The sequence below is a fragment of the Centroberyx gerrardi genome, chromosome 11, assembly GCF_048128805.1.
Source record: "Centroberyx gerrardi isolate f3 chromosome 11, fCenGer3.hap1.cur.20231027, whole genome shotgun sequence".
NCBI classification, from domain to species: Eukaryota; Metazoa; Chordata; class Actinopteri; order Beryciformes; family Berycidae; genus Centroberyx; species Centroberyx gerrardi.
The window spans coordinates 24,067,776-24,211,267 of NC_136007.1; the positions used below are offsets into that span (position 1 = coordinate 24,067,776).

General features: G+C 41.8%; 9 protein-coding genes across 9 annotated transcripts in view; 3 read left to right on the forward strand and 6 right to left on the reverse strand.

Moving 5' to 3' along the window:
• Positions 1-12,165: 12,165 nt before the first annotated feature.
• On the reverse strand, positions 12,166-23,684 carry wnt11 (wingless-type MMTV integration site family, member 11). The gene is made up of 6 exons (XM_071898340.2): positions 23,474-23,684; positions 21,166-21,363; positions 18,786-19,030; positions 16,809-17,086; positions 15,936-16,228; positions 12,166-13,245 (listed from the first exon to the last, which is right to left on the reverse strand). Exons 2-6 carry the CDS (start codon positions 21,246-21,248, stop codon positions 13,071-13,073), a joined length of 1,074 nt encoding a protein of 357 aa, XP_071754441.1. The 5' UTR covers positions 21,249-21,363; positions 23,474-23,684; the 3' UTR covers positions 12,166-13,070.
• A 7,707-nt stretch (positions 23,685-31,391) lies between these two features.
• LOC139910902 (uncharacterized) lies at positions 31,392-44,614 on the reverse strand. The gene is made up of 11 exons (XM_071898363.2): positions 44,305-44,614; positions 41,885-42,005; positions 40,728-40,835; positions 40,574-40,610; positions 38,555-40,356; positions 38,366-38,396; positions 36,163-37,940; positions 36,012-36,060; positions 33,952-35,750; positions 33,803-33,839; positions 31,392-33,604 (listed from the first exon to the last, which is right to left on the reverse strand). The coding sequence occupies exons 1-11, from the start codon at positions 44,409-44,411 to the stop codon at positions 32,070-32,072; spliced, it is 7,404 nt and encodes a 2,467-aa protein (XP_071754464.2). The 5' UTR covers positions 44,412-44,614; the 3' UTR covers positions 31,392-32,069.
• A 3,485-nt stretch (positions 44,615-48,099) lies between these two features.
• Positions 48,100-52,391, reverse strand: thap12a (THAP domain containing 12a). The gene is made up of 5 exons (XM_071898345.2): positions 52,230-52,391; positions 51,255-51,372; positions 50,509-50,607; positions 50,351-50,387; positions 48,100-50,160 (listed from the first exon to the last, which is right to left on the reverse strand). The coding sequence occupies exons 1-5, from the start codon at positions 52,316-52,318 to the stop codon at positions 48,335-48,337; spliced, it is 2,169 nt and encodes a 722-aa protein (XP_071754446.2). The 5' UTR covers positions 52,319-52,391; the 3' UTR covers positions 48,100-48,334.
• Positions 52,392-54,629: 2,238 nt separating this feature from the next.
• Positions 54,630-58,398, forward strand: LOC139910877 (uncharacterized). Its single transcript, XM_071898328.2, has 7 exons — positions 54,630-54,733; positions 55,446-55,532; positions 55,664-56,511; positions 56,610-56,943; positions 57,047-57,107; positions 57,319-57,628; positions 57,796-58,398. The coding sequence occupies exons 2-7, from the start codon at positions 55,488-55,490 to the stop codon at positions 58,061-58,063; spliced, it is 1,866 nt and encodes a 621-aa protein (XP_071754429.2). The 5' UTR covers positions 54,630-54,733; positions 55,446-55,487; the 3' UTR covers positions 58,064-58,398.
• Positions 58,399-59,024: 626 nt separating this feature from the next.
• stt3a (STT3 oligosaccharyltransferase complex catalytic subunit A) lies at positions 59,025-68,446 on the reverse strand. Its single transcript, XM_071898327.2, has 18 exons — positions 68,384-68,446; positions 67,423-67,543; positions 67,227-67,287; positions 67,014-67,135; positions 66,641-66,786; positions 66,252-66,342; positions 66,046-66,152; positions 65,773-65,937; positions 65,090-65,270; positions 64,444-64,599; positions 63,526-63,617; positions 63,109-63,264; positions 62,132-62,320; positions 61,617-61,733; positions 61,432-61,534; positions 60,630-60,818; positions 60,090-60,205; positions 59,025-59,428 (listed from the first exon to the last, which is right to left on the reverse strand). Exons 2-18 carry the CDS (start codon positions 67,508-67,510, stop codon positions 59,390-59,392), a joined length of 2,118 nt encoding a protein of 705 aa, XP_071754428.1. The 5' UTR covers positions 67,511-67,543; positions 68,384-68,446; the 3' UTR covers positions 59,025-59,389.
• Positions 68,447-69,613: 1,167 nt separating this feature from the next.
• ei24 (EI24 autophagy associated transmembrane protein) lies at positions 69,614-76,701 on the reverse strand. The gene is made up of 11 exons (XM_071898355.2): positions 76,599-76,701; positions 75,070-75,206; positions 73,950-74,095; positions 73,737-73,797; positions 73,481-73,547; positions 73,271-73,395; positions 72,887-73,006; positions 71,993-72,104; positions 71,770-71,881; positions 71,275-71,349; positions 69,614-71,179 (listed from the first exon to the last, which is right to left on the reverse strand). The coding sequence occupies exons 2-11, from the start codon at positions 75,109-75,111 to the stop codon at positions 71,017-71,019; spliced, it is 1,023 nt and encodes a 340-aa protein (XP_071754456.1). The 5' UTR covers positions 75,112-75,206; positions 76,599-76,701; the 3' UTR covers positions 69,614-71,016.
• Positions 76,702-77,273: 572 nt separating this feature from the next.
• Positions 77,274-84,347, forward strand: LOC139910908 (beta-galactosidase-1-like protein 2). The gene is made up of 19 exons (XM_071898371.2): positions 77,274-77,380; positions 78,117-78,302; positions 78,397-78,465; positions 79,480-79,575; positions 79,963-80,071; positions 80,175-80,267; positions 80,364-80,445; positions 80,543-80,607; positions 80,701-80,785; positions 81,966-82,103; positions 82,304-82,384; positions 82,505-82,611; positions 82,705-82,851; positions 83,151-83,222; positions 83,357-83,435; positions 83,540-83,627; positions 83,715-83,826; positions 83,948-84,064; positions 84,180-84,347. The coding sequence occupies exons 1-19, from the start codon at positions 77,289-77,291 to the stop codon at positions 84,264-84,266; spliced, it is 1,905 nt and encodes a 634-aa protein (XP_071754472.2). The 5' UTR covers positions 77,274-77,288; the 3' UTR covers positions 84,267-84,347.
• Positions 84,348-86,808: 2,461 nt separating this feature from the next.
• On the reverse strand, positions 86,809-91,112 carry b3gat1b (beta-1,3-glucuronyltransferase 1 (glucuronosyltransferase P) b). Its single transcript, XM_071898364.2, has 5 exons — positions 91,029-91,112; positions 89,168-89,310; positions 88,029-88,540; positions 87,245-87,541; positions 86,809-86,895 (listed from the first exon to the last, which is right to left on the reverse strand). The coding sequence occupies exons 2-5, from the start codon at positions 89,277-89,279 to the stop codon at positions 86,809-86,811; spliced, it is 1,008 nt and encodes a 335-aa protein (XP_071754465.1). The 5' UTR covers positions 89,280-89,310; positions 91,029-91,112.
• Positions 91,113-137,365: 46,253 nt separating this feature from the next.
• The window catches only part of slc37a4b (solute carrier family 37 member 4b), a 7,466-nt gene continuing 1,339 nt past the window's right edge, over positions 137,366-143,492 (forward strand). The window contains exons 1-8 of the mRNA XM_071898366.2: positions 137,366-137,647; positions 138,088-138,320; positions 141,283-141,529; positions 141,645-141,797; positions 141,896-141,981; positions 142,922-143,035; positions 143,137-143,199; positions 143,315-143,453. Of these exons, the coding sequence (XP_071754467.2) occupies positions 137,500-137,647; positions 138,088-138,320; positions 141,283-141,529; positions 141,645-141,797; positions 141,896-141,981; positions 142,922-143,035; positions 143,137-143,199; positions 143,315-143,453 (1,183 nt within the window). The 5' untranslated portion in view covers positions 137,366-137,499. The remainder of the gene's footprint in view (positions 137,648-138,087; positions 138,321-141,282; positions 141,530-141,644; positions 141,798-141,895; positions 141,982-142,921; positions 143,036-143,136; positions 143,200-143,314; positions 143,454-143,492) is intronic.

Genomic DNA, 143,492 nt, shown 5'->3' on the forward strand with positions numbered 1-143,492 from the left:
AAACAGCCGCAGGCTAACCGACTATTATCTATCAAAACAAAAACAGAAAACAAACAAACAGAGACGCAATTGGAGACTCCCAAAAAGGCAGACATGGAATGGTCGTTCCCAGGGCCAGCGATGATTAAAGCAAACGCCAAGCAGGGTCTTTCATGTGGCGGGTGTCTCATGCGCCCCTCTCGGCGTCGAGGCCGCAGCATCTCTTTCCCCCTGACTGGCGGTGAAGGAGACAGATAATTTCTTCCGCTGCGCCCCCCCCCGCCGACGGTTCAGCTCAGGACTGGAAGTGTCATTGCAGATAATTGGTTTCTCTTGTCTGTCCTGGCGCTGCTGCTGGCAAAAAACCTCAATAACCCTACTCTTGCTTGGCAGAGGTAAGGAGCGATCTGAGAGCAATTGAGCTCTTGGCGCGTTGCGGAATTATAAGAACGGCGCTCTGCTCCTTCTCGGAATCTATTTACCTTCGCATAGAAATGGCTTGATTTGGAGCGAAGGAAGCAGTCGGCGTGATTGCGACAAATGCAGCCTGACGCGGCACCAGCCAAAAGAATGTAGAAAATGCGGGTATTTCAGAATAAATAAAACCCTGTACTGATCCATATGGTGGTGCTGAAAAGGCCTGCATAATGGAGAGCCGAGGGTGCGGGGTCGAGAGAGTATGCATGAATGGAGAGGAGGATTTCTAGCCCTCTCCAGGCAGAGTCCAAATGATCTCCAGCCCTGTTTTTGTCCTCCGTTAATCAGCCTCTCTTAAAGCCATTTAACTGGCATCTGTGCTCTGACCCTCAACACAGCAGAAAGCAGGCGATGGAAAGTGCGTGTGCACGTGAGAGAGAAAGGCTTCCTCTGCACACACTCAGAATACATATGCACGCAGAATACAATAACAATTTCCATTCGTTGAAACACCTCCCTCCCCAGCACACGGCCAAGATGCTGCCAAGGTTAAAATTATAAATAAACCGATTAAACGTCTGGCAACTGATAGAGCGAAGGCGTATCTGTGAGGAATATTGCGGGGATGAATGATTCAAAGTTTCATTGCACAGTCTTCATCAAAGCCTCATCAAAATCCCCAGCCAAAATAGAGCCGGACACACAGCTGCACCTCATTGAGAGGTCGGGTTGATTTAATCTGCGCTAAACATGATCTGATTTAAAGCTAATACGGCCCTTGTGTGGTCGACGTGCGGCAAAGCTTCGGACACTCAAACTGATAACAATAACTCAAAAAGAAAATATTTTTCCTCAAAGACCCCTGAGGACAAGACTCTTCCTGTCCATTCTCCACGACACACCGTTGCTTAGCCCCCCTTTCTCCTGATCTGTGTGTTTGTTTTGTTTTTGGTCCTTTACAGGCCAGTGACCTTTACTCGCCAACAAGGATAAAATGTGTCCTTGCCCGCTTAACCAAATTCAATAAAAAACAGACACAAAAACAAGGAGTGGAGCTCGAGCAGTGGCATCTCCGGGGCGACTGGTAGGACCTCTCTCCACCTGTCACAGCCAGTGATTGTCGAGCGGCCGTAATTGTGGATCACAAGTGCCACGCTGGCATGAAAGCCCACAGGAAATCCCTCCAACAAAACGTCCACCAGGCTGGAATGTTGGCACCGCGTTGGTACTCCAATCCCCCCGCCCAGCGGCAGCGGCAGCGGCGGCGGCCCGGGCCGGAGGACCACGTGACGCAGGGAGGAATGCTGGAGGCCGACGTCGGGTCGGAGGGGGGGGACGGAGGGAGGGGGGGGGGGGGGGGGGGAACGGAGGGCCGGCAGTTGGAGGACAGTGGTGGGGGAACCGCCGAGGTTAGGGGAGGATTTGGGGAGGGGATTTGGGGCCAGCGGCCGAGGCTGTAGTGCTAATCCCCAGTTGGCAGGCTGGAGAGAAGTGTGAGGGCCTCTGTGCTGAGGAGGCCGTCCATCACTGGCTGAAGTGGTCGGCGTCCTCGCTGTCAAACGTGCTTAAGGGGTCGGGGGTGATCCGCCTGGGCGCTGGGACCAGGTACGCTGCTAGAAACCCACTGATGGAGAGGCTCGGATAAATCCTGTTTCGCTTCGAGAGGGAGCAACTGAAAAGAAATCAACTCATACAGTAAATTCCTCTTCATGTGAACTGTTAAGGGTATTGAACTCACCTCTTGACTGAGAGAAAACAGAAACAAACTATTACCAAGTTCTCAAATTAACCCCTAGTTCATGTTTGGACACACCACAATTTTCTTTATTTTTAATATTTTCCACATTTTAGAATAATAGTAAAGACATCAAAACTCTGAAATAACACAAATGGAATTATGCAGTGACCAAAAAAGTGTTTATTAAACAAATCAAAACTATATTATATTTTAGATTCTTTGCCTTGATGGAAAGGCAAAGGCTTTGGAAGGAAATTCATACATAGGCATCAACTTCACTATTTGTCTAAGAAACAAATTTCAAGCATTTAAGCATAAGCCTTCGGATCAAAATGGCTTTAAGATAATGAAGAACATAGTACATTCAATCAGGTTTGTCCAAACTGTTGACTGGTAGTGTATATCATGGCAAATGAGTTATTCATCAGATGTCTTCGTCACAACATAAAAACTGTCATCAGATAGTTTGACATGACATGACATGCCATGCGCCTGACATTGGAATCTATGATCGTGGCTTGCTACTTTCCCAGCACAGCTGTGAATTATTGAATGAAGATGACAGTAATGGTCGTGAGACTACGGACGCAAATTCTTAGGGAGACAGATTCGTGTCGGAATGCAGCGCGCTGTGATAAAACCTCCCCAGCAAATGGAGGCAATAATCTGGTTCCACCGCAGATGAGGAGGATGGAAAATGAAGGAGGGATGGGAAACAAAAGGAAAGAGTTTATCTGTCATGGGTGTTCATCTCAATTTGCCAAACTTAAGTGTTGTTAAGGGAGAAGTGGGCATGTTACACTGTAGTAATAAACACATGACAAAACTGTCCACCATTTAACCCAGTTTCGCCACACACACACACACACACACACACACACACACACGTCTATAGAGAGAATTTAGACTATATCATTGATTTGAGGCCTCTGCACCATTCAACATAGCAACTGCTTGTTGCATTGCCTTTGTTTGTCAGTTAGTCTTTACCGCTGACAGAGGGCAGAAAAAACAAAGTCCTTAATCATTTACTTGCTGTAGGATAAACATTAAATGTGACTCCATTGCTCTCGATTCAATTCTATTCAGCTTTATTGTCATTCCACTTTGCACAAGTGCACAGTGAAACAAAGAAGCTGTTCCTTGGGGTCACAGTGCATTCCAAACAAGAGGAGCACGGAAAATAAGAGTGCAAAGACAGAAAATACAAGACAGAACAGTGCAATGCATTATTAACAATGACCCACAGCCTGGTAGCATTGAAGCAAACACATAGTTTGATAGTGAGGTGTCTGCCTTTATAAATACCTTTATAATTACATACACAGTAGCGTGCATATGCACCAAAACAATACTAACTCTCATGTTGCTCACAAATTCGGTCGGATCTTCAGGTTCTTTTTCTGGTTAGCAGGCAAGCTCAGGCCACTCAGTCTCTCTCACACACACACACACCCACATATGCACACACACACCACACACACACACACAGGGCTTCATAATACAAACATGAACCCGACAAACAGGACTGCCGCTGTCAATCTACAGCTCCCCCCCTCCCCCCCTCCCCTCCGCAAAGTCACACAAGGCCCTGAAAGGACAAATGTTTGTTTCCCCTCTGCAGAATTAATGAGGGCATCCATTCCTGCCACCTCCGCTCCCCAGCGCCGACAGACTGCGCCCAGCTCCCGCTCTGCCTGGGCTTGAAAGGGGAGAAGTAAATATTAGGACGTGACTATTTAGAATGAGCAGGAAACGCGCAGAACCGCAGCAGGGCCACAAGAGGGGCAGCGGGAGCAACGGGGAGGAACGAGGAGTGTGTGGGCCGGGGGGGGGGGGGGGGGGGGGGGGGAACTCTGAGATCTGCTCCCCAGGATGATGTGACAGAGATGTGCGCTAATTGCCTTCACCCTTCACACCGACTTGCTCCTTGTAAGCGCCCCTCCAGCTATTCCCCCTGAAATACAGATTCATCTTGCCTCTCTTACATGCGCGTTACGTTTGTTTCGAGCCTAACAAGATTTTAATTGGGCAATTTTGAGGGCAGCAGAGTAACGAGAGCGTGCTTGGTGCGCCTCCAACCACCCAGGTTTATTTGGCTTTCAAGTGGTGTTCTGCAACTTCATTGTTTTTTTTTTTATTGTGTCTATTTAGTCCATGCTTACAGTTGCAGTGCATCTTTGTTTAGGGAGTGAAGGATAGCCTGCATGTGACCCTCTCCTCTGATCAGAGCTAACTAAACAGTGCTTTGCTAAATGTCAGCTCTGATTGTTCTGGCTGACTAGGACCAACAACGTCTCTGCTAATTACGATACGTCTGACAGGCGGTCATTGGCGGGCTATGCTGCAAAACTGAAAGCGAGTGGTCCTTGTGTTTTTTTATTTTGTCTCCGTCTTTGTTGCTCAGCGTTCATTGCTGTGGTGTTTCTGCACTGCACTTCCCAGAGATCGCCTGTCAATCAAACAGTGTGTCCAGTACTGTGACGACTTTTCCCTTGGATTTTCTGTGGATGAAGTTTGAGTTTCTGTAGGTGTCGCTCTTTTCTTTGTCTGTTCAGCCACGGTGGCTATCACTGCTCATGCTAACTATTCAGTTCTTCCTCTATTTATTCCAAACAAACCGGAAACGTACAACGCATCGGGATATTTCCTGGGAAAGAGCTACCAGACACCGGGTGTTTAGAACAGCAAATGGAAAAGCTTTCATGAACTGACTATCAGTTCAATCACTATTCTGTCATAGCAATCGGCAATAGAAAGTAGCAAAATGGGCATTTATTTATCTAAAAATGTTATGGATTATTACTTGTAGGCATTTTAAAGCTTGCAACACTCTGTTACCACACACTGATAATCAGAATCAGAACTATGAAGTCACATTAGGGGGATCATTTGCTGATAAGGAGCTGGGGAGCAGAGTTGGACTGCAGTCGATGAAGCAGGTTGGTGTGGAGAAGCAGAGAGTATCCAGGAGTGGAGGTGAGACTCGGTGTTGCAGCTTGGTCCCCCTTTGGCTACAGCAGAGTGTAGATTTAACAGCCCAGCCGGGGGTCCGGTCCAGCGCTCTAATAGCGGCCTGTAAATCAGGCTGGCGTCAGACTGCAGGTATGATATAGTAGACCTGCGGCCTGTGGCTGAGGTCTCTGGGTCAGAGACGCCACAGCAGATGGGCGTCTGGACCAGGATCACTCCTCAGAGCAGCACCCATAACACACATAACAATCCAAAGAAGAAGTCGACTGTAGGTATTAATGCTGGGTTTGTTTAGTCATTCCCCTCCTGTGATATTAAAGGAGAAGTGCAGTTGATTTCACAGTAACTTCTTCTTGGTGTTTAGTAGAGTATTGATTATTTCTAGGGTTAGAAAAAGACCATATTGGCCTTTGGAAATACTGGATACCTGCAGTGACTTTTCTTGATTTTCTTTGTATATTTTATTTTTTTTAATTAAATCGTTCAGTACATTTTTGGTGTAAATTATTTTTTCATTTAAAGGCTTAATGTATCCCAGAGTTTCCCCTACAATTGAATAGGTGTGGTGGGTCAATCAGCCTTAAAGAGATGCTAACCCACCTAAAATAATTTCATCAGTTTTGGTTTCAGTGAAGAATTATAGTGTCACATAATGATCAAATGTTGTTTCAGAGGCGTTTCCACCGTGCAAAGAATAAAATAAAGGGATGGAAACACTGAATACTTGGATTTTTTGGCATGAAAATAGGGTATAGATATTGAATATCAGAACAAAATATCATCTATCAGCAGCTTCAATACAATAATATCAGTATCATCCTTCCAAAACAGAACCTTAATTATTTCAGCACCTGTTCCACTTTCTGTAGCTAGTTATTGATGATTGATGGTGGCACATAGTTTCCAAACGGTACCGATCGATAGTATATTCTTAGCACTTTTAAAAAATGACTCTCTTTTCCCAGTGGGCGTGTCTCCAATCAGACAATTCACAAATCAAATCAGCGCTGCAAACAGTGCTAATCACACATAATGGCTTTGCTGGCTGCCCTTCCCACTCAGCTGTTGGCCAAATAAATGGTACTACCTCATCCAGCCTGAGAAATATGGAAGCAATTAAAGAGAGGGGGGTAATCTGGCTACCACTCAAATTTACCCTTATGCTACAAATGGAAGAGGAATTGAAACAAATATGTGTGTGTATATTGTCGATTCCCACCTCAAATCCATTACGTTCCCTCCCTTCAAGAAATGGCCTTCTAGAAGGAGAGCTCCAGTTGAAAGATTTGCGAGGGCGGGAGATTGATTTACTGCGATGCGCTTGAGTTGCAGCAAGTGGGGAGACGTCTGAATCTTATACCTCAGCCATTCATTTGGGCAACTTGAGAGAACGGCCACATTTAACCGGATCAGGGGGGATTTGGGCCGTGCAGTGAGCTCATACGGTCTATCTGCTTTAAGCCGAGGTTGTGAGTGTGTGTGTGTTTCGGCCGCTCGACAACTGCGCGCTGTAGTTGAAACTGGAGGTGCAATTATAGCACTTAGGCCTGAACTTTTCCTCATGTTCCACTGTTCGACCAGAGTGATCTGGGTTAAAGAAATACTGAAACAAAGCCGGAACACTGATCGCAGCCTCCTAAATTATTTGAAGTAAAATGAAAAACCTCAATCAAGCATTATTTTCATGTTTAATATTTCTGTCATAGTCACAAGATCCAGATGCATTATCAATGCACTGATGCATATTCCAAACAAAGAAAGGTCAATCTCCAGAAATTTGTACTTGTATTTATTTTTCAGCTATGAACACTGAAACAAAGGAAAAACAAGAGCTTTGTTGTGCTACAAATGAAGATGCACAAGTCAAAGAGGTAGAAATGTGGGACATTTATTCCTAACTAACCAAATTTTTGTCTTATTTAACATTGAACACATAAACTCTCTTCTTTAGTCCATGCAAATACTTAAACTAGATCAAATAAATTGAAAGCAAACATCTCTGAAACACAGGAACTAAACTAAAACTGGCAAACCTATCTGAAAACAAACTGAAATTGCAACTGAAAATGAAATGTACTAAATAAAACAAAAACAAAAAATCAGTTGATGGAGTCTGATGGAGACAGAGTGCTGACACCTGGGTGGAAGCAAACTGCTTTGGAAGGCTTTTTGTCTGTTCTTGATGTAACCTACATCAGCTGAAAGTGTTTTTCTTTACTGCCCATCCTTTATTGCAAAACCTAATGTGAAAAAAATCCTTCTCCCCATCTAACATTAAGCGGAATCATTTGGCGTGTTCGCATCATGACATCAGTCAGCTTGGCGGCGCGTGACAGTCGACTATTAGATTAAGCTATCAACAGGGAAAAAGTACCTCACGCAAGGTGATGAAATGCGAAGGCAACGGGCCTGACGCTTTTCAGCTGATCTGTGGTCAGTGTGAGGCCAGGCCGCTCCACTTATCAGATCATCGCCGCTGATCTTAATGCTGCTGGCTATGCGAATGTTTTTCATCACTGGCCCGCTCGCTCTGGCCTTAAACAGTGGGAGGCTTCATGTCAGGAGCGGCTAAACTATTCTGCGCTCTATTCCCCAGATTATGTTTAATGGATATGGCTGAGCTCACAGAACACACACACACACACACACACACATACATGCATACATCAGCCGAAAAGCCTCTAAAATTGTGACAGAACAAATCTTTGCATTTGTGAGCCTGAATTATATCCTTGAATTATTACCCTGAATTTTATATCGTTTGACTCAGCCAGACAGTGGGTAAACATGGCGGTGTTTTACTGGTCTTCATGTGAATAAAGCAGCGCCGCTCCCCTCTTTAACCCCTCTCACTGATGTCAATTAGTTAGCTGTTTCTCCCCTGGGTTTGTTGACTCCTCAACTCGGGGCGCAGCCGGCCCCCCCGGCCCCCCCGGCCAGATTTACTGTGATTACACGGACCGGTGTTTACTTTTCCCAGAGTACTTAGCTCGCTGTTTCTTTTATTCATACGCGTTCCGTCCCTCTCTCCTTCCATCGCTCTTTTCATTTATCCTTCTTTTGATAGCTTACACTAAATGTCTACCATCTAGATGGGCACTGATTCACCGTGTGTTGAGATGACGCAGTATAAATTTATCTGCTGCGATATTTTAAAGCTGAGTTTAGTTTAAAGATGAACAAGTGCCTTTTCTCCAAAACAACGTGGCATGTTGTATATAAATTAAAATGCTTCTATGCTCAAAGGGGGTGAGCGACTCAAAAACTGAAAATGAGTCAGCACTATTTGGTGTTTTAAAACCATTGAAGTAATGACCATTACAGAGTAGTTTATGCGTAGATGGGTAAACTGACGATCTTTTACTCGGCTGAATACCAGTCTGGTTCTCAGAGTTCGGCGGTGATGCTTGAGTTTGCGGCACGTTCCTATATATGGCCAAGCTGAGCAGCTGTTTACTGTGCCGACCTTCAGAGTTACATACACCTGATCCACTGTGCTGTATTAAATTATAGGCTTATTCCAATTACCAGAATAGACTCACTGTGACTTGCCACAGTAAATTGAAAATCTGATCTGTAGCCAAGCACTTGTTCAAAGTGTCTGACCATAGTTGGGTGAAATAAAAGAGGCAACGCTGTTTTAAGGCAAAAGAAGCTTTGGGTTTGGGCCAAAAGTCGCAGATCCATTTCTATCACAAACTGATGGTCTGTATTAGTAAGGTGAACCATTGCTTATATTTATCCTTTTTGTAAAAGCTTGCTCAGATTAATTAAAAACAACATTGACTGCAACAGTGTTTTGTCAATTATATTGTGGTTAGTCAGAATCAGAATCAATTTTATTGACCAAGAAAGTTTGCATATACAAGGAATTTGTCTTGCTGCATTGCTCCTGTGGTCACATACAAAAATGTAAGATGAAACAAGTAGTATAAAGAGTAGTAGAGCAATTCAATGTTAAAGTTCTTAAAACTTTTACTTTTGTTTACTTTAAACCCTTTAACCTACACACTCCTGCGTCTACACTACAATGATCTTTGGCCAAATTGATTTACTACCAAACAAAATAAGCTCTTTACTGTCACTAACTCTTCCTCAGCCATCTACTGATTTGTCTTTATCTGGGAAGAAGGGCCATGCTTTGAATGATCTGCTGTCTCCCAGCAACATGCCTGAGGACACACACACACACACACACACACACACACACACACACACACACACACACACCAAAACAAAAAAAATAGCATTTAACAGCACATACTGCTGTGGCCCTATTTAAAGGCTGGAGGGTGGGGGAGTGGCCCACAGCAGTCCATTTACAGTACGGGTCAGTACATCTGAAAGCCTTTACCACTCCAGTCAAATTCTTTGTCTCCCTCATTCACAGCAAGTTATCTAGACCAGAGGCTACACAAAGGCAATTGGCATTATATCGTGCGGGCTGACATTAACCCCTGATATTTTCACTGCTCTCCATTAAAGTCCTCTTTCCCTTCTCTATTACCAGGCCATTCCCACAGAGCCGGGGGTCACGCCGACCACCGGTGTGGCACGGCCCGATACTGAGATACTCTCTGACAAAGACGGAGAGAAAGAGAAGAAAAGAAACGTAAACTTCACTGCCGATTAGTTCCGTTTTTTTTGTTTTCTTTACTTTTGTTTTGTCTTCCCCCGTTAAAGCTCTTTAACGGGCCGGATGAGGGCCGCTCTAAAGCTCTAAAGCTGTTTTTTACCTGTTCACATCCCATTAGCTCGCAGCTCCTCTTCCGCCTCGCCACAGCTTTGTGTCGACGGACAGGAAAAAGGAACAATGCGCTCCAAATTGATGTTTATTTGAAGTTCATTTTGAGTTAACACATTCAGTTCTTTTCATAAATGAAATAGTTTTACTGTGTGGCTTGTGTCCAATAAGATATTCCAGAGAGGTGAGAGGGAGGTCAGCTGAATAGTTGCACGACCTATTGATAACAACGGCTGCTCTCAGGGTCAGACAGCCCGCTTCACCAGTTGTATTTCCAGAGAAGGCATGTCAGACTATAGATCCTCGTTCAAATCTAATCTTTTGAGGTGTGGTGAAATTATTCTAATGTCTTGCTTAGTTTTCGGTCGTGACAATTTCTCAGGATATCAGCCTGTGAGAAATACCGGAGGAATTTCTCAACTCGGTTTAAACATTTACATAAGTAGAATATTGTAAATTCCTAGACCTGATTAAATTGGCTGAAGATGGAAAAAACGTGGATCAGTAATTTCGTGAGACATCTAGTCAGGGGTTTTGCTATCATTCAGTGGAGGGTCAAGAGTTCAGCTGCCTCCCTAATAGTCAGCAGTCGCTTTTAATGTTAAGGAGGCTTTTTGACGCTTTTAAAATACATTTTATCATTCGCTATGACCTTTGTCGGCTGCACATTTAAAGGGTTGAATCGTCTGCCAAAGGTGACGTCCACTGTGAGCCTTGTGTCAAGAGTCACGTCCACGCAGCTTTGTGTCACACACACACACACACACACACACACACATACTGGACTAGACTAACATGACTTTGGTGGCCTCATAAGCACTTTTGATAGCCGCCAGTTGACCAGAAAAGCGGCTTCTAATGCTCGTTATACACCGGTTACAGCCATGTAGAGGACAGTGTGCGAGTCCTCACTCAACAGGTTAGGCTTCAAATTTCTACAGCCATGAACCCACCCACACACACACACACACACACACACACACACACCCTATTCTCTCCAACTGCCAGGCTGAGGAATGCCAATGACTGAAGGGTCCTTGAGGCTGTCGACGGACAGGGCTGTGTGCAGAGAGACCAGACCCCCGCTCACCTGCACACAGCACACCCTCCCTGCCCCCAACCCTTACTCCCCGCCCTCCAAAACCCAGAGACCACAATACCCTGTGTTCGTCCTCACTGGCTGTTTCTGCTTTTAAACAGCTGCTACACAGGCCCACAACAACATCCATTGATAGTATCTTAAACAGGCTTCTTAAGAGTTCATTGTTCAATTACCCCACTCTGTGATTGTGTTACCATGCGCCGTCTTTGGTTCTCTGTTGGAGCATTAAAAAAGGTTTATGTATCCGGCTTCTTGGCTGGATTACAGAGTAATATTGGATCTGGAATCTGGAGTCACATTTCTCCTCATTACCTGAAATAGAAGTGGCTAATCAGCTCGCCTTAACCTGCGCGTTTGCCGCCAAAAATGAAATTAAATGAAATTGACAGCTGCGCAGCAAGCATAAAAGGCCCACTAAAATGTAATTGAATGGTGATGGCATTTCCCAGTGCCTTGTTTTTCCAGAGTGTGTGGTGTTGTTTTGGCAGTGTTTGTGTGCGTCCACAGGCTGGGGTCAATAAGTGTTACAGCTACAGTTAAGTGCGCAGCTAGAGCAGGCTGGTGAGGCGGTGTATCATGTGAGCTCACAGCATGGGCCCTACATCTTCCCCGGCTATTTATGTCGGTGTAGAATCATGAGAACCACTTTAGCCAACACAAGGCTGGTCAGAGGGTAATACCTCGGATCTACACACTGCCAAGTCTGTTCCCTCCAATAACAGTCTGGCTCTATGTATCAAAATAAATTAGATTTCTGGCTTTTTTTTTATTTTAAATTTGATGTTTGGCCATTGGAGGTCTGGCCCTCAGTCAGCTGAGTGTTTGAGTGTTAAAGCCACGATAGGAGTGATGAAAAGCCTTTTACAATGGCCTTTGTGAGGATGTGGAATGTCCAAACAAACACTTTCCCAGGGTTTGGGTAATTCAGAGGCTGATCCCAATAGGCTTTCAGGTTGAACCCTGCAACTCATTACTGACTGCGCTGAGTTGATTTACACTCGCACTGTGCTTTAAGTTGTGTTAAATTGTTATTTTATAACACTTGGAGGTGTAATCAATTACACTATAAGTAGCTTCGTCCAAAAATAATTAGCCTTGGGGGTTATGGATTTGTCTGCCAAGTTTCTGCAAACGGACATATATATCATTTTATAAAGTTGTGGTTCCAGGAAAGAAAAAAACATGCCATTTCCATATAAAGAGCATGGTGAAGATTATTTAATTAGTTTATAAATATTTCTTTCTTTATTTCAGTATACAAAAAGACAGTATGTACATCCACACAAAAGTGGTTTACAAAATGGCATTGTAAGAGATCCATGAGTTCAGTTCATATACTCTGAAAATAGAAGATTTTGAACTGCCTGCATGTCAGACATACTGGAGATAATGCACCGTTTCACATACTAAAAAAGTTTCTTTATTCTCTTGTCAAGATCCACAGAGGTGCAGGCATGACCCAAGTAAAGCTCCGCACGGGACACATGTTGAGAGTCAAAAAACGGCAACCACAAAAATTTTCCACGATTGAAATGTACTTGAAGTTCCCTTTGTGTGTGTTCCTTTTTCCTCTCTTGTCCATCGCTGCGGGGGAAAAAAAAAAGTCCCAACAGTACCTAAGAAAGTACCATTTGAGTTTCATGGATCCATCAGAACCCTTTGCATTCCGTGGAATGGCCTCTGTCTAGCGAGGAGACGGCAGAATCCCTCTCCTCCAGAATAAAATCCAATATCATTTCTTTTAATAAAGATATAATAAAATAGACTTTCAATATCCCAGTAGGGTGAATGTATGCTCATTAACAAGAAAGGGGGAAAAACCCAGGAGGACGGCGGTCTTCGCGTAAACCGACTGGCATTTGTCACGACGCCCCACGCTCAGGTTCGTGAGACGGAAAAAGAAGCAGAAAAGTCCAATTGGCGGTTCGGAGATTCAATAAAAAAAAGAATGATAATGAAACAAGAATAGACTGCTTCTTGTTGAAATATACATGCTAAAGCTTAAGACAAAAGTAAGCCTTCTTGGTATCGTAGTGCTTTGGTTATCTGTAGCCCCGGCTGGCTGGGTAAAAAGGTAGAGGACTGCTGGTTGGGGCCGGCGGCGGCGGGGCAGGGACTCATTTGCAGACGTATCTCTCCACGATCCGCTCGCACTTCTTGCAGGTTACGTAGCAGCACCAGTGGTACTTGCAATGGCAGCGCTCCACCAGTTTCTCTGTGTAGGGGTTGTAGCCACGGCCGCAGCACATCAGGTCACAGCTGTCACTGCCAACGGACGTTTTGTTGCACTGCCTGGAGATAGCAGAGACGGAGAGGGACAAGTTAGACATTTTTTGGGGCATTTTCTTTCTTCTTTCTCTGGCTGAAGAAATCATTTTTCTGAACATGGTGACAGCTATGAAAGGCAACATATTCCCAGTTCGAAACACAATTTGGTTTCCTGACCGAGACAATTAAGTTTACAACTTCTCTCTGAATCACGTTGTCTAGTACGGTCTGTGTGCAATCTCACAGACCATGAGGAGCCCACAATAGTCCTTTAAAAGTGCTTGACCAATGTGCCTTTGTGCATTCATTCAGCCAAACATTTTCCCGTTTTTTCTTTCTTTTTTTGTCTTTGGGCGGTGGATGCTTGGGAGCCTTTCATTTCAGAATCCCGAGGCATCTTGAGTGAGCGGAGAATAGCCCCGTCATAAATCACAGTGAATACACAGGGGGACCCTCCCTCTATTTAGCTTGCCCTCTCCACATAATTGCATTGTTTTATGATGGCAGAGTGTTAATGACCAGTATGGTGAGAGAGACACTGGGGTGACGACTGCTGCTGGAGTGGGAGGAGAGGGAGGAGGACTGGGAGTCATTGAGAGTGTAGGACGGACTCATTACAACAGTGGCGCCCCTCCCACACACACACACACACATACAGTTATGTTTCGTCTCCTTGGTGCTGCAAATGGAGCAACAGGACAGGACTGTACATTCTGCAGCTCACATCTGCTGGTTTAAGGAGAGACACAATAATGCAATTTAAGACTAAAGCACAGCCAGCAGTGGTGCGTCTCCTCACAGGGCCGTGACACTTTTTGTTCCAGAGATCACACATTACCCATTAGCTCTGGATTTACTGCTAAGATTCAATTTGTCCCTGTTCCAAATTCTGCGGTTTGTCAGAAGTAGTTGTCACAGTAGTGTCACTACAAAGAGTAGAGCACAAGTGTACATAACTCTGGACATGGTGGACAGACATTCTTGGTCTTAACTGAGAACTACTGGTGTTCTCTCCTGCTCTCAGGTCTTGTCAGTGGTCAGTGGGTCAGAGCTATCGATGCTGACGAGAGCAAGATTAGAAGTCACTTCAAGGGTAAAGCCAGATAACACCGTCCTGAAGTGGCCACCACCGATCAAGGGATCTGAGAACAGAGTCCCAGAGTGCAGCGGCTGCTTAGCGGGGCTTGTAGAGGATTGTGGGATAGCAGAAGATGCTGTGACCATGTGATCGAGTGTTGTGAGATGGACTGGTTTGAACATCGTCCAGACACCCTCAGTCTAGACCCTCATGGAAACAGCTGGATCCCATGCGACACATGCACTCACTCAATCATACACACACACACATCAGTGTCACACGTTCCTTCGACGACGGCCTCGAATTGGGTGCCTTGTGACTTGGCGTAAAGCGCTAAATATGCTGCAGACCGAATGTGGCTGCTATGTTATCAGGCTGGAGACAAGGGATGCATGGGGCGCAGTGAGTGTACTTGACGTGAAGCATGTCTTCTGGTTATCTGTGGAGTGGCCGAGGGCTGAGGGACACATGATGTGACTGAGTCATATGATGTATGACATCTACAACATACAACAACATCACACGCCAATTAGTGGGCATTTATCCAAAGTGCCTTGCTTAGTGCCCATGATTGCTGGCAGTCTCCAGTGAAGAGCTGTCCACTAAAGTAGCTGTACACGCACAAAAGTACTTGCAGGCAGAGATGTAGAGTGTAGAATCGAAAAGCATACTGGAATTACATCATTCAAAGGATATTCTTATTGATCTTAGCTGACTATCATATTATTTCATTTTTATCCTTGTTCATCTTTATACAGTAGGATATGCCATATTAAACAAGCTAACAGATAATTAGACAGGTAATGCTGGTAGAGTTGTTTGAGATTAATTTTTTACATCTGCAGAGAAACTTCAACAGCCACATTCTAGTCACACCATGAAATTTCCCATGTGTATCCTGCAAGTCAAAGCTCAATAATACAGACTGAGATACCACCAAAATTCCTCTCTCCAGGATATTTATGGAAAATTGGAAAAATCAAAACACTGGCAAGATAGTAGTGTATATGCGTGCCATATTCCTCTGATACTAGTTGGCCACATCTCTCTATGTGTCAGGCCGTCAGACAAAGGGGCTCCTTGCTGCCCACTAAGTTCTCACACAGCTCAAACCAACAACACAAAACGCAGTCCCAACTAAAACACTACAACTGAATGGAGCGAGTCTTTCTTTATCTTTGGGGGGACCATTAACTATTTCTCATTTGTGTGGCACTCTTAAAATCGATATCAGCTGAGTGCACTCAGTCCCAAGAATAACTGCATTAGTCACTGGCTCAGATAGCGGTACAAGGACCCCAGTCACAATGGCCTTGTCACTGACACGTGCTTTGACATGCCACAGACAGACCAATCTCAGGGACCAGTGCTTGTTATCAGCCAGCCTCCAAACTAAATGGTGCCACCAGGCAGGCCAGCACTTCACTAAAGTCAACATCCTGGACGAGCAGGCAAACAGGATTGGTCATTTCCTATTTGTCGGCTGGGTGGGTCTGTCACTTAAGTTCTGATAATGAGTCTAACTCCAAACAAGAGAGAACTATAACTACTACCCATAGCTTCAAGCTCTCCATAATCCCCCCCAATCCCATACACACTCACACATACACACAATGACATGGCATGACGGTCTCACCTGTCCTGTGTGCCGACAGAGCCCAGTTTGTCGTTCTTGGTGCAGAAGTCCGGCGAGCTCTGCAGGTAGACCAGCTCGTTCTCCCTCACCGGCCTGATGTCAATGTCTTTGGGCACCAGTTGCTTGCGTGTCCCCATGGGCCGGTGAACCACTTTGGTGGCAGACAGGTACTTGGTCTTCAGGTCCATGGCGATGTCCCTCAGGTCCTGCAGGCCTCTCCAGCAGGTCCTTATGGAGCAGGAGCCTGACACGCCATGGCACTTGCACTTCATCACCAGCGCATCTCTCAGGGCCTGGACAGCAGGACAGAGGACACGGCGGTTAGATACAGCATATTGTATAGGACTGGCATACATATGAGTAAAAAGATACAGTACAAGCCAGGTATACACACATGTATTCCAAAAATGTATTTACAATTTACAAGTCTACACAGCAAAAAATGTCCTACTTTACAAGCCATTTAACCTTGTATGGAGTCATAAAATCCTATTTTTCTAAATTTAAGGGAAAAACAATCTGCAGAGATCTGAAACAAGAGACATCATCTTGATAATAGTGGAGTGATCTGCCTTATTCCAAGATATTTAAATGATCTTGATTCAATAGAATTATTGAAGGAAATGAAACTGCACTAGAAACAAGTTAAATTATCTAACCCCATCTACATATTTTTTCACTTGTTTTAAAGTTAAAAATAAAATTTGAGGACTCCATATTAGATTACATGGCTTGTTAAGATGGACTTTTTTGTAATGGATTCATGATGGTTTTGTAAAAAAACATGTGCAGCAACTACATTTTTCAAAAACATGAAATTGGAGTGTATGCGTGCAATATGCTGGCCATGTTCAAGGACGACTCCATGCTTACCTGTCTCCCGACTTCACTGTTGTGTAGGTGCATCAGTTTGTTGGCGTGGGACCCTGACCTCTTCATCTTCATGGGAGCATCGGAGAACTTGGAGCCCATGACCAGACCATAGTGCAGGTTGTCAGCACAGCCGCCCCAGCGATAGCCAGGCTCCGGGATCTCCCCGGGGATAGGGCCGCACGAGCACAGCCGCAAGTCCCCCGATGTGCACGCCCGTGCTATGGTGTGGCTGATGGCTGCCGCCGACAGAGCGTAGACGAATGCCGACTCCCTCGTTCCTGACGAAATAGGAAAGAAACAAGTCAATATTATATAGATTTTAAGGAAATACACCAAGATTTTGGGAGATTGGCCTGTTGGCCAACCTAGCCGTAGTGAAAATATAGACAGAAAAATCATCCATGTGTCCCCAGTAGATCATTCGCTCTGGTGCTTCATGCTAACACTTTAGCACTGATGTTGAGTGATCATAGGCCACTAGCATTATCCAAAGTCAGACAGACCTTTAAATAATACAAAGTTGTTAGTGGTAAACCTAACATTTTAAAAATGAAATATCATTAACTCAGTAGCCAGGTTCATTTTTGGCACTATTTCAGGTGAGCAAGCACGTATTCATCTGCTAGTTCAAAATTCATTTTTTGTACATTTCTCTTACACGAAACTGCCAGACTTTGCTGCATATCATTTAACATTACTTACCATTTAGCTTTAGAGCTGCTACAAGTTCGCATTTTCTCACTTTTGAGATAATGCTAGTCGCCTACTATCACTCAACACAGTGTAGGCTAAAGTGTTAGCATGGAGTATGCTGACCAAAAGGCCAATCTCCCCAAAAAATTGCCGTACTAATATCTACCTACAGCATGTCTGTTATTGTCAGAAAGTAGTTTCTTAAGTATTGAAAACGTAATTGTCTGCACTCAGAGCCGGTGAAGTAGTCAAGACCCCGCCTCTGGAGCCACATGTACCCCTGATGGCCTAGGATCGAATCCTGCCAGAACCTTTCTCTCCTTTGTCTCCCCCACTCTGTGACCTTCTCAGCTTTCCTACTGTCTCAATGAGGGAAAGAAGCACTAAGAGAACTGGACTGCCCGCACAAAATGTAATCATCAAACACAGACCGTTGCTGCTCTCGCTGCACCGTAGACTGAACATTGATGTAATTGGTGGTGATGTGTGTACATGGACAGCACACATGTTTAAGGCTTGAGAGCAAATGGAGGTAAGGAAAGAATCATGCATGACCAAAGACCGGTTAGATCAAAGCCATCCCTGGACAGAGAAGAGCCATTTCCTGTCTCCTCAGCCCCAGAAGAGACTGTTCATTTGGCAAATGGCAGCTATATCTTTTCTGGGGAGCAATGTACACCCCCCCCACCACCCACCCACAACCGAGCAACGATCTCTGGCATATTCAAGTTCCTTTTGGCAAAAGAAATAGATAAGTCAGTCCAACACTGGAACACAAAACAGACAGATAATAGTGGGGATTTTGGAAATAACGAGCCAGTTGTTAATCAAATCGTATGGTATGTACACACATATGTTGCAGAGTGGAGGATTCTCAAATAACGGCTTTATTAGCCTCTGTTGCAGGCTTTTCAGGAATACATGATGAATCAATTTGGCTGGCAACAAAAAATGAGAAAGACGAGGTAACATGTCAGATTAAAAACAGTTCGGTATCAAAGTTCCTTTTGCTATTACTCATTTTAATACTCGCAAATAAATCCTTTGGGGCATGCGAGCCCAGACGCTGGTAAGAGAATTGCGGACCATTACACCAATTACTGAAAAAATCAACTGAAAAAGATGCAGTATTTAAAGTTATGACCTTGGTTTGGGATATTCATTGACCATCAAGGCCACCAAGCGTGATCATAAACATTATACTCTTGCGGCTAAAACGCTCGGAGCAGCTCTGTGGAAACAACAGCGTCCCTGCTGTGATGCCAAACTATTCATGACCCGTACCTCTGTCGAGGTCTGGCCGATACTTGGTTGCGTCGACGGCCATTTCAATGGAGGAGCAGTTCCAGCGCATGTCACCGAAGGTCTTCTGGCAAGTTTTCTTGACTTCACGTGCAGCTTGGATGATGGTCTGCATGAGCTCCAGGTTGCTGCGGCACAGCTGGGCTTGGGAGGACACCAGGCCAGGAAGCAGCTTACAATGTTGGGTCTGGTTGATGTGTAGTGACGCAGGTGTATGTGATAGCGCTCTGCAATGGGGGGAAAAAGAACAAAACAAAACCAAGATATTGAGGTCAGTACACAGTGTGTGCTCTTTTAATTGGTATCATGGTAACAATGGTGAAGATGCCGACAGCTTTATCACAGATAAAGCTTTTATGTTTGACAGGTTTATGGATGTAAATCAAAAGGAGATATGGGAATACTGAAGTAGGTTGGGTGTTGTGAGTTTTACTCAACTGTATGTTTGCGATTTGAATTCCTTGTGTACACACATTTCTAACCTCTGAGACAGATCTACTTAGAACAAACAACTGACAAATCGAAACAAAGAATGCTGGAGGCAGGGGAAGATTTTGGCATGCGTTACGGCGGAGAACCATCTTATCACTGTGAAGATCCCCAAGGAAAGTCAGCTGTGGATTAATAAAATATATGTGACACCTTCTTGGCACAAGACTTTTCTTTTGTTTAAGCACAGAAGAGGCCCCAACATATGGCAAAAAATATTTTTTAAAAAACCCACTGAATTCTGGTCCGCTTTTAGCAGAGTAACTACCTAGGATTCCTCCCCATTTGCTTTTTTCACCACTGAAAGGCTTCGTCCCCTGTGGCCTCAGTTTGACACGAATCATCTGTTTACAGACTATTAAAGGGTGCACAGATTTCATTTAAACAATTTAAACTTATTGAGGATTAACTTAATAGAGAAACCACAGGAGGAGGAGGCCGGCTCTGATCTCTGCTTTCTGCGTCTCGCGCTCTGCTGAGAGTTCGTGAGAACCAGGCAGCTCCGCCTGCACCTTAGCCTGTTTCGGATTAGGGGCCGAGGGGCTGAGGGGCCGCCACTCTGTGCCCAATGATAAGCTGTGGCTCCCCTGCGCTCGTGGTAACCCGGCACTCGCAGGTGTTTACAGCCGCATCTGTTTTGCATCGTGGCGCTGTGCATTGTCAAGGACTGTGAGAGTCCCCGCTTAGATTTAGCACATGCCATCCCATCTCTCGTAGGCACATCTGCTCGAGTGTAAACGCTACGAGCTTTACAACAACTCATTCTGATAAGAAGCCGCGGTGAAGCTGATCCAAAACATAATGTTGATCCGCTTGAACTTAAGTGTAGTTTGCACAGTGATAAAACATAGAAGTATAGGGATAAACAAAAAAGAAGTCATAAAGTATGAAGATGAAAAAAAAAACACGGAAAGAAGATACACAGATCATTTGTGCAGCAAACCCCAAAGGGCTGAATGAATACGAATACCTCACTTCAAAACAAACCAAAAAAACAGCAGTCCCCAAATAAAAAAAAAGAACTTGTTTATCTTATGGATTTTCCAAAATTGTTGCGACTTGTTTACTTTTACCGTAATCCAAATAGTGTGGAGTACAAGCGAGAATCAACGCTTACAGCATCTCCTCTTTCCTTTTATAAAACATTATTTTTATGATGACATTTTTCTTCACTGGACAACACACAGAGTGAAGAGTGATGTCACTTGGCATGCGCCCCAGCTCCCTGCGCCACCGCGACGCCCCATCATTTCTTTCCTTATTTCCTGTTCACATCTTCTCATTATCATACATTAGGGAAGTAAATTCAATCGGAGATCTTGGGACTGCAGTGTGCACACAGCCTCCGTTCACTGAAGCCGCATTAAAAACAAAAACAAAAACAAGGTTTCCATTTATAACCTGAGGGACCGCCGGCTACTCTACTGTCCCTTTCATCACATACCCATGTACAGAACATGCAGCCTTTTCCTTGATCAGGAACAGCGATGTGGAGGCCCATTTCAAAAGCTGCCATGGCCCTTCCACTCCACTCATTACCATCCACATAACACATTTCAGCACCCAAAATGGTACAATATGCCTTCTTGTTCCCATAACACTATAGGTTAACATTGCAATGTGAATTCTCTACAGTTAATGAAATTACTTTGAACACTTCCAATAAATCTATAGTGATGTGGCTGGAGGGACATGTGGCTGGAGGGAAGCCCATTTCACCCTAAAACACACTACTATTCCTCAATTATAACACACTGAAACATACAGCATGGAGCCACACAATATTGTCAAACTTTATTACGTCAATGTAAGGCATTGAAAAGCTGGGGAAAAGTCTAGAGAAACGGATGGGAGTATTGTTGAGTATACTTACAGCCATTTGATGCCAGAGCAGACCTGAGACAGCAGCAGAGCAGTGAGCACACCAAGAGGCAGAACATGAGAGCTGCTCCTCATGATTAGAAAGTGGCTCCAGTTCAGACGGGACAGAAACGCAGGCGGCTGTTGGGCTTCTCGGCTCAGAGGAACACTCAAAGGTCAACTGTCATGGCACGGCCTCCTCTTCTAAACTCTGTTATGAATGGAGTAAGAGTGTGCTTAGCGCCGTCACATAGTTTGCCAGTTGTAACATTTTCACATGAGTGCTGAGCGTTCCTCGCCCCTTTGCTTGATAAGCTGATGAATAGGGTTGAAGAACCACTGTGAAAGTCATTATGTGAGCTCTGGAGACTTTAAAAGGCAAGTTTTAGATCTTGAGATGATAACAAAAACAGATAAAATCTGAAGAAAAAAAATTGATAAACATTACCTTAATTCTCTTAAAGTCAACAAGCTCATAAATCATTTATACAATAAATACATTTGTCTAAAATTGTTTAAGAAATTAATAATATGATTGTGCTTTCTTCATGAAATAATTGTAAACTTATTTATTAACACAGGTGTACCAGTGCACTAAATAGAAAATTCATGGTAGTATTTCAACACTATAGCCTCATTCTACAAGCAAGCAAACACAAGAGCTTAGATAAGTAATTGCATTGCCCTATAACAAAAATCACTGTCTTTAATATTCTTACAGGCACTTATAGTGTGTCTGTGGTACTCACTGTAGTCTCAGTAGTCACAATAGTGAGTTTCTATAGCGAGTTTCTAGTGACTTTATACTTTATGGTATTTTGTTGGTATGATATCACTATAATATTCTCCTATTATATCCATATATTAGCCTATATATAGCTGATAGTTGTGCTGTGATATTTGTGTAGTATCTCTTATAGGATTGGGCCTACTATAGTTTGTTTTTGTAAGGACGAATTTAGGAAAAGGTTCATCACCACATTCACAAGAACTTTTGCAATAGTTGGCTGAGAGAGAAGCAATTCCAGGCGATAATTTTGGCTAGACTGAGTAGGGTCTTTCAAACTTACTGGTTTATTTGCAAAGTTTTGACCTTTGCTATAAAAGCTGTTGGCAATTTAACCTACTGTCTCCTCTCCTCCACTTTGAAAAATCCTAAGAATTTGAGATGGTTTGGCAATCATTGTGGGAGACTAGTAGCCTACAGATCAACGCATGAGAGGCGCATTATCTGATAGCGCTTTGTGCTGTTGATAAGGAATCTCTTTGAAGAGCGCTTAAAAATGTGTGCGTTAAAACGCCCTGCTGGCTGATTAGGCCTTTATAAAACAGATAGTTCCGCTCCTCGCTGCTGATTGGTTGAGTCGCGTTCGAAACCGTTGTAAAATAGCTGATAAACAAACACCTGTGTAACAATTAATTTAAATATTAATGCGCCAACCGAAAATCACCACTCATACTTGTATGTTGCTTAGCAACCACGCGGTTACACTACTGTTCAAGGCCTACTATAGCCTACTATTAGCATTGACTAATTATCATTGTCTTAAGTATTCGATTGAAAATTAAGGATTTCTTAAGCATTTGCATTATTTTAATACAATGGTGTGTTGCCGCTTGGCCTCGTGCCTAACAAAGCCTCTGGGCTGTTTTAAATTCACTGTGAACCACGGCCTCAAGTGGCTTATTGCTTAAATTTACATTTGGTCAAAGTGGCCCAAATGGCAGTCCTGCTTCCCACAAGAAGATAGGCTGATAGCCTCACACTCACGCACCATCCGATATGTGTCTTTCACCGAGCCATTAGACAGGCAGCGCTACTGATTGGCACGTCAAGTGGCCTATTAATCATATGCTATTTCCTAATGATTAGTGGGAATCTCATACAGCCTAATTGAGAAAGATGAACAAGATAAACCACGACAGCCTTTTCAAAGCGGGCATGATATTTTTGCAATAGCCTTCAATTAGACCTTTTTTTTTTGCAGTAGCCTTGACTACAGTTTACATAAATTGCATTTAAGTTGTGGTCTATTTTACCTGAACTTAAGTAGCATAAGATAACGACTATAAAATTTGTGGCAACTAGACAGCGGAATAAAGCTATCATAGCCTATCTGAGATAATGGCTATTCTGTAACAAAGTTTCCTAACTTTTTCCAGCCGATTACATATCAGCCACACTTACCTAAAACCACTGCGGTCAACTTTAAAAATGCCTTGTATTCACTTAACAAGTCTAAATTGTACGTATATGAGGCATAATCTCACTAAAAGTAGCCTATATAACTTTGCTCCCAGTCAAACAAGTTGCACCTCACCTTTGACGGCGCGCTCAGCTTTCAACGTTGAATGAAACAAACAAAATCTCAACAGGTCGAAATATCCTTTTCGAGTAGCAGTGTCTGTGTTGGTATCAGCCAGACGCATTGGTAAAATCCAGCCCGGGGTGATAGAGTAGCTCCAGCCAGGTACGCATGGTTTCAGTGTGAGCGGTGTGTGAGCGGTGTGTCCGTCGGTGTGTGTCTGGGGTCTGAGCGGCGGAGGAGGAGTGGGGCTCGGCGGGGGCAGAGCAGCTCTAAGTACTCCTGCCCTGCTTTGATCTCGCTGCTGATGTCAGACCGCTATTAGCATAAGAAAGCACCCTGCACCGGGACGCAACTACAGCTACTCGGAAACACTTAACTATTGCTGTGGGAAGAAGTCACAGGAATAGTCTTATCATATTCCTATAGGGGGTTATAGTGTCTTATAGTGTGTCTGGGCACTATGGTGAAGTTACAGCTGCCTTATTGTATGGTATATATATATATTTTGTATCTCCTGTGGTATCACTATAATATTCCTATACAATTCCTATAAGCGCCTACAGTGTGTGTGCGGTTCTTAATAGTGAGTTTATAGTGACCTTATTTTTTAAATTTCCATTTTCATCATAATATTCCTATATCATAGCATATTCCTATATCATATATAATTTAAAGTTGTGCTGGGATAATTATATAGTATCCTCGTAAAATTTATTATAGGATTAGTAATAGGCTTGTTGTTATAGTGAAAAAGGAGCTCATTCCTTTATTTCCTTTCGCCATTCATCATTTTACCAGCCCACCTTCTTCTGTGGAAAACAGAGGGCTTAGCTTATGAATCTAAAAAGTTATTACTATTTTCTTTACACAGCCCACAGCTAAAACAACAAGCTTATTTGTCATAAAAGCATGAAATCATATATCATTGTCACTAGGCTTACTGATGCAGCAATAACTGGAGTAATAATAATGGTTTAAAAGGTTTATGATGGGCTAGAAATCAATGTTTTAGTTTTACATTTTATACTGCCAAAAGAAGATCTCCCCGTTACTAATTTGGTCCAGTTTATACCATTGATATGAAACAAGAAATGTAACCTTTTTGTTTCAAAATTACAACCTAATGAAATGATGAAGGTGATGAAAGTTATTCTATTAAAAAACGACTGAAAATATCCATGTTCTGGAAATCCATTGAGTACCTGGTTTTCCATTCAGACTTTGTTGACTTTCTCACAGTCTCTTTGCACACAGAACCAACTACAACAGTATTATAACCAAAATTCAATAATGTTCCTGCTTTTCCCCTGGTAAAACTCTGAACCTGAACACTCCCTTGTTTGTAAACAAGTTGCCTTCATAATGAGTGTTTCCACAAGTAATATTTAAGGGAAATGCCATAGTCCATTCCTGGTAGTTACACTGCTGTTTACCCTTTCTGTAGTTCTCAGCAGAGGAAAAAAAACAACTTTTTTTTTTTTAGAGAAAGGTGAATTTGAAATTTAAATGATTTCCAATTTGAAAGTTAAATTATACTATAAATACCAAGGCACTATTAAAATCCAGCATATCTTCTTTATTATTGTGAACATCATAATGCAATTTACAATAAATTGTAAATGTGGCATGGTATTTTATAGTATTCAAAGTACACACACACACACACACACACACACACACTAATAAGTAGAATGCTATTCAACATGTGTTCTGTAACATTTTCAAATAAAACCTCCTTGCTAAGTTACATCCACCTTCTCTGCACTAAGCTGTTTTCCTTCAGTATGAACTACACTGTAAGTGATACGCTGCAGAGCCAGCTGTGGGAAAGTAATGTATCGTTTCCCTGAGAATCTCCTGCACCTCCACCGCTCAGACAAAGGCAATAGTGAGCTGTTGTCCAGACCATGACCTTGCGACTCGTACACTAGGGAACAGCAGATCAGGTGTTGTCATGCCGTCTCTGCAGCAGACACGCTTACACACCAGAACATGCCCACTTCCTCTGGGAACACGGGGATCCCGCATCCAGATCCATCTGCCAAACAGGCCGCGCTCCAGCACTTTACACATGACCCCGTCCCATATGGATATGTATCTTATTTACAGTGTGGCCGTGATCCTGGTTCCAGGGAGACTCAATGTGTTTTACATGGCAGTCAACTGTGAATGGGCACAGGCCGGGGTGTGTGGGCGTTGTGGTGCTTCCAGTGGAACCGGGGCTCGTCTGAGAGAGGAGCTTTTTACACTCAGGCTCTCCATTCCTGACCGGCCAGGATCAACACGCAGCCCCTTGATCTCCCAGCTCACCTTCCAAGCAACACAGAGGGGGAGGAAGCCTTCTGGGGGGGCGCAGGGGGCAATGAGCCACATGGGTATATGATCATGAAATAACTCATCGCCTACTTCTTTAACAGCAGAGTCAGAGCTCAGTTATGACAGAACATCAACACCATCGATCAATAACATTTTGCTTTTTGACTGTTACTATAATTGGACTTTAGCATGATAAGGTTTACTGGTGAACAAGCTTCAATCTGCCTATGACAAGATGTCCTATTATATTTACAATAAAACAGTAGAATACGTTTTTGTGAGCATGTTGGCCAATTTTTTAAATTTTAAATGCAATTTTTTTCCACATAACACTTTGCTTAACCCAGAAGGCTGGTATCAATTCACTTTCAATTCAATCATTTTTCAAAATGTATAAATGGGATAAATCCCTTGAAATGACACATTTAATTTTTAAGGGGATATCATAACTACAATAAAAATATTAAAAGAGCCAAAATGTAAATTGAACATGTAAATAGAAATTGCAGGTCATTTACATAGGATTAAAAATATGTGTTTTCAATTGTTTCACAACAGGCTGAGTGTGACAGTCTTGTCATATTATATATTTTCAATATTTGAAAGTTGAAGAAAAAAAGTATGTCCTGACTTGACTGAGTAAGAAGTGAATTCAGCCCGGCTCTGGTTGAATACAGTGCTAATGTTTGGGAGGAATGACTCCTTTGGCTCACAATGTTGGGCCATTGTCCTTCCTATCTCAAGAGGATCAGGCCAATATCAAGAGTCTGGAGGCTCACCAGGTGGAGATAAGGACACTCAACTTTCACCCAGGAGATCTGAACCTGAATGGGTGCTGAGTTACAATCATGCCCCTTGAAAATGCTCCCATGCTCTCATCAGGACGCATATGAAATTGTATTGAGCTCGGTCAAACAGTGCAAAGGAATCCGTGAATCCGTGGCAAAAGAGAAACTGTTTAGCAAGAAAGATAATGTTAATGTTAATGTTAATGTTAATGTTAATGTTAATGTCGGTCTTTCTTTACTGTTGTTATTGATTTAAGACGATTTAACAAGGAGGTAATAAAAATCAACAAAAGTAGATAGTGTGTTCTTTTGCTTCATTCATTTCTAATGTCAAATCCTGATTACACAACACACACAGTAAAAAAAGAAGATTCACTTAAGTTCATCACCCAGTACTTGTAATCGAACTTATTCCCTGTATTAGCTTTATTTTGTCAACATTTTCAAATTAAAATGACTGAAAGATATAAACCAGAATGAATTAATAAAGGTTTCACCCTTCTATAAACTATATGCATTCCTTATTCAGAAATGCTACCCTGCCTGTTTTGTACAACCAAATAAATCTATTTGACCATCAAAGAATTTTCAAATAAAAATGAAAAACAGGAGCTTCATCAACAGTCATCACAAGTACAGAAAAGCAAGAACTTAAGAGGGAACTTTCAGATGGAAACAATATGCGACTCCATATCCATAACGGTTAGTTTTCATTTCTCATCAATTACCTACAACCAAACACTGAACAGCACAGGACTCTGCCGCCAGCTCATATTGACAAATAACAAGAACATTATGCATTTTAACCAGCATTCTTAACATGGTAAATATTCTCAAATTACACCAACAGAGTAGCAGTGCGCTGGCTTCAGCTCAGCCATGTGAGAATGCCATCAGTCTCCGAGGCCTCTCTGCTGTCCCTCTTGTGAAAGCTGCCGTGGCTCACAGCGGGGACCGCCGCAGAAACAACAACCTCCATCCAACCCATGCCCCGCAGGACAAGATTGGACCCACATCTTTTGTGTACCATTTGTTTATAACCTCTCCTCTATTGTGCTTTGAGGACAGAGCTCTTTCAAGTGACAGATGGGTGGCACTTTTGAACACGTCATGTGGTCTTCAAGGAGTTGCTCGGCCTGCAGAGCAGCCTACACCACGCGCTACGTGGGACTGTTTATCCATTTATGAAGCCTGGGGCAAATGAGTTTAATAGCATAAGGGTGTCAATATCATTTCTAAAAACAAAATGATGATGGCCGGTTCTGAGTTTTATAAAAGCTCCCTGCATTACAAGCTGACCGCCCAGGAGAGAAGTGGATTCCAGTAAAGTATCCAACATTTTGTGATTATTGATTAGTTAGATCTAGATAGGCTTGTTCTTTGTAAAGTCCTTTAAGACATACTTGGGATAAAGGGCTATATAAATAAACTTGACTTGACTTGAACTATTTGAGCACATTAAAATCCTGTCAACATCATCAGAGCAACATAAATCTAAAAAGAAAAAGCCAAATTAGTCCCTCCAGTGCCTGAAAATGTGGAGCTCCTACCACAGCCAAACACATTTTAAAATGAAAGAGACATTTTTTTAACATGGAGGATGGCAGCAGTGTCTCGCACAGGTCCTTCGTCACGTTGCATGAAGCCGTATCAGTGTGTCTGACGAGGTGTTGCTGAAAGAAGAGCAAAAGGGTGGGCAGGTGTTGAGGGCAGAGAGGGTTGAGGTGGCCCATGTGGGTAGGGTGATGACTTGAGCAGAGACTGGGGGTGCTCCCTCTCTCTGCTAGCACCTCTTGGTAAACACAAGGCCAAAGAGAGAGAGAGAGATGGAGTCACAGGGACAGGCGCCGGCACCGCCACAGGCTGCTGACCAGTACAATAGATAAATTGTGCAGATACATCTGTTTCTTATGATTTTGACGCTTTTCATAGCAGTCAGAAGAGGTGTGAGAGAGCCGAGGCACTCTTACATATGATTGAAGCTTACTTCTTTAAGAATTACAAAAGCTACTTGCCCACTATCTGTGAAAATGTAACAATTTTTCTAAACCAAATAAACTGTTTATTTGGCTTGCTGTTTCTCAATCACTGGGTTGCGACACAAAAATGGGTCTCAGCACTGTTCTGACAGGACAGTGGACATGTGCCAAAAATGAATGAATGAATGAATGAATAAATAAATAAATGCTGTAAGTTAGCTATAAGTTACGTTTTGGCACCAGCATCAAAATGAATCTTATTCACTATTTTGGGATGAAGTTAACCTCCAATACACCTCAGGTACACAGTATGGCAGCACATTGATCAATGACATTCCTACACATTTCACCTACACATAGCTTCACAATGGCAGAACAGAAAAAGTGGTGTTTAAGGGTGCAATCGACGACTTGACATCTGAATAACTCGAACCAAACGCTCTATTTGTAGGAGGATCTGAATTCTTGCCTGAGCTGCCATTTTCCCCCTGAAAGGGAACCTTGAAATAAAATCCACTTAAGCCCTCTGTCTTCCCCTCCAGAGTGTAGTTAAATCCTGGCTGTGTATGGACATGATTACCGAGTGCCACAGGTCTTACATCAGTGCAGAACCTTGACTTCCAGCAGGAAACCTGGTGCACGGGTCAATTATGGCAATGCCTTGTTTTGCTTTGAGACAGAGGATGTCTTCCCCTCACTAAAAACACACAGACTGTACCTGAGATTTATCCTTTGTAAGAACGTTCACCCCCGACATCAAAAGCGGAAATAAAGCACGACCTGTACAAGGAGGTATATCACTTTTGGCAGGGAGCGTCGAGATGGGGTTATAAGGGAATATTGGTATGCTCCTGTGCTGCATATGGCCACAGAAAGGCCCGGGCTGTTCTGTCTGCAAACAAGGCTGCTGGCGGCCCGCAGCGGAGACAGATCCATTTGCTCAGCAGCTGAGCGAGGACATGGAGATGCACCTTTCACACCGAGCTGAGCACCGACAATCAGGGCTTTGTCAGGGAGGGATCTGCTGTTACAACTCACAGGAAGAGTACATGCCTCTTTAAGTGCACTCAGTGGGGGTTATCGGTGTTTAAGATATGCTTCACGTCAACAAACAAACAAAAAAATTGTCTGAAAAAGAGCTGTGGATAAATCAGAAATGTATCTGGTTTTGTCAGGAGCATATGTCTTTTCATGTGACCTTGTGGGCAGTGATGAATGTGGGATATTCAAATAGCATGGTCTTTAAAATTCACAAATATTAATGAGTAGCAATTTTCTCATTCATCTAAAATTATCAGATGCTTTAAAAAAAAAAAAAAAGTCACAGCATGACATCCAGAGAAAAAGATCGTTACAGATAAGTGATTCAGTAAGACATTGTGTAGCAATACAACTATTCAGCTGTGAACACATCCACAAAAACTACCGTTCTCCTGAGCAACAAAGACCGGCAAAGACAACAATGACAAATATAGCACAAATAATTTAGTCCGTATGGAAACTGTGGTCAGTTCTTTGCTCAGAATTAAAATGACTGAAGTAGTCCCAACCATGAATGAATAACTACTGAAGGGTTTGGTGCATCAGTATAGCTTCCGTCAGTTAATAAACAACTCAAAACTCAGCTATTCTGCTGAGGACTACCGGAAACTAAAAATCAGGAAAACTGGTATAAATCAGCATATTAATATAATTAATATTCAGAGAGCTTTATTCATTGTCAACTTATTGTCATTATGGATTATGAATTAAAACGAAATCAAAAGGAGCATAAGAAAAGCCATAATTAAAACAGTTATTGAATGGTTATGGCAGCTACCTTACTATGATTGGCAGTAGCTGGGAGTTGGAGATCTTGTGTAAAGGCTCATGAACCACACTGGAATTCATGGCAAATTATTGATAGGAAAGGCAGACAGTGTCCTACAGCAAATCCACAGAATACAGTTGTCCTTAGGAATTACACATTAACCAGGACACAATGGCAGCAACAATGTCAGTGGTGGCAGAGAAGTGGTGGGTCGCATCACTGACATGCAAAGACTACTGAAAATCTCTTCACACAACCAGCATTGCAATGATCATATAATTCACTTGACAGTCAGGACAAAAAGTAATTAAAGTAGTACCAGGTACCTAGATATGGTGTAGTGGTACATGATCATAAAATCCCTCCTTCTAAACCCACATGCCACGTTGATCCATAAGTGAATCCTGCAAGTAAATTTTATTCAATATACCATGACCTGCTTTAATTTAGCAATAAATCATATTAACACTTAAGCATGTCTATGATTTTCATATTGACTTGCAATGCAATGTACATGTGGATAATTGCTCAAATGCCCTACATTAAAATCCATAATGCAGCTATGATGGGTCAGTTTAACATTATGAAGAGATAAGATAGTTCATTATGTCTGTATCCCTTCATTTAACATCTATAAACTTTATATCAACATCATTTTAACTTGAGCAATTACTGTAGAAGGCAGGGAAGAATTGTGGTGATTTTAGTACTGCCAAAACATCCAAAATTTGCTGGTGGGCTTAATGTCTAACCAGCTGTACTTTGACAAACATAGCTCTTGAATTAAAATATTATCCATGTGTAGATATTATGAATCCAAAATGGTAGAAATTGCTCTTAGGGCTAAGATTTACAGCTTGATGTCGTTGCTGTGGGTGCCACTCGTGTGCAGATTAGATCATTTCTCCAAGAGCAATTCACAGCCTCACTACGCCATCTTGTGTTATCTTCGAGTCGTGGCTACACATTACTCAATATACTTTACAGCAATAAAAAGCAAGCCAAAACAAACAGCAAAAACAAGTCTTTTTGGAACATTTTATTACTTTTTTTGACAAATATATATGAAGGTTTTCCTCTTAAGGAAACATTCTTTCGAAGATACGTTTACAGCAAATTCATTCCTGCGAAGAGACAGGAAGCCTGGGAAATCATTAGAAGACATGATGGAAGTAACCATTTCTATTTGTGCCAAGAAAGGTAATGGTGCAATTTAATATTTGTAATGAATTTATGAAAGTGATTTTATAGTCAGTCTAGTCATTTTTGGTAATGATAAAAACAAACTTGTTTCAAATGCCTGGTGGGACTGTCATTTTTAAACATCTGTATTATCATGATACATGGGAGTGAATTATTAGTTTTGCATAAAGGCACACAAGCATTGATAACCGTCAGTTGAGCATTGCTTTTTTGGCAAGACATTGGTCCCATTGGGCAGTACAATTGTTCAAACTACAGAATAAAAAAAACCAAAAAAAAAACAAACAAGAAAAACAAAATACAAAAACAAAAACCAGGCCTTTGCTCGCAGGATAACAACAAAGGAAATCTCAAAGAATTTATATCAATAATGTACAGAGAATATCAGGCGAGTTCAGAACCTGGGACCTAAATTAGGGTTGAGGATACATTAGGTCAGAAGTATGGTGCTGATGACATCCTCTCAAAAGCTTTGCTTAAATTTGATAACCATGAGGGAAGACCTTCAGCTATTAAAGAGGATGTAGTTCAGTGAGGGATCTCTTTTCCTGCTGTATGAATTCCTGCAAGTTTCGTTTTCCCTGCCTGAACGTGCTCTCCTTCCTTGAAAATGGCAAGATGACCTGGAGTCTGAGGAGAGTTTCGATATTACTAAAACTTCTTATCTGTGACGTCTTCAGGGTGTCAAGCACAGTAGTCGGGAGATAGCCTGCCAAGGGATCCAACCATTTCTCCTTCCAAGACGTCATCTCAGTGTGAAGGGAGACTTGATCTGGCAAGTCATCTTGGTACAGGTGGAACACAAGACCACTAACAACGCTGGTTTCTACTTTGGACATTGCATAAGGCACAATCTCCAGACACCTAAAAGTATCCATTACCTTCTCTGTGAAGAGGTCAGTGATTTCAGTAATGGAGTGCTCCACCGCTTTCATGCTTACTGATTCTTTGTAAAACTCAGTCAAGGGCTCAAGAAGCACCGAGTGCAACATTGTGACCTGGAGTTTGGAAGCCAATGTGACAGCTTCCTCAAACCAGGCCTTATGGTGGATGTCAATATCACTCTGCAATTTTCTGAGGGATGCTTTGAGATGAGGCAAAGTATTCACAGCAAGCAACATATCTAAGGGTTTGCCCTGAAGAGACTGACTTAGCTTTTTGCTTACACTCAAGATGTTCTTCTGCACTACTGTTGAGAAGATGAACTCAAAGTTTCTGATTGCATCGAAGAACTGTAATGCTTGGTGCCGGTCTGAGCTACTACCTTCCCCTTTCAGCTCGTTCAAGCAGAGCATGACTGCTTCCAAAACCTCTACCATCACCTCGTGCATGTCATGACTCTTGTCCCAGTTTTTGATGAGTTTGTCCCTCAGCTCGTTACCCTTTCCCTCATCATGTTGGAACACGTGAATAATCATGTCTTCCAGTTTGTTCTGGCGTTGTGTGTCCTCTGTGAGCCAGTGTAAGATTTTCTCGATCAAAACTGCTCCATCAGCTGCTTCTTTCGCAGGAGAGGATCTGGCCAGCCATACATTAAGGGACAAAGCAGAGCTAACTGTTCGTATAGCCTGGGGGTATTTTTCAGCTATTGCTACACTTACAGTCCTCATCTTAGCTCCTACTTCACCAACACTCAGCAAGGCCTGTCCTCTACAATATTCCATGTTGAGCCCCCACTTCTCTGACAGTGCAGTCTCGATAGCATCTACAAGGACAACTGGGTCTTCATTGAATGGGATGAAAGCTAATGTTTCCTCACACTGGATGTCTTCTTTGTTCAAGTACCTGATGCACAGGGGAACATATTGTTCACTGCCAATTTCAACAGCTTGCTCAGTTATAACTGTAAAGAACTGAGAGTCCCAGAGTTCCTTGAGGATTTGTTCACGCAGGTGTGGGTCATAGAAAGACATTGTTTGTCTTGGTCCTTGAATGACGTCCAATATCACATCATCATCAGCCAATTTCACCTCTCCATCAGAGGGCGCCACTGCTACATCGGAGGCATGTGATTCCGTTGTCTCCACTGGTTTCATTTCAACAGCTCCTAGTTTTAAAAATAATCAACACAGATGTTAATATCCCACCCCAACTCTTCATTCACACACACACACACACACACACACACACACGAGAACACTTTTCCCCAATCTCTTTATTGGTTACTAATCTCATAAGAATCATACATTCAGTGATGTTCATCAACAAGTTGTCATAAGTGTCATATTACTTTACATTCACTTACCATTGTCCAGCTTTAGTCTTTGACAACTTTCCATCACCTAAAACAAAAATATGCAAGACAAATTTTTTTCAAAGTTCTTATGATTTTGTTATAAAACATGTTGATTAAACAGTTGAAGTATGATACAAAGAATGCTACTTTGAATTTACCTGAGAAAGACATGGACTGCTCTCTGGATCAACTTCTATACACTTCTCAATGACCTCTGGCAGTCTTTGCAGAGTCACGTAGTGAGTGAGGAGCATCACACGATCCGTTCTGCTACCCTTGCACACAGTGTTTTTTAATAGATCCCTCATGGAATTCAGGGTGGTCTTCATCAGGTCACACTCTATACTAACACTAGGCAGGACCGCTACTAGCCTAAGCAGTAAGGTCACGGTCGGGTGGTTTTTTGACTCAAGGTGGAGGAGTGTTTCAGAGATGGATGTTGGTGGAGCAACATCCTGGTATTTCTCTCTCCAGACAGCGGCCCAGGCATTTATTTCCTGCTCTGCTGTGTCAGGCTCAGGAAGATCTGTCAGGTAGAGACTAAATGGCTTGTCTATGGACTCCGGGAGGATGGACTGTGGATTACAGGAGGGCAGCAAAGACAGGACTGATAGAGCCTTCAAGTGGCTGTCTGAGAAGCTGTACTTCATTTCGTCAATGAGACTTCTGAGGAGAGGAACACTCAGATTTTCCCTGTAATATATCTCTGGAGACTCATAGCTGTTGGCTTCCTCTGAGAAGCACACTTGTTCAGGAGCTACCTTGGTCGCTAGCTGGAATGCCTGCTCAAACCAAGGGGAGTGCACAGTGCCTATGTTCTCCAACATTTTGTTAAGCGTCTCTACGATTGAAGGGATTTTTTCCACTTCACAGAGAATATCAGCAGGGTTGCCACAGCGGAAGACAGTGCTACAGTTACGAAGGGGAGCACAAGCATTCTTCAAAATCACAAGGGTGACAATGAAGTCCATACTTCTCAGAGCAGTAGAGAGAACTTGTGCATGCAATGACATTGCACCTGTGGCACTAGAACTTACAGCATCTAAGCAGCTAAGGATTCCTTCCAATGTGTCAGCAAGGATATCAAAGAAGTCTTCTCTCTTTTTCCACCTCGAGCAACAGGTTTCTGGAATTTCCTCCAGGGCCTCCCTGGGTGTATTCAACAGCCCATCGACAGCCTGTGCTAACTGTCCCTCCAGACCAGGAGATTGGTCAAAGAACAGTAGCAGGTCTTCTGCGATATCCAGCATCTTTGTTACTGAAGGGCAAGGCACACTTCCAGCCAGCCAGTAGGCGAGGCCACAGGACTCACTAGGTGTTACAACAGACAGAGGATAGCTCTTGAGGAAATCCAATGACATTTTCTTCAGGCTTTGGCAACCTGAGCCCAAGTGCATGAATGCTTGTCCACGACACTGAGACATTGGCAAGCCCCAGTCCTCAGTGAGAATTTTTGCAAGGTCCTTTGCTTGTCTATCAACTTCACAGTTTTCATCAAATGGTAAGAAACCAATTAGCTCCACTTTTGGTGCAGATTCTCCCACATACCTGACAAAAACTGGTAGATGAGTCTTGTCAGCAATTCTAACAGGTTTGTCTGTAATAAGTGAGAAGAATGGAGACTCCTGTACTTCCTGGAGTATGACATCTCTGATTCCTTTTATGAGCATTTTCACCATTTCAGCCTCACCTATGTTAGGTGTGCATTTGCTCTCAAATCCAAACCAGTGGCACATGCCAAGTTCCTGGATGAAAAGTTCTTGGTCCTCTTTAGAGATTTCGGAGAGACTGCTATTCTTTTTCCCCAGGAGTGCTGCCAGTCTGAAAACAGTCTCCAAACTTTTAAGATTATCTCCTGTGTGCCCATTCTCATCTGTTGGTTTCATGTCTTGGTCCTCATTCTTGTCAGGAGATTGTTGAAGCTTAGGCTCCTCTGCTTCCTCTTTGTCATGATCAACTAAAAATGCCAGGGAGAAAAAAATAAGTCATCAAGAAAAACAGCGCTCATGTTAAACATGCGTACATTTATTTTAAAAAAATCTAATTTAAAAAAAAATCAATATAGACTCAAAGAAAAATGTAATAATGACTTTCTGTTCATCAAAACTGCTCCTCTATTTCAATAACCTAGGAAAAATGTTTAAGTCATGTAAATTGTTATTAGGCTACTTTTGAGTCAGTAATAAATGGATTAGAAAACTTATCTCAACAACCATACCTTCCATGTTATTTTCAGAGTTTCTTATGAAACTTTTCGATTCTTTGTCCTGTGAATACATAAGTTACATAAAAATTAATTACTCATTCATTTGATTAAAATATGCAAACTTAAAGCAACACTATATTTAATTCAGAATAGAAGCACTTACCAAACAGATACCCTCTAAGGCTTGAGGAGTAACCTTCAAACACTGGGTCACCATGCGGTCTAGGTCTCTGCTAAAGTCTGTGCCCACCTGCAGCATAGCCAAGCATGGGGACCTGCCTTTGGGACTTGTATTTTTCAGGTACTCTTGGAACCTCTTGTGACGCATTTGAACCCCACAGTCCTCGAGTGCTGTGCTGGGTAACACGGACATGATCCTCAGCAGTGTATTGATGTTCCCAAAGTATTGCATCAGCGGCAGACGCAGAGTATGAAATATAGAGTCTGGGATGGTCACTGATGCAACTTTGGTCTTCCATGTCACCCTCCAGCAGCACAGCTCTGTGGAAAAGTTGTCGGCATCAGGAAGATCACTGCTATAGAGAGGAGGCTTTGACTTCAAGCTCTCAAACATGTAACTCACTGTTACAGAGCATGGAACCAGGGAGAGGAAATTGAGAGCTTCTTTGTGGTCTTCTGAAAAATGATCCTTCACTGCATTGATGAGGTTATCTACAAGGGGTACACTCAACCCATCTTTGTAAAAACCGACTGGCTTCATCATGCTGTCTCTTGGCAAAGAGTTTTCAGGCACTTCAATCTGAACTCTTATACTCTGTGCTATAGCACAGGCTTCATCAAACCAGTTCTGGTGAAACACCTTCATATTTGTTTTCACTCTGTTCAGGGTGGCCACAATACCACTGATTTGGCAAAGTTGGGAAGCAGCACTGAAGTGGTCCTTCTGGAGACCTGCGCTCAGCTCTCTGGTGAAAGAGGAAGTGTTCTTCAAGATTACCATGGCAATGATGAAATCAAAGTCCATTACCTTGCGAAGAAGTGTCCCAGCTTGTTCAGACACATGAGCTTTCCATCTCTGAGGGTTATTCTTGATTTTCTCCAGACATTCAACCATGGGCTCTAGCATCTGCACAAAGACCTCATAAGAATCATGCTTTTCTTGCCAATGTGCGCAGAACTTCCCTTGTAACTCTTGGACCTTCTCATAGCTCTCTCTGAGACCATAGGCAATTACATGGTCTAGCTGTTTTTCTAGAGTGGTACTACTGCCAAAAAACATCAAAACCTCCTCAAAAGTGTCCAGGGCTCTTTTAATGGCAGGCACTGGGGTGGATTTTGACCACCATGTATTGAAGGAGTAACAAGAGCAGTGTGTGCTTATAGCAAGAGGGTACTTCTCCTGGATTTTGCAGGCAAAGGCTTTCAGCTTGTAGGAAACATCACCAGAGCCTAAGTAGGCTTGACCTCTGCAGTAGTTCAAATCGAGACGCCACTCCTCTGTGACTATTTCCAAGAGACGCTGTACCAGGTCATCGCAGTCAAGATTTGCGTCAAGGAATCCCATCAACTCCAATCGCATGACATCAAAACTGTCCACAAACCTAAGAAACAGTGGAAGATGGTCTTTTTCCCCCAACTTCACAACACGGTCGATGAACAAGGAGAAGAATGAACTCCCGACTTCCATGAGAATTCCCTCCCGGACAGCATCCTCGCACACAGTGAGAACTTCTTTCATTTCAGACTTGGACACATACTCAACCTCACCATCTTGAGCAGCAGAAACCTCATTAGCTTGCCTACTTTGGCTGCTATATGCAGCAGTCACTGCAGCCTGCAAAGCAGATTTGAGAGCTTCTTTATCAGTCTCTGCACACTTCATCTCCACAAGCCTTTCAGCCTCCATTTCTAGGTTTATGAGTTTTATTTCTTCTTCAGTGTCTTTTTCAGTATGGTTTCCATCATTCTCTAAGGTTGCCACTGAAATGTAGAGGTGAGAATGGTCTTATTAGCCAAGATTACAGTTACACAAATGTAAAAATATAGTGTGCTAAAGCCAAAATCCAGTATTTGTCGGCACTGTAAGTGTGAATATAACGATTGAAGAAAAGGACTTTGCCGGTAGTAATTTGCAGCTTGCATAAGCAATTTCCACTCAATGTGTGGTCATTTTACTCCAAGATTTTGAAAGAATACACACATACAAACATTTCACATGGTCCAAATATATTTTTAGCTATCATACTGTATGCTGCCCATCTTTGTATCTAGTTCTGGCAATTTGAGAAATTAAAATGCCTCAAGTTGCATGTTTCAGATTTCTGTGGCGGGGATAGCCTTGTGATTACACCAGAACCTGTTGCAGCACTACACTCAAAAAAAATAAAAATTACAGAGTCTCTCACCTTGGGGATGCTTCTCTATTATGTCATCATCCTGCAACAAAAAAACAAAACAATATAAAGAACTTAACATAGAACAACTGTCTCATGACTTCATTAAACTTACAATGATGTCCATGACAACAAAAATAATGTGGACACTGGGACATGCAAATTAAACAGCATTCCATTTAATTCTGAAAACGTACTTACCATTTGCAGCAACTGCAATATGTCAGGATGCTTTTGCACATAGGATTCCACCATTTGCTCAACACTGAAGTGCACATCTTGGTTTACGTAGACATATGCCATGCTGCATCGTCTTTGGTCCTCTGGTGTGGCTCTAAGGTAGGAATGGCATCGCTCCAGTACCATATTGTATTGGCCATACACATCTGCCTCTGCATTCACACATGGAACAGTGCCCAAAACCCTCAGCAAACTCTGTACATTCGGGTAAAACCCAATGTCTGGAATCTTCAGGGTTGCAAACACCGTGGTTGGCAGGATCCTGCGCTTGCTTGCATGTCTCCACTTCACTTCCCAACAACCGAGCTCTTCATAAAACGTGTCAGGCCTTGCGAGGTTGTTCAAGTTGGCATCTGCCACTTTATCCCTGCGGATACTGAAATTGTGGTCAGCCATGTAAGATGGCACCAAAGAAAGCCATCTGAGAATCCTCACCATCTCTGTGCTGAACACTCTCTTCACTTCTGCGACAAGATATTGCAAGATAGGCCGGCTCAGAGTTTCTCTGTACAAGTCCTCCAGTGGTGTTTCAGTCGTGGCTTCTTCGTCCATCTCTGGCTTAGTGACCTCAACTCCCAGCTTCTTTGCTCGGCCAACTGCATCTGAAAACCATTTCCTGTGGAATATTGCAATCTCTTGCTGGTATTTGTTTACCAACTTTAAGGCATTGGAGATTGTGTACTGCAAGGTACTGCTGATGCTAATTATTCCCCTGAGACTCGAGTTGAGTATGCTCACACAACAGAGGGTGTTCTTCAGAACAACAAGTGTGATGATGAAATTGAAATTCTTCAAAACAGGCTTCAGCTTGGCCATCTGTTCAGCAGTATCTTCATCTACCTTTGAGATCATCTCATTGATGCAGTTCAGGAATGGCTCAAGAATATCTAACATGGTCTGGAAGGCATCAGTACCATACTCCCAATTACCACGGAAAGCTCCTTTGATCCTGTCCGCTTCTCCTTTAATATGCCCATATGTCATCTGGATCTTTCCATCCAATCTTTTGCAAAGCTCTGGTGTTCCCCTGAGTAACTTGGCCACCTCTTCTACAGTGTCTGCAACTTTCTGGATGGAGGGCACAGGCATGCACCGAATAATCCATATGTTGAAGGCATATGGGTCACTAGGTGATAGAACTACCTGTGGAAACTCCTGAAGAATCCTACAGGTAAGGTCTCGCATTTTCTGACACATACTGCCTGTAACCAGATAGGTGAGTCCTCGACAGTGCTCCATCCTCAACCCCCACTTATTTCGTAACTCTGAGAGAAGCATGTAAAACAGACTCTCAACGTCCACATCACACGGCAGGAACCCAATGAGGTGCTTTTGAGGGAACCCAGCTACTGTGACAGACCTAATGAAAACTGGGATTTGCTCCTTTCCCTCTATGTTTGTCACATCTTGAAGCAGAATGGAGAAGAATCGTGCCAACCGCAAGCTGTTCTGTATCTCCTCCCGCATGAGGTCCTCGCTGAACTGAAGGATTTCTTTCTGATCAATTTTCTCCACACAGATTGGATTGAGAGTCTGCTGACCCCTTGCACCTCCCATTGGCTCATCTGTGTTGATGTTTGCACCATTAATGCTGAATCCAGTGAGTGCAAGGATTTCCTTGAAATAGACTTTAAGAACATCTTTTGCTTTTGAGCTGGCTACATCCTCTTGCATTTGGTTATGTTTTTGTGATTCGGATGTCACGCTGTTCTCTCCAAACGCTTCTTTTGCCTCCTCGGTCACTGCTGGTGTTGCTGTGTTTTCTGATGAGAAAGGAGAAATATTGTTTGGAGGGTTGAGGTGGTAAAAAATGAGCAAGTTTCAAGGATCAATACCTTTAACAAGGGCCAATACATTTAAACATAGGCTGGAATATGCACATAGAGAATAGAGGCACTGAGAAAATATTCTTGGTAATGGCATGCTTAAAGTCACTTCTTACCCATTATGTTTTGTTATACTTAAATAATTGAAGTCTACCTTTTGTTTTCTTCACAGAAGCAGGTTCCTCTTCCGTCTGAGTAGATGAAAAGTTGAATTGGTCAAATGTTTATAGGCCTAGATTTCTTGTGTGTAACCACTGTATTGAAAAACACTATGAACAGTCATTTGAAATGTTGAATGAAAGACTTACAGGATCTCTAGCTCTTTTCCTGTTGCAGGTTGATGGATTATTCAATGGTGTTGTAAAATCAAATATTGTTGGAACTGCATCTTCCCTCAAGACACAGCTGGATGTGCTCTGAAAAACAGAAATCATGAGAGATTATACTTTCTTTCCAATCTATTTTTAATATTTAGAATTAGGCATTTCCCTATAGACAGGTCTGTACTAGATAACTAGTAACTACATACACAGTAGCACAGGGTATCATTTAGAAATGTTCAGTACCGATACCATTATCAGCGTCTCGAATTCAACACCAAACAATATTTTTTGATACTTTGTGTTAATGAAATAATTTCTGTTTTATTTTCATAAACCCAACTATTTGCTTCAACAAATAGCCTAACTGTAAAAATCTTTCCTTGGAAAATGTTTATTACACAGCAATTGCCACCTATTAAGAAAATCATTTAGTAAATAAGGTCATTAAAAAGTATCAATATATACCATCTGCTAAATTACACTGATGTTGACAGAATGTAGTGAGATGGAGTATAGAATGCTTGCACATATCAGGGAAATCGAGTACAATTGTATGATTTCATTAGTGTCTCCCAACACCAGGCTAGGGTGGCTGATGGCTGATTGAGAAGAGCAACAATTATGCATTTCTCAGATGACTGATTAATTTATTTCGACAGTGACTGGAGTGCAACAGGTTTTCACCAAACGTCTTAACATTTTTGGTGCTCAGTAGTGTTAATGTGATTTGGTCAATACCTAGGAAAGTACTATATTTCAACACTCATACTTACCAATCTATATTTTAGCGGCCTAACGTTATAACATATTATTATTTCCCAAAGTATACTAAATAAGCTATGCCCATTCTTTATGAAAATTTCACCAGTTATAAAAACAATAGCAAGTTGGCAAGTGATTTGGTTATTGGCCTGTAGTTTTCAAATCACTTGCCATGATTAAACCAAACATAATTCAGTTCCCATGTGCATCCTGAAAGGGTTGTTTTTTTGTCTCATTTTCTATTTTACTCTGAGAAAGAAAGACAAAGATAGATATAACTATAAAAAAAAACTGTAAAAAAATAAATTAAAAAAGGCAATGATATCCTATTCCAAACCTGTGCTCCTCCCACAGGGCCATTTTACAATTTTGGCTCTTACCTGTTGGGAGATCAGAGAGGGCTCGAAGTGTTTTGCACAAAGTCTGTAGAGCTTATGCAACTGCTCGGGAGCTTCTGACTCCAAGTCTTGGCGACGACAGTTGGTCAACCATTGCTTGCAGCTGCAAAATACAGTTAAAAAAATATAAATTGTTTCAGTCATGACAACAGACTTAACTTAAAAAATACATTTTATATATTAGAACTGTGTATTTTACGTGTAAAAGGCATACTAATGAAAGAAATGGAAAAAGCTGCATCAGCTAGGCTACTTTGTTTTTACCAGGTATACAGGTTATGACACATTAATTTCACAATTAGTAATTCACTCATCCTAAAGGATGAACATATTTTCCCATCTCACAGCAGTTGAATCCTCCATACAAAGGGACAGAGAAGTGTGTGAAAAGCAAATATGAGGTACATATTATTACTATGTGTATACAGTATATGTATAGAGAGACACACGCACACTATATTCTTGCTGTCTCTAACCTGTTGGCTTATTTCTGGAATGTCGACACAAGAATGCCATAAGTATTGTCTAAATGCAGTCACAAATTTAAGACTGATAATCTTAGCATAGCCTTTATCATTAGGCTACATGATCAAATAAATTATCAGGCAAAGAAGGCATCTGTATATATTTCTCTGCATGTGTGGTGCCAGATGTTGACGCTTTCACACACTGTTATGCGCTGGCATGCCATACAAGACCACATCTGGAACGATCAGGTGGTTTTGACACAAGTACTGATACATTTTATTGATGCGGTTTGGCTTTGGGTAACCTGAATTTATATCATGAACATGTTTTGTTTTTTTCCTTTCTCCGGGATAAATCTGTTTTGAATTTGCCACTCCTAAGAAAAACGTCTTGTCTTTATTTTGTGGGGCATCTATGAATGGGGTACAAAAGTAAACCCAACTTCATCATTTTCTCTGCCTAGCCCTACCCAACCATGGCAATCTATTTCACATCAAAAGACCATCAAATGCAACCCCTGCAAAATTATTACTCCATATAATAATTTCATTACATTTTAATAAAAATGTTGTAGATTCCTGGTTGTTGATTATATCCCAACCTACCTTACGAGCCTGCCAAATTCAACCCTGCAAAATGATTCTATAAGTAGCTTACTTGAGATTTCATGAATGTTGGAGATGATGAAGTTGTGACTGGTGGCTGACAAAAGCCTTTCCTATTTTACATAAGCTCATCTCTCTCCACTTGCCCTCTTCCATCTCACTTTCCCTTGTTCCTCGCTACTCTAAATTAATTAGGCTAGTGCATGGAGGGAAGAGGGGTATTTTGATTCCCCCATGAGCAAATTACTTCCTTCACTGAAAACAACCACCAGAAAAACACTTATCTTGGTAGGCCCGGCCATGAAAAATTCTAGGACCCCCTGACCTAATAAGACTCTTTGTACAGGCTCGGGTGTTACACTTCCTGTCCACAGATACAACACTGAAATTTAGCCAAAAACATTTAAGTGATGTGATTTATGACGTGCAGTGATTTGTTTTTAAAGGCTAGGACTTGTTGACAGGAAATGGTGTCCTCACAACCGCAATTCAAAATGAAACACAATGTCAATTTTGTTGCAATATTTACAAACGGTGCACATGTTAATTTACAGCTTCAGAATACATTTACACCTATGTTTAGCAGTCACATACTGACAGTTCTTGTATCAATTCCTTTCACAGTTGATTTGAAAGCAAGAAAATATTCATGTCAGCATTCAATCTAATTTGATAAAACGTTAAATAAAGCAATTTATGAGGCAACAGCAGCTCAGCAGGAGGCGCCAGACTGCAATTCCTGACTGGCACTTATACACCTAACGTTACATTCAATACTGTAGTAGTAGCAACATTACCTAGTGAAAAAAGACATAAATTAAAGTTTCAATTTGTATTACCCACAATTAGTTGAACTATTTAAAGCCTATACAGTAGATACGGACATGCTGGTTATGGCCACAATAAAGCCAAAAAGCATTATCAATGAAAGGTAATTTAGTAATTCTCTTTACTTTGCTAGCTAGCCTGTCTACTACCGCACAATTCAGACGGTAGGTGTCGTTTACTGATGGCGATTTAAATTACAACACAAAAAAGTTTTCAGGTCAGGTTTTTATTGAAGTGTGTAATGAATGAACTCGAAGATGTACAAAGCTGGTCAATAACACGCGTTAGCGTCGATCACAGAGCCTAAATGGACAGAGTCTATTTCACAGGGACTTTTCTTTCAGGAGTAGTCTGCGCCATTTTCAACAGAGTTGTGTCACTATTAGCTAACATGATGCTAAGCTAATGGCAGTGCTAACGGTGGGTATCCACCACACTCATTTTGCACACTCAGGGGCTGATTTATAATCCACATTTTACGGAAATAAACACAACACTTACCGCTCCGGGTCCAAAGGAAAGCTGAAAAGCGGAGTAGCATTATCGGATTTCTCTCTGTGAAAACCACAGTTCGTTGCGGCACAGCAGTCAGTCATTTTGGACTGCATGTAGCTAGCTAGCTAGCTAGCCAGTTAGCTAGCTGGCGGTTGCAAGCTGACAAGCCTACTGTGAGCAAACCTGCAGGAGAGCCTACAGAGTCATGCCTGGTGCAAAACCTGCAACCGACAGATTTGAATTTTACTTATTTTCGCAGAAATTCTCTATGTGAAATGAGGAACCGACTTATTCCATGCTTCAAAAAGTTGATGTTGCGTGGTGAGCCGAAAGCGTGTAATCACATAAACCAGGAACTAAAACGTGCAGTGCTCTTGTCAACCTGCAGAGGGCAGAGTGGGGCTGCCAGGCTTGGACAAAGAGCTTGACTATCGAGATAGTTCACGGTCTTCTCCGCTACACCGTACTGTCTAAATAAGAATATTAAGAAATGGTCATTACCTGGATAGCTAGCTAATTATATTTTGAGGCCATGCACAGTTCTTTATAATTGACATGGTTACAGGCATGTGTAAGAGGTGGGCAGTCTCTTTGGTTTCTGTTTATTTCCAAGGCACAAGTTTACTTCTAAGGCACTTTGTGGCCTTTATTGTCTTTTGAAATGTGCCTATGAACTGTCCAAACTTGCCAAGTGTTACTGTATTGGAAATAATGGTAGGCTATAAAAATAACTTTACCAACTTGGAACATCAGATATCAGCTGTTAAATGGTTACTCAATGAATAAGGATGTTTGGTATATTAGGCACTTAATGAAGGTGTGTCTCAGGTTATACAAGTTTATTCAGACATATAACATGTGTTTGTTCATGAAGAACAAGGCTGTTCCATCTGGAATGCTAGTCAGAGTTGTTGAATTCATCCATAGTACCAAGGTTAAAGCGAAGACGGAACTAGGCAGGAGTGATGCCTCTCATTTTGCCTTGATAGTCTTTGCAGCGTCCTCTTCTTCTTCATGTGTGTTTTCAGGCAGACTTGTTGCATCTCAGACATTCTGCTGCCCTCCACAGGGATTGTATGGACATACTCTTCACATTCCACAATTTAAACCAATACTAATAGTTCATATTGAATTATAATCTCTCTGATCCTGTAAAACTAAAATACGAGGACCTGTGGTTGTGATTTTGTCAAATATAAATAAAAAAAAAAATAGAATAACAACCCGTTATAATATTTGAACAGAATTGTATGCCGTTCATGTAGGCTATACAATGAAAGTGCATATGTCATTTTGTAACAAAATTAAAGCCAAATGTCACAACCACAATAATTAACAATACTAACAGCAGTCTACATTCAATATACTACTGTTGAAATAACATTGATTAGGTCTACAAAGCATCACACAACAGATTTTTCCCCTGTCTTTCACAAATTAAATAATTTTTAAACAAAAAAAAAAATCTTCTAAGGCATGGGGTGGGCAACATGGGTTTGCTCTGAAATATACAGGTGGTATATTGACTTTTGAATGATCATTGTTATGTGTTATAATTTTAGAGTTTTGTCATCTTTAATATGAGAAACTTCTCTTTTTCCATGAAGTCCTGTGGAGAGTCTAACATTCATGGCCACAATCTGAATCAATGAGAGGAATTTTTAAGAGACAATTTGATATATGCATTTAATTTCATACAGCCAAAAGTTGAATTGTCTCTGTTTTCCTCAAAGCTCTACACACAGACCATGTGGCTTCGCAGAAAATCTTTAGAATGAGGTTTTTAATATTTGTTGATTAATTGGAAACTGGTAAACTGGAAATCAGTGAAGAAAAAAACAACTTCAATGTTGTACAACATGATGTGATGGTAAACCAGTCAGTGAAAACAGCAACGACTTGACACCAAACACAAGTCAACCTCAAGTCAAGTGTACGATCAGTGCAGTTAGGAGTGTGTGTGTACTGGACAAAATTGGGACAAAGTACCGATGTTCATACACATTGTATCCTATGGCAGATAGTTGGAAAGGTTTCATATGATTTTCTGACATAGCAACAAATACACTCTTCTATGTAAGGGCATGTGATCCAGGCAGGCCCGAATCATCAAGTTAGAGACCCCTGGGCACAAATGTTTGATGGGCCCCTAGCCAACTTGGTTTGGTATGATAATGATAATACTATGTTTAATGTAGGTTGTCCTCACACGCACACACACACACACACTTGTTGCTGTCTCTCCTGTTCTCCTCCTCTGCTCTCCAGGGTCTTTCTCTGTGTCTTGCCATGGGCGTGTTTTTGATTGGTTATATTTGGTGTCATGACCTGAAATTTAAATTTAAGAAAAAAAAATTTCTTGTAATTTTTTTGTTTGTGCTGCTTGGGCCCCCAAGTGCGCGTGGACCCCTGGGCCCATGCCCAGAATGCCCATTGGATAATCCGTCCGTGGATCCAGGCAATCTCTCCTCCCTTTGTTAAAATAACTGAGCAGAAATTCCAAGCAGCATACAAATGAACCAATGAATTATGTATCCTACACTTTGTATAATTACCTGTTTATACATTCTTATGAATATTTTTTCACTGCAATTGATTTGTTTTGATCATTGGATGGCATGTGCGGTTATTTCACCAAATGGAGGAAAAGGGATGAAGAGAATGTAATTGCTCCCTTTCTACATTAAAGTTAGAACGTAACACTTCATTTGCACTTCATTTGGCAAACATTTTTAGAAGGAATTCTGGAAGTTCCCGTCCCAAAGAAAGGGAATAGCAACAAGAAACAATTTAACACGGAATAAAATTTGGCTTCGGTAGATAATATGCTGAGGTAGGAGCCATGGCTGCAAAGCATTTTAAAATAGACCACTGCAGGACGCCACAAAGGCCAGAAAGTTGGCCCTTGTAATCCTGTAATTGGATTCAATGAATGCCAAATACTATGCAAATGGCGGTTTTGGTGACAGAGCTGCTGCTGACTCAGCAGTTGATTTACAAGCATGTCTTCCTCCCTACAATCCTGATACCTAACAATTTTTGGTAGATGAGCCATGATTTGCATTCTGTCCTTGTAATTGTGGACACAGAGAGCTGACTACTGCATTTAGACTTGATGAATAACAACCGATCCCTGATTCTCAAGGAGACAAGGAGTTGATTCTCCATCACTGCTTCATCACTATATCCCACTGTAACCTAGAGGTAGATCCTGCTGCATTTATATACCTAGACTTCAGAACGTACATTCAAATTGTATTATTCTATAATTCAATTCTTAGAATTCTTTGTAAGTCTATAGATATTTACCAAAATTAAAATATCTGGCATTTTATTAACTGCAACATACCTTGTTAGCTAGCGATAGTGGAACCCAAGAGCCTACTTTTTGACTCCCATGCTCTGGAAAGTTAGGGTCGACTCCTGATTCAGAGCTGACCCCCTTAACCCTACAGTTGTTACACGTCAATAGGTCCATGGGTGATGTAGCAAAAATGCTTTCCATATTTAAGATATAAAAACAAGGCTTGCAGGAGCAGAATGCCCCACTCCATAGCAGGAATTGTGGGATTAAGCATCACTAATTTTAACTATGTAAGACACACCAGTTTAGTTTATTGTGTTGTTATGGTGACGGAAATTGTTCTGTCTGTTCTGCCAAAGGTAATCAAATAATTAGCAATCAAAAAGAGAAATAGAAGAGAGCGGTACAAATTGACCCAAATCACTGACATGAAAAACATGCTAGAAGACTACATCCTCAAAGATGACAAAAACAACTTTAATAGAGATGTGTGAATATTCATTGTTTAATTGATGACACTTTCTAGTCCAGTTTACAGTTCATTCATATATCACAGAAACACAAAACATCCTGCAAAAGACATTAATATGATGACTACAAAGTTTTAGAATTTGTGATTTTTTTTCTCAAAAATACGACTGGATCTGCACATGAATCATGCAGTTCTTTATGTCTCTATCACTGCTTGGCTGCAACATCATGGGACAATTAACTGAGAGACTGGCATCCTCTCTACACATTCTCCCTCTCGGGATACGTCTTCATGTAAGCCTCAACCATGGAGTCCAGGTCATGCCTAGCATCGTGGTTCACATTCAAAAGAGCGAGACCTTTTGATCTGAACTTCTCTGGTGTGTTCTCCAGGTACGTCCTGAAGCGCCTGTAGGCCGCATCGCAGCTGTCCTCAAGACTTAAGGTGGGCAGGGTGCCGATCACCCGCAGGACCGCGAGCATGTTTGGGAAGAACTTCACGTCGGCCAGCTGCAGCGTTTCATGGAGGGTGGAGGGTACGGAGTCGCCCTTGCCCCTGTGGCTCCATTTAACCCACCAGCAGTGCAGCTCGGCGGGGAGAGTTCCCGCGTTCGGGATGTCGTTTTTATACATCTGCACGTTTTCCTCCTCGGGTTCGGTGGACTTGTTCTGCTCCATGATGGCGGGCACCAGCGACAGACACCTCAGCGCCTTCAGGTGATTCTCGCAGAAGAGTTCGTTCATCTCTCTGATGACATGGGTCACCACGGGGACAGACAGGTGCTCCTTGTAGTAGCTCTCCGGACGAATCGCCGTTCCGGGTTCCGACCGATGCTTTCTCAAGAACGACCTGGGAACCTTGCCTGGGATCTCCATCGCGGCAGCCAGGTTAACGGCCTCGTCGTGCCAGAACTCGTGGTACACATCGATGTTGTCGGACACTTCCGTCAGGGAGTGCAACACGGCTTTTAAGCTGTTTGCGGCGAAGTGAGCCTCCGTCGCTTTCCCTTGCACGTTCTTCCCGAAGGCGCGAGTGAGCGACAGGGTGTTTTTCAGCACAACCAAGGCCATGACGAACTCGAAATCAGCGAGTGCTTTTGAAATCTCTAAGGCGTCGTGTGTGTCCTGATCGCTCCACCTCATATCTTCGTTGTCGTGCACGCTGTCCACACAGAGCAGCAGTGACTCCAAGATGTCGACCGCCACCTCAAAAGCATCGTGTCTTGCTGTCCAGCTGGTGCGACACACCTCTTTCAGTTCATTGGCTTTCTCCTCCTTGTCTGGGTAGAAAATTGAAATGGCGTGCTCCAACTCTAACTGCAGTGAAGCGGAGCGACTGAAGAATGACTCGATCTTCTTAAAGGTAGACATGACAAGCCGAACCCCTGACAAAGCCATACCGCTGGCCAGTGACATATTCAAGTCACAAGTAGACCTCGGCGTAAGCACTGCCATCGGATACTTCTCTGCCAGTTTGGCGGCAAATGCTTTTATTTTGCTGAAATGTGTGCTGGAGCAGGAGTGGGCCTGGCCTCTGCAGTGTTCCATATTCAAGCCCCACTTGTCAGTCAGTTCAGACAGCAGTCTCTCCACCAAGGCCTCTCCATCTCCTTCAAAAGACAAGAATCCAACAAACTTTTCCCACTGGCAGTTAGCTTGGTCCACGTAACGCAAAAAGACGGGGAGGTACCACTCTCCTGAGATCTTCACCAAATCATCAGTCACCAGTGAGAAAAAGGTGTTTTTTCTGACTTCCTCCAAGAGCTCACCGCGAATGCATTCCTCACACACTTCAATCAACTGATTCAGCTGAGCTGAGGAGCAGCACTCCTTATTCACAGGGTTTGCGTCATACCTCTTCTTTAGGGCTTCGTCGCCTGCATTCATGCGGTATTCTAGTAATGCCTGAAAGTTGCTTGAAGTGAGGCTGTCCTGTTTGTTATCAGAAGGTCCTTTTAAAGGAATGTTTTGCTCCCCCAACAGTACAAGAACTTCAAATAACGATTTAAGGTACTCTTTGTTTTCATCTTCCTCTGGGACTGTCTGAATGTCATCCTTCTTTGTCTCTGTTTGGGTCTTTCTGACTTCTACAGGGGAAACAGAAATTGTTACAAAAGGGAAATCAGTTGTCTAACTTGTAACAAGCGTGGCTGTGGGAAAACTATTGGTTAACCAATGGTAAATGTGTGTATGAGTGTGTGTGTGTGCGTGCATATCACACTGTCATGAGGTAGTTAATGACTCCTTTATGCATTTATGTTTGATAATACTACTCACTTTTCTTCACTTTAGTCTCTGTTTCATCATCTTTGGTCTGCCAAAATAAAAAAAGGCAAATTAAATGAAATATTGGGTTTATTAAGGAATACATATAGAAATCAAATTATGCAGATTATTTTCAGCATTAAAAATGATATCGATTTCTTTTAACCTACCATCTCTTTACCACGCTTCAGCTGTCCATTTTGAGGTTGGCTTGACACATCGAAGATAGTTGGTATGGCATCATCCTTCAACACTGTATTCTGAGGATCCTGAGACCAAACACCAACCAAAATAGTTTGCACCTATGCAGACTGACTCCAGAATATCACTTACATTAAACTTGTATTATACACTTAAATTAACATTTACTAATGTTTACTGATGTTAATGGAATTAGGCGAAAGAATTATCACTAATGGCACCAAAAGAAACTGAGAAACTGAAAACTGCAGACAAGGAAAGAAAGTAAATTCATATTAATACACTAATAATGGATTTAGTTTAAAGGCTCCCATTACATGGTCTCTTATTCAGTATTCTTTGTTATGGACCCCAGATCATTAGGCTGTATTTATAATTGAATCACTTTTATCCACTTAAGCAGTTTATAATGACTTTCTCTGAGAGTGGGAGAACCATTTTAACATTTGTCAAATATCTGATAATGTGGAAAAAAACTTTCCAAGATGAAAATGTACCGCAAACCATTTGTGTACTTTAGTAGTGAGTCAATCAAAAACATAAAGCAAGTAAGCAACACATAAATTATGGCCCAACATATTTGGTGTGAGAAAAGGTAAAACAATAATGAGCTTGCAATACATTCAAGGCTTGTGAATATAAATACGCCAACTGTCCACAGGACAAAGGACTACTTAAGGCTTAAGATCATGTACAGCTTGTAAACATTACTTACACTATCAATCAAAGATGGTTCGAAGTGCTTTCCACAAAGTCTGTAGTATCTGTACAACTGGGCCGGTGATTTCTCCTTGAGATCCTGGCGAGGGCATTTTTCAACCCATTTCTTACATCTGAAAGGAAAAGGTCAAACCAAATTGAGTTTAAAACTACATGGAAATTTTAGTATTGATTTTCAGTTATCATTCAGTACCATATCACATCAACTGACCAAAACAATTAAAAATCATTCACAATCTTATTATCTTTAATGCTTTTTTAAAAACTGTGGTGGTTGAATGCTTTGAAAAGCAATCCAAAAGCATAGCAATTTATGAATCTTTCCCCACAGGCAGAAGAAAACCAATTCAAAATCATGTACACTTTATCCCTTTTGGTGAGTTATCAGGGCAATGATGTTTCTTTTGGAGAGAATGACATGGTCAGCGATTATGAACCACATAGTTTGACAATAACACAAGTGATGACACTAAATACAGAGTTCAAATGGGTTAGAGATTAAATGTCTCTCTTTTGTCGGACTGACAAACAACTGGACACCGTGTACTGATTAAGTTGTTATTAATGTTCAAGGCAATATAAGGACAGCTCCATTAATTACAGTAACACTGTATAAGATGGCAAAGCAGCAGCTCTCTCATATTCTTACTTGGCTGGCCACACATCATTCACTTAGCGAAATTTGCTGCCCTGCTTAATGGCAAAGGTTCATACCTGGTAGAATATAACTTAATATCGTTTTTCGAATCATATCATATATCATGTTATCAAGAGTAGAGAAGAGTAATGCATGTATGCAATTCGTATAAGGTCTTAGGTTATGTTATACCGTGTATGTACGCTTGGCCATAAGCAAGGCCACATAAAATTGCCAGACTTTTCAATAGTTTTGCGTAATGTTCTCTAGGAGAGAATGGTACCCATCTGGGCTAGCTGCTAGCGTTAGCGTTAGCATTAGCATTAGCATTACCTTTCTGGATCCTGTGGAAACCTGAAGAGCGGCTGACGGTTGGATTTGCCACTCGTGCAATTCGGCGCAGCACAATGATTTTGCATCATACAATTATGGCATAAACCTGTTTAATTCAACTAAGTGTTCACTTCTAACGTTAGCTAACAAATAAATATCTTACAAACCACCACTGTCAAGGTAGCGGAAAGAGAACAAAAATGACTTCCGGTCTTAACTTTCAAAATAAAACATTTACAAAAGTTTTTACAGCAATAAAAAGTAAAGAATTTGGGGAAATAATTGTAATATTCAATTTAGAGTACATATTAATAACCATATACACTAGCCAGAATAAAGCTCCTCTAAAATGCCCTGTGCTTGCCAACTATAACCTCACAAAGACACAAACACCAAACTTATAGCCTACTAAACAAATTCAAGAGTAGGCTATCTGTCTATAGTGGGGCACATTTGTTCTTAAAGGCAATGGCCCATCCAGATCATAGTGTCAGGTCAACCAGAATAAGCCTCCTCTAAAATGCTGTGACTGCCATATTCTGTATGCCAGGCTGTCAAAACTCATATGCAAACATCAAACGCACAACAAATAATTTTATACATCATTTTATTTTGAAGGCAAATATTACAGGCAATTTTGGCTAGCTTGATGTATCTACGCAGCATGCATCACATGCTACGGCAAACGAGGCGAATAGGAGCGCGCGCTTTATTTTCTTCCCATAATCCTTAGCAGTCCTTTCAAAGAGCCTTAAAGGACAGAGAGCTCCGACCAGGTAGCACTAGCTGTAACACTATTGGAATGAACAGCAGTGGAAGACACGCGGAGAGGCAGTGTCCAGCCTTGGCACAACTCAAAACATGATGTTAATTACACCTTGAACACATCCTTCTTGTTGTTGTTGTTGTTGTTGTTGTTGTTGTTGTTGTTGTTGTTGTTGTATTGTGCATTTCGTAACAAAGTTATGCTAATTAACCTAGACTTGATGACTTCTTTGAACATTTTGCTTTTGATGGGGAAAAATATCATAGGCTGATCCTACCAAGCAGTAACTTTAATTTGGTTCGTAATAAGTTTATAAACCATTGGTTCTATGCACTATCACGCTCACATGATTAGGATATATGAAAGGTAGCCTATATGAAAGGTTGTGAAATCTATTGGTTTGCACCAAACTTAAGACAACTGAAGAATTCATTTTCATCAACAATTTTGATAGCACAAAGCAGTGTTGCCCCCAAAACTTGCCCACATTACTTTGATATATTCCTAAAACTAGTATTTGTGCATAATTCCTTTCTATATAGGCCAAAACCATGGTGGCCCCGGAGCATCAAATGAGGATCAAGAAGTTGTTCTCCTATATCACAGGAATAAGGTATTGCGTTAACACTTCATTGGCCCATAAGCAAAATCTGGTTTTCAGACAGGGCTTAAAGTAAAAACACACAATAATAATAAAGATGCATATCATAAAAGCACAATAAAACACAGAAGAAATCACCACAATATATACTGTAGACAAACATCTGCTGATAAGACCAGACTGGGAGTCCGTAACTTGATAGATGTTCTTCAGTACAAAAACCAAGTACTAATATGTATCCCCTGGTATTTCACTTTAAGTTATTATATTTTAAACTTGTCCTACACTTCTGCACTGAATAGTTAACTGGCTGTGCTTGCTGATCACTGACCCCTTTCTTATTTGACCCAGAAAGACAGATAATGCATGCATATGTCCTTTGAGTTTGTAACCATTTTGTCATACATCTGGAGTTATGTTTCAAAAAAGTGATATAGTGGACGGTAAACCCACCTAAACCCAGTTTACCCACCTTTATAATTGCAGAATAGAGTTTGGCATAATTGTATGATGTAAGGTAAACTCATAGTATATATCATAGTAGGTAGTACTCTATCAAACTGATGTAGCCTAAGTCATATGAGGATCTTTTAAGGAATGAAAATGCATAATGTATTACTTAAAAAAAAAGAAAGAAAAGAAAATCGGTTTATTGTTTTTATGGGCAGTATAAAACAATAGAGGCAAGAATATATTCATTCAGCTGTACCCCTTTTCCACCTCTCACCCACTTCCCAATCCCACACTATTCCCTGCACTATAAATGAATACTTTCTCAAAATATCATTGATTTTGTTTACATTGGTGGTTATTTCCCTACTGATGATCAGTCACTGGAGGTTGGGTGTGTAGCTGTGGACCAGTATGACTGGAATTCTATTTAGGTTTAAACATTCAAAAGAACAGATGATGCCTTGTAGGATGAAGCTTCGCCTCTTCACGTCGAATTCCTAGTTTGGCGACATTCTATTGGTTTGATGTGTTTTCTCGCGATACCAATCTGGCCAATTGCAACGCAGCAGCGCCAAAGTCAAATCGAGTTGTTTTTCAGGCAGACGTGTTTTGCTCTGGAGCTGAGGCTGTGATAGCTACACTAGAGACTTTCTCCTCGTATTTTACCACAAAGACCGCAGCAGGGTAAGTTAACGTCGATTTTTACTTGACCAATGTACTTGGATAAAGGTACGGTTAGCACCTTATAACTACGTAGCTAACAGTTACTAGATTACCGATACGTTCCCGTTCTCATGTAACTTATGGAGACCACGTTACGCCAAATCTATGAAATGTAATGTTGCCTTGTTTATCGGCAAACGTACGCACCTTCTTCATCATCATTTAAGACCTTGAGTGAATTAATATGTGCCGCTGGAAAATTCGGCATACACGTAATTGACCAAGCAGCACTTGATTAAAATAAAATATCAACTTTTTTAATTGGGTCGTCCTGCTCATTGCAGCCCTCCAAGTTGTGCTTTTGTGGTAACAGAGGGCGAGGTTATAACAGGCGATTCAATTCTAAAATTTAAAATGTTGTTTAACTAGCTGTTGTTTGATGTATTGGATGTGTGCCGAATTACTCCCACCGACTCATAAATATCTTAAGTTATGTTCTACGATTTGTACAATGTTTGCAAAATGAGCAAGACCACATTTGCTATGTAATTTTAATGGAGTTTGGCGTGACGCTCTCCATACGAGAGAGAACGACGAAACTTGTAGTTGCTTTTGGCTACTTTCAAGCTTAACAGCAGAGTGAAGGACGGTACCAAAGTGTAGCCATTGTATAACTAGATAACAAATTCAGTGCAATCCTGCTGTTATATGTATTGCTCTTTTTGCCCTTCAGAAATCTCCATTCATATAACTGCTGGTCGAGGCAGTAAACAAAATGGACAACGTCGCAATTTCAAGACGAAACCACACCAATAAGAAAGTGAGTTAACGTTAATGAATATCATATGAAATGTTTGTATATCAATGTCTCTTTATTCCCAAGTTGCATTTTAAGTACTTATATCCAATTCACCCTGCCTGATGGTTTTTGCATTGTTTTAACTTTATTAGGCAAACAAAGAGAATGCTAAGCCTGCACATGGAAGCAAGTCCTTTATCAAAAGAGATGTTTCCAAAACGACAACTTCTGTGGCTCCCCTGCACCTGAAAAGCAATGACAAAGAGGAGACCGTGGCAAAAGATGGTTCTCAAAAAGTAAAGGCCAAACAGGGGGGTATGAAGGTTACGTCTGGAGAGGCTCTGAAGAAGGTTAAGACTGTGCAGAAAGATGGGAGAGGAGGTGCTGCTACTGATGCTAAAAAACGACAAACGCTTAGCCAGGCGTTCCTCACTGAACAGGCTGTGAGACACAGAAAAGTTGTTGCAGAAGCTCCAAAGCCACCAGCTGCTGTGCTGCCATCTAAATCTGCTCCAGGCATGTACAAAGGTAAGATTGTCCAGTCAAAAATTGGATCCATTTGGAAGTCTAGTGTCGCTGTGGGAGGGGCCGATCCAAAGCCAACTACAAGACCACCAGCACCCAAAGAGAGCCAAAAGGCTGGAAATTTGACAAAGTTCAGGTCCAAATCTGTTGCTGACTTGCCTGGGCGCGGTATGCAGAAGCCTAAACCTACAAGGTCCAACTCGGTGTCAGACGGACTTCCTCCAGTCTCAAAGCGCCCCGTCACTAGCCGTCCCACGACTGGGTGTCGCTCCGCTCTCCCTCCTGCCAGAACCGTCCCAGCAACACTAGCCGGGCCCGTTTCCAGAAACACTACCTCGGTGCCCCCCAAGGGAAAAGGGACACAGAGCAGCAAGCCTAAGATGCCAGTTGTTACAGACAAGAAGGTCAACAAGCCTCCTGTCTCTAGCACCCTCAGCCAGTACAGAGTTACCATGGAGACTGCTGAGGAGAGAAAGTAAGCCTTTTTCTACACACAGACTCATAAATGGGTGCTTGTCTTATTGTTACTGAACATCAGAAATGCTCAAAATTGTTCATGTCTTCCTTCCCCAGAGCAAAACTGGCAGAGTGGCTGGCTTCCAAGGGGAAGAGTCTGAAGAGACCGGCCATGGCGACAGCACCCAAAACCAAAGTTGCTGCGAAACCTGAGGTTCCTCTTCAGTCCCAACTTCAGTCTCATGTTGAGCCTCAGCCTGCTGCCCAGTCTGGACCTGAACCCAGTGTGGACGCTCACAGGCCCGGTTCTGCTGCTGCTCAGACTGAAGATAACCAGAAGCCAGAAGAAACAGCACAGAACTCGACTCCGCTGATCATGAACACCACCCTGGACCTGCTGGACAACTCGGATATGGATCTGCCTGTTGACCCAGAGACCAGAATAAATGACGTAAGCGAAACAGCCAGAATTGCTCTTGCAATGTCAGTTGGATATGAAAACATTGCCTTGCAAATTTACACCCCTGGTACATTTTCTTCTTATCTTATGACAGATTGTGGTGAACCTGTGTGATGCTTTGGAGGCCATGGCGACACCCTCTACATGTGAGGATGGTAAGTTTAGTGCACACTGGACTGCTTGTGTCAACTGTTTATGGAGTGATTTTATTGGCATGGAAAATCCTTATGTATCGAACTGTCTTAATATCAGGTATCTGCATAGGGGTTCTGTTTTAGGATGGATTTTTCTTTTTCTTTTTTTTCTCCTTTTTCTTTTGGTCAGTGTTGCACTCTAATTTACACTCTGTCATTGTTTCTCCTTAAGAAACTCCACATATGAAAGATGAGTGTAATGATGCTGAAATGGAGGACAACACACCAAAGGAAGATGAGCTGGTGAATGAAATGCCTGAGGAAGTTACTGACGAGTTGGAGGATGAGGATGTGGAAGTGAAGAATGAAGCAGAAGAAGAAAATGATGACCAGAAAGTGGAGAATGTTGGTGTTGAGGAAGTTGAAAGTGATGAAGATGAGGATGATGATGATTATGATTATGACGTGATTGAGACCACACCAAAGATGGAAGAAGCTTCAGTAGTGAAATACAGTGTGAAGACCACTCCATACCTGCAAAGGTGAGGTGATCGATTTTTGTTCTGCAAAATTTTTCTGTTACCCTAATGCTCCCCATTGACAGTTTCATAATGAAGCAATTAATTCTCTGGTCACAAGAAGTGGAATCCATTTGGATTAATCCTGACCTTTATGACAAATATTTCTCAAATATCTCCCTCTCGTTTAGTGTCAAGAAGACGATCGAAGGCGAGGCCAGTGCATGTGGATCCCGGCGAAAGAGCGGCATCAAGGACCTCAAGTTTCTGACACCGGTGCGCCGTTCCTGCCGCATCCAGCGCAAGTCTTCCCGCCTGCCTGGGATGCTGGTCGACCACGACACCTGTGTGTCTTCGCTGGCTGAGCTGGTGCAGTTGGATGACGATGCCAACGCCTACATTTACAGAAGAAACCCGGCCCTTCTCGAAGATCTGCCGGACCATCCCAAAGACCTTTAGAGTCTTGGTGGAGGTGTGCTGTTTGAAAAGCTCTGAGAAAATGTATGGGACTGGAACTAATGGGCACTTTATGTGGATTCTGTATGTTAAAATGCTTTTACTCTAGTTCAGAGAAGTTTATGAAGAACTTTAATCAGTAACGCTTAATGTAACTTAATCTATCACAGAAAGTCTGTTTGAGTTGTTATCACTTCTAAGTGGACATGTTATCTTTTGAGGGCTAACATACTTTTCCTATCTTATGTCTTGTCATTTTTTTCTGTTCTGAATGTATTATATTCTTCACATTGAATGATTGAGTTCATTGTAATATAAAGTTGTAAACCACTGAGACAAATGTGTTGTAAAATACACTACAATAAAAATGATATTGCCTCACCTTGAATATGTAAGCTTTGCTAACAGACTATCAAATTCAACAAATAATATTCTGTGGCCACACCTAACATACTATAGTGACGAGTCAGCTGGTGTTCTAGAGCCATTAATTACCTCATCTGTTTCCAAACTAATTTTCTTTGAAGGCAGATAAACGGCACTGGGAAAGGAAGGACTGTCTTCCAACCATAAGGCAGGTATTGCAGTGGCAGAGTAAGCATTGAGTATAGGTGTAATTCTATTGAATGGATGGAATGCACAAGTCCTAATTTCCCAAGATGATGGAAGTCACATAAAATACTGTGTAGGGAGTCTAAACTTATATTGGAGGTGTAGGCTAGGGCTTGTATAAATAGACTTAACAAATGTAATAAGTAGCCCACACCAAACAAGGCAAGCAAACAGGCTAGGTGAAATATTGTACATAGTGTCATTTTAATATATCCTTTCATGAATGGTATCACCAGCAGTGAGTCCTAGATACAATTCCTATCCATATTAATTCCTGCTGTGTTTGATAGATTAACCTCAAAACAGTTCCTGAGTCAAAGGAAACAACCTTCTAATTTGTTTTGTGCACTTTAAGAACGACAGATCACCATTTTGTCACATTTAATCCCACTTTAATTGACCACATTGTAAAAACCCAAAGCTCTCTTAAATGAACGTTGTTTCTTTTGGCCACTTCATTGCAGATATCACCTCCCGACATGCCGAGATTGGACGTTTTAACACCACCAGCTCCCTCTGATCCCAGATGAGACATTTCATCGTAACAAAATAAAAAACGAAAATTATCCACAGAAACAAAATCTCTTTGCTGCAATTCTCTTCCCCCCGAACAAAAGTATAAAAAAGTACTCGTTTCCCACTCATCTGCTGACCACAGGGGAAGGCGTTCAGTGCTGTGCGCTAAAGGGGTGCTGGACTGCGGTTTGATTGAAGGCTTTATGTCCTTGAGAGTCCTCGGTTGTCCAGGTCTTTCACCTGAGAGGTTGAACACAGGACTTTGTTAGAACAATGTTTAAGAGGCAGGTCACCTGAATATATACTTTTTTTTTTTTTTTTTTTTTAAAAGCACAGTGGATAGTCCACCTTCATTAAAAGAAAATCAATACATGCCAGGCGTCATTTTGTGATGAAATGTTGGAATTTACTTTTTTGGTGTACACACTTTCCCTCAACCTGCCTCATCTACAGTACTTCTATTTCAGTTAGTTGTTTCTTACATTTCCCAGAATGACCCGCGTTCATCAAAACACAAGTCTTGTGGCTGCATTGCATTCTGGTCTATTGAGGCTACTGTCAGTAGAGAAATTGGTATCTCTGCCTCTTCTATCATGGATGTGTGATTGCTGAACGTCATAAACCTGACATTTGCTATTGATGTTTTAGATCGCTGAAATATTTTCTGCTAATATAAATATGTGTCATTCCAACCTCCTCATTAAGTACAGTATCTTGATCAAAACATAAGAGTTAAGCTAGACTAGCAGGGGCAGAAATAGTTTCAGAGTAGTTCTTAACCACTACACCAGTTATGGGCACCCAACAAAACATGTCTAAACATGTCTAAACATGTCTACGTGTCTACAAAAAAAAAGAGAGCAGAAGAATCAGTCAGCTGCATAAGATAGAGTCATTTTACCTTGTATATCCTAACCAGCCAGTGCTCTGTTGTGTAGGCCTCCTCCAACACATCCAGTTCAAAGTCTTTGTTCCCGATCTCTGCGTTTCTCACTCTGTCATAGCCAGGTGGGCGCTCTGGAGAGAAGATCATGACATTAGGATTAAGGCTGATACGCACGAGTGTAGTTATATATTTGAGGGGATAGCATGTTGTTTTACTCACTAAATGAATATTCATGCAATACTCATGTCATGTTTGCAGTGGGTATAGAAGCTGTTACAGCTCAGTTCATGTTTAAAATACAGGGCAGCAAAACTGAAGTGTATTGCTTAATACATAGATCCATCAACAAGGAACAAGGTATTCATAGTACCACCTGGCAAAAAATATCCAGAGCTCCATCTTTCGTCATAATTGTCCTTTCAACAAATGCTTGCAAGCACATGTTTGAAAAATGACACTTTAATATATTCATATGAGTCTCAACATGCATCCTGTTGCCAGGTAAAACCGGGCAGCCGTGACAAACAGACTGGACTAGGCTGTTGAGTTACTCACTGGCCTCTGTGTAGACCTGGCCGAAACGGTAGTAGCACATCTTGTACATGAGGCAGTTGAGCAGGACGGGTGAGCCCTCGCGGTCCACTCTGAACTCCCCGGTGGGCGTGTAGTAGTCGTGCTCCTTGATGTGTTTGCCTGTGTCTGTGCTGCCCCCAATACGCACCATCCACAGGAATTTGTTGATGTCTGAGGAGAGAGAGAGAGAGAGAGAGGTAGTGGCATAGATTAGACAAGCGCTGACAAAAACCTTGTACATGATTTTGACTTACAAATCAAAGAGAATAAGAGACAAGAGCCAGCAATTAGATACGGAGCCCCTCTGGGGTCACATGGTAGAAAAAAAAACTTGATGTGTCTACTTATTTTTCTTCTGCAAATCTTGACAAGGTTTATTTTTTGCAAGGTTCCCACTGTGGTCCTGATGTAAAATTCTAGGACTTTTCTAGGACTTTTTCAGCTCAGAGAAGGGGTAAGCAGTCTGGTTTCCACTACAGTTGACATTCCTGTGGAGTAAACCAGCTGAAAACCATCTAATGCAATGAGTGTGTGAACGAAGTTGTAAAATACATGAAGGTGTATAAAATTCCCTGACTTCTTCATAGAATTCATCAAATTCCCTGGCTTTCCTTGTCTTGACTAAACGTCTCAAAATTCCTCAATTTCATGACCAGTGGGAACTGTTTATGGCACTTCAGCTTCATTAGATGGGGGAGAGATGATACAAGACCAAGGCGTTGAGCCACATTCAAAATACTGCCGGCATGTTAGAGCTTTAACCCGCTGACCCCTCAGGACGTACCGTCTGAGGAATAACCAGTCAGTCCTCCAAAGATGACCAGGACATAGCTGACATCCAGCTCCCTCATGATCTCGTAAGCCCTCTCCTCTGTGGACGCCATGGCCTACAGAAGAAACAACATCCTAGTCAACACAATGGCACTTTCTAAACATGGGACCTTTTTCAAGTTTATCAGGTTGGCTCACCTGTCCCACTCTGGAGATGTGTGTGTTGTTCCACGTGTTGTTGTCCACTAGAATGGTTCGATTGGCCATGGCAGTTATCTGATAGCCGTAATCCCACCATGACATGACTTTGGCATCCTGGAAAAACAAGGTAAAATTGAAGTAAGTGAATGGAGGCCCTTTCTATAGTCTAACATTGGCTATGACTTCACACAAGCACATCTTCCTGTAAGCTATGGAGAGGCACATACATGAAGGAGTGCATGCATGTTACACTGTTCTGTCCCCAAACTGATATTACCGTTTATTTTCAATGCTCATTTTTAAAAATGAACAACATTTTTCACTTATTGTGTTTGACAAACTATGCATTGAAAAGTGGAGAAGCTTGAGGCTGTAACCGAACCTTCACCACCTCACTGGAAACTGAATTTGTTTCCCTTTCAACAATTCATCCTATTGTAATAAAACACAAGCCTAAAGCAAACTCTTGTCTCACTTTATCTTTTACATAGATTCCTTTTGGTATGCCTGACCTCGGGGGTGTTGTGGCGGAGCCAGTAGTAGGCCTCTCTGAAGTCGTCGAAGATGATGCGGCTGCCGTCTCCTCCACGGGCCGACAGCACAATGGAGGGGGAGGAGTAAGCCTCGCTGGTCACCCAGGTAGAGTGAAAGGTGTACGTGATGAGGAAGAAGGCCATGACCAGAATCATCCCACTGGCAACCTGGTGGATACATGTAACACAGAATGTAAGACTATAATCGAATGATATAAGATGACAGATGGCACAGTCAACCATATACAGCAAAAATGTATGAAGAATAATTTTAGTGATGGCTCACTGAATCCAAGACCAGCTCACCCATCTAAAATGTATTCCTTGAAGGATTTTGGTGGCGACTAAATCTGAGCTCATGTCTCTGTTCCCCAACAGCTACTGTCTTACCAATCCTGGATCATTTGTAGATATTTTGAGTACTACATCAGCACTTGTAATAAAACAGATCAGGTTTTCACCCCTCTGCTTGTAGGATTACCAAAGAGCTTTCACTCTGACTACTGAAATAAAAAGATGAAATAGGGAATACAAACCTGGCATGCTTCATTTCATGTGGATGTAAACATATGTAAACATATTCCAGGGGGACTACAGGTTTCTGAATTTCCTAAAAGCTTTTTAATGCTAATGTAAATTACATTTAAAACCAATTTCAACCCCAAAATAAGCCCGATGAGTAAAACAGTTGCAGTATGAGAGTAAACCTCTGCGCAACCCAGGAGATTCTAACTTTAAGACGAAGTGCACCAAGATATTTATTTTTAAGGGCTCTGAAATTCAAATCACTTGGATTAACCAGTTGAGTCAAAAGCCGTTTGATGTTAAACATGTAAATGATACACAAAATGTCAACAGGCTGATAGGTCAGCAACCAAAATGAGAGGGGGCAACTGTAGATGACAGCGCCCTCTAGTGGCTACAACAGCACCTTGTACCAGACTCTCTCCGCTTACCTCGTTTTTGATGGGGTAGGTGGAGTCCTGCTGCTTCTTGCTCTTCTTGTCCGGCCGGCTGACGTCCAGGTTCTTCATGTAGGTGGTCAGCACCTGGGACACACCGATGCCCGACAGGATGCACATGACTGGGGCCAGGACCAACATCAGACGCACCTGAGGAGGCAACCAACATGGAGCAGATTATGGATGTGACATAAAAAGCAGGTGTATTTGTATTTTCCTGTATGCGTGTCTCCATGTACTTCAGTTATGTTTTACAGTATGAAGGTGCCCTCTTCTAGTGACTTGCTCTTGAGGCGTGACAACCCTCAAAAGCAAACAAGACTCTGGCTTGATACGTTATCAGGAGTCAAACTGTGCCTTAACAGCGAAGGGTGTGAGACTGCATCGATCTCAGAGCTACTAAAGACATACCATGACAGCTGAGAAGTACATGCTGGTGACTCCATACATGATGATGAAGATCCTGGCGTCCGACAGGTTGTTGAAGCAGTAGTAAAGACCCACTGTAAGAGAAGTGAAGACAAATGTCAGTCAAAGCTGGTTGTTGGTGAACGGATACCTATACCACAATATTACTGTATTACAACAACGGGTCCAAAGCATGACTCTGCTACATAGTGAGGGGCATTTTAAAAAATATCAGTAGATTGTTAAGTTGCATAATTGCATTTCATTTAGTAAATCACTCACTGGTTAAAAAGCTGTAATGGTGTTGCCCAACAGCGAAAGAGGAAGGAACTCGCTCTGATTCTAATCCAATACTATTGTACACAAGTAACAATGGTATTGGATTAGTTTGAAACCCTCTGATGGCATTCTGCCATCACTGCTAGAATTCTTGTCTTACTTTGTGTTTTGAAAGCCAACTAGTAATGGCAGAAAAAAAAAGCAATATTTATATTGAAAATATATTTTTCTTCTGATTTGATTGTATAACAATCTTCTCCTACACACCGTTTGTTGGGTTCAATGTACAGAATCAGACAGGAGAAGAAAAAAGTGCCACTTAAACATACATGCAGCTCTGCAGAACTAACATGTTTAGAATCAATGTCAAGCATGTTTTTTTTCCCCCATTTGTCAACATCCAAAACAGTGTTTTTGTTCTGTTTTGCTTGTTATACAATATTTGTTGCTCTAAATCTGTCTGATACACCGCGTGCTATCAAAGCCAACTTCTGAGCTTTAGTCTGCAACATTCCCTTGAGACTGGCTGCCTCATTTGCGAACAAATCTGTGTTTCCTCCTCCACATCTCAAAGCTCAAGCTAGTCTGGTTACATAATCATGTCAATCCCTATTACTGTGTGTTTGTGTTGTGTCTACCCACCTGGGAACATGAAGACCAGCAGCTGCAGGTCAAAGTAGTAGGAGGACCAAGTCGTGGGCTGGTGCTCAGAGACAGAGGCGATGATGGGGATGTTGTTCTTGGCATAGGAGGGGTCCAGTAGGGAGTAGAAACGACCCGTCCATGGAGAGATCTTACCTGAGGTCAACAACACAAATACACTTTATTCCATCACCCTCCAAATGGCTATACTGTTTTCTTAGGGGCTGCAAGGGTCTTCAGAGAGGGAGATGACAGGTTTATACAAGTTCAGTGTAAGACTGTTCAAGACCTTTTTCATTTCAATTCAAACTAAACTTAAGACCGATTCAACCCCCAGTATAAGCCTGAAGAGTGAAAAAAACAGTAGCAGTATCACAATATCTGTGCAACCAGGTAGATTTCTCACTACAAAAGCAGTGCACTGAGAAAAAAAACAGTATTTGTATGATTTAACATGGAGAAGCAAAATGCTAGAATGACACACACATGTAGATGCTGATCCAAAAAACATATATTTAACACCTATTTTGTATTTTGACCAGCTGGACATGAGTTAGCCATGTCCACTTTTACATATTAGTGGTCTCTCTAACCACTAGGCCATCTTGCCGCCAATCTATCGGTGCAACCTTGTCGCCTCTCTTACCGGTCAGCATGAGAACAGCTCCCACAGAGAGCAGGATGAAGCCCACCAGGGAGATGACGCTCTTGAACAGCACCTCAAACTGCTGGGCGTTGAGTTTGCTGCGCAGGTAGTCCACAAAGGCATGGATCTGGCACAAGCCAAACACACCGAAAGCAGCCATGTGCTCTGACGACTGCACCGGCTGAGGAGGGAGAGCAGGGAGACAGAGGGGTGAGGTGTGCTTCACAGAACAGTGTAGAGTCAATCACACCATAAAGGCCATTAGTTTGGTGATATGATTTGGCTGACACTTCTTCAAAAAAGTGACTATGAAACTACTGCAGGGTGCTTTGTAGTCTTTGATGTCCCAAACCCCTTTCTCTAACGTGACTGTATGGCTTTTATAACTTCTTTGGACTGGATGTATCACAGTTTGAGATCTTCATCACAGTGAGCGAAAATAGGCAAGTTGATCTGGAAGAATCAATTCAAAGAGCAATGAAAGGTAAGAAGTTTATCCTTACAGCAATACAAAATGTGTATTTTGGAGGTTCATGGAAAACCTCAAATTTGGGAAACCAAAATTTACTTTACGTGCTGGCTCCAATTAAAAGTCGGGCAAAATGATTTCTTTTACCATCTTGTGACCTGTGTCACTTCTACTCAGCTGTGTCACTTCCACTCAGTGTTTTCTTTTTCCTTACCTGGAAACCGACAAAAGAGATCTGCATGGAGAGGATGGTACCCAGGCAGTAGACGGTGCAGTAAGCCACGTAGATGCGGTGAGAGAATCGGCCTGTGAGCATCAGGACCAGGACATGGAGGGGGATCAGGTTGATCAGGAACACGTAGCCACCCCAGGAGGAAACCTACGTACACAAACACACACCGTATCAGGACCTCTGTGACCTCTGAATAAGTTCAGTAAACATGTGCATCTTTAGATCTCTTCTATTCCATTTGGATTAGTCACTCACCATGTAGAAGTAGGCCAGGGCGCAGATGGACGACCAGTACACTGAGCCAGTTTTGACAGCCTTGATCCACATGTAGTAGGTCAACAGCATGCAGAAGATGGCAATACCTGGGTAGAATAGGGCAGCAGTATTAGATTAACCAACTTATCGTGACCAAAGGCAGACATTTTCCATAAATAACACAGCTGTGCACTTCAGGCATATACCTTCATTATCGTAGGAGCCGGCAACAGAGCGGGAGATATAACCGGGCACCACTGCAATCATGGCTGCAGCTAGGAGTCCGGCGCCTGCATCCTGGAGAGACAAAAGAACATAAATGGAAGAAAGCACTACATTAATGCCAATCAGAAGCATGTGGGAATCATGCAAGATATTTCTGACAGCACCTGAAGGCAGCATAAGCTTGACTTCTCCATAGGAACTGAATTAAATACAGCAGTTTGCTTTCCATAGAAAACAATCTTCCTCTACTGATCTTAATTACCACTAAAAGGCTACAAAAGGGGCTAATAAAGAAAAAAATAGTTGTTACAATGTTTTATTACAATGGACTTTATTGTAGTTTATTTGTGGATCTTGTTATCAGTTATACCTTGAGCTCCTTGGTGAAGTGGTAGGTGACTATGGCAGTAAAGGAGGAGAACAGGGGAGCCAGGAAGACACAGACATTACGGATGTCAATAGTGATGTGGAAAAAATGTAGGACGTGGTACAGGGCGGCAGAGGTGACCATCAGTCCTGTGAGACAGAGGAGGGGGAGAAAGAAAAGAAGTATTCAAGTAAGCTTTGTATAAGTGCCAATAATGTTGCACTTTATACATGAAGTACATTGGCATCTCTTAACTGAGACTTAAATTGCTCTCCATTTGGAACTATAGTTAAAGCATCTGCATGCCAATAAAGCATCCCAAATCATGCGTTTAGCAACCTGTGCTTGTCCACTGGTAATTTCATCCAATTCCTACCTGGATAAATGGTGCCACCAATGATTCTCCCCAGAGGATACCATGCCCTGTCATCAAACCAGTTGTGAAACTTGTAGAAACCCTCCTCTGCCAGGAAGCGGGTGGTACGGTAGTTGAAGTACCTGAGGATGAGATGTAGTAACATTACTTTGAGGAAGAAAATCCATTAGCAATGTTTGGGAATAATCATGAAAAAAAATAACAGGGACTTACGGATCAAACTCATGGATGACACTTTCAAACCTCAACACAGAAAAGAGTCTGGTTGAGAATGCTGAAGAGGAGAAGCAAAAGAACAGATTTCAGATATTAGATCAATGTTTGAGTTTGTTTGGAATATTAGAGAACCATGTACAGTGCAGGCTCAAATTGCACATGTGGTTTAGTGTATAGGTGGTGGAGGACTTACAGAGGACAGCGGCCATAGACAGGATGAGCAGCTTCAGCAGCGTGTCCTGTTTCTCATAGGACAGACGCAGGAAGCCCAGCTTGGTCATTTTGACGAGGGTAGGGACAGCTAACCGTACTACCTAAAGGGAGGAACACAATCATTGTAAGCCTACACACAGTATATAGCTGTAAAAAAGCACTGCAGAAGCATCTTCTCTGATAAAGTCCAACACTGGCCAAAGTACAAATCTTAGAAAAAACCCTGCAAAAATGGGTAAGTAATTTCAAAGCTGTTTACAAGCCGTAAAGGGCTTTAAAGAGGCGTAAAAGAAATCACAGTCTTCTAACTGTTCAGAGTCAACTTCATGTCCAGCCCAACCAGATAAGGCCACGCACAGTTTGATGTGGCGACAGGAACCAGGAAGTACCAGCTCTGGAAAGTGGAAAACCTCTGCAGGAATTCTTACCTGTCTTTCTCACAATTATATCTCCAAAAAAAATTACGGCATTGCAGAGCGAAAAAAAAGGCAATCATCATGCTGAAGAGAGCTCTAATGCTAACTTCCACAGCAACATCAGTGCAAACCTTGTAAGTGCTGACAGCTAGCCAACCTTAACATCAGAGAGCAGTGAAATTACCAGCAGCTATGCTATCTGAGCACACTTGATATGCACATTTAGAGTGAGTGCAAGTACTGTTACTGAATAAGTGCGCCTGCAAACATTATCATAGCTTCTCAGCATCAGGCCGGCTAATGTTGATGCTGGTTCCATTCAATGTTAACGTTAGCTAAAAGTGTGAGTAGCTAGGTTAGCTAGCTAGCTGCTGTATAATGAACAGTGCGGCCCCAGACCTTTTCCCTCAGATATTTTGAAAATACCAGCGACTCATTCAAATATGGAAACAGGGCAACAGGCTAAATGCACAATTAATCTTATTAAAATAGCAGGTTTAATATTTTATGTTCAGTAACACTCACCCGCTCCGCTCCTGTTACTCATACACTTTTCACACACAACCTTCAGCGTACACTACTCCCGCCTCAACCGGACCACAGTATGGGTTTATTGGCTACGCGTCGGCCAACAGTAACTACTCGCGCTTCTGATTGGTTCCTCAGCTGTCATTCGGAGTTGTTCCGTACCTACCGAGGCTCCTGTTGCCGCTGTGCTGTAGTGACGTGTCCTTAGTGAGTGGAGAAGCTATGGGAGGGGAAGGCGACATGTCGCCCCCTGCTGGCTCAAAACTCACTGAGAGACACTTGAATTGCTTTAATGCATTCCATGTAAAACAGTGTGTTTCAATTCAGTTCAAAGGCGCTTTATTATGGGATACAAAAGTACTAATAATCTAATATAAACAGATGCGACATTAACAACAATTGGTTCAATACTATGAAATCAATCAATAAGCAAATTTGACTAGGGTCATAAAAACTGCAAGTATGGCACACTCCCAGAATATATTGTAATTTTTCATTTGAGGAAAGGTTTCCAAAATTACTGCTAATTGATTTGAATGAAGGGAGACAAGTTTCTCTTATGTCTTCATAGTTCCTCCAATGCAATGAAATGTCTCTGCCTTAGGTCCACATCCTGTCCTCCCACTGTGTGATGGCCTGTTTCTATAACCAGGCAGTGCAACCTTCCTACATTGATTGTAATAAATACTTTCTAACCTCATCTATTCAAAAACGACTGTTCACTATATGTCAGTATGTGAACTAGTTAATTTCCCAGAGTTACATATATTTTTAAATAATAATATAATTATTTGTATTTCACTTTATATTTTGGATGCAAATTTATATAGTTTTTTATTATCTGCTTATTTCTTACTGTAGGCTACTCTATCTTATTATACTGGTGACAAACTTGGATTCTTCCCAGTGATTAATAAAGCATCTATCTATCTATCTATCTATCTATGTTCAACTGGATATTTGACTTTCTGTTTCAGTAACTTATCATTGACATGCATTTACAGATTGACATGGATTTATTTGTAATCAAGGATAGATGTAAAACAATTCACCAACTCACAACTCCCCAGTTAAAACACTAGTTCACATTTTTGTTTCAATAACTTTCCAGTCATGTGACCACCCCTCTGTCATCTTCATCCTCTTCATCTTTTCATTGGTGAGCTCAGCACTGAAACGCCATGTCTTCTCTCCACAATGGCAGCAAAAAAAAGCTCAACACACTGGTCCAAATTTTGAATACTGACCAATTTTATTGAAATTAGACGTATTACTTTTACAAAACCTCACTCACAAATATCAGTCTGCACAAACACTATGCACTTCTTACAATAATTACATACCGTTTCAAAAACATGGCCCCTTCCCGCGGCCATGAGCTATGATGAGTGAGAGAGAGGTTGGTGCTGGGGGTCACCTCATGGTGGGTTTCTGGTCGGACAATCAGAACGCAGTAACATTATATACAGCACAAAAACCAAGAGGCCCGCGGTCTGAACGGACAACTTATATTTGCTTCTGCTCTTGGGGAAAACTAGAGCAAGCAGGCCAGGCTATTTCCCCATTGGTTAAGGTATGCATCTTCCTTGAAGGGAACGCCAGACTTGAACTACGTGACTCCTTCCTATATTACAGAGCTTTGTGTTATATAAGTGAATTAAACAAAACGTAGATGAAGCAGTTTGGCAGTGTCATCTGACCCAGCAACAGAGTCATGTAGCTTCACCTAGTTAATACACACCGACTTAAAAATGCTCATATTAAATAGCTTTTCCTTTGCCTGGATCAGCCCCTGAACTGCAACACCCACATTACTTCAGAGAGTGGAGTGAGGTGTAAATTCAGGATGAAATACCAGGCAAATCTTTTGTCTCCACATAACAAGAGTGATTTAGATATCTGGATTCGGTTAGTAAGGTCACCGATCCGTTTGATAGGATGTTTAGCAGCTCCCTTGCTGACTTGTAAAATCCACTAAAAACAAAGCACTTACAGGATCCCTTTTTAACTGTACAAGGTTATTTCTGGAACTCTGAAGGATTTGCATGGACACCGTAATTTGACAGAGAAACAGGTAGATATTCATGTGCAAGAAAGCATTCGCTCTGTGAGGAAGGAATGTGACTTGCGACATCGAAAAAAAAAAAATGTACGTGAAACAACACAATGACTGTGCTTTGCTTCTGAATGCAAACAAGCCCCTTTAAAGTAGAGCTAAAACTCCTTTTAGTCACATCAACTTGGTTTAATGTATTAATAAAACTCAAGATGATTCTTGTGCTGTAATTGATTAAATGTGGGGCACTCAAATGGCACATGATATATATATATAAAAAAAAAAAAAACAATTAAAAAGAGAAAGAAAGAAAAGAACGGAGTATACAACGTGTGTGTTTTGAGTGTGAGGCACAGGGCATTTTTCTGTCACACTGAAAATGTATCTGGTGGGCGCTGCAAATGAGTAACCAAAGGGCCGCAGATTAAAAACATGTAAACCCCTTTCTCCTTAACCGCGCATCGTCTTCGTTAAAGTGAAATCCTTCTTGAAGCATCACATTTTCACATTGAGGCGAAGCCGCTCGTCAGCCGCTCTCCTGTCTTCCTTCTGCTGGATGTAACTGGGAGGGCCATCACTGGGTGGGCAGGAGTCTCTGGCGGGTGGGGGAGGTGTGGGGAGATGGCAGCTTCTCGGAGGAGGCGGACGAGGTCAGGGACGACTGCAGGTGGACCGTCTTGTGGAAAAGCTTGTTGCTGATCAGCACGACCAGGGAGAAGAGACGCAGCTGGAAGTGGCTGAAAGAGTGGAGAACCCCAATGGGATCAGTGACGCGTTGATTGAAACAAATAAACAGCTGTTTTTTAACTTGTTGTCATGATATTACACTCACTAGAGCTTTGTTGGCGTCTTGGCCTCATTAGCGCTGATGATGAAGAGAGGGAAGAGGATGGAGAACAAGCAGCCACTAGGTAGAAAAGACAAAAACAAAAAATTGTGTGATTTTAAGTCCTCGCTCCCTTGCTAGAGGATTTCGGTAGATGTTCTACATTCTTCCTATAATTTCTACATTTCGAAACGGGTCTAGTAGAGGGTAAGAAACAAGCTTTTTATTATAATTGGGTCTGGCTGTTTGTCATCTCAGAATTTTGATTTTGACATTGTTTGGAGTTGAATAAAAGCAAATGGTGTGTAGAGGTAGGGGAATAAGTCACATCATAACTGTTTCTCTGATAAAATCCACAGGAATTTAAAAAAGGGCAGAGAGGGGGCAGCTGGAACATGCAAAAAGTATGCTTTAGATCGCATTTGCACCGCTGTGGAAGTGATTGTTCTCTGCAGAGAGCAGAAGATGTGTTTGAATAGTCTGGGATATTAGCAGTCTCACCTGATAATATACGAGGAGGGCAGGGCGGTCAACAGAGCCATGGGCAAACCAAAGCCAAAGTAATAGGGCCAGTTCCTCTCAATATTGGACAGCCGTTGGTGCATCTCAATACCTTAAGATGACATATTACAAACACATATTTAAATCACATCTTTTTTGTTTGAGAACAACATTGGGTCAAGATGATAATAGTTTGTGTGTAGGAATGGATGGAGCATCTCACCATGGTTGAACCAGCGATACTCAAAGCAGTACAGGGAGTAGAGCAGAGACATGTGGAGGAGGCTAACCATCTGTCCAATGGCATCGATGGGGAAGAGGCTAACAATCATACCCTGGAGGACCACAGCATAAACCAATCAGACTCACTAAGATTGTGCTGCAAGGGCAGTTTGAGGCATTTTTTGCACCTCAGTTGCTTGAGCTAAGAGAGTGGAGTTTACGTCTTATTCGTGAAAACATTTATGCAAATCAACTTGTGGCACAACAAGCCCTCGAAAAGAGCACTGCGGAAGAAAATAGCCCCCTTCATCACCAACTGCAGGCAGAAAATTGTGTGCTTCAGACGGAAGACTACTCCACCAAGGTTGCCACCCTTGCACCCTAAAGCCGCTTTATGATTGGAGCGTTCTCTGATCTGACTTGAGATTCTGGGATGAAAACCCTCTCCCTTGTTTGCCTGACTTGCTGTCCATGATGCTGTGTCTTGCAGCAATGATAGCAGCCATTCTGAATGTCAAACTCAAAGTCTTTACGCCTCCTTTCAAAGGATCATCATTTCAAAAAGACATAAATTTGTGGGAGTTGGTGTTGCGAAGTGTTTGTGAATTGGGCACCACCGCGATTTGCATGGCCTTGCCTTCAAATAACTATTATGTGGGCAAAATAATGAGATTTACATATAATTTACATAAGCAGGCGCAAAACTGCTCTACTTTTTGACCAACGGAAGCTTTGCACATGAACAGCATGGCTTTCTGACCCTGGTGAAGAGGATCAGCTACAGCAGTATAAATATATGTAGTATACTAGTGTGATATGACAGTATTGGTAAACGCAGACAGGGCCAGTTTTTAAAGCATGAGGCAAAATAAGGTTATGGTGTGCAAACATGTACCTGAATGAGGAAGAGTGCCTGGAGCAGGAGGTTGAAGAGCATGTCTGCGATGATCTTGCTGACGCTGGGGAACGGCTGGGCTTTACAGCCAGACACCTCAAATGCCAAGTCAGCTATGTCCTACAACATAGAACAAGACACTGATATCTATAAGTGTGTCACTCTACCCAAATCACAAAAAAACACATGGAATAAACTCCAACATCATATACAGTAATGTTTTTATAATACAGTCTTGCACTGTGCGGAAAAGAGTCATAACAATGTCTCAACATCATTCAATTTGCCAGGGGGAGATAAGACAAATCTCTGTAAATTTAATGTCCTTGGAGAATACACTGATTCTGGTAATCAACATCAAAGTCTAGCAAAGCAGGGCCTCACCTGGAACCAGATGGCGTTGACTATCTTGCTGAGGACGAACAGAGGGAGAACCCAGAGAGCGCTGAAGACGGAGGTCAGGATGAACTCTAACCAGGACCACACGCTGCCATGGAGGGAGGGGTCACCTGGAGGAAAGAAAAACAGCTTTTTCACTGACAGGTTCATAACAATGGCCAGAGAACCTGCCCAGTTGCCAGCAGTCATACATACCGATGATTTTTGCTGTGAGAGTCTGCAGCAGTGGGATAAACACCCGATAGAAGAGAAACAGACTGAGCTGGGGAGAAAATGATGAAATGCTACAGTTACTCTTTGTAAGATAAGAAGCATTGAAATATCTAACATTTTAGAACAAATAGAGTGGGATCAACACATGAAGTGGTTCTGCAAAAAGTCTGTCATCATTAAACAATGCTTCAATGCTGATTTGGCTTTACTGTAACCACAGTATGTCAAAGCATCTTACCCAGAACACTCCTCCATTCCAGGCACAGCATTGAAAAATCCTACTGGCTAATTTGGGTTCACTGAGAGAGAGAAAAAGAACAACCCAATGAGACCATCACCACAGAACATTATGCAAGTGATCAACAGACAGTGTACACTGGGCTGGATGATTGCAACTCATATTAAAGGATAGGGTGTCTGAGCACTACATCCAGCTTTTCTCATTGCCTACTTGTCAGGTTTGCGCTCCTCACTCTGCGCCCGTCTCTGTGCCAGGGCCCCGCTGGCCCTTCTCCTCCGCTGCTCTTCTCTTTTCTGCTGGATGCGGGCATCCAGCTTAGAGATTGTTCCAATCCCCAAAATGGAATCCTTGATCCCCTAGAGAGCACACACAACCAGAATATACATCACCTGCAGTTCCTGACGTGTTAAAATGACCTTGAAATACAGCCTTGAAACATCTCAGGATGTGCTTGGTAGTGTTGTACACAAGGGTTAGACCGATAAGGGTTTTTGAAGGCCCGATACCATTACCAATATTTTTGGAATGCTTCCCAGCGTGGCAGGAGATTTCTGGAACTATTCCAAAGACAAACATTATCTTTGAACTGTTTTTGGAGTAGGGTCAGGTCACTTAGATAATAAAAAAAATAAAGTTCAACATTTAGACAAGCCTCATTTCTATAGCAAAAAGCACAAAAAACCCCACAAAAACCCTGCTTCTTCAGAGGATTTGTCTGACAAAGTCTGCCCCTCTTATACACTATCAGTCAAAGACGACCGTACAAGTGTAACTATTTATTTAGTTACTTACTGTTATGAGGGGCTTGTATTCAGTGGGGAAATTATACAGCTGATTGATTAACGGTGCGCAATATTAGTCAACAACAGAAATACTAGTTGAGTTCAACTAAAATCAATCTAAATACAGAGCAGCCAGGAGAAGGCACTCAATTTCCATGGCTTGTCATAGAAATAACATTCATATTTCACACATTGTACTGAACATACCTCATCTGTCATATTGACTGTGGGGTGATTACATGTTTTTGGCACAAACAATACATCCGTTTTTGGTGTCTGTCTACTTTTAGACCTGTTGGTTAGTTGGCTACATGAATTAAATTAATTTGAAGTGAAATTACTAAAAATTCCAAGCGCTAATATTCAGAATTTCTTCACCAAACTGCTCAGTTGGACAGCCAACATAGTTATTTATATCTGTGCCATTCCAAAAACAAAGCTGTGTGGCTCAGTGTTAGTTGCATGCATCCACTGTACCCTCCATGCGCTACTTCCATGATGTCACTAGTGTCAAAGCTTGTGTGTGAGTAAGGCGTGCGTCTGCTGACCGTCGCAACATTGCGGAGGAAGGCCCTGACGCTGTCTGTCATCTCTGGACCAGCTGCAGATCCATCAACTGCAGAAGGAGGGGGGGCTGGTGACTTGGTGGTCAGCTCTCATGGCAGGGAGGGGCTCACCCAGTAACCTGCCACAACACAACGCCAAGGAAACAACATGAGGACAAGGGCCAGCAAGTTAAACTCTTATCACTATGCAACTATTCATGAGCAAAGCCTGAATCCAGAGAGCCAGGACGCAAACTTGTGAGACAATTGCTCAGAGGCACTTTCTGGAGTGGCTGTACTAACAGGGTAATAGGTGCCTGACTTTGTTTACTCATAAAACTTGTGACACCCACGTCAGCCATTTTCAGTAGTACTGCTAAGCATATTAGTCAAAATCACCTTGGGTGCTTTTCAGTGTCTAAACATCAGTCTTGACTTTCTTGTTTCTAAATTTGGCCGTTCTACATATGACAACAAAACTGTCCAGTATCATATTACTAGCATTTTGCTTCAAAGAACAATACCAGTGTTTTCACATGCTGGACCTACACCTCTCTGGCCTTGACAAAAGTGAATACCTGACAGTGACAGCTGTTTGGCATCTTTTTCCATACTTGTGATATTTGGTGGCCATTTTGTGCCGATTCATCACTGACATAAGTTTCCAGTGTTTTTAAAAATACATTAAAATAACCACATTTGATGAAATGGAAATGCAAACCTGTGAAGTGTCACTTCTTTCTGAAAAGTTGCTCTATTGTGCCATACTAAGGCCTCTGACAGAAAGTCTCCCCTTTCTCTTGGACACCATGTTAAGGCTCAGAAAAAGAGTGACATCTTAGCCTAGCATCTTCACCATAGGTGCTGAATCTGCTGATAGTTTTGGGGTTTCAAGATGTTTAAGGTACAGATACACTACAATCCTAAAGGAAGAATAAGCCCAAACTGGCAACCAAGTACATCAAAAGTCGACGAACAAGGTCTGAGGCATCCATGCCAATTGAAGCAAGAATAATAGAGTCCAAACCTAATAATGTGTTGCATGGGAAGATACAACAACAGTGTCACCTCTCTCAACCTCAAAGGGGCAGAATACAGACTTCAATAAAACCTTTTATAAAATAGTTGAAGTGTACTTCAGCAAATGATTCCTGCTGATATATGTAACATTAGCTGGCCGGCGCTGAGTTGGCTAGCTAACTAATATAGCTTAGATAGATGATAGCCAACAGTCAATGTTAGCTGGCTCACTAAGGCCTGCCAAGATGCCTACATAGCATAATGTAGAGAGTGGGGAGAGAGAGGAAACAGCCCGTATAAACGACTCTCCCTGTGTAGTCCAGCCAGCATGATGTTTCTGGTCACATAATCTTTGACTTTCGGTGGTCTGTTTAGTGCTTTGCTAGCTCGTCTGTGTTGCTAGCTAACGCTGAAAAACTAACTTAGCTGTTGTGTTTTTCGTGGAGACAACACCTCAAAAAGCCAGTAAAGTCAAAGACAGGGCAGATATTTCACCATCCCGTACTCCTTACCTCATGCGACAAGCTCAGGGTTTTATTAACTTCGCCAATTCTTTCTTTTCCACCCTTAATGTCACAACAACAAAACCAAACAGACGCTACTGGCAGACAGGCCCGTGGACAACATATTGCGCAAACTCGAAACTCTAAGGATTATGGGAAAGGTAGTCCATCTTGGCCAGAGAATTACAATGGACAGAACAGATGTTCCTGTTCACGTCAATATAATTTAGAAATGAAACGACTAAATAAGTTTAAAATGACTACAATTATAAGCTTTATAGGTTTTTCATTATTATTATTGTTGTTGAAAATTGTATACCTACTTTTGATATATAGTGAGCGGCCAAATATGTTTTGGATATAGCCTACTTGCATGCCTATACAAATACATTTTTTATATTTTGAAACATATTTTATACTTAACATATTCTTTATTTTTTTTACTAGAACTCCTACATTAGTCCTATAGGAACCACAAAAGAAACAAAAAACACACCCTGCTAAACTGTAGAGGTGTGTTTGATTTCCATGGTTATGCCTGCACAGCAGCACACCCACAAGGCGGTGCGTTACCCCTGCCAGCATCATGCGCTCGTCTGTGTTCAGATGCGGGTCTAAAGCCTCCAGTTCCTACTCTCCACCGAGGACACTCAACCCGTCTGGTGCCTATGACATTGGAAAGGATCTTACACCCCATCCATGGTTGTTCTGAGGATAAGAAATGCGCACAAAAGGCAATATGCATTTATCTGTCTGAGCATCGTCGGCTTCATCATGTACAGATATCTCGGGTAAGTTCTCACTAACTATAGTTCAACTGTTGCTTCCATTAGAGCTACTTAGAGGCGGTTTGTTTCTCCTCGCAGCTTACAAAAAGTAACTATAGTATATAATAAACGTTTAGAAGGATACTACGCAAATATCACAGCAAACTATAAGTTCCTACAGTAATTTTAGGAATATTCTAGTCATACCATGACAGACAAAACTATATAAACTCACTATTGAGTATTACAGACACACTATAAGTCACTATATGAATATTATAGGAATACTATAGTGATAACAGGAGATAAAAACGATTATAAATTATAATAAGATCACTTTAAACTCACTATTGAGTATTACAGACACACTATAAGTCACTATATGAATATTATAGGAACACTATAGTGATAACAGGAGATACAAAGAACTACTATTAAGTATGATAAGATCACTATAAAGTCACTGAGTGTCACAGACACACTATAGTGTGTCCATATAAGTCCATATAAGAATATTACAGTGATGTTCAAGGATGTTATTGGAAAAATATATAGTAAATAAGTGCTAGACTCATGTGTTGAGGTCTATCTGTCCTCTGAATTCAGATGTGTAGCTGCTCCTTTGTGTTTGGGTTTAAGAACATAAGACATCTGCAAATTCCTGTCAAGCATGTTGCCAGTCACGTGGTCCGTTCAAGCACAATGGCCTATGTGCTATATTATGTGAGTGTGACACGAATAAGCCCTGATTGGTCTGCAGCATGCCAGCAGGGGGACGGAGGATGAGCAGGAGAGCGGGGCTGGGTGCCAACTCGTCCCAGTTCAGCCTGGAGGGAGAGCCTTTCCGCATCCTGGGGGGATCCGTCCACTATTTCCGCGTCCCCAGGGCCTACTGGAGGGACAGGCTGATGAAAGTGAAGGCCTGTGGCATCAACACCCTCACTACGTAGGACTGCTGCTTCTACTAATTGGTTGTGTATGTATATCACAAGCATGGCCACTGGTTGAGTGCTAATAAGGAACACCCTGCATCCCTGCAGGTATGTGCCATGGAGTCTTCATCAGCCAGAGAGAGGGGCTTTCCACTTCCACACACAGCTGGATTTAGAGTAAGGACACAACTGTTTCTATTAGAGATGGGACGATGTGCTTAGCTCATGATATGATTCAATGCAATATGGGCTTCATGATTCAGTACAACCACGATACGATGTAATAAATACAAGTTCAATGACAGCAACGTATGAAGTATGCAGAATTGTGTTTATTTCTGAGCCACAAATCTTTCTAGTAATGGCATTGGCTTGCTAGAATGTAAACAACAATTTAAAAATGTCATTACAAAGTGACAATAATATAATTTGGATGGAGAGCTTGTGAAACTGATGGTCAAGCCGTCTCATTTGTGATTACTACAGCAGAATAACATGGAGATAATATCACAATTCATTTCTCTGCCCCATGATAAGTATTGTCATATTCTTGCATTGCTATATATCTAATTCTGATATATTGTCCCATCCCTAGTTTTTATGTCACTGCCTTAATTTACTATAATCCCATGTAGAATACTGTTTCATACTTTACTGATGATGATGAAGTGACCTCCTACTGAGAAACTTCAATTACATTAGCAACATTAAACCAAACTCAGCAATACACACCCTGCAAATTCTTCAGTTGTATTGTTCTAAGGATAAAAACGCCTTGCTCTGGCTCTGGTCCCTAACAATGTAACTTGAGGCGTGTTGGGAATACCGTGTTCAGTGTCCTTATCATCGCCTGAGCTGCAGCGCTCAGGGGAGAAGGCAGAGGCCCAGTGTCCCACCTGACAACAGCGGCATTTCCACAACAACAGCAACTTATCAAGCAATTAACGACACAGAGGCGATAAGTACAGAGGAGAGATGTGACGCCTCTGTCTGCCGCCGCCGTTGCCATGCAGATTTCACACTCCTCAAACATTGAGATGTGACTGTTGTTCAGACTTAATTAAAAAGCAAAGAAAATCATCTCGGGGTGAATTTCCAAGGATGTGACTTGGGGTTTCACTCTGAGTCTAAACTTTGCGTTTCTTACAGATAGAAGATGTTTATGGATTGCGTTCTCCATCTTGGTTTCAGAGCCTATATCAACCTTGCTGCTGAGTTGGGACTGTGGGTGATTCTGCGTCCTGGGCCTTATATTTCCTCTGAGCTGGACTTAGGAGGACTTCCGAGGTAAATCATAGTGCAACGCAAACTCTTCCTTGTATTCTTTGCTTCTAACATATGGGATCTTGCATGTGTTTTGTGAAATACACATTATTGCATATAGAATACACACGGTTCTATGTATGTAAAGCAGACCAAAACTCTGTGCAATTCTCTACTGCTCTTTCCAGAAGATGTTCCTGCATAAATGTAATTAAGGTTGCAAATGAATTTAAATCCGACCAAACAGAAGCCACTTGATCTGGAACCACAAAGTGCCGTTTTTATTGCCATGTGACAACCAGAGTAAACAAGCTCCATGTTGCTGTGAGGGAAGTCTTGTCCAGTCTTGTTCCTGCAGCTCTGTGGCTTCAGTCACTAGTCCTTAGTGTCTTTTTTTCTGTCTCTTTGCAGTTGGCTTCTGCGTGATGAGAACATGAGGCTGAGGACAACTTACCCAGGCTTCACTCAGGCCGTCAACGTTTTTTTTGACAAACTTATTCCGAAAGTCGTGCCGCTGCAGGTCACTGTTTCCCACTCGCACAAGCTGGAAAAACAAGTGTGCAGCAGCTCCAGGTCATTTGCATGTCATATCTGTAATGCCATATAATCTGTTGTTATTTCAGTTCAAGAAAGGAGGTCCTATAATTGCAGTGCAGTTGGAAAACGAGTATGGATCCTTTGCGAAGGATGAAAGTTACATGCTTTTCATCAAGGAGGTATGTGAAAATGCAGCCACACACATCTACAGAGAGAGAGAGAGAGAGAAGTGACCATATTGATGATGTTCACATCTTGCTCTGTTATGTTGAAAGGCCTTGCAGTCTAGAGGGATCAGTGAGCTCTTGCTTACATCAGACAACCACAATGGATTAAAGTCAGGGGGCGTGAACGGAGGTACAGTATATTATTAACACACACACACACACACACACAAACACACACACACGCAGACACACACAGACACCTGACCTCGTGATCTCCTCTCCTGTAGCCATCCGAACACTGAAGCTTCAGAAGCTAAACCAGAGGGACATACAGGATCTGAATGCCATTCAGGTGTGTATTAAGCCTTTACTGCATTGTCACTGAGGAAGTCACACAAACAGTGACCGGTATGCATGAACTGATAGTTCTTTGTCTGCATGTCAGCCGAACAGCCCCACCATGGTGATGGACTACTGGACTGGCTGGTACGATGTGTGGGGTGACCTCCACCATGTGCTCCCCCCGGAGGGTAAGGAGGACTTTCCTGTTATAGATCGCTGTCCAGATGACATTTATGTTTCTCTGTTGGTGCTTATCAGCCCAGGATTATCCTTGGTCGTGAATATTGGCCCCAGTTACCCCAAGATGAAGCTGAAATGCTATTGGTTAGGGTTGGACAATCGATATATGTGTCGATATTTGCCTTGTATTAAATATCAGATATATGGCAGTCAGTGTGGTCTACTTCTGATATGATGGAGGTTCTTCGCTGACCACAGCTACATAAGAACAGTCTGTACAACCTGCATTTTTCTTTGGACATTTTATTTATTAATTTAATTGTTCAATAGTTGTTTTGGTAAATTAGTTCTTCATTTAAAGGCAGCATTGTATCCCAGAGTTTCCCCTGCCATTAAATAGATGCAGTGGCTGATCCTGCCTTAAAGAACCACTAACCCACTGAAAATAATTTCATGAGTCTGGGTTTCAATGGAGTTTTAGTTGCTCATGATGGTCTAAATGCTGTTTCAGGGGCTTCTCCACCCTGACAAGGCTAAAATTCTGGGGAAACACTGAATACTTCACTCCAAAAATATCAGGATTGGTATCAGCCTTCAAAATTCTATATTGGTCAAACCCTACTACTGATAACCCTGCAAAATCCCAGTCCAGTCAGAAAGAGCAGAGTCACTCCTCTGAGAACTTGTCTTTTCAAGGATTTCTCATCACGTCTTCCCCGCTGAACGACATCTCCTCTCTCCTCACTCTAATTGCTCTCTTAAAAATCCCATCCAGCTTTCTCCTTAGCTCTTATTCTATTTCTATTCCCAGCGCATCGCTCTCACATTCTGTGCTCACAGGAATATTGTAAAGGCACCGGGGCTGTGACCTTTGCACTATTGTTTGGGTGATTTTCACTTATTTTACAGTTGCTCTCATTATAAGTTGCTCTGGATAACAGTCCCAGTTAAAGCCTAAAATGTAAATGTAAATGTTAAATGGAATGAGTCAGTGTGAACACATCAGTCTGGGCCTAAGAGTGTAGCGTAGGGTTAAAAATGTTTTAAAGAGCAGGTAGTCCTTGGTCTAAGTGCAGTGTGAAAAGCAGTTATTATGATTTGACCTTCAGAGGAACACTGCAACAACAGGACCTTCACATTATGAAAGTGTCACTTCTCCTGCACACAGTAAGTATGTCTTCTTGGCAGATATGGTGTCCGCTGTGAGGGAGATCCTGAGGCGAGGCATGTCCATCAACCTCTACATGTTCCACGGAGGCTCCAGCTTCGGCTTCATGAGCGGAGCTCTCGCCAATCCTTCCTACAAAGCATTAGTCCCCAGCTACGGTTGGTTCCTCTGTGTCATTTGCATCGCCACAAACAAACTAGTGCTGTCGTTGATGCAAATGCACATATATTTGACAAAGCACAATGCAAGTACTGGAGAATTATCTACTTCTCTTGCCGCCTACAGAGCTGCATTACCTTTTGTAGCCAGCGGGCGGCAGTGCATGATAGGTAATCTACTTACTCTTGGTACTTTGCAGATTATGATGCTCCCTTGTCTGAAGCTGGAGAATACACTCCAAAGTACCATCTCCTCAGGGATCTATTCGCTCGATACAACAGTAAGTTAAGCACTAACTATAGATAAGAATGCTACTAATAATTCCACGATTTATTTTAAGAGTATAGACTTGACTGACCTTATTGCCTTTGATCAAGTCTTTCACCTTTGCTTGTGGCAGGTAAGAGTTTCCCTGATATGCCGGCGCTGCATTACAGGGAAGCTTATGAACCAGCTATCATGTACCAGCACCTGTCCTTGTGGGACGCCTTGAGCTTCACTGAAGAGGTGAGTGTGTAGATCTATGGCTGTGTGTGAAAATGGATTTTTGCTTCTCAGCCAAGGAGGTCAGTATAAATATTTCACCTTTTCCCCCCGCAGCCACTGAAGTCACTCACGGCAGTAAACATGGAGAATCTACCGGTGAACAACGGGAATGGCCAGTCGTACGGATACACTCTGTATGAGACCGCCATCACCAGCGGAGGCTTATTGAAATCTGGAGATAACGTGCGAGACCGGGCCCTGGTAAGTCATCCCAGTGTATATGAGGGGATGAGCTCACTCTGACCTCATGCAGTCTCATCACAACACCTACTGCATACGAAAGGATCTGGAGGCCTTGTCTTATATCTTATATTGTTATGATAGTATATCTCTTAGCACAGTATTCTCTCTGATGCATTGTGTTTGTAGTTGCTGAAACTAAATGTCAGCTGTCAATCAGCTGTCAATGGGCGCCGTATCCAGGGACATAGAATACATTAAAGGTAACCTATGAAAAAGTGATGACTGCGGCGATAAAGTGAGCTTCTTCTTCCCTCCAGGTGTTTGTAGACAGAAACTACATTGGACTTTTCAAGCGCCGGAGCCTGGAGCTGGCGGTTCCTGACGGTAAGGTATGGCATCAAGGTGGAGGATGAAGGCAAAACGTCCAGACAAACCTCATTCTCACCGCTATATCAGTTGTGATGGATACTGAGTATTGGCTGCTTAAATCATCAGCCGGCATAAAAGTGATTTATCCCCGCAGGGACGGCGGACCTTAAGCTTATTGGTGGAGAACTGTGGCCGGGTGCACCACGGAGGAGACCTTGACAAACAGCGAAAAGGTAATCGCCGAGACACAGTTCACTGCTATGACTGCTATTAAATCGCTCGAGCGCTCGGTGGTAGCAGTGGGTGTACAAGCCAATTTTGATTTGTATTCTTGCAGGTCTCGTGGGAGACATTTTATTAAACAATATTCCTCTGCGGGATTTTACAATATACAGCCTGGATATGAAACCCAGCTTTATTGATAGGTTTGTACGCTTTATTAAATTGAAAGCACTGCATATGAGTTTCATTTTTCTGTTAAGAGTGTATTTGAAATGGATGCCTTATTTCAGTCTCTATCAGGCGCCCTGGAAAGCCCTCCCTCAAACTCCCAGCTTCCCGGGCTTTTTCATGGGGAGGCTGTTTGCGTACGGCTATCCCAGTGACACATTTGTGAAGCTGCCAGTGAGTGAACGCCAACTTGGGATTTTTGTGCTATAGATCTGCTGTGAAGTTTGTGGAATGTAGGAGAACTGCACATTATATAGGGACTGTGAAGCTAATTAGTTTCCTTTGCATCCCAAAGGGCTGGGAGAAAGGTGTTGTGTTCATCAATGGGCTGAATCTGGGCCGCTACTGGTCCATTGGTCCCCAGCAAAGTCTCTACCTCCCTGGTCCCTTTCTCAACAGTGGAATCAACCAGGTACAAACCAGCATCTGTAATGGACCTATTCAGATGATTAATTTTGCTATTAGAATGTTTGAAAACACAGTAAGTCCGTTTCTCATCTTTCCTTTTCTCTGTTTATATGAATTAGATCATTGTGTTTGAGGAGCAAGAGGCTGAATACAAGATCCAGTTTGAGGATACGCCTGATCTTGGCATGGCAGCAGACATCCAGTGACTGTCATCCCCTGTATGGACAGTGACATCATTTTTTTTGTGTGAAATCTTGTCTTTTTACTGTGTTACAAAGTTCTTATTGTCACATTAGGGTTGATCTTCTCATTCAGCGAGGATATCAGCTTAGTTAATCGATATGTCACGGTCACTGTCTACTCTAATGTCATGCTTTGATTGGATGTAGTGTCAAGTGTACACACAGAGCAAAGTCACCAGCTCAGCCACATCGATTATCAATCAAGGGCAGAGACACATGATCATATGGAGAAGGACTTTATGACTATGTACATACCTGCAGTTACAGTGGGTCTTTACATATTGAGCAGAAACACCAAGTAAATCCTCTTACCTCTGGATATCCAGTTAAAGAGTAATATTTTCTGTGTGGGGACGCCTGGTTAGAACGTCACATCGTTAGATTTGTATTGCTCGCGTCAATACACTGCAGAATGTGTGGGATAACATTTATTATGCTGAAAACATCATTTAAAAACACTGGGACAATATGAACTGATAGGTCAGAGTGATGCAAACACAGGTCAAAGGAAACACAAACGACAATAGAGCAATATCAGACTCTCATCTTGAAGGGAAGGTTTAAGATTTTTAGAGGCCTATCACATTGAAATCTGACCAAATTCATATTCTTTACACCAGAGTCTTGAGAAAATGTTTAACATTTGTAAGCAATGCCAGTGCAGGTGGAGTATGAAATCATCACTTGCAAGCCAGTCATCCATAACAAGAATAATAAGACTATGTAATAGAACTATGAAAGCAATGAAAGGACTTGTGTGCAATTTTCAGAATAATGGTTTCATATCCCATTGACTTGCACAGGCATAACTAACAACCAACAGGCGGATGCTTCCAATTCCTCTGAAACAACAAACAATTCTGGTGAGAAAACCTAAGCATCCAAAGTGGGAGCTTGATTAGCAATAAAATGGATAGGCTTCTAAAAAAAATGCTGAATCGTCTCTTTAACTTGAGAGCGCAGAAAGAACTCAGTAGTGTTACAGCAGATCATGACTAAACAAGTGCATGAAGTAACAAACAACCATATAAAAGAGGACATTACAGTAGGGGCATTACAGTTATGCTATAATAAAGCATTGCTCCCTGTTTTTGAGTGCATGTGTGCGTGTGTGTGAGCGCGTGTGTGTGTGCTCACCATGTGCTGTGCGACAGCTGAGCACACGTGTAAGCGTGTTGAGGAGTTACAGGACTCCTAATTAGTGCTGGGTTCGGGATGCTATCTAAATAGCTCAGTGTTGTACAGTCAAAGTGGGGAGGGTTCATCTCCCCTCAGTGCAGTCTGTCAGTCGGTGCTGACTCACTTAAGACAAGGGCCCCTTTTATTCCGCTGTGCAGCCCTGTGCCCAGACAGCCAGCTCGCTTCAGAACAAAAGGACCCTATTTAATGCTGATTGGATGGTTGGCTGGTGGTGTCTGGGGCTGAGAGGGCTCTTTATTGCTTGCCGTGCCATCTCTTCCTGCAGTTTAAATTGCCTAACATCCTTTGTCTCAGCTCTCTGGAGAGACCTCAATGGGCAAAGCTCCTTTTGGCAACTCGCGCCAGTGTCTCACATCAGTCAGCGCTCCTCGCAGAATAGGGCCGCTGCTTCCGTGCGGTTGTGCTTTGATACTCTCTGGCCCGAGCGCGCACGCGGCTTTGCGCTGCTCGTGGCTGGGCAGGTTCGCCTCCATTTCAGAGCTGTGGTGAAGTCAGCTGCTGTGCTGTGAAAGTATTATTGACCCTGACCGTCGCTTTATGGAGCTCTGGGGTTGGTTTGAATCCAGGTAGAATCCCATGGTGGAATACTTCCCCTGAAACGATAACGATAAAACGATTAATGAGTAGGAAGACAGACAAGAAAAAAAAAAACTTGTGACAGCATCAAAAGAAATGTTGAGGTTGTCATATACTAGGGATGGGACGATACGTTTCGATGCACGATATGGGGTTCATGATTCGATACGATCACGATACGATGTCATAAATAAAAGTTCAATGACAACAAAGTATGACGGTGCAGAATTATGCTTATTTCTGAGCCATAAATCTTGCTAGCTATGGCATCAGCTTGTTAGAATGTCATTACAAAGTGCAAATAATATAATTTCAATGGAGAGCTTGTGAAACTGATGCGAAAAAGGGTTAGTTACTTTTATTACTACAGCAGAAAAAAATGTAGCTCATATCGCAATTTTTTTTATCGCGATATTAGTATTGATATGTATTGTCACATTTTCATATTGCGATATATTGAATTTAGATATATCGTCCCATCCCTATCATATACATTCAAAATATTGCAGGAGAAATAGCAGATTGATTGTTGCTTGATTTAGGAAAAGTCATACAATCACTTTAACTCGGTATGTAAAGGCTCGACGTCTATCTTATGTAGGTTCCATATCTCATGGTGCACAGTGAGCCAAGATGCTCCTCCAACCTATCACCCAAGATAATCACTGCACGGAATCGGGGTAATTTGCATATCTATATCTCTGCTATTACCTGTGTCGGATGAAGTATCTCATATCTCCACATTAGAGTCTGTAAATCCTTTCTTGCCCTCATTCACCAGCACAGGCTTCTCTGTCCGTGTGTGCCATACTAACACCTGGAAGTAAGAAGAAACAGAGTGGAAATATATTAAATATAATGAAATGTTTATACTGCTAATACACAAATTCTGCTTCTAGATGCTGCGTAGTACTATTATATACTACTATATAACTGCTACACAGTATCTAGAAGCAGAACATAACATTTTTAGTTAGCTCTCTGTGTACAGTGTTGGCTATAAGCTGACAGTTTACTGACTTTTAGAACAAGCTGTTATGACAGCCAAGGATCTAAGACACGTCGTCTGACACTTGTATACAGTTATATATATACTGGATAATTTTTTTTGCCACTTCATGGTGTTGCTCAACAGCTCAAACATACAGAGAGCCTCCCCTCCTTACCTTAGTGCAGTTAGCAGCTTTGGGCTCCAAGTCATTAAGAGTGACCAGCTCCTTCAGTAAGCTGCTCTCCTGATAACCTCCCTTCACGCCGCGCAACTTGAAATAAGCCTGAGGTTTATAGAGAATGAGGCGCAGGTTCACTGCGAACCCAGCCATGTCGATGGCGAAGGGCCGGTGTGGGTCGAACACAGTTTTCCAGCCGTACACCTTGCCCAAGGTGTTCACTTTAGGGGACTCGTACCGCAGGCCGCCCACAAAGGCCACAGGCCACACTGACACTTTTCTGGTGGAACGCATCTGGTATTTGGAAGCACAGAGAGAGACGTTGTGTCAGATATGTGGTGCAGGTCATTCTTGCCAGTAATCCATAAGACTCAAAATGAAGATTAAGCAAGGGACACACTACACACCTGAGCAGACTCTGAAAGGATTGGACATCATGCACAAAAATGGCATCAGCTGATTTTTTAAATTTGGTTGTAGAGGTGCGCACACTTGATGACAATTTATATTTGGGGAATACACACTATCCAAGATCTCACCCAACTCCTTATCTCACAAAAAACACCAGTCGTGATGGCCAAATCATGACTATATATTCAGCCTAAAATTCATGTAGTGTGTCCCCAACCTTACCAGGAACAAACTGCTCTAACGCTAACCCTGTCACGGTGAATGTATCAATACTGTTTACAGACAAGTCTATAGGGCTGCTTGTGTAGAATACAGATAGGCATTCCTACTCTTATTTGCATGAAAATATATCCAGAGCTTCCTTCCTCACCTCCTCAAACAATTCCAGACTGTACGTGTTGTCGTCGTCCGCGAAGTAGACAATCCCAGGCTGGCTGCTGTTGACGGAGAAGGTCTCCCGGAGCCACCGCAGGGCCAGGTTCCTCTGCATCGTTCCCCGTGGTATTCGGGGGTCTCTGGTGTCCCCGCGTACCTTGTAGTTCCTGGGCGTCTCCACGTTGAGGTGGGTGTAGTTGAGGCCCGTGTCCTGGAGGAGACGGCTGACCAGAGCGGTCCTCCTCTGGGAGTCCTCCACCAGGATCCAGTGCAGGTTGGGCACGTGGAGGAAGGTGTTGGCCAGACGCGTCAGCTCTGCCTTCTGCACCGGACGGCTGTAGGTGGGGGTGACGACGTGGATGGTGGGCAGCACGTCGGACCAGGGCGGAGGCCGGCTGTAGACGTACTCGGTGCGCACCACCTCCACGATGTCCCGGTTCTGCATGGAGCAGGACTCCTTGAGGGCGAAGGTGTTCCGGGAGTTGGAGCGACTGTCACGACTGTCATCTGAGGCCAGGATGGATAATGGTTATAATGTTAGAACGTGCCTTTATGTCCTGTCTATATTCAAAGCCATGTTTCCTGTTGACATGTTGCTGTCCTATATGAGACAGTGTGGGCTCTCTTTAATCTGGAGAAGAATTAGATGCTAAACTGTTTTCATACTCAGTACAAAGTACACAGACTTAATTTTCTACATATTGCACACTAGCTTCATGGCATTATCAACATGTCACATTTTTCCACGGAGTGACTGTTTTGTGCACAGATGAGCAGCCCAGCAATAAAATTACATGAAATTAACCAAAGACAGATGCATAGGGCATGCTGTGCAAAGTGAATATGTAATGAAGTCTATCTGCATATTTCTAAACACTTTTTGGAAACCCCAGAGCTTGCTGGGGAGCAATAAATCATTTAACTCATTTCCCACATTTCCAATTTGGGAATAAAGAAGTGACAGAGAAAGCATAATTTCTACCAAACATATATTTTTCAACAAGGCATGGTTACAAAAAGAACATTGAGTGGTGGCAAGGGGTTTTATTTAGGTTTCACAAAGTGGCGCAAGTACTTTAGTTGCATAGTCACTATATCCCAAAACATTAACACAGGCGTGTGAGTAATATTTACCCTTTCGAGTAGCTAGCAGAGGAGTGATTGCACTTTGGTGCCAAACAGTGATGAGTAGTGTCCAGGGCAACACGATCAACACGATGGCTAGGATGTCTCGTCTCTTCGGCATCTCCGGGGTCACACCTGAGTCATGTCATTACCTGCAGGACACAGCACACATTTACCACCTCCACTGATTACTTTAATAGACGACCAAGATTGAAAGTGCAAGTGCTGCTGATGATGTGATGTCTGTATATATATACTGAGGCATCCAGTAAATATCAACTGTATAAACAACTGCTTCTGAAAATCATTAAATAAAAGATGTACACTAACAACTAAACAGAGCAAACATACAACTACAGACCTATCCCTAAACAGTTTTTCTTCCATCAGATAATACCTCACCTTGACAGAAACAACATTTCTGAAAAAGTCCAACCAGGTTTGCATTCCCTGAGAAGGACTGAAACATCTTTCATAAAGCTTGCTAACGATCTACTGCTAACTACCCTGGGGGCTGTTCAATACTTGTTCTTTTAGATCTAAGATGGGCAGCAGGGTGGTACAGTGATTAGGGGGATAGCCATCACCCGCATTCAATCCCCCATGACAGCAAGCATCGACTGTCTTTGAGCCTGTCAACTGAATCCTGACCGGCTCGGGGTGCGCTACTCTGTAGCTGACCCAGCGCTTTGACCTGCCCGTACAGCGGAGCAAGTGAAAAGACCAATTTCCCCTTTGTGGAATTAATAGAGTATACCAAAATTGTTATTTAAGTTTTTATTTCCTCTCAAAATGCAGCAGCGAGGCTTTTAACCTCAACAAAGAAACATCACCCCAGTTTTAGCCTCTTTACACAGGCTGCTAGTTTGAATTGATTTCAAGATTTTAACAGTTCCTTTCAGGTTAAAGTCTGGATCTAGCTTCTGACTGCAACCCTATGAGCTGTGGTGCGATCGTGCTTTTGTTGCTAAAGGCTCTAGACAATGGAATGATCTCCAGAGGAGATCAAGCTAGCAAAATCAGTATCATTTTTATGCACTTGTATATACAGTAGGGCTATCTAATTATTTTCACTGTGCAAATTGTGTCCTATTGCTGTAATTATTTTATATTTTCTTTTTCTATTTTTCTCATTTTATTATTTTTTCTGCATTTATTGTTATTCTAAATTATTTTGCACTAATAGGGGTATTTTATTAACTATTTTATTCATTGCTTATGTATTTAGTTTACTTTCCTGTAATTGTATTGTACATTTGTAGAGTGCTATAAAATTGAGTTTAATATTATTATTGTTATTGTTGTTGTTGTCATTTGATGACAGCTGGTGCAATTCAAAGTGTCTCTCTTATACAAGACTGCATTTAGTTGTCTTTTTGAAAGGAACCATCCCCTTAGAGTTATATTTAGCATGCTGTCTTAGTCAGTGAATGGAGGAGCTGGTTCATTGAGTTTCCTAATCTAATGGCCCGTCACTGTGTTACTATGTGAATTATATTGTAAAGTACCATAGGAGGTGGCCCTCCATTGAGGATGTACATAGCTGCAAGGCACATTCTGCAAGGAGGCATTCTGTAAAGAAACCGCCTCAGCCCGCCGGAGCTACTGCACACCAGAAAATAGGTCAGAAAATGCTCCAAGCTTCCTTTTTGTCTCATTTAAAAGCACACTGGAATACTGCAGAAAGCATTCCTCAGTCTGTGTTGGAGATTTGAAGAGGGCTATAGCTTGGTTGAAAGGGTCAGCTCATATTAAATCTGGCCCTTTCCTGCCTATGAACAGTTGACGCAGACAGGGAGATTAGGATTCACTCTGTGGTGGGTTCAGTTAAAACCCTGAAGTAATGCAACAAAGTTCAGTAAGATCTTACCCATGTTTATAGCTAACACACATGGTCATTCCAAGGGCAGACAGCGCAGGCTCTGGATCCAGAGGCCTGAGATAGAGGTGACCGTCTGTGCCAGTGGTTTAGTTCAGTCCATCATCCCTGCAGAGAGAAAACACAGAGCAGTTAGGATTAGAAGAACAACACGCATCGTGTGTGTGTGTGTGTGTGTGTGTGTGTGTGTGTGTGTGTGCATGCTTGTGTGCAGCTCAGAGACTGTCCATTTGGTCAGCATGTATTACAGACATCCACCAACCCTTCCCTCAGTCTACACCACAGACATCAAAACAATGGAAACCCCAACCAGCCACCCTCAGCCGTTTTGTTTTCCTTCTCCTCACCAGTCTCTTCATGAGACAGATCCTCTGCTCGTTAATCACCACTCTTTAGACATAATTAATCCTTGATTAAAGAGGATCAACCCCAGTCTGTGAGATCAAAGGTTGTGCTAGCTAATTATCACATCAGGATAGGTTTAATGGGGTCATGTTTTAACAGCATGTCATTGATATTGACATGCTAATTAACTATGCACATCATGTTGACAAGCAATGGCTTGCTCTCCCACCCCTCACCATTTTGCATCCCAATTTTAAGGTGAACGCTCTGGCTGAATGCAAAATAAATTATGGATGCCAGGCAGCACTGTAGGGATGGGCGATAATTCAATATTATCGTTTAGCGTCTTTCAGTGGAATCATATCATGATGTTATCATGATTTTAGGATATTGTGATGCACAATTCTGCTGTCTAAATTGATGAGAACAAGCTATTTTTATTTTAAAAATTAGGTATGAAACATTTTAAGGAATATTATTTGAAAATTTCGGTTTTGTTTGACATCACACCTACCATTCGGTTCAATGGGATGAACATTAATTTGATTAGGCCTATTTAACGTGATTTTGCATACATGAGCCATATTGTGATATATCAATATAAAAGAAATCAGGATTATCATGATATTGATTTTAACCATATCGTGCTGCCCTACAGTACTGTGACATAAGGTGGAAGAAAAGAACTAAGCAAAAGACAAATTGGCATGATCCACTCTCCATTTACCCATACAGAGAATCTGATATGATATTCCCTTGTGCTATCTATGGTATTAAACAAGATTGAGCGCCTATAACTGTCGAAACCTGGCTTAGATGTTACAGGAAGGGGGAGGGGCCATGATGAGTTGGAAATGTCAGTGTTCCTGTAAACACAACACACTGCCTAATCACAGCCCACCAGCCACAGTGAACTCCCATTGGTACACTGCTATGAAACACAATTATCGCTGTCAATCAAACCCAATGAGCCTGCTGTCCTGATGGAGCGTCATTATAGTCAGCATGCCATATAGCTGGAACATACAGCTTCACTGTGGGCCACATATTATACTGTAAGCAGCATGACCAGTTGTCTTGATATCTTATGTACTGCATTATAGACCCTAACTTAGTTATCGCAGTGAGGTATACACATTAGGTATCATGTTATGTTCATTTCCATTAACAGAAGTACAAACTCTCCACTTTCTGTGGAGAGTAGCACGCAATCTCTTGTGATTTAATATAATACTTGTGCTTTGCTTGAACATAGCCTGCAGCCAACATTTCTTACCCAAGACTGTATTCTTAACCCGTATCTTGTTGTGTCCTTATTTGTATTGTAGTGTTTTAACCTGTAATGTTGTGTTGTATCCTTGCACCTTTGATATTTGCACACATTTGCTGAGCTGCTTGGACAATGTAATTTCCTTTGGGATAAATTATCTATCTATCTATCTATCTACTAGAATTCCCATTTGGTGCAATCTTTGAAGGTGGACAGGCGGTCATGCTGCCACATTGTTAAAACAACATTAAACCTCTGCATATGCAAATAAATTGTCTGATGGTGTAGGTTACTATCTTTGGATACCTTGGTCATCCCATTATGATGGAAAGAATAAACGGTGCTGTCTATGCAGATAGTATTTCTGCTTCTTGCGGCAGCATCACAGCCATGCCAACTTTAACAGCTACCCAGTTTCCACACCCTAAGATCTGAGGAATTTTATTAACCATGTAGCAACAGATTAGATGGGCTGTTGTAGGCGTGAAACGAGTGAGCCTCCTTTCTGACAGCAGAAAATCGGAATGAATGGGAAACTACCACAAATATTCAATGGATTTCAGGCAATTGGAAGATTGCGGAATGTTATTTCACTTATAAGCAAAAGTTGTGATAGTCTGTTGATACACAATAAAACTAGAATAATCTAATGTTACTTACTCTCTCTCACCAAGAATCAGCATCATGGCAAACAAGTTAAAACTTAGTAGGCTAACAGACTCTCTTGTACAGACTGGCCCAACTCTTTCTAGGATCTGATCATAAATAGCGTTTGTGGTAAACAAAAAGGGCACTGACTTGGGCAAGTTAGTTAACAAAATGTAGTTAGCTAACGTTAATTATCACGGTTGTTAACGGTTATTTTATCCTATATACATTACAATTCAAGCTGCCTTTCACAATAACAGACATGAGACATCATGAAAGGAGTCAATCGCCTATTTTTAGCGGGTTTACCTGCGTTTAAAAAACCCGCATATACGCGCTAATTTTGGTGTAAAAAGGGTATTAGTTAGCTAAATTATGTTTTGCACTATTTAACTTTGATATGACTTGATAATGAAAATGTCATTTTGATACCGTTAACGTTGACGTATAGAAGCACAGAGGCTTAATGCTGTCATCCTACATTAGCTTTGTTAACGGAATATGACCCAAACCAAAATACATTTTGCTAGCTAACGTTAGTTAACATAATAAAATTGGCTGGCAATAAAAACTGGATAACTGGTCCATAATACTTGCCCTTTCAGCGGTCTCTAATGCTGGTATTGACATTAACTGCTAAATTCATATTAACGTTACAGCAAAACTAAATCCCACCAAGTATTATGTAGACTAACGGATGAGTCCGGTGTTCAGTTCTGACTGGCAGTTGGACAGTGTGTTGCCAGATTAGATTGACAGTTTCCAACCCAGTAGTTGCTCAAAACTGTAAAAATGTGTAAAATGTGTAAAAATCCGCCAAAACATCAGGCCTACAGATGCAAAAAAACCCAACAACAAACAAACAAACAAACAAACAAAAAGTAAAAATTCATAGGTTTGACCACCACTTCAACATGGGATTACTATCAAAGATCATACACAGCTCTTCACTCTGTCCAAGTGAGAACGCGTCATCACGGGCCTCTACAACTTTAACCCCCGATATGCTTTAATCACAGCTTTATCTGACAATATGGCATCTGATGGCTCAAGATCAAAGAATAAAGTCAGGCTCCAATATCCAACATAATGCCACATGCCTTGTTCATGTCTAATTCAGTGCCAGCAACTCGTTTTCAGCCTTGACACCTATGTCAAAGTGAACAAAAAGCCTTTGCTCTCTCGCTCGCTCGCTCGCTCGCTCGCACACACACACACACACACACACACACACACACACACACACACGCACACACGCACACGCACACACACACAGCAAAGACAATCACCCTGCTAGACAGGTCAGGACAGTGGGCCTGTACCTCTAGGATGGAATACAATATGAATCAATATTTCACTAAAGTAAATGGGTATGGTGGCGCATTGTTATTCCATTTAGTTGTATGATTATACAGTGCAGTATACAGATGATCCTAAACCAGCCCAATATTTATAAACCTGCCCAATCTGGCAACCCTGGGAGGCTGTTGTAAAATACCTGATAAACACAGGTGAGCCCATTATGATTTTAATTTAAATATTAATTATATCATATTTGCTGCCTTTCAAATAGGTGTGCATTTTATAAGACAAATAACAGGCTGAGGCTGAGGCTAAATAGGTAGCCTAGGGTGACTGCACCATGAAAAGGACCAGCCGTTATGAATTACATGCACACCCATAACACAATGTGGACAGGGGCCTAACCACCACCCAAGAATGAGGAAAGAGGACAAACTAATTGGACATCACTGAGGATATATTTGGAAATAGCTCCAATTAAGCTGCCTGGGACAACCATTGGTGTGGGGCTTTTAATCAAACTCCATCAGCTGAGAATGCACAAATACAGACCGGAGTCTCATAAATCAACCCACAATGTCATTGATTAACTGGGAATCAGAAAAACAGTGTGTACTCTTGCTCACCCCAGCTTTAGTGCTGACATATCCTTGTACAGTCATCAGTCTTTCTGTATTCTGGGCTTTAACCCTCAGAAACATTATTTGAGGTCAAAAGCTTAGGTGACAAAGTGAAAACGTAATGAACTGAAATGCCTGGTTGGTTCATTTGCCTGCTGGATGATGAATAACACAACTTAACGCTAGTTCTTGTGAGAAGTGAAATGGAACAGAAGCTCCAGTATTTTTTAAGGCAGTATGTTATTTTTATCTAGGCTAGTGGAGGAACTATGTGTGTCAAAGTAGCCAGTGGCCTGTGGCCATACACATCACTTAATACTGAAGGCCTGCCTGTTTGGTAATGACTTCTGCAGGGGGGCTGGATGAGCCGGCTTCAACAACACTTGAACTCCAACATCCATTTGAAACACCAAGATTGATTTTTACCCTCCAAGCTTGGAGCCATATTCCCACCTCACAGAACGGAATAGTGGCCAGGCCAGATACATAAAATAAGATGAGATTTTCACAATAGGAAATTGTTTGGCACATTTATTCGTATGTATCTTATACATAGTAAGTTCATGAATGAATCTATTTGGATCTATCCAGAGAATACAGAACTTTCTTTGCCACTATATTACCTCAACCGTGAACTATGCAAGTGTGCAAGCCCTGAACCATGAAGTCACTTTAACCGTTTACTGTCAAAATACCAATCAACAACTTCAGCAACCACAGGATGCAAAAATGACAAATATAATATATATAATCGCTTAGAATTTCCTAAAGTGACACAAAACTGACATATACACAATTACTTGGCATTTGCACACCATTTAGAAATCTTTGACTATACAGTATACCTGTATATATTCATGTACAGTGGTTTGACTGCGCTTTTGGGCATTGCTTTTGCAACAGCTATGAAGCGTGTCATTCTGTTGATGTGGCGTTCATAATGGTATTGCATGGCATTGTATCATCGGGCATGAGGGCTTCAAAACTCACCAAATAGCCATAAATAACCGATCTGGCAGGTTTGCGTATGGGCCTGGTGATAAGGCTGTGGTGATGGAGGCTGGCTCAGGTCCAGCACCGCAGACCTCAGCCATATCAAACAGACCTTGACTGGATCAAAGAGCCAGCAGCGGAGGGAGAAGAGGAAGCTGGTGCCAGTCTCAGTTAGCACTTAAAAAGATCGAAGGCTTCTTACCATGTGTTTAAAATGTACGGCGCGGCTCACCAAAACTATAAATAGACCTCTTCTGACATCAGACCTCTCAGACGGCGTCTTTTAAATCCCATCTCGAGTGGGAAATCCATACTAATGTTGTCTGTGCTAATGACAGTCAAATGGCAGGGGCCGGGCAGGGGCTGCGAGGCAGACACAAACTGAAGGCAAGCTGATGAAAGCTGCTCATTTTAAAGGGTAACAATCCTGGAGAGCGTTGTGCAGAACAAAAGGCAGATAAACGTGATCCATCCAAACAGCATCAGTGACCTTGTCCTGCGACGCTTGCCACCATGCCTTCGCAATGTTGTGCATATTCCACTTCCCGCTGCTTTGAAACTGCAAATCTCATTCAGGGCAAATCCTCATTACAGCAAATTAGTCCCATGCACATCCACCAGTCCTCCAGGCAGGTGGCGGACAGACCATGAAGAGATCACACTGTTAGGCTCCCTTTGCAGTTCATTTATTGGTATCAAGAGTGACAGAAACATCACTTTTGGGGCGCCAATAAATTCACTGCAAAGGGAGATGAGCGGGAACTTGGGGGCGAACCGTGCGCTGTGATGTTTTCATTAGATCCTCATTACTGCCATCTAAATCCAGGCGACTGCCATTAATTCCTTAAATCTTAACGGTGACCTGTGTGTCTTTCTAGCCGTGACAGACAGCTGTTATGTGTAATCTGGTAATCGGATGTATTACTGTATTTTAATATGATGGTGTCGCGATGGCATTATCCACTGCATCTGCTACAAGGTGTGGAAGTCGTGCCTGGTGCCTGGGAGTGCGGCTGGCGTGGAATTCTAATATTCAGGCGCCGTGGGATTTTAGGGCCGAGCCTCACTGAAATAGTTATTCACTTCAGTACCTTTTCGTTTCAGCTTCTCTGCTTCAGGTGCTTCTGAGGCTTTGTATTTTGCTGCGCCTTTCTGACAGGGGGAATGTTATTTTGTAAGCACAGTGTGAGAAATGAGAGCAAAAACAAAGAGACGGCTCAAATCTGCATTTCATCCTGTTAGAAACTAGTTTAACATCATTGATGTCATGAGGTACAGCACTGATTCCTGATATAGACTGAGATATGCTGTTAATTCAATAATAATAATGACAATAATCTAATATGAGAGGTATATACTCACAGAAATGACTGATGATCGGCTAATCCTGTTGTGCTGCGTTAACGATAATGCTGCTGATGATGGTGACGGGCCTTGATGTGTCAGCTGTGATGGTCAGGGGGATCCATCAAGTTCTCTTCCAGGGGACGGAGAGAGCGCTTTGCCTACATGCGAGCGGCAGCGGCGGGGTGACTCGGTGGGCGCTGCTGTCCAATCCTCTGGTAGGGTCACGTCCTCAGTGCCAGCCCCTGTAGAGACAAGAGGAGGTCATCCCTCTGGAAGAATGCTGCTTCTCATTGCAAAAACAAAGGCCGGGATTGTCAAAGCTGACGGCAAGGGGGACGGGGCGGAGGGGCAGCCATGGCCGGGGGACTCAGGACAATGGAATAAATCACATAAAAAATGTCACAGCCCTACCAGTGGAATTCTCGCTCGGGGATGAAGCGGGATTTGAGAAATTGAGAGAGCCATGCATAACGTCGGGGTTGTTTATGTGAGGCATAAACAGCCAGTCACATGGTCAGCCCATCAGACAGTAAGGGCATTTCTTTTCATTTTGCTTTCATTTCCTGACAAGCGTTATGAAAGGAGCGCTTTCTGAATGGACTCCTAAAGCCTGAAGAGTCTGATCCTGGTAACGGGGTAAAAATATGCCTCTAATCTAAGGAATTTCACAGATGGAGAAAAGGCTGCAGTGTGAAAGGCAGCACGGCTCATCATTTCCTTAGGAGATTTGATTCAGTGGCAGGCTGATATCGGTAATTAAGCAGGAAATGGGTGGTAATCTTCTGGCATGGGACAAAGTGGAGTGGCTGTGAATGGCGCCGCTCGGAGCAGGTGTTTCAGATGAGTGACTATGACCTTTCTAGCTTGTGAAAGATTAGGCCAGTTGAGATCAAAGCTACTGTATTACAGTCAGTGAAATACTGAATTGTTCACCGGCGCAGAGCCATCCTGATGGCTGTTTGAAACATTAACTGAAGAATATTGATTGAACTTTCTCAACAGTTTTTATGGTATCATTGTTCAAAAGTTGGGCTCAGTTATCTCTTAGGCATTGCACAATATTGGGAAAATGATCTGAAAGCAATATTTCACTTTCACTGTGATTTTCATTTTCAAGCTTGTCTTCTTGACTTGACTCCATGAAGAATCAACCTCTGCTTGTTTCTGACTCTTTATAGTTGACTTTTTGATACATATGGGAAATACTACTTTGCTGTTTTCTAATGCCCAACACTTCACAAAGTCAAATGTCCTTGACTGCTCAAATTAAAGTACACAATACATCTGCAGTGGTATGCCGTGGCATGCAACAATATCTGCAGAAATATGCTGAATTATCAGCTATTCTGAGTCAGTTTGTATTTCAGATGGAATGAAATGCAGCCTCTTGCTAAAGGGGTCAGGCAAGAGACTGCCAGAGGTGCAGCAATATTCATCCTTAACTCTGACCTCTGTCTCCTCTGTTTACTTCTCCATTCTCCTCCGCTCTCTCATTAAAGCTCATGTGCACCCACACAATCTCCACTCCCCGTTTTTTTCCCCATTCAGTGTGGTTACATGCACACATGCTGTCATTATTTGGGATACTCAATTATTTCCTATTTTTCGATGGCACAAGCAAACACCATATTCCATTTACAACAACAAGATGAACCCATATCCTAATTTTGAGAAATTCAAATAAGATAGCTACTCAAGTATGTATACACCTGATTTAGTTTGGGTTTCTGTGGTCTTCATTAGCTCCATTTTCCCTTGGAATACACTGTTCATGTATACGTTATTAGAAAGCAGAATAAGATGATGCTTATTACCAGTTTATCATGAAGAGGACATTAACTGCAACTCTCACCGGCCTCTATGTCTCCCAGCAGACACAGAACACCTGCTATCTGAAAGGAGAGGAGTCATTTCTCCATAATGTGTCAGTGTGTGTGCTTAACCTGATGGTACTATAGTGATAATTGAGTGCTTCAGTGTTACTCATATATGCAACATGTTCAGTTATACTCCTATTTGTTAATAAGGAGAATTTCCGAGTGAGATGCTCCCTCTTTGTTTGGACCCAATAGGAAACTGTGATGGGATCTGAATTCAATGTCAGGATCCCATAACTGCAGAATCTGGTGCAGCACAATCTGAGATCTATCTTAACCCAATGGATATTTTTTATCTCAACCAACTCTACAATGAACTCCCACACTTGTACCATTTACACAGTTCACTTTACTATCTAGCACACCCACTATGAAAGATTATAACATGATCATGCGATAGTTTTCCTTATGCTCTCACTCTTCTGTTATTAAATAACAGTATGAGGTTTCTCATCCATTACGGACGCTGCTGTATGCTGCTGTTTACTTGCTGAGCCTCAGAGAAGTGTCATTCAGTGTTTGACAGATGGGTGATTAATGAGATGCTGAATTGAGTTTCAAAGGTGTCACACATAGAAAGAAGTGTAGGTGTGCTATTAAAATGCAAATCGTCAGTCTCAAATTCAATTAATAGTCTCTTCAGCTTTTGACGGCAATATTGATCTGCATGTGATGAAAACATTGTGAAGCATAACTCCAGTATTCTCCAGTACAATAGGCACTTTGAAAAATCATTTGGGCAATAATTAGAGGCTTTTCATTGCAACAACTCTATCTCTGTAAGTGCCACATCTCTCGGTTGTTTGGGGTTTGCACATCTCAGGATACATGCATATGATGTATTGAAATATTAAACTGGCATAAGTGCCTATGCAGAAACCTGGCTTGGATGTTAGTGGAGGTTGGGGGATGGGGGATGGGGGATGGGGGGGGGGGTTATCGAGAGGGCGTCTCCCATCATAGACGCTTCATTAAGTCTGGCCTGCTTCATCACATCCAGAAGGCGCAACAGTAAATTGTCCCTGACCCACACGCTCAGCTCTGATCAGATGCCAACAACATCAGATGGTCAGAGAAGACACCTAGGCCACACACACAAACACACACACACACACACACACACACACACGGAGAGACAAACTTGTGCTCACACATTGAACTACTGGATAGAGGCTACCAATCATCTCAACCATGGTGTCATTTATTTACGGTAATTATACCAAGGTATTACAGTTAACTTGAAAATGATATAATGATGTTATAAAAATATATATATATATAAAATGATACACACAGGACCTTCAAATGACCTGGTGCTATGGCATCAGTCCGGACATAAAAATAGAATAAAATTGGGGGATCTGGCATTTTGTCTTTCCTACGCCTACAGCTGCTCTCAACTTACTGTTACTCTTACTGAAGAATTTCAATCTGACCTTGATGACTTAGAGACTTGTATCAGGCCACACCGTTCACACACATGCTGTTAGGTTAAGTTGTATTCCCAGCATGACCTCATTTGTCAAGAGGATGCTCATGAATTAATCTGTTATAATTTGTTTTCAGCAGTCATCATCCACTCAGCAATGACATGTAAATGCCAAATTACTAAGGCAAAACCCATCATATTGAGTCAGTGTGCCTTTGAAAAATAAGTAGGCTACTTAATATAATGTGATATTTGCTGTTAATTAATTTCATATGCAGGTACACTCTCAAAGTTCAAATTCATTATCGTGGTTTACGGAAGAAATATGGGGCTGAGCAAAAGTCAATCTGTGTAACAAGGAATAAGAAATAGTAGGTGTCTTCTATTTGGGTAACTAAAATATTCATAAATGGTTTGAGGAGAGTACCACTATATGGTAACATGACAAAGTCAATTTGGAGAAACTGGAGAAAAGCAATGGATTCTTAATAATGGCTTCTCAAGAGTTAGTGAGTTAAAATCAAACATGTAGGTGTATGCAAATATGGCTTTCTGCTGTGAAGATGCTTGCAAGTACAGATGGTGTGAAGTCAGGGAGAGTGAAGTGTTAATGAGCACCAGACAGCAGTGTGACAACAATGCATTTCACAGCTCAAAGAGGGAAAATGATACAGCTTACAGCACTGAGTAGTTTGCATTTGTAATAAAGTTTTTGTGTACAAATTGGTTGAGTTATAGATACAATGGTGTCATGCATAATGCAGTGCTTGAACGTCATTGGCCACCATGTATCTCAGAGAGCGAGAGTACTGTCATCATCATCAGTCCTATAGCTTTGATCAGCTTAATACTGTATAATGAGTACTTCAAAGTGCAATTGAGTCCTATGTAAAATGGACAGTTATAAACACATTGGAATTGTATGGGACTGCATTGGCCACTATGTATTTTACAGCTCATAACAGTGAACATGGGAGCAAAATGTGCTTGATCAGTTTTTGATCAACCAACAGTAATGTCTTGAATGCCGCTCAGAGAGTAAAAAAGGACTTAAACACAATTGTGAGGCTATTTAAATGACAAAAACACAAGGTAAAATGTTGAATGAGAGTTTTAGAGTCTGTGGGAGAAAAGAAACCTTATGTATAGAATAGTAACTTCAAAGATGATATTTTCTATGTAGATTGTTCAGTTTAAAATAGGAGTTAAGTGCCACAACCAGTATATTTGAAATCCCTGATGTCACTTTTCAGCAGGAACCAAGTGTTGATGAGTAAGAACTGTTTCAGTGCACTTGTACCGAAGAATCTCCAGTTTAAGATTTGAATGAAGTTTAGTTATACTGAAAGTAGTTCATTGAAATAGATTGGGCGAGAGAAGACTAAATATCAGGAATACGAAGAGCAGCAGTGTATTGCCTTGCAAGCACATTAATAAATAGAGACTACAAGTTTTGGAAGTTGTTCGGCTCTTAGCACTAGTGTGTTCACCAGTAATTGAAAAAGAATCAAATTTGCAAAGCTTACTGTCAGCCCCTCCTGGGTAAACACCACTGCATTTCCTCAAGGAATTTACTGCCAACCATCAGCCGGTATACCATCTGAATCCCTATACGTCAGCCAAGTAAACAGAGGGCAAAAAAAAATATTAAATAACCCTGAATCCATTTGGCAAGTAAGATGAAAATCCAAGTATTTGAATCCATGATGCCCTAAGCCAATCAACAGGATTTATTCAGGAAAACTTTTATTTATCTCAACTTAATTACTTGACAGTTCACTGTACATTTGCAAATATGATTTTGCGTGTAAATATTAGGCTTTAATTTGACTTATGAGTGTGTGGTAACAGGTAGGTGATCCACACTGAATATTGCTGATCTACTATACATCTTAATTTCGTATTCTTGCAGTAATGTGCAGATATATTCCAACACAAATACAATCACCTTGAACAAACATTTGTTTTCCCTGACAAGCTGAACAGCATTGATGTTTGCACACACACACACACACACACACACACACACATACACATGCACACACGCATTCATGCACGCACATATGCAAGGGTGCACACACACACACACACGCACACAGATGTACAGACTCACTACACACGCACCCACACTTACACATGCAATTATGCAATAATAAGCAGAAACAGGGCCAGAAACAGAAGAGACAGACAGAGGGAGGGAGAGAGAGAGAGTGTGTGTGTGTGTGTGTGTGTGTGTGTGTATTGTGGGTGAATGGTATAAATGTTTAATTTGGATGGGTGCATCAGTAGCAAAGCCGGGCAGGAGGGTGACAGCACGAAACCTCCAACAAAACCACCTTGTTGTCAAGGTTGATAAGAAGACAGATCAATAATCCCGTTCTCCCCCACTGTGCTGGTCAAGGAAAGATTCACTCTTCATAAGAACTCATAACATCATGCGACAATTGATCGACAATGTACATGCAGAATGTGCTTAAGCAAAAATACACCCAGAAACTGGACCAGTATGTAACTTCAAATATGACCAGACAGTTCACTGAGTATTTGTGAACTTAACTAACTCTTTTATATAAATAACGCTTGAAATCAGAGAACTGTGACTCTTATCTGTGATCCCCAAGAGACGCTTTCTGCTGCTGCACTGGCAGTGAATGGAAAATGAATCTAATGAACTAATAAAATGTTTACACCCAAATAAGCTTTATTTCAAACTTTCCCTAATTGTTCAGAAGCAGAAAATGTACCAATACACCCAGAAAATCACCTTGGGTGCTGTCAGCGCCCCCCACTCATTCACTGGCTGCGGTAATGGGCACAGGATAATCCCATTATCGCACGTACTTTGAGTTTGAGAAGAATTTGATCGAGCTGTTTACATGCATAACAGGAGAAGCCTCAGTTAATATTCCCATTTTCATGCTATCTTGCGTGCTGCAGTTGCTGATTGAGTAAATAATTATGTGCTTGTTCCCCGAGAGGCAATCAACATTCATCAAAATTCATATCTTATCGCGGTATCGATACTCAGAATATGACCCTAATCAAAGTAATAATTAGATTAAGATGCTTACATGGCCTGTGTCTTAATTGCAGTATTCTCCTAATTACATTAAGATCAGTAGCCAGTGGCACATGACAATCTATTCAATCAATGGTTGCTGTGTGCAAGATTGCATAAAAAACAGGTATTATATTCTGCTGTGCCGGTAAATAGCTTAATCCACTTATTTTCATAATCAAAGCAAGGGCAATAATTGTGAGCATGTAGTCGCTGTTAATGGAGCAGCTCCAAGCTCCAAGCTCTGTCTTAAGATGACATTAGATTATGTTTTAGCTTTCTTGTCTCTATAGATTTGAAAGGAATGTGCTCATATTCACAAATCAAGATGAAAATGTCTGAAAGAACAGGAGATGCTGAGGAAATATGTGAGGTCAATGCAGGGGGTAGACAATTTGGAAATTGATAAATATAAATATAAATATAAATCCTCTAAATAGACAGATTGAGTTTTGGCTGGAAGGGGGCAGCGTGTTCCTTTTTTATAAAATGCATCACCCTCTGCAAAATATAGATTTTAAGAAAACAGCAATGGAAAACTAGGTGAAATGTATATTTACCTGCATACCAGCCCCTTATTAAATTTAAATATATTACCACTGGATACAGCACTTCATCAAATTTCACTGATTATACAAAAGTATTACATATCCCCCTCAGAGGCAAATTTCTCTTCCAGCACAAGTGAAAACACATTTAAAACAATCACAGCCACATAAACAATCAGGCAGAGTAATCAAAAAACACTGCATGGCCTTGACTCAGTTATAACACAGTGCCAGAACAGTTTCCACTACACACAAGCAGACTATACTGCATGTCACTGATCTTGATTACAACAACAGACACAAAACTGTTTACTAGTAGTCTGAGAGAAAGTCTAAAAGAAGCCCAATGAGTTTAAAATAGTCCAGTCCAGATGACAATAATTCATCTTGTTGAAGAAACAGACACATCGCTGCCCTTTCCTGCTAATAGCGCTCACACATTGATCTCAGGACAGTTTTGCCATTGAAGGTCACGCTCATTCCTCTAAAGCGCATCGACCAGCACTTTATCACTGGCAGATCTGATGCGATGGTGTCCAGGGTGTCTGCTGCTGAGTGTTTATAAGATAGAGGCAGCACACTTCCTGGGTGGGTGTTGATGTGTGTCTGTTTCTCTGAGGGAAACAAGTGCGCTTCAACAGTGGGAATCTTGTATGAGGAGTGCCGAGCCAAAAAAGCATCAAATCCAATACGACTATTCTAACACTAGTGATGTAGCGCATCAGAATTGTGGAAAAAACAGACTGGATACAATTCACACTATGAAGAAGCAACGCGTTTCTTTGAAGGCTTTTCTTGCCGAAACGCATTCATGTTTTGTGGTGTTTTACCCCAATAAATAAGTGAACTGTGAGTGCTGCATTCATTAATTTTTTTCACCAATTTTTGAATGAATTTTGGACTTTTCATATTTGTCATATTGGATATCAGATCTGCACCTACTTGGACCTCCCAGACATGAACTCTCTAACCATTATCAACGAGGCAACAAGTCTGAATCCGCCTTTTGCAGCCTATTGACTAAAATTGCTGGTTGTAAAGTATTAAAACCTCATCTAATATCCACAAATAAAACACAAACATGCTTCTTAGCGCCTTCCAGACACATACGCAGAGAGTGGACACATTATACGATGGCCTTATTTATCCCCCTCTCAGGGTGAAATGCACATCCACATGATCCTTTACAATCCTCTCAAGGGCTTTTATCAGGATGATTGATAAAAACTGAACAGCCACAAAGTCAGTGAGTGCTGATGGGCAAAGCTCTGTGGGCAAAGGGATGACCACTGATTGTTTTCCACAGTTGAGGGAACACCGGGAGAGATTACAGAGTACTCCATTGAGCTGAGCAAAGATTTGTTTTAAAGCTGAACTAGGCACATTGGCCTGTTTGGCGGCCCCAGATGGCAGCGAGAGGTAGCTGTTTGAAATGTAAGGATTTCAATACCCAGAGGTCCTGCGAGGTGACGTCAGTAAACTGCACACAGCACGCTCCTGTTTACCAACCCGGTCGGCCTGTGATGCTTTATCCCAAAGATACCAAAGGGACGAGAGAGAGGAAAAAATGTAACGTTTCCGAGTCCAGCTTTCTCTGGACGCATGCAGCGCTGCTCACTGCTGTTTAGGAGACAGTTTGGATTTCAAGTTTAGATTTGAGAGAGATTTCCCACCAGTGATCACACATTCAAATTTAATTTGGGCAAATGCGGTGAAACTGTGGCGTCTCAATTAGTGGGGATGGGACGCTTTTCTATATTGCGTCCCCACTTTGTGATTTAGGCTGATAAGGCGGGTGTGTTTCTACATAAGAATCTCGCCGAGCGCAGCTGTAATACCTGGCTGCTGGTGTTGTTTGTTTCAGCACTCTTCCTGGCATCGAACACCTGCCTTAATGCTTTCTGTTTGAAGACGAGCCTGCTCTTTGTCTGCACCTCCTGTGGGCTGCTGGTGCACTAAAATGATATTGCAGCCTCCTGCCTCAAAGCGTGTGAAAAAACTCACTCAGCGTGTTTGCTGTAGAGTCGACGTGCGCTTTCATCCAGGCAGAGGTCCAATATCTGTCTCACTTTAAAGAGAGTGTGAGCCGGTCCAGGTCGAAAATCCCCCCATGGTAAGGATCTGCAGCTCTGTGGCTTCGGAGCGACATTTAGCCAGGTTGAGTCACGGAGCCAGGCTGGACAAATGAGTTTCCGGACAGGTGGGAAATTGCAGAATATAACAAATGTCCATCCAACAGTGAATGGGAAGACAATGCAAAGCGCAGCAGCAGCACCTTACATATAGCTGGCATTCAAGTTCACAGGATCACATACATTAGAAACACAGCTGGGTCTGGGAGAGTCAAGCAGAAGGTATCCAGCACTACCCCACCAACACACACACACACACACACACACACACACACACACACGCACACACGCACACACACACAACTTTCTAAAGAAAAGACTTGGACTGGAAAATGATCATATTAGATGTTAGTTTCCGCACATTAAACATATTATTGTCTTTACATGTTATACTGTTGTTGTCGGGTGAATTTTTTTTAATGATTTTCATGTTTTAACTTCAATTGAAGGACTACATGGCTCTCCATAGGTTAGGAAAGATTTTCGACCTTTGTATTATGAAAACCTCTCAAGACCCACTGGATAAACTGAAAAATGCTTGGTGGTCGAGTTAAAAGTTTTCCTTAGTTTGTGAATTTACAACTTGTACAAACAGTTTAAGGATGGACAGGATGAAAGTTGAACATGATGTGGCTCAACCTCTCAGGAGTAGCTGTTTCATTGCAATTTCAGTCCAGTGATTTTTTCCGCACATACCATACTGATAATTTGGCAAAATATGAAGAACTTCAAAATGCCTATATAAATAGTACTAATCCCTTGTAATAAATGAACTCTGAATAAGTTGTTGCAAAAGCTATGATCGAGACTCAATCTGCAATGAAAACAAGCATCAAACCCCAGGACTCAAAGTAAGCGCTACAAAGAAAAACCTGCCTTCCTTCTCTGTCTTTAAAAAGCCAGAATAACGCTATACATACTGATTTATATACATATTTATGAATTTAGCATTAGAGCTTGGCTTTTCTCGCCGCATCATTTCGCAGGGAAAATCAAGTATCTTTTCTTCTGCTCAGATTATGAGTGCCGAGTCTAACAGGACCCAACATTAGTAATCTGAACACACATAGACTACACACAGATGTCTGTTGAATATGTGGTGATGATCATATGCTGTATATATACTCAGTAGATTAATTATGTGTTAAAGGTGTCAATCATGCTTGCAAGGACTGCTTCCTCTGGAAGCGAGTCTTGATAGACAGTCATTCCTCCAATCGACCTATTCCATATGCATGCCCTTACAAACAAGCATAGCATTTCCACTTGAGAAATCAGTTTATACTCAAACCGCCCCGTATGGGGAAAAAGGCTCAACCTTCTAATCAGGGTCAAATAAGCAACACTGTTAACAGGCATCATTCAAGAACTGCAGCTTCCCTTTGGTGTGTTTCTTTGCCTGACAACACATGCATGTTGTAACAGTGGCAGATTGGAAAAAAATCAAGGAAATATTAAAACACCCCTATAGCAATCAGTACAGTATATCTACTACCACTTTGCAGCCTGACTCTGTGGATGTTTCAGTCATAATTCTTCAAATAAATGTAAAATCTGTCAAAGAGCTTTTACTTAACACAAAGTACCAGTCAGTCATTCCACAAGGAGCACAATAAGCTGCTATCAATCAAGTCACTGCTGCATCACTGTTGAGACATACAACGATTTATTTGCTCAATTACTGCACATACACTACCACAGTTAGATCCTGTGTTAAGGATGCTATTCCTGTTCCACTACGCTATACGTGTGCCTTACTGTATATATTTGGCATGAAAGCACAGTGGGAACTTCAGAGGAGTCAGCTTCCTGTTTAGCAGGATGACAGCGGCGGTTCGGCGAGGACCCGCTCGGCGTATTGATCTGCTCATGCAGCGTTCCCACTGCTTTAAGTGGGAATTCGTCTCTGATCTGAACCAGCTTTCAACTGGGCCAGAACAGCCTCAAACAAACTGAATCAAAGCACTTGTTTGTAATGTGCATCAGCAGTTCGGCGCTGGATGTACGGTAGGCAAGCCACCGGAGTTGATTCAAAGCTTGATGATTTTCTCTTGAATATCCTTCAGAGCTTTTCTCCATTCTGCTGAGATGCATTCAGTATACATTACTCATGAACTGATAAAGAATGAAAATTATTTGGGAAAGATTACAAACACTATGAAACAGCCCTCTGATGAATTTCCAAACAGATCTAAATACTAGATCAGGCTATTTCAACATGAACACTTTGTGAGCAATTTGTTATTGAACAGTCTAAGTGAAGTGCACATTTGAAAGATAATTTCCTAGCCTTCATGGTTACAAATGTCCATGGTGATGATGTGGCAATGCCTGGCTTTCCTCCCAGACCCTGCAACCATATGATGCATAACAGCTGTTTGATATTGAGACAACTGCAGCGCAGGTTCATCTTTGATATTGGGCACAGATGACAGAACTCGGTCACCGCCCTGACACTCGGCGCTCTAAACAAAAGAAAGGTTGTTCTGGGTAACTCACTTGCTGCTAAATCACTTGTAGTTTCTTAACGTGTGAAAAAGCATGTGCACACGGCGTCATACTTGCAATTATAACATTTTAATAAGACATCCAATACAGTGTTTTTTATAAAAACAAGCTCTGAAATGTTGTCTGTGCTGGTAATTTAGACTAATAAGGTTTTACATTAGATGCAACTTTGCAAACACGTCAACAAATCAAGCAATTTTAAAAAAGCAGTAGACGTGCTGCTCTGAATCAACCTTGGTGATGAAGTTACTAATGATTTACAAAATCATTACAAGATTTTGTTTAAAAGATGTAAATAGTCTAAAGAAGTGGAAATTATTGCATCAGTGTTGGTACTTAGGAAAAGGAGTGTAATCTGCAGTTCATATCACATGGGTTGGCAGCATCTTGAGGAGAAACCAAGGTGTAATTCAAATGTTTCCTTCTCCAGAGAGCTGAGCTCAGCCCAGACTGACGGGCTGCCTCCCAGCACAGCAGAGACATTCAGGCTTTGACAGTGGCCACGCAGACCCATTGATCCCATTAAGGTCTCAGTTGTCTTTTCGACCAGACGATCAAAGCGGAGCTCATTGATCACCGCAATGTGGACTCAAATCTTAATGAGGATTGATGTATTTAGATTTCATTCTCAAGTTTGCATGGGAAATGAACACTGATACTTAAAGCACCTGCACTCTGACTCTTGCACGATTCTCCATAAGAGTCTTCACTTTTACCAACATGAAAGTTCTCTGTCCCCGAGCCAAATAGATAGCACAGGGCTTCTGACAAACTCATCACTTGTGTTTGCTTGCAGCTTGTCTTGTTCAGCATGCACTGTGACATTAGCCTCAGCACATCAGGAAGAAAACATCAATAAACAGATATTGTCTGTAGATATTGCCTATTCAATAAAAACATTCCTAAATCAAAGAAGAGCAGAAATTCACAGTTACCTTAATTGCAGACTGGAGCAGCACAGCATCCCTTTTTGCTGCATGTAGCTCTCTCCTCCGCTGTCTCCGCTTCCAAGCTTCAGTTCTCTCGTCAAGGCAGATTTAAAGCAGTCTTTGCTGTCATTGCATCTCAACGCCGCTGCTGCCGCTCACACATGAACGCTGCATCCTTGAATGAACAGGGCTTGCAGGTGTACATGCGGGGAATATGCTCTGGAGCTCACGCTCTGCCCCAGCGCCCGCACACACTGAGACGTGGGAAAAGAGAAAGCAGCTTATTTGGCGCTGAACCTGCTCCTCCCTCTGTCCTGCTCTCCTCCCATCTTCCCTTCCTTGCTGCCTGTCACTCTTTCTCTCCTCTCATCCCACTCTACCTCGTTGCTGCTCCCGTTGAGCCTCTCACCCTTTGTCCTTTCTTTACTCTTGCACTGAATGAATACCCGCTGCTTCCTCTCTCTCTCGCACTGTTAATGCTAGTAATTGTCTGAATCCAGCAGGAGAGAGAGAGAGAGAGAGAGAGAGAGAGAGAGAGAGAGAGCGAGCGAGAGAGAGGGAGAGAGAGAGAGGCAGACACGGCTCAGAGCAAGACATCTGTGAGTGTATTTATATGGGACTGAGGGAGTCTCTGCTCTGAGGGAAGGACCAACCCCCATCCCTTCTAAAACAAGCAGCTACTGGCATGTACCATTCATGCACAGTGTAGGACAGACAGCCTACACTGGTAGGAGGGGGGGAGAAGGAGAGATATGGACAGACAGCATTATTATATCAGCTGTGTGTAGTGCGTGAGAGAGAGAGAGAGACATTCTGCAAAGAGATTGGAAATCTCATAGTCTGTTGCATGCAATCTGCACAATAACTAGCCACTGTATTTCCCGTTCTGAACAAGTACACAGTCACCTTCAAAATGTGTAGGATGCAATTACAGTTTTTGACATTGAAAGATCACACTTTGGAAACGATTAAGTGCCGCTTTACCTCTTTTGAAAGGTGTGACATTTAGAAGAAATGCTAAACTACTGATGGTAATCCACCAAACTCAGACCTAACCTTTACTAAATAATGGATTGGGGCTATGCATCAGGTGACACCTTAGTAATTGGAAAACGGAAAGAAATATCCAAGTACTTCACTGCAACAGGCGTGAAACAAAGTAGTTTGCAGTAGTATGACCAATGCACAGGCATAGGCTCTAATACAGGATATCGATTAATGTTTTAAGTGAGAAGTTTGCCTCAGCCAAACCCGGATAAGGCTAAATAACCACCATGAAGCATTAAAACAATAAGAAGTCACTACTGGACAGACTGTTTCAAACCTTCTCTCAAACAGCCTAATCCATCCTCTTAGTGCAAGTACTCCCATTATAATAACACACTCTGATTGGAACAACTCCTTTATTTCCTTATCTTGCTAATGGCAATATTGATGTGTTGTGAGTTTCTTTTTTAATTTGGCAGATTGAATGTCAAATGCAATAGATATTTACAATGTGCCATTTATATATGGGCAAAAATTCAATGTAAATGAAGTACTGTATCAATTTTTTCTTTCGATACAAAAAACAACAAGGCAACAGTAAGCATGCCGTCTACCATTAATGATGCAGGCATCCGTTGAGCCAGTCAGTAACAAGATGCATCCCAGATCATCCCTCCAAGTTGGTGTAGCAGTTATTCAAAGTTTTAAATTTGGACTAAGGACAGCTGGACGTGTAGCAAGTTTCATTAAAGTCTTTTCCTTACAGGTTGGATACATAACTGGTTTGTATTGTGCAGTTGAGCCTCAGTATGCATTCAGAAATAACTTCAACAGTCTTAGTCTAATGTACATACTGTATATAGCCTTGAAATGAACCTGATCCTAGAAAAATCCAATACAGCCAGAGATATTCTGAAATAGTAATCTGCATCAAAAATTGGTTTCTTCACCAAAATGAGCTTGTGATATGGTATTCGGTATGTGTTGATTTAGCCAAATGTCACTGAGATTGGCATTGAATTGGCTGAGATATGAATGGCAGAATTTCCAGGTTTTTAAATAACCAATATAATAATAATAATATAATAATAATAATAATAATAACAATATAAGATATGCTGAGCCATATAGTAGCAAAACCTTATGTGATCTGATTTTGCAGATCCTGGTATCTTCTGTGTCAAAGTTATTCTGTGCCTAAATCAACAACAATCCATTATCTGATTAACGGCTACCTGTTGTAGACTAATATGTTGTGAGAGGTTGGTATACAGAATGTGTCACCTTAGCTTGTTTTAGTGAACTCAGTTTATGGCAGAATACGATGCTATCCCGTCATTCTTTTTGATGTGAATGTCACCGGTGATGATTGGGTGCGTTAGGCTACAATAGTGAACCATTTTCTGTTTCAGTGTGTCTCCGCAGTTTGCCTTGCAAGAAGAGCAAGTAGGTCAAAGCGCCTGGGGATCTTGTAAGCATTTTGGGCTGACAGACTCCCAGATCCCCTGAAAGTTGGTCTCCTGAGGGGAGCCGGGAATATTTAGGGCAAGGCCCTGCACAGTAATCTCCTTCCCCCAGCTATAGTGCTTAAGAAAACATGAACATGAAAAATATGAAAAAATATCCGAAAATATAAGTAAACGCTCACGTTAAACCAACGGGAGCTTGATAAATCCGACACATGTAAACAGACCACTCGCTGATTTAGACAGCTGCAGCTTTCATTTGAGAAAGTATTGTGCATATCAATATCTATTGTTTGGCGTATAGGTTATTTTAAGTACAGTGGAGTTATTGCACTGCTAAAGCAAATCCCTTATGGCAAAGCGTCATCTACCTTGTCACTGCCTCTGTTACCATGGGAGCAAAGAAAACAGTTCGCACATATACTGTAGCAATGGTGGTGAAAAGCAGCCGAGAGAGAGGGAACAAGGCAAGGGAAGTTGCAAGGAGAAAAATAAATGGCTGAGCCGAGCTGAATGGCTGGGTGTTTTGTCTCTGGGTGTCTCAGTGGGCAGCCTACAATGTGTGTTAATTCATCCTTCACAAAGAGCCTTGAAGCGAGGCTTTCCCAAACCAGCAAACAAATCACTTCTCCAGCTCAATTGGTATTCTGCGGGTGATTCTCCACTCCTTATGTGTTGTAAAACCAACAGTGGAATAACAAACAGATTCAAGTGATAGGTATGGTTCAGTTACTGAGAGGCTACTTTGACTGAAAGCAGCAACTCTTGAAAATTCAAATACATTCACACACACACAGAACTCAACATCCTTCTTTGTTTTGGACTATTACCTTTTCTACCCATTTGACTGCACACATAATGAAACACTGTATAGGCAAGATAATAGAAACACCAAGCTCAGGAAGTGCTAATGTGAATTTGTGGTCGAGCTAATTGAGTGGACCAGTTTGGATCAACACAGAACCCCTTTAGTTCTTGCAGAAGCCTTAAATGTTCATTGTTAAAAAAATGTTTTCACAGACAGACCTTTCCTCAATTACCTGCAGCCATTCAGGGTTCGACATGAAACCCGGTTAGAAATTAAACCGCCGCAAGTGTTCTACATAAATGTTCCACATCTAAACACGCAGGATTTCAAGTGGCTATAAAAAGGGTGGGAAACATTTCTTAGAACTCTTAATGCTTCTCTGGGGAGAAAACGGTGCTGAATTATTTTAAAGTAGAGCACTCAAAAAAAAAAAAAAGACCGAGTTGGTAATTAAAAGCAGAACTGTACTGATTTTAAAAATAGAAACTTTGACACCGATATCCAAGGAGGGATTATCAATTAGAATTACGCCTCTTACGCTCAAATGCAGCGAAACCACAATCCAGCAGACGTTCAGATGTTCATCTACTCTGTTTTGAGCCGAGGCTTGGCCCAAGGTTATTTTATATCACGGTATGAATTATTAACGAACCAAATGGCCTTGCTTCATTATTCAGTAACAAACGGTGCAGGGAAACCGTCTGGTCGATGCCGATGTGTCGAGGTATGAAGGGTCCTGTAAGAGTCCCCACAGGGATCAATGAATATTTAATTAGAAAAGCTCCCTTCAATAAAAAATGTGTGAAGTTTATGCTCGTGATGAGTTTACTATAGTTGATTTGTGAATTTGTAAATTGTTAAAGACAGGCTTTCATTTATTACCTTTGACATTCCTGTTTCTTAAGCATTATTTTTAATTCATGACTGAGTTTTTTTTTTATCTTATTGGCCTTTAACAATTGAAAAGTGCTGTACAAATGAAGTTTATTATTATTATTCATCATTTATTATTCTATAGTAAAATCAAAAAGCCTCATCAAAAATTGGAGCATGCTGGAAAAATGAAAGGCTTTACCTGTTGAAAAGAAAATTCAACAAAGCAGAACGCACATGGGAAAAAAAAACCTTAAGGGGAAATCCACCATGGCATTTATAAAGAACAGCAACTTATTTATGAAGACTGATAAATGAAGATCACTAGATAAACATTATTTCTCAAATCAAAGGTATCAATATGTTTTTTTTTTATCAGTTAACTGCTTGATTAACCACCCAATCACACATCTTGACCATGAACACTGTATTTGAATTTATTCCAGTGTAAGACTTGTTTAATTAGGGCTGAGATTTCATCAAAGATTTCACCACTTGAGTATGAACATCCATACAGTATGAATCAACTCTGGATGTGTTCATTTGAATCTTGATTTGAGAACAAAAGATGAAATCCTCAACCTGTTAATTTGACCCACAAGGTGTCTGAAAACATTGAGTGATTAATCGATGATCTGTTAAATATGAAATATCTGTTAAATACAGATTTTAACACAGATATTACATTCCTGTTCCTCATCAACTGGTAAATCTCCTGATGCTCTCAAGTCTCCAGCAGCAGATATGACCGCTCCAGCCTGTTTTCTGTCTGCTGATTCTGCACTACTCTTGCACAATGAAAAAATAATATTTGCACTTTGACAGAGGCATGCATGGGCCGACTACTGGACAATTCAGAGGAGTCGTGCTGACCGATGCTGAACCAGGCTGATTGTTTCTTTCAGCAAACACCCCCTCCACACGCCAGCCTCAGTTAATGAAATGTTTCAGCCACCAGACTTAACCCTCCTGATCATTCAGAGACGAGCGACTTTTAAATGAACTCGCCGCACACTCTCACTGAAGTGTCCTCGTGTCATGTTCACCTTTGACACGCTGAGAAGGTAATTACAACACCGTGATGAAAGCGTCTGATGTTTAATCAACCGGAGAGCGTTAATTAGGTCTGGATCAAAAGACTTGTTTAAACGGCCAAAACATGAAAATGAGCAACTTCAATGAAACAGAACATGGCATTTTGATGTCTCAATCATGTCAAATGTAATTCTAACGTAGTGGATTTGCATCAAATGGAGAATTTATTTCTTTTTAATTCAGTCTTTCAAATGTGCCATCATCTGTAACAGTCTGGCAGGTTTGAACTGAGAGGTGGAATTATAAATATGCAGGCAAACCAGCTGCTGTTGTCAGATGCTGCTGTCAACTGTCCTGAATGTAGATAGCTGGTTATTTGGCTACTTATTTCTGGTGATTGGCTGCAGGCTAGTCATATCACAAGGTGTGCTAACTCTCCAACTGGCCTTCATGAAGCCAGCATAGTACTGAAGTTAGTCCAGGCAAGCCCTCGGAGCTGAGGTTTCAAGGCCATTGAGTATGATAACAATAATATCAAAAGCATACAGGTGGTATACTGTACTGCAACTTTCATTCACCCACTGAAGGAGTGAAACAGCATCACCATAAGGAGAACAACCACCAATGTAAACAAAGTGAAAAATCATTATATAGTTATATTTTCTGAATCGTATTGATTTATGAGTTATTAACATGTAACCCCTCTGTCAGTCTGATGCTACCTACTATATTGTATATTATGTGTCAATATGTAAGTTATATCATCATTAAGGTTTATGCTAGGCTGAAAAGGTGCTTGGTTATGAATCACAGCTTATATCCCAGTTATGGTTTTCTTCAAGATAAGCTATTTATTAATATTCCATTCACAAACTCTCAAATAAACAGAATACTCTGGATATTGCCGCAAACAAGAAACTTGTTGACCAGCATCCTAAGTATGTTCACTCTATATATGTGCATTTTTAATTAGGCACAGTGAAGAAATAGAGAGTAAATATCCCATCTTGCCTCGATTTCTATCATAACCATGCTGTTAATCCCACTGTTAATTCCTGTTAAGACTCAGTTGAAAAGTTGTTATTCATTTCTAATAGTTTTCATACATTTTTAATAGCTTTTACCTAAACTAGTTAGATAACCCAAATGCTATCTGGATGTGTAAGCACAACCTGCAACTCAAACCAGCATACAGCGTGTGAAGACAAGGTTAGCAAAGTTGGCACAGCACATCATGTTGAATATTGCACACAAACTCACAAATTTCACAGCAAACAGTGCTGACTAAGACCCTGCATTGAATTAAACTGATCAAATGGGCAGCACACGTCTGAATGAGGAAATGAATAATATTGACTTAGAAGGACAAATAGACTGAAATTTGACCATATATATGTATTATGAATTCCTAAGTACACATTAACTGACAACTCACAACATACTAGAATACTAGAAGTCCACTCTGAACTCACGATTCAGTGCCGATGTTTGACTTCTCCTGAATCCCCAAATTTACAGCACACATAAAAGCCTGGAAAACAACAATACCATTGATTTTTGCAGTGCTAGCAGCTGTGGAGATCTTAAGCTGTCGGCCCTTACAAGCAGGCCGCATAGGTTGGTCAAACAAATTAACAGTGGCGGGAAATTAGACGTCAGGGTTGGGGAGACCCATCCATTTACCACTCAGACAAGCGGTACAGGAGACAGAGCAGAGCAGGGGAAGTGGAGCACACACACACTGACACAGACAGCAGATTCACACTGCTGCAGATAGAGCTGATTATCTGATGTACTGGTAACAGAGAGTTGTAACATCCTCTCCATCTCAGCTCCCTTCCTACATCCCAAATGGCCTCAAGATTGTGCCACAATTCATTTGCATTGAAAACAGCTGTGTTGCTGTTTTCAGCTCTTTTCTAAAGCTTGTTGTCAAATTCTGGTCCGGAATGAAGCTCCTCCCGGTCCGTCCAGTAGCTTTTCATTTTTTAAAAACTAGCTTGGCTCCTCCCTCGCTGTTTAAAAGCGGCCCTCTCCCCCTCCCATTCCTGAACATTTTCTCGTAATGGCGGAATCGATGAAGCAAGCGAGTAAACTTGTTAAACTTGCTACCTACCCCTTCACTCGTCATTGTGGGACATGTAACCTTCCGTGAGAGAAAGGCCTAACAAAGTGAGACTGGTAACCCGCGACACTTCTCCTAAGTACGGTTAGCTTAGCTATTAGCCTTTACGCACAGTGCTTTGCAACGTTTGTCCTTGGTAGGCCTCCGTAGTGCAGTGGGTTTGCTGTGCTTTATTTACAAATGTGTTGCAGTTTCTGCCACCCTCTAGTGGTCAAAAAACGTCGCTTATTGCAGCTTTAAGTCTGAACATTTAAAACCTTTTCAAAACTTTGGAGGACATTTTGACCATATAGCCTACCGTGCAGCAAGAAGCAGCTGATTGAAGACGAGATCTGATGTGAAAGATTCTGATCTGACTTGAATGTCTCATAAACAGAAAACTCCATGCCCAAGTCTGCCATTCATTGCTAATAGACTTCATGCCTCGACCTTATAGTCAGAAGTAAATAATCATCCCACACACAGGCACTCATAAATTTCTGTCTAGTCTACAGAAAAGAAATGCTGTGTCTTTCATGGCAAGTCTAGTCTAGCTTTTGAATTAGTTGTTGTGCTAGTATATGGTATAACCTCCAGCAAAACAGCTCTTCACAAATAGGCAATAGAAACATTGTCTTTGCAACAGGAAGCAAGGGGGTTAATGGGAAATGCTGTATTAATCTTGAGAAATATTAGCATTAACAATACCACTGGTGTGAGGTAGAGGCTACCAATCATCTCAACAATTTTCTCATTTGTTGACCGTAATTATACCAAGGTATCACATTTAATTATATAATGCATTGATATTTAAAAATGCTATGCCTAGCACTTTAAAGCAACAGCCCCATGGCGTCCTTTGTCAGCAGCCATGTTGATCCTTCACTGTCTAACGATATTCACAGGACCAATACACAGAAGCACCGCATGAGCGCAAACCCTCAGCCTTTATTTCCATGTCCTCCCACAACACGAGGAGACAAACAACCTTGCGTTTAATAATGAGATCCCAAGCAAGGAGACCTTTATCTTGGGAGGAGACTGGGGAAATAATGGGAGTAATTAACTGAGCGTAACTCCTCGGCGAGCCCTTCGAGAACCCCCACAGTCGCTGTAGCCCTCCCTGCGCCGCCGCCTCCTCTGCCTTTAAATTGATGCTGCCGTCTAGTCTGACATGCCTGCTCACAAGCGCTTGTTTTCACACGCTGTCCACAGGAAACCATTTTAATGTAACGTCGTCTTTTGTGCTCTTTTTGATGCACTTTGCTGTCTGTCTTAGTATCCAACACTAAGGAACAGTATTATCACCCATAATTAAAAACACAAAATTTACCCTTTAGATCTGATTACAATCACTTTAACTACTCAGCCATGGTCATCCATCTGTTATACTGGCATAAAAGGAGACAAATCAGTCATCACTGGAATCATCACTTCACACATAATTATTCATTTGGTGCTGTAACTTTGTGAGCTGTTAATGTAGATGGTGAGAATGTGTTCCAGGGGCTGCTGCAGCATGCTTTGTGCTGCTGCGGTGGCGCTCCAATAAATCACTATGCCTCGATAATTTATGACAGCAAGCAAAAGGGAGACGTGATCATTATGCTTTGACAGCTCCCGTAGCTAACATCCACAGCACATATATTAGACGAGCCAGGTTAACACCTTCATCCAGGCCCTTTGCCATGACAAACTGCAGTACACAGCTGCAGGGCCCTTGGATATCGAGGATATTATTTCAGTTTTCCTCTTGTGGCCCTTCATAACAAGATCAGCCCAGATATAATGTTCATTATATTGTATTCCAGCAGGACGTCATAAAGCAACAACCAGCACTGCACATGTCTTAATAAACAGACAGCTTATGGCCGCCACATGAGAATGAAAAAGCACAGAGCATTTCATTGTGAGCTTTTAATTTTAGCCTTATGCAGCTTAATGAAGGCAATCTCAATTAGTTTCAGAGGAAATGGATGGAGATAAATCTTGCTATAGGAAGGTAGTAATTCACAAAGGAGCAGCCTGAACACTGAGACGCTCCTCCTTGCAAAATTGTTTTGAGACTTGGCTTAAAAACCAGTTATTCAGAACCAGGTCACTTGTGCTGGTCCAAACAACTATTTCACAAATGGCTTTGCTATCGATGGGGAAAAGCAAAGCCTAGAAATCAACCTGACATTTTCCTCCTATTGGATTTGGTGTCCTCCCAGAACAGATATTTGTCATCTACTATTTCGCATCATCATCGCCTGACTGTCACTTATAGGGCTTATTGGAAATTTTAGATGCGGTGCTCTTGCAGCCTCAAAGCCTGCGCCTTACTGGTCATTTGAGTGAGTGACATTCCTTGAATCATCACCTCTCATGTTTCAACCCACTTATTGTTATGAGTCCTCGCTTATTAACAGCTGCTTATTTATGCAGCTCAAATAATGTCAGGCGCGTGCTTTAATGCATCTTTTGACATTAGAAAAACATTATAAGACTAAAACAAAATTAGTTCAAAGGCCTATGCAGCTGATTCCATTTTGTTCCCTCTGCAGGGCAGATTCTGGGTGAAGCCTGACTCTCTCACGCTGTGACAGCACTCGTCCTCCTGACACAAGAAAGTAGTCAGTCAAATGAGAAAGAAAATCGCAGACAGACAAGCTCTCCTGACAGCACTCACATCACTGGCTCAGACACAGACAGATATAGCTCTGCGACAGGTGTGACAGGTGTGGTGTTTTTTTTTCCAAGATATCACACAGGAGGCGACACCATGAAATAAACAATGGCAGCATTGTTAGATTTGTAATACTAATGGTAAAATAAAAGCAAGATATGCTTGTCTACCTTTCAACATGAACATGTGTGTTTGATGTGCACTGTGGGATTGCACATCTACCCTTATCTGTCATTTGCAAGGTCAGACAATAGTAATGTGGAGGTTCACGTCATTGCTGCAAAATGTCTCTCTTGGTGGCTTCAGTAAAGGATGTAGCACTTTTTGTGAGTACATTTAGTGCATAAAATAGAAAAATATTACTTCCAAACTAAAGATGGGGATAGTATCCAGTATAAACAGTTGGACCATGGAGCCAGGTTACACAATACCAGTTGGCAGTTGAAGACGCTCTCCATAGCCTGCTATTGAAATGTTTGACCGGGTAGGATCAAAGTCTGCTAACTATCTAACTAACGTTAGCCAACACAGGTTACCTGTGCTGGGTAGCCGAGTGCCGCTAGCTAGTTAGCATACTAGCTAGTTAGCACACTAGCTAGTTAGCACACTAGCCAGAGAGCTTACACTGAAAATCATTTTTGGCCACCTGACTGATGCGGCACACACTGTAGGCTGTTACTGTCAAGTCACTATTTACACCATCAAGAGCCATGTCATTGCCTAATTTAATTACAAAAGTTCCAATCACTGAAAGTTAAATTACCTGGTCCGGGGAAGTCATTTTTGCTAGGGTGGTGAGCTGACATCACACGAGTGACACTGGCTGCTACAACTTCTTTGATAATAATTGATGATAATATACTACCATGGTTGTTTGGTTGTAGTCTGGACATCATTTCAAATTCTCGCTGCCAGAGGGGGAGACAAAGCTTGGAAATTGGGGAAATCATGGATTTCAGCTTTATACCAAACTAATGCTATATCCAAGATAGAGTTGTTCATTTTCAATATACAGTATGCATACAATCATTTCTTTCTGTGATCAGCTGTTTCAAATGCCCTTGAGGTAAAGCAAAGCCAATCTCTGTGGCCTGGACTGCTGTCACTCAGATAAAGCAAAGCTCATATTTCAGGGTACCTGGGGGCAATAGATTATTTGCAACCCTCACATACGTGATCCATTCTTCTCCGTCTGACTGTCAGCCACGCCAACATGACAAATAACATTGTCATTTGGAGAGTATTGGGGCAGACTGGGAGAGCGCTGGGCTCCTGAAAACACATCTTGCAACACGAAATAGCGCGGCAACAGGTGTCTAGGACTCATTCCTACATGACAGTGATACTGCCTCACTGTCACAATGATTCATCATGGTTATGACTGCGAAATAAATCACACCTGGGTTTCAAATGTTACACACAAAGCTAGTTTTTGGCCATTTAGAAGACGCTCTGCTCAGAGTGTGACTTGGATGTTCTCTTGATAGCTGCAACAGAATCTGATCGCTGTATTTGTAGCAGCAGTAAACAGATGAGATGCACTTCGGCTCTGTTGGTACACACAGGCCATCTAAGTACTTGCGGGTCACAGCTAAGTCGCTAACGGTACTGCCAGCCTTGGTTTATGCCTGTTAACATCGCTAAATTATTACCATTTTACAGTGTGTTGAGACAGACAGATATGTGTAGGTTGACTTGGACGTGCTGTCAAAATACATAAATGTTTAGATTTGGTTCACAGACAATCTAAAATATGTTGCTTGGATGGAAACTATGGGCTGAAGATGAATATACCCACTAGCATTTTTTTCCCTTGTCCCTGATTTAGTCTATTTCTTTTCAGCATAGCCGTGTCTCTCCTTGTGAATCTATAAAGCAAGGCAGTTCTGTTAGTGAGAATGTTGATTCTTGTTAAGTAAAATGCGACCCATCATCCATTTTACATAATTTGCTGTTTTTTTCCCTTGCAGAAGTCTGTACCAGTGAGACTGAAGAGGGTAGCACTGCAGAGTTGCTCTGGAATAACATACACATGTCAATACATTATTTAGAGTAACAATGCTGTATAAAACTCCTCATTATGTTTGTTTTCCATGTGGTAAATTCATAAGGGAGCACAATATGGTTTGTAGCCGTTTCCTCTCCCATCAAATATCAATAAAGCGCACTACAGTGGGGAATGAATTGAGTTTTCTGCGTGTTTATGGTGGGAGCAGAATTGTCTCAGCAGGAAATTATAGGATCTGGAAAAGAGGTACATTTCTGAGATTGGCCTTGCAAATGCGAAAGCTGTAATGTTCCACAGTTGACATAAAGATGAAGACACAATAAGCAAAAATTGAGATTTTACTTTGACTCGATGATAATATTCATGACAATATTATATTGTCCTCCATGTAAGCTTTAATCAAAATGCTTTCACCACTGACAGGTCACACAGAACAGTAATCTATCATGACAGATTCTTTGTTTTGATATTCTATTGCCACCAACATTGATATTCATACTAGATCTTCTCTGTAAGCGCCATAAGTTCCCTGTTTCCCCTGTTTTAATGCTGTGTGCTGCATTATTATTTCTGTCTATTTCCTCCAAGCCCCCCTTCCTCTTTACTACTACCACATCTCCTCCTACAGCTTTTACACTACATAGACACACATCTAAACGTTCAGCTCTTTGTGGAGTCATGTGCTATTACTTTTCTAAGCGATACATTGTATAATTTTTGAGATATTGAAGTTTTATTGCAATTCATTTTCCAACACACACTAATGAGTGAATGTTTAGAGTGGGTGATGTCATCAACTGCCGTGAACACCTGCACGTCGTTAAAGACCACAGGGCCAGCTGTGGAGCTCACATACACACACATACAAACTTACGTACACGCACTAACGGACCAATGCTTTTTTCAGCAAGCACGCTCGCATTTTCTTCACAAAATGTTCCTAATCTAGATTAATGCACAACTCAATATAGGCGTCCACTGTCCAGGTTGTCACCCAGCTGACGTGGCAGAGGTAATTTAAACTGTATTGATGTTCAGTGTCAAAATGATTTGGACATCCTAAGACTTTTTAATAGGTCTTCAAAGTAGCTGCCAGAGTAGCGCTGTAGTAAAAGTTATGCTGGAAATTGAGTGTGGTTGGTTTGAATACATCTTTTAGCTGACAGAGTGTTTGAAGCAGAGACCTGAAGCTGTTCTTTAGCTCAGTGTAAGGTCCTAGTTTTGATTTCCATTAGCTCAGCGGGTTGCAGGTGTAGCAGGGAGACATACCTACGGTTCACACCCACTAATTGACACACACCAGGGTAAACATCAAATCCAAGAATGTCGATACAAGTCGATACATGTGACCTTGTGGAGAAAGTACTTCTCAAGTTGTCTTGGAGAGAAAGATCTTCTCATGAAAGTAAGCACAGAGACGCTTCCTTACAGTTTGAGATGGGCTGTGTGCTTGATGTTGTGCGTGCGATCAATTAAGATGCACAGCTGTCCGTTTCCCCATCTGTTTCAACGGGCTCTGTACTGTAGACTCCAGCGCTGCTTGGACGTGACGCGTCGTTTTGGCATCTTTTCTCCTTGGTACTGTAGTTTTGCATCAAGGCAACTCTACTAACTTTCTATCCCCCATGTTTTACTATGCCACCATCTTGCCACCTTTAGGCTTGGTACTATGTATCCCTGGGTCTCATGGGACATGTGCAAAGGAGGTGTGATCAAAGGGAATGTCACTGCTGTGTGAACTGTTGGAAATATATTGTTCCCCTCAAATGGATCCTACTACCTGCTACCATTGTTTAGTTAAGTGCTTACTGTTGGCTAACTCTTGTCTGTTGTTGTCACTATAGTCTACAGTAGCTGCTGTTTTGCCTGTGTTGTGGTAGTGGTTGTTCAGTGGGGTTGGTAGCTGACCCCTTAAATTATGCATTGCACCTAACCTTTCTCCTGCGCACTTCCTGCAGTGTGTGCAGTGCAGGAAGTGTGTGTGGGTGACGTACGTGCGTGGTATGCGAGTGCTTTGTCTTTGGGCCCTTTAGTGTTGCCCTCTTGATCGCCCCCTCTTCTCTCTGGCCTCTAGCATCCCTAACTTTGGTAGCATGCTGCTATACTTATCGTTTTTAAGGTTGCTTCTTACAGTTTTACCTATTAAATACTGTTTTACCCATTGCAGTGGGAATAAATTATTGTTTAGAGAAAACCTTTCATTTTGCAGCCCTTTTTTTAAGATTATTCTCAATAAATGGGTTCTTTTTTTTTTTTTTTTTGTCACTTGAAAACCTCATTTGTCTCTTACAATTAAAGAGCCTGTGTTTTAGATTTGCTGGTATTCAACATATGTGATATTTCCTTTGGTGAAATTGGTGGCGTTGTTGGTTTTAAATTCTACCAGGTGACACATGCCTCAGTCAGTGCAGGTGGAATTTCGTAGAATTCATGAAGAGGACTTACAGTAGTTAACAATATTAACTGTTCTTTGATTTAATAGTCTGAATTTCTAATAGCATCTGCAATTGCAACAGCTGTCTGGAATAATATAGTAATATCTTGCAATAACATGACAATCATTGCATCACTAGACCTCAGCACTGTGTACTGTACAGGTTCAGCTGCTCCTTTGATGCAGAAAACAATAGCTGTAAGCATACTGGATACTAAATACACCTTAGTAGATAAATCAGCACTAAGAGGTAGATGGAAAATATAAGCATGAGACATAGATACTGGGAATAGCATGGTGGTGGATGATGCAGTGTTAAAAGTGCAATATTATTCCCATTTATATAGTTATATTTCAAATGAATGTCATCTACAAATACATTTTAACCAAATTTTTAAACATATCTCTGAACACATTCTGAAGTATGGACACAGTGTATTTTTTCTATATGGGAGGCCCCACCAGAAACAACTTAATGACCTGTTTTGGATTCCAGTGGCTTAGTTAGGGCTCTTTTCTTTAATGGATTTGAAGAATAAATCCTCGCATGGACAACCGCCACATGACTGGTCACTGACTAACAGGGAGATTATTAGTAGATCTAACTGCTCAAACAATTGAAATTTTGACTGTGTCTGCTTGAAAACGTCATGACCAAATATATTTATCGACACATGAACATTTAAATTCCTGTGCAATATGGCCCTTATGATGATACACTGCATGCACCTGACTTGGGACTTAAACAGCAGCTGAACTGTTTGGCTCATAGGTCACTGACTCAAGATGAAAATATAAAAAGCAGCAGCCGTGCTCTTTTGTGTTAATTTTACCCTTGTTGTGTAGCTGTCAGTACGTTTGCTGCCCTTCTATACAATAATTAATGCATAATGATATTTCTTAACAGACTGCCTGGGGGAGCTAGAATGTGAGCTCTTATCTTCAGTGTTAATTTAGATAACCCTGCACTCTACCACTTCATTATTATTTCTCATATTCACTGAGATGTGTTACATGGCATCAAAAATAATTGAAAATGGCCTATTTGGCTTAGAGAAAATTAACTTTACAAATTTAACAAATTATATTATGTAAGGATTCTCCTTGCAGCACCCTGCTGAGTCTAGGAGTTAGAAATACTTAATCAACAATCTACTTCCCAGTTATCCACTAGAATAATAAAAATACACCACCAAACAACAAAGGTAGCCTACATCGCCAACAGCTGTTAACAGTGTTAAAGTGTTTTAGGGTGGATTTTTCCTTCAAGCTTAATTTGGGGTGATGTGGACATCTCTCAACAGGAGCCAAAACATTAGTGACACTGCACATTTGTCTTCTTGTCACAGTTGTTCACCCCTTGACAGTATACGGTGTGATGAAAAGTCATAGAGATAAATACATTTTAATAAAAATATTTGGAAACAAAAACAGTTAACCACCATTTGTCTCAAATTCATGTAAATTCATGTGTACACAATAACTGAGAGCTATTTTTTTTAATACTTTTTTGGGGTTAGGGTTAGATTCGGCCATGGTTCGGTATCTAGCTATTGCTGAACAAGCAGCTTAAACAATGTAGGCTACATGTAATGCTTACATTTACACCGTGCACTGATGTGACCTTCCTCCATTTAGTGTGTAGTTACACAGGAGGAGGAGTGGGATGACACAAGAGAAACATCATAGAATAGAAAGCCTGGTGTGTATTTATATTTATGGTACAAAGTCCATCCATGTACAGTTTGTACATCACAAACATAACCACACATATTGAATCATCTATCTGATGTAACAACAAAAACTGAGACTTGCCTGCATGCTGTAGTGACCCACTTACATTTATATATATATATATATATATATATATATATATATACATATGTAGTTGATTTTTTTTTTTTCGATCAGTGTTTGAATGTGGGATACACTACTTCATGCTGGAAGGTTTTTGTAGCCTTCACCTAAGGGAGGAAAAAGGAGAGGTTGAAGGAATGTAAATGCTCTGTCACCAGCTGTAAATCTAAGTGGAAACACCTTTTGTTTGGCTGCCACTCTCCATGTAGGCACGTTGGAGGAGTCCATCCTCGTCCAAAGTGAGGGGAGCAACAAGAACAAAGGATTTAACGTTGAAAAGAATCCACTTCCTGACTCATAAGTTGTAGGCGAATATAATCAGACTTTCTAAATACAGTCATTACTTTATGCTTTTGGTCTTAAGTCTCTCCGCCTCATGATTTGAAATGCTCGTTTTACAGTGTCTAAATATAAATGCAGACACTTGCCCAGGAGGCTCCTCCTGGCTAAAAACTATTGTTGAGCACTTGATTGCACTTTGAAAGGGGTTTCTAAAGATAGTTTCTATTCAAACACAATGGAAGACATACCTACGCCTCAGAAATATAGAATTTATGAATAAGTATGAGCACCTTCACATGTAAATTGAAGCTAATCAATAATGCAAGATTTAGAGCGACTGTACATCCATCAAATGCACAGAAAAACAGACATTGTGTCAACCTTTAACTTTCCTATGTGTATTTCATGTGTGCTCAGTGAGCGCTGGGGTGTGTGGGTGTGAATTCCTTATTAGTTCTCGCATCCATGAAAAGGGAGAGCTGGTGGGGCTGAAGCGATAGGTGGTGCCTCCATCGCACAGCATGTTGGCATGTTTCTTCATCCACTCTGCCCTCCCATTCATCTCTAGAAAGACAGAATATTTTCCACAAGACACCCTGTGTGACCCACCGCAGAAGTGTGATGCAAGACCCCATACACAACTCACAGGAGAGAATAACAGCATCATCAGTGCCACTGGTTTTAACAAACATGGACCCAAATGATCCACTATATCACTTCATAGATTGATACAGTTTATCCACTGTATATGCCTAATAGGAGCTAAAAAGCAAGACGATGAAGATGAAGATGAAGATGAAGATGAAGATGAAGACATTTCCTTAGCATCCAAGGAATGAGAAATAATCCCTATATACATAAAATAGCACACAATTTGTGATGATCAGTCCCCATTTTTATATTATATTTACCTCAGCCTATGCCGAAATGCATGGTGATTTGGTGAAAGTTTTCCTGATAGCTACACACAAGTCACTTACTTCATGTTTTATGGCACCCTTCGCTTCTTGAGATGCCGTCATTAAAATGATGATGTCTCATGGCATGGCAGTCTGTCTTCCTCTCTCCAGAAGGCGCTCCAGCAGCTGTTCCAGCGCTCCCTAGACACAAGACTATTAACAAATAAGAATGAGGGACTTGTTTATGATTTGCCTGCGGTGCCTAATGGTAAAAAAAAAAAAAAGTTGAGGTATTTTTTTTACATAAGAACTTTGCTTCAGTCACTCAAATTTACCAGAGGACACAACGGTAATTAAATGAGGCCAAGACGCAGCTTGTCACTTGTCACTCCGACAGTGAAGTGATATGGCTCGTGCTAATGGCTGCCAGAGATGCAATGCTATCGTTAAAATGGCATTAATTGGGTTATCTTCATTAGGCAGCCATGATATAGACAGGCTACCCATGTAATACCCAACGCTCAATTCATAAGAGTCTCCTTAATATTCATTCTAACTTACTTTGTGAGATTAGCTAGAATCCTGTTTATCTTAAATTGGATCATTTCATTGTTTTGATTGAAATAAAATACATTAAAAGGATTTTACTGCAAATGTCTATGAAACAAATAGGTTGAGGCAGGCGAAAACACCACATTGGGGAAGATGGCTATTTTTATGTTTTGAAGACATGATGGTAAAATAATTGATTTTTAGAAGAAATAGGGAGTAGCACTCAAAAGTCCATTATAATTCTCCAGACTGGGGCAATAGCGTTCTCCAGTACTGAATGAGGCTTTTTCCCAAAAGTCTGTGTTCCTTTTCCCCTGCTGCTGCTGCTTTAATTTTATTAAAAGATCTGGAGAATTATAATGGACTTTTGAGTGCTGCTTCCTGTTTCCTCTATGAGTTGTGCTTGATAGATTCAGCACCGGTAGTGCACAAAGTTTTGGATTATTTAAAATAATAAATTGTAACATGTTTGAGAGGGACTCCTGTGCATAAAGCATACATTTGTGCTGGAATTGCTGATACATTGGTGCTTTTTACCTGCCCATGATTTTGGAGGAAATTCTTATATTTTGGCTATGCAAGTTAACATTAACTACTGTTAAAATGAACCAAACCACTCAAAATTCAATCTATTCTTTCTCTAATCTGTCTACTACAAGATCAAACACTTGCAATATACAATATAGTTTTTGATGATTGTTAGAGCTTATAAAAGCATTTGGGATTCTTACAGCTCGTAAAAAACATTTAGACTAAACTGAGAAAACATGAAAATAGCTGGACTCTAGCATTAATTTAGGTAATATATTCCCCCTAAGGGCATTTTCCCTCAGGCCAAGGGCGTCTTGCCTGCCAGCTGGGGAGTGAAAAACGCTGTGGTGACTGACTGAGAGGCGTGCTGTTTATATCATGTGCAGTTTAACCACTAACTTCAAATCTAATTCAAATTTCAGATAAATCTTTCAAATTCTGACACTGCAGGAAGGAAAATCCATCGTGTTTTTTTCATAAGTTCCAGTACAGACGATTGGTTAATTTTACCAGAGTTTAACAAAAGAGGAGTTCATGTGGGATTCTCCCTGTCATGTTTGACTGACATACATACTGTATCTCAGCAATAGGATGGAACACTGCTTGGCATATGGGTCGGGCTCTTGACTGACATCAAAACCGACTTCCTTGTTTGATCAGTATAATGGGGACATGCGCTGACTTCACATGGTAATTATAAGACAATATAATTTCCCTCTGCACACAGTGAGTCAGTGCCTTGTGATTATTAAACCTCTCATATACATTTCACTGAGATTGATCACTGCATAAACGCCGAACTACCTGGTGTACATTTTGGCATCCTAAAATGACGCGAGATAATTATGAATTATGCTTTTGCGAGAGTGTGAGAAAGTGTGTCCGCGTGTGCGTATGTGCAGTGACAGATCAAGTGAGAGAATGAGAGAATGCACTCTGTAGCACTCTCTCCCACTTGATCATTGCTATCCCATGCTATCATCCACTCCCACTCGAGTCCACCCGGATTCATTTTCTCATTAGGAAACTGAATCTGTTTAAATTGACACAATACATGTGAGAGCCAGTGATGTCGCCGCATAATTAAACAGTGGTCAGCTTATATGACAATATACGTATCCAGTGATTGAGCTCTAACCATAATTGCTGTACTTCTTGTTTGGCATGTATTACAGTTTGCTCAGAAAGAACTCATTTATCTACAGTCCAGCCCACGCTAAATCCCAGTGGGCTTGCCATGATTGCCAGGCATATTCAATACAGCGCTTCACTGAATGCTCGGCCACACTCTGTTCATGCAAGTCAATGCTGCGCGGATACGACATCCCTGTATCATCAACACTATTGTTGGTATGCAATTACATGTTCATAAACGCACCGGAGTTTAATCGCTGCTGCAGGAACCCGAAGGCCGGCCTCGGTGTCCCCCTGCTGCCTCCGTTCAATAAGCAATCAGCACGCTCATACAGTCCAATTAATTCAAACGTGGCTCTGCAGATGCTCAAATTGGTTGTCATAACTCTTGAGGGAAATTTACATATTTATTAAATTCCCCTGTTTGTTTATGTGTTTTTTGGGTTTTTTTTTGCCTTTGCACCTGCGATCGGCGTCCTCGCCTCCCGTCGGTCGCGGATTGGCGGCTCTGGGAGGTAAAGTGGCAGAAGAGTTGCCTTTATCGATTGCATGGTGAATGCATCTGCTGTTGCTTATATAATATGAGGTAATTTTACCATAAAAATCCCCCCAGGTCGCACTTTATTTAGATAAATGCTTCCTATCAAGTGACTATCACGTGTCACCAAAATGCCTGCTGAGTTCCAGGTGATACTCATAATAGTGTGAAAAGTAGGACTATAGATATTCAGTATTTGGGCTAGGGTTAATCTTAGGGTTGGGGTTAATAATGTCAGAAATAGAGTCATGTTTGCATACGGTATAAGCCTATGTATATTTCAACCACATAGTCTCAGCAGACACAAACATTCATGACTTGCACCGACTCTCCGTCCCCCATTCCCCCAAAACAAGGTTAAAGTGAACGAACTGATTATAAGAGAAAGGAGTGAAAACGAGTGGCATTTCCCTGACAGCATGACACAGTGCTCCACACAGGTGAAATTGGATCTGCAGGAAATATGTCTAACCCCAGAGGGCAGTTCCTCTTCAAAAGAGGGAGATAGCGAAAGGGGGGGGGGGGGGGGGAGGAGAAGGAGTCGTAATGGCCTGCCAAGTCTCCAGCAGCAGGGGTTGAGTTTGATGCATTCATTGGAATATGGAGCTAATTCCTATGCGGTGCCCTGTCTCTCCTACTGTGGCGGCTTGATTGCCATTGGTAAGAGTGGGGTGAGCGAGAGCGAACGGGGACTTTTTTTTTTTACATGGTGGCTTATCTGGACAGGCGTGATGGTCCCAGACTCATTATTCCTCGCCTTTTTGCTGATGTATTATTTGAGGTGTCGGTGCCGAGGCGGGGAGTTATGATGGATGGACTGTCTTGTCAGGTGTCCTGGTTGTAGGTGGGCCCGCGTGAAGGAGCCTCATCCGCTGCCATGCTAGAAAACCCTCTCACACATATGAACACACATTATGAAAGTGTGATGCCTGGGAGGAGTTCTTCCCTCATAATTTAGGTACTGAAACCTTTTACCATCAGAGAGATATAGCACTCTCACCATTTTAATGTCCTCTCTCTCCAGCTCTCCATGATTGTCTTCAAACTGTATAGATCTGAAATAATTCAATGGGTGCAATTAAGATAATGCACATTTCTATAGCAACGCTGTAAAACATGCTCTATAACTCATGGTAATTGCTATAATTATAAACAGAGGAAATTCAAAAATCTGACATTAAAGTAATGCCTCCTGTTGTCAACATAATAACGCAATGTAGAGCCACAAATGCCTTATTTTGCCCCAGAGCAACTCCATTATATTAAATGATTGACTTGACCTAACCCTGATCATAAAATAGTCCATTTTAAAGGCAAGGTCTGTCTAAAATGCTCTCCCTATTTCAGAATGATGCCCAGAACTCAAACTGACCGTCACAAGCATAATAATAATACATCTACAAACACACACACACACACACATATTTTGCCCACACACCATCACAGTTACCTATCTGTGTGCTCGTTGTATGCGAATCCACAAACAACAAAAAAGACTGCAGCCTATAATTGTTGGATGAAGTTGTTTTCCTTTAAATACTACTTACTTCCTCTATCATTTGGGAGTGAATTAATCTTTTAATACTTTCCGCAATACAGTTATGAGACATTTTCTTGAATAATTTAAAACCAAACCAAGGTATGCGGGTTGCAACCTTGCAATACTGATAAAACTGTTGCCTCCCCATTGACCACCATATAAATTGTGTATGTACGTTTTAAGGAGTTGCCTTTGTGTTATATGATACATTGCAAGCAGCTCAGTAAACTGTCAGGTCACCTTCTGAAAACTGCAAGGTCTCAGTCTGACCAATAATCAATGCTCCCATTCTGCCACTGACTCAGCAGAAAGAAAAGTGAAAGGTGATGAGCAGTTGTGCAGGAATTTTTCAGTATCTTCTTCAAAACCAATGGGATTCTGTCTTTATTCCACAATAAATATTGATATAGGCCAAAACATAAACCACCTGGCATTTTCTATAATGTATTCTGGTTAAAATACAACAGTCATTTTTAAACATCAACATATCATTGTCAAATTAATTGTGATACCTTGGTATAATTACTATAATTCAGTCAATTTACTGAAGAAGATAAACATGTTGGAAGTTATTTTTCTGTTGACCTTTCATTGCTTCCGCCATCTGCAATGAAAGCTTTAGATTTCACACAGGAAGAACAGCGCCCTCTTCCTTTTTGTGCCGTAAAGGATTTCCCACCAAATCCGACCCGGTGTCACACAATGTAAATGCAGTGTAGAGGCCGGAAGAGGCTGCCAATCTTCTTGGTGATGGTCTTGTTTTTTTACAGTAATTATACTAATATGTCAAAACTAATGAGTAATGATTTATTGATGTTAAAATGCGGCATGTAGCACCTTTAATTCAGTCATGTCGGTGGGGGCACACTGTAGAAAACAGCAGGCAGAGAGAGGTGAGAAGCAGAAGAACGTGGATCTTCTCCCTGTTGGTCTCTCTGGGGCGGGGAAGGGAAACCATGTGACATGGAGAGCCGACATTAAGCAGGTTTTCACTCCAACCAAAGAGTACAGTAGGTGATTTCACTGATTAGCACAACTTCACCCAGAGAGGGGAACTGATTAGGGAAATCACCTGGTGTGGTGTTTGGATGGGATGAAAAGCTGCAGACTCTCTGCCCTCCATGGCGGCACATGATGTCCCATCCTGCTGCAGGCCAGCGCTTCTCATCCTGCTCCTCAGGACTCAGAGTGCTGCTGGTTTTCTATCCTACCAGCTAGTTAATTGCACTTAATTGCATTCACCTGGTGTCTCAGGTGTAAAATAGTCCCTGATTAGATGGCTAGAGTGAAAGCCAGCAGATTTTCACTCCTCTTCGTATATTTGTAGTGCTACGATAATCCTTTTTGGTTTTAGCTCAGCTTATTAACATGCATAGCATGATGTATTTATTGGATTTCTTCTTTTTTATTTAATTTTTTATTTAATCAAACCTGGTAGACCCATTAAAAATCTAATTTTGTAGAGAAAGCAGCATCAAGGCAAAACAGCATCATCAAGGCAGACATAAAAATTGCAGACAAACAACAACCAACAATATAGGAAAAAAACTATAAAATCACACAATAAGTCAAAATGTACTATATGAACGCTCAAAGGCAGCAGTCAAATTGCCCAGTTGTAGCTCAGCAGTATCAGGGGCCAAACATAAATAGATCTTGGCTAAACAAAGCATAGACAACTCTTTATCTTGATTGAGATCCTTTATAATAATTTAAAAATCACCAAGATAAACATCTCTTCCATTCTCAAATTATTTTCAACTGAGTTCTAAGACCAGTGATGGGAGCAAAGTGAAAAGCCCTTTTGCCTGACTCATTATAAACCTTGGAGACTGATAGAAAAAAACTCTGCTGGCTGAAGGGAATAATTTCCTCCTACAGACACATAAGAGCAAAAATAATAAGGAAGCAGACCCACAATGACTTTGCACTTAAAGTACACCAATGAATTAATCCTTGAGTGAACAAGGCAAGAATAACATTTAATGACATCAAGATGCAAGCAAAGGCTACATGAATGTATTTATTTAACTTCAGTTTATTTATGCAGTGATAAAACATAGAAGCAAAGTGATCGAATATTATGATGATTAAAAATATGATTAAAAACAGGTGAGTTAAATGAACTCAAGGGGTTTAAAAATCACAGTAGATGAGGAAAAATGAATTCATGGGATAAAACAGGATGTCAAACTCATATCTATCTTTCCATAAATGTCACTGCTGAATGCATCAGCTGCAAATAATATACATTACTTTAGCTCCATCTATTGGTAAGATGACTTTTTCGCTACCAAATCACTGTAGAGGCAATGAGAGGAACATACAGCTATACTAATCAAAGATTTTATAGAAAGGAAAAAATAAGCAGCCTCCTCTTCTATTCTCTAAAATATGTCTGCTAGAAAATGTCAGCTTATCATCACCACCACCGGTAACAACATGACAATAACACAAGAAAAGAGAAAGAGCCTGTTGCAAAAGCACTATGTCTCTATAGGGTTACATTTTCCACATATTCAATTTACGGCTGACAAATTTTGTGATATTTTTGTAATGAGCCTCAGATGGTTTAGCTCAGCTTTCCAATCTGAAGACACCTCATAACCTCTTTGATCCACTGAAGGAATAATGGCAGTTGGCCAAATTCCACTTAAAGAGAAGGCAACGAGCCAAAAGCAAATCAAATGGCCTTACCTCAGTTATGTGCATGGCACCCGAAAGATATCTATTTCTGCAGTAGGACTAATTGTTTTATTACAAATATTAGAGAAAGCTTTAAATATGGATGACCAAAAATTGTTCAGAGATGGACAACACCAAAAGTCTTGAGGTTGCTGGGGACTGGCCACATTGGCCAGTTGGTGTCAGTGTTGGGTGATGAATCTTTCTGACTACATTCATAGCACATCACTTCTCTGTTTTGGTCACTTCCTCAAACACTGTGATTTGTTGCTGCCATTGAGCAGTTGGCTAGCATTCACCAACTGGTTCTCCCTCAGTTCAACTCACACAACGATAGCAATATTTGCTTTTTATGGCTGAACTCTGATTAATGTTTTGTAGCAGGTCGAAAGACAAAGGTCAAGCAAAGACAGAGGCAAGAGTGGGATTTCGCTCTTGGTTTCGTTTCTCATCTCTGATAGAAGCCTTGGAAACGCTTTCCTGCCTTGGTTACTGTGTGAACGACAGCTCAACGGCCCAATGACAACGCAGAACAAAGTGGGCGTTCCTGTTGCGGCGGCCAGCCGTTGGCCGAGCTGCCAGAAGTAGCGGCACAGAAACTATTTCCCGCTATATCACGCCAAATTAAAAACCTTGCAATTTAATGTGCCTTATTTAGGCCTATTGGCAAAAATGCACACCTCGTATAATATGACCTTTTACGAATCACCACGCTTCTATTATGCATTATACACCAAAAAGCAGTTTAATATTTCAATAAAAAAAACTTGAGAACTGATTCGCCTGTCATTCTCCAGTCTCCTTCCACTAAAATACACAGTGGAGGGCAGTAGTGAGCAATGTGAGCCAATGTTTAAAGTTGAGATTTCATTGCAACAAATTGCTGCTTTGGTTAACCAGCAGAGACCACTGATCCGTGGAGGGTCTTCGGTCATGTCCTACCAGGTACGTTTGCCGATAAGCAATGCAACATGAAATTGACTGACAGGTTTTTGAATGGCGTTTGGCGTGACGCTCTCTCCATATGAGATCAGTGATAAAACCAAGCATCTGATTTATCACCCTGCAGCATCCCTCTGTAGCAGGTCGGATTCACAAATGCGCATTAAATGAATCAGTAGGCCTACTGGTAATACTATTCCAACATGTACCCTGCCCGGGCTGTGACGGGGTGAATGACTGGTATTTGCCACCGTGGCTCTGGGCTTATCTCAGTTTGTCACGGTGACGCGCTCGAGCCACAGAGGTTAGCTGCGGACTCGCGAACGCGCATCGTCCTCCGAATGGATGGGAACTAAACGGCACAGAGCAGCAAGAGGGACCCGAGTGAAAGGTAACAACCAGCCTGTCTTGCTCTCATTCTCAATGACATTGTAGCAGAAACACGGTACACTGTTGTATTGCATTAGAAGAGTTGATGCGCGTTGCTTTATGTTGCATTTAGCAAAACATCGCCTTGGAGACTGAAATTGATGGACCGCCCCACAAATCACTTCGCCATCTGCAAACTCGTTTAACTCGATAACGTTAGCCTATAAACGCTAACATGTGTTTCGTTTCGTGAAAGTATGCTTCCATTTTAATATTGTCTTGCTTGTGCGCCCTTTGGCCGTTACAGGCTTCCGTAAGTTTTCTTAACCTACATATAGGCAGAGCATTGTTTTGTTGTGCTTGAGATACTTTACGTCCGTAGATATCATGTAGCTTTAATAAAAACTATTGTTGTGGCATGACTGGAAATGAAGATAATGTATCTAAGACCCTCTTACATCTCTAATAAAGTAAAGTAATAACCAGACAGACCACAGTGGTGTTCAGTCTCCTAAGTTAAACTTCCCTCTGAGCGACACCCGATATTTTCGGGGTTGCTGACGTTGCCTGTGTAGGCCTGCAAACCAGATGCCCAAGCCAGGGGACAACTTGGGACATTTATGACACCCTACTAGACAACATACTGTATACCTACTAGAACAGACAGTGGTACTGTAAATAAAAAGATGGGCAAACTATGCCTTCAGGTGATTATCATCATAAGGCATCGCAACCACTGACCTAGATCACAACATGAGCAAAAATGTATTATATTTTCAGAGAAACATTATCAAAACAACGACTTGCAGAAGATGAACAGTGGAAAAAAACGTGTAAAATCTCGAAAAAAACTTTTTGATTAAGAAGCCTTTGCTTTTTCTGCTGTGATGCATCAATGTATATATTTTTCCCTTTCAAGTACTCTATCTTCATATAACCTACAGCAAATTGATACTATCCTGAGCACTATGAATTTATGTTATAAAGATTTCTGTCATCCTAAAAAAGGTGGATAGCCTATACTGTATTCCACATGACAAGGTGGGTAAACTGAATTTAGGTGGGCTTACTGACTGTAACTCTTCTTCTTGTTGTATAATGGATTCAATGGGCAGTGTGTCCAAATGTGACATGCTTATTTCATCATGATCCTGACGTTTTCCACAGGATTATTGCTAATTTGTTTTAAATTATACTTTCGGTGTTTAGGTTGTCCCACTGAGACAAAACTCTCCTTTTCAAGAGAGGCTAAATGACTGCAATGCTACACTAGCTAATTGTAATGAAGTCTGTTTTAATTCAGACTGTTATATGTTGTCTTCCTTTGCCAGGGTGGTGTAAGCGGTTCTCTTCTTCTGTTCCCCTGTTCTGCAAGCAGCAACCGCACAGATCACCAGAGCTACCAGCCTGGAAGAAGAGTGTCGTCCTTTCCAAGGGTGTTTCTCCTCTAGGAAAAGATTGAATCAGTGCTGCCCAGCCAGTGCTACATCTTCTTTCATATCTCCATTATCCCAGTGCAAACATCAACTCGAAAGTGTTGACTTTTTACTGAGAACAGTCCAACAACGGCCACTGATAACAGCACTGCACTCAATGTGATTGGCTATATTCTAGATGCAAAAGGAGCCAAATACCAGACTAAACTGAAGAGGGGATTTTGAAGAGATCAAAGTTGTTTTTTCCTTGGCATCCTTGAAATCTTTCCAGTTTTTCTCCATCCATTTTTGTTTGTACAACTGCAATCATGGGGGCCACCGACTATGGCTACTATCGCACGGTCATCTTCCTGTGCATGTTCATCGGCTACTCGCTGTACTTCTTGAACAGGAAGACCTTCTCCTTCGTCATGCCCTCTGTGATGGAGGAGATTGAACTGGACAAAGAGGACCTGGGTGAGGCAACAGCATCGTTTGATTACCTTGTCTGGTTTGTTTCAAGCATTGATTCGTAAGGCAATGATGAGCTCTTTGATCAGGTTGCGATTGTGTGACAAGAACATTGGCAACAGTTTCACCTCTGTTTGTTGAATCTTCAGTGTGTTACAATGCCCAAAGCTGGCTTGTACATCTGAACAAACTTACACAGAGTGCTAAAGCATTAGCCTGCACTGTGGCAAACTAAATAATACTGAATATCCACAGATGAAACTCCTTCCTATCTTCTATATAAACTTATTTGCTTTCTTGATATATTATTAACAGTAAAATGACCTAAACTCAATTCTTATCCAGCTCTGATTTTGATGACATTTTATGGCCAGGGCTCCTACAGTATAATCTCTCTGTACATAAACATGTTGCTTCAATAGTAACCTTCCATTGTGTCTCTGCAGGTCTGATCACCAGCAGCCAGACCATGGCCTATGCCATCAGTAAGTTCATCAGCGGCGTGCTGTCGGACCAGATCAGCGCCCGCTGGCTTTTCTCCATCGGCCTTTTGCTGGTGGGGGGCATCAACGTGGTCTTCTCCTGGTCCTCCACCGTGACCATGTTCTCCCTGCTGTGGTTCTTCAACGGCCTGGGACAAGGCTGCGGCTGGCCCCCCTGTGGGAAGGTGCTGCGCAAGGTAACACCGTCCTATCTCCTGTTCCGCAGAATTCATAATCGTATGCAGAGTGTTCATAGCCGAGTCGAGGGAAGTCTCTCTCACACAGGCCGCTCATGATGCCCCACATTATTCTGGGGACACATTGTGGGAACAGGAACCCACTTCCTCCCAGCCATGTTGGGTGTGTTGTGTTTATGTGTTTCACTCGGGGCTGTGAGAGAGAAAGTGCACCTGTCTTTGGGCAGCTGGTGCTGTTGCAAGTGTGAGGAGGGATCCAATCTCTTGCGGTCAGACGGTCCTGACCTTTTGGGCCAGAGATAGAACACCGTGGCCTGAGATGTCCGCTAGGGCCAACTGTGTCAGACATCGGTCAGTCATGTCCAAGTCAAAAGTGGCATCATGGGAGGTGATATTTGATGACTATTAAGTTGGACGATTATCTTAATGGTTTCATTCACACATAGCTCATATTTTATATTGGGCATGTTTGTTATCCAACATGTTTATGCTTTTGGAATTGCCTCAAATGTATTCTGGGATTATTGGGGTCTCCTCAGTAGCAGTGAAATAAATAAGCAGTTTTTAATAATGTGATTTTCTTATATTTGACCCAACAACTCAAGTATAGATTGGGACCTTTCTGTCCATTTCCCCACACAGACACTTTCTTTCCATAACCTGGAAAGAAAGAGTATCCCAACTTTTCTGCTTAAATCCTCAGAATAAATCAATCACCCATAAAGACCCATTGGACCCATAAGGTCAGAACCTAGCGTAAAGACTGCTTCAGATTTGCTAATGTGGCTTGGCAAGCTGTTCCACTTCAGAGTGGAGTGCCAGTTCGTGGGGTATAACTACACAGCCCTCAATTTTTAATGCCAAGTGAGGGAAATTTGTTTTATCCTGTTTTGGACTAATAGTTCAGTAACAGAAAATCGTTCACCATCCAACCTTTTAATGTCACTGACACTGACACAGGCCTCAAGGACAGACGTCTATATGAGGCCTCACCAGGTTTTGCCATGGCCACAGATAATGCCACCCAGTGGTGGCACGTATAGAGAGAAGTGTAGATGACCCAGAACCGTATTTCACCTGTGAGACGCTAGAGGTGCCATGTACAAATTTCAGTGAAATATGATCCAAACCTAGGGCTGTGACATGGAAGCCACTTGTTGTTTCGAGTCTATGGATTATTGATCCACCACTCACTTCAATCTGCAGATAATTCATTACTGAGTGGCATATCAATGTGCAATTTTTTGAACATGTCAATATTACTATGCAATGTTCCATCAACTTTGCAATTCTCAGCAAAGGCAAACAAATTGAGATCATTTCAATTTTTGGCTAATGTAATCTGCATTAACATAAATTCTTCACCATAAATTGCTTAACCATAAGTCAGTTTTGCTTCAACATTTGTGTACTGTTGTACACAAATGTGTATTTAGTGTTTGAAAGTTGTTCATGTATGTTAAAGAGAAATTGGTAGGGCCTTCTATTGCAAAAAAGACAAATACCTCGGCCCTGAAAATAAAATATGGCCCTACAATAGGAAGACCAGGAATGAAGTCAGTGAAAACTGATCTTCTAGTTGCAGTCACGCCATGGAGCCCAGCTCATTCCTGCCTTGCAGCTATATTATTGGGATTTTATTTGGAAAAATACTTGATTGTTCTACCATGTTTTGCTTTCCAATTGCTAACTCCTCTCTATTCAGTGCAAACCCTAATGCTTCCTGCTACAATATGCACAGAGACAACTGGAGGCCTTAAAGACGAGATGAAATGAAAAATGCCTTTTTAACCCTTTTAGATCACATCCCCGGTCATACTGTGCACCTATTTAACAATATATGCCAAAAAAAATACCAAAAATCAATTTCATTGTATTCTTATATCAAAATTCAATCATGTTTTCTTCCTGTAAAACAAAATATGCCGTGTGCTTACGTAAGCATGCCCGTAACTAATTTCAACCAATAATATCATGACATCCACCCATCAATCAATCTTCAACTTTTAGCGCACAGAGCTAAGAGGCTAAGATTCATTAGTTAGCTAGCTAGCAACAGCACACCCACTTTTCAACGTTCAAATCAAATTCCTCCTGTCCCGCCTGTCTTTCCTGTTTCACTTGGAAATACGTCACGATACGGAAGTTAGATACTCTCGAAATGCCGTTTCATCTCGACTTTAAGAAGCTGCCTTTTTAAAAGTAGTAGTGTTCAAAGCGTGGGGAATAAATAGGCTTTGGCATGCGCTCAGAGGGCCGAGAGAGAGAGAGAGAGAGAGAAGGGGATCAGATTACAGGAGAATGTATTTATAGAAGATCCTCAACAGATCTTTAACAAAAACATCAGACAGAGGTGTTTCCCTCTCCTGGCAGAAGAGCAATCAGTAATGGCTGCTCATCCTCACCGGTTCGGCACAGTGCAGCAGCTACTGTTTCTCTGCTGAGTTGGTGTTTAACACCTACGCACTGTGGATCAGCAAGGTATTAAATCAACCTGCCTGTGGGCTGCCTTAAGTTTCCGGCCAGTGGATTCTCGGGTTACTGGTTCCTCAGTGGCTCTGTCGGGCATGCTGATCTTTAGTGGTCAGTGTTTATGGCTGCAGCTGTATTACATCATTTCAAGGCATGTGACAGAAGCAATAAACTCAGAAGAATCTGATAAAAACAAAAATAGTGTTATAAATGTGCCAGTCTTTTGATTCCCCCCCCCCCCCCCCCCATTATAATAAACTTACGTTGGCTGGCATGTGTTTGACCTGGATCTGTTGGCTGCTTCAGAAAAGTGGAGCATGGAAACTAACCAACAACATGAATTTTGAAGTTATAACTTAAATACAATGGAATATAGGTCTGTTTACTTTGCGCTCACTATGAGGCAGAAACTGCTTGGATTATAAGACTGCAGCAATAGTAACAAAAAATCTGCTTGTTTTCTCCTTTTGTGTCCCCTTTTCCCCCCCAGTGGTTTGAGCCGTCCCAGTTCGGAACATGGTGGTCCGTGTTGTCCTGCAGCATGAACCTGGCTGGCAGTCTAGGCCCGATCCTGGCCACGGTGCTTCTCCGGTACTATGACTGGAGGACTATCCTGTCCATGTCCGGCATTTTCTGCGCGGCCTTCTCCTTCGTCTGTGTGGTGTTCATCAAGAACGAGCCGAAGGATGTGGGCCTGCCCAGCATCGAGGCCGCCGCCAAGAAGGGGGCGAAGGGAGGTGAGCAAAGAGAATGAAGTTAGTGTACAATAGTGTGTGTGTATCTGTGTAGACAGGTTGCTGATTTCTATTAATCTGAGTGCGTCTCCTCTCTCTTCCTCCCTCCCCACACCAGGCAACAGCGAGAGCACCCTCCGTGAGTTCCTGCTCTCCCCCTTCCTGTGGGTGCTGTCCCTGGCCTACCTGGTGGTGTTTGGGGTGAAGACGGCCGCCACCGACTGGGGACAGCTCTTCCTCATCCAGGAGAAAGGCCAGACTGCTCTCATGGGTACGCGTTTTTATTGCCTTAGTTCCAGCCGCAGCTTGTCATTGGTGTTGATGTAAAGTGATGGGGTAGAGGTGCTGACATCACCGTGTCCCTGACAGGCAGCTCCTATATGAGCGCCCTGGAGGTGGGAGGCTTCCTGGGCAGCCTCGCCTCAGGCTTCATCTCTGACAGAGCTGTGGCTCGGGTGAGTGACAGACGACAGTGACCAAGCGGCTCCACAGTGACAGTGACCATACCTCTCAAAGCATACCGTACTTTTTTAGATTCGTGAATATTTGCCTGATTTCCCTATTTTTTTTTTTTTTTTTAAATCAAACGTTTTGCTCCGGCTAACATTCATGCCCGAGTTTAGAAGTCGTGCTTGAATTTTGTTCGTCAAACAATCTTTTCTTCTGGGACTATTTTCTGGCGGAGAGATACATTCTTGTTGTGTGGGTGTCTCTATATGGAAAGCATTCATGTGCTAACGGATATATGGGAAAAGCTAATTTCCTACTTGGTAGTTCACCAGACTATCATAACTTTTTTTTTTAAAGCAAGAAGCGACCAAATCCACATCATCCTTTTCACGACGACCATGTTTGCTTATGATTTGTCTTCCGGGTTTGATTTTCCGACAAAATAGCACGTGAATGCAATACTGTTTGGCAGCCTCACTTGGAAGTCTCAGATGTTGGAGCTTCCCACCAGTAGACTTTTGAAATCATTGTGCGCGTTAAACCAAATTACCATGCAACAATAAAGTAATTCTGACAAAAAATAAACCCGGGCAGGTTCAGTGATGGATTGCCGATCTCAAGCAAGTTTCAAGTCTGCAAATTGATTTTCATACTGTAATGAAATTAATGGAAATGAATGGCTGCCTGGGAGGTAGAAAAATGCATTCAGACATCTAAAAAAGTAAGGTATGCTTTGGAAAATGGGCGGTAGTAATGTAAAGTATGTGTGCAGTGTAATAAATGGGCTAAAACATGCAATGAAACCAGTATGGTCCTTTTTAAGATGCCTTTTTACAAGTGGTTTCTTCACAATTTAGCTTTAGACAAAAGTGGATTGGATTATTTGTTCCGGTTCAGTGTCACAGTGTCTCAGTGTCTTCTCTTTGGTTTCTTCTTGCCCTGCAGCAAGGCTTGGGCACCCATGGCAGCCCTCGCCACAGCCTGCTCCTCCTCATGATGGCTGGCATGTGTGTATCCATGTACCTGTTCAGGGTCACCATCACACCTGAAGTCCCTACGGTAATGACAACTTTATTATTTCTATCGTCAAAGTGTGAAATGCATGGTATTTGTCCCTTGCCAGTATCGTGAATGTCAAAGAGCTTGTTTTCTTTGTTCAGGAGGCTCTTTGGGTCCAAGCCATCCATCCCATCTCTGTCCTCATTGGCGTGTCAGAAAAAGAGGTATGCTTATAAATTTCAATTTCAAATTCATAGGGATCAAAATTCTTTGTATTGACACTTGTGAAAAAGCATTCAAGAACATTTGGTTATCATATTTTCTTACTCTCATCCACAGATCTGGATCCTGTTCCTTGGTGCTATGTTTGGATTTTCTTCTTATGGACCAATTGCCTTGTTTGGGGTGATAGCCAGTGAAAGTGCTCCATCAAACTATTGTGGAACCTCCCATGCTGTTGTTGCTCTCATGGCTAACGGTAAGCTGCTGGCCCATGTGACCCGCAAAACATCACTAT

Excerpts from the sequence above, each read along its gene's own strand:
- wnt11 (XM_071898340.2), bottom strand. The coding sequence starts at position 21,248 with ATGAGGAGCAGCTCTCATGTTCTGCCTCTTGGTGTGCTCACTGCTCTG. Across the intron at positions 17,087-18,785 it reads TCGGCCAGACCTCGACAGAG|GAACGAGGGAGTCGGCATTC; the intron begins GTACGGGTCATG and ends CTATTTCGTCAG. Across the intron at positions 13,246-15,935 it reads TCTGTCGGCACACAGGACAG|GCAGTGCAACAAAACGTCCG; the intron begins GTGAGACCGTCA and ends TGCTATCTCCAG.
- LOC139910902 (XM_071898363.2), bottom strand. The coding sequence starts at position 44,411 with ATGCAGTCCAAAATGACTGACTGCTGTGCCGCAACGAACTGTGGTTTT. Across the intron at positions 37,941-38,365 it reads AATAGAGAAGCATCCCCAAG|TGGCAACCTTAGAGAATGAT; the intron begins GTGAGAGACTCT and ends TCTACATTTCAG. Across the intron at positions 36,061-36,162 it reads CCTTAGAGGGTATCTGTTTG|GACAAAGAATCGAAAAGTTT; the intron begins GTAAGTGCTTCT and ends ATGTATTCACAG.
- thap12a (XM_071898345.2), bottom strand. The coding sequence starts at position 52,318 with ATGATGCAAAATCATTGTGCTGCGCCGAATTGCACGAGTGGCAAATCC. Across the intron at positions 51,373-52,229 it reads TTTCCACAGGATCCAGAAAG|ATGTAAGAAATGGGTTGAAA; the intron begins GTAATGCTAATG and ends TTTTCCTTTCAG. Across the intron at positions 50,608-51,254 it reads AACCATCTTTGATTGATAGT|GATCCTCAGAATACAGTGTT; the intron begins GTAAGTAATGTT and ends GTTTGGTCTCAG.
- LOC139910877 (XM_071898328.2), top strand. The coding sequence starts at position 55,488 with ATGGACAACGTCGCAATTTCAAGACGAAACCACACCAATAAGAAA. Across the intron at positions 55,533-55,663 it reads GAAACCACACCAATAAGAAA|GCAAACAAAGAGAATGCTAA; the intron begins GTGAGTTAACGT and ends TAACTTTATTAG. Across the intron at positions 56,944-57,046 it reads CAGAGACCAGAATAAATGAC|ATTGTGGTGAACCTGTGTGA; the intron begins GTAAGCGAAACA and ends ATCTTATGACAG.
- stt3a (XM_071898327.2), bottom strand. The coding sequence starts at position 67,510 with ATGACCAAGCTGGGCTTCCTGCGTCTGTCCTATGAGAAACAGGACACG. Across the intron at positions 66,343-66,640 it reads ACTTCACCAAGGAGCTCAAG|GATGCAGGCGCCGGACTCCT; the intron begins GTATAACTGATA and ends TTGTCTCTCCAG. Across the intron at positions 61,734-62,131 it reads TCCGCCACAACACCCCCGAG|GATGCCAAAGTCATGTCATG; the intron begins GTCAGGCATACC and ends TTGTTTTTCCAG.
- ei24 (XM_071898355.2), bottom strand. The coding sequence starts at position 75,111 with ATGACAGACAGCGTCAGGGCCTTCCTCCGCAATGTTGCGACG. Across the intron at positions 73,548-73,736 it reads GGAATGGAGGAGTGTTCTGG|CTCAGTCTGTTTCTCTTCTA; the intron begins GTAAGATGCTTT and ends TTTTCTCCCCAG. Across the intron at positions 71,350-71,769 it reads CCCTCCTCGTATATTATCAG|TGGCTGCTTGTTCTCCATCC; the intron begins GTGAGACTGCTA and ends TTTTCTACCTAG.
- LOC139910908 (XM_071898371.2), top strand. The coding sequence starts at position 77,289 with ATGGTTGTTCTGAGGATAAGAAATGCGCACAAAAGGCAATATGCATTT. Across the intron at positions 79,576-79,962 it reads GACTTAGGAGGACTTCCGAG|TTGGCTTCTGCGTGATGAGA; the intron begins GTAAATCATAGT and ends GTCTCTTTGCAG. Across the intron at positions 83,223-83,356 it reads TGGCGGTTCCTGACGGTAAG|GGACGGCGGACCTTAAGCTT; the intron begins GTATGGCATCAA and ends TTATCCCCGCAG.
- b3gat1b (XM_071898364.2), bottom strand. The coding sequence starts at position 89,279 with ATGCCGAAGAGACGAGACATCCTAGCCATCGTGTTGATCGTGTTGCCC. Across the intron at positions 87,542-88,028 it reads GTCTGGAATTGTTTGAGGAG|ATGCGTTCCACCAGAAAAGT; the intron begins GTGAGGAAGGAA and ends TCCAAATACCAG. Across the intron at positions 86,896-87,244 it reads AAGCTGCTAACTGCACTAAG|GTGTTAGTATGGCACACACG; the intron begins GTAAGGAGGGGA and ends TCTTACTTCCAG.